Here is a 144179-nt window from a genome sequence, read left to right as displayed (position 1 = left end):
CGCCATAACAAAGAGTATCGCAAGGCAAGAGCTGGGCACCGTTAATCAAAAAGTTAACTTCGTTAATCGTTAATCCGTTAAATAAAAAGTTAACTTCGTTAAACGTTAAAACGTTACTTTTCAAAAGTTTTAACGGAAGTTAAAGTTAATCGTTAACTCGAAATCGTAAATATACGCAATAAGAAATAAAACTAGGAGAAATAATCATACATTTTGATTTTTATTAAAGGCTAATCTACTAATTAGCATGGTAATCGTTACTAATTAATAATAGCATAGCCAATAAAAATATCATTCGCTAGCATCTGCCATAAGGTGCATGTGCCCCTTCATGAACATGAGCATATTAAAATTGTCGTCTGATAGCGACGCCCGTTTTGGAGAAAAAATATCTTTTCCCGCCGAAAACAGGCGTTCCACAGCAGCACTCGATGGTATACTAGTGTTATATTTGAGGCAGCGCGCGGCCTTGGTGTGAGTAGGTACTTAGGTATTAACGATTAACGGACTTAAGAAAAGTTAACGGAAGTTAACAAGCCCGTTACAGGTTTTTAAAGTTAACTTAAAAGTTAATCCGTTACTCGAAAACTTAACTTCGTTAATTAACGATTAACGGATTAACGAGTTAATGCCCAGCTATGCGCAAGGCATCATTAGTATGAAGTTACTACTTCTATTCTAACTGTGCTATATTAAGAACAACACTATTAACATGTGTTTTGAGACTATGCAATGCATTTTGGCAAAACACACATACAAGTATGTAAATAAAAAAGTTTGTCCAACGTCATAAATAATGCACCGCCAACAAACAATTTATAGAAATAGAAATAATTTATTTGCAGAAAAAGGGTACAATAATTATCTTAGGTTAAATGTACATTACATACAATCGTTTCACCTTTTTCAGCTGTTGATAAACAGCATGCAAATGTTTTATACATTGTTAATAATGAAATTACAATACAAATAATAACTATAAGGTACTTACAGGAGTCAAAACTGCAAGCATACATTATTTTAATTTTAAATTAATTTCAAGGCTAATACATTAGGCTAAAAATATAAAGAGCAAACAATCGTAAATTAAACATTATGTACTTAAAATTAATAACATTTTTTTTTTTTACTCATTATGAGCAATATAATCATTAATGGTGTAAAAGCAGTGATCAAGAAGCCATTTCCTTAGAGTTTTATTAAATTTATGGCCTTCGAGTGATTTTATTTGAATAGGCAAGTTATTGTAAATTTTTATACTCATGTTATAAGCATTTTTTCTGTATATGTCTGTCATACATCGTGGCTGGTGTAAGTTATCTTTGTATTGTGTTCTTGGGTTGAGTGAACACATATCTGTACGCTTTTGGAAATATTTTGGGTATTTCTTGGAAAAAATACAGATTTTCAGTATATACATACAAGCTAGAGGTAATATGTTCATCTGTTTAAATAGTGGTTTACAACTAGTTCCTATATGAGCATTTGCTATAGCACGCATGCATTTCTTTTGGAGTTTGAATACTCTTTCTACAACAACAGAGTTGCCCCATAGAATAAGCCCGTAATTGAGTATGGATGAGACGTAGCCATGATAAGCAGTGAGGGCTGCTTCGCATGAAACAGAAAGTCGTAATTTTCGCAGTGCAAAAATGAAACTACACTATACTACACATTACATGAGGCCTTGTATGAAGTTTAACAGTTTTTACCCCCAAAAAAATATTGGTTTCAAAACAATTTTACTAACAATGAAGTCGCAAAAGTAATCAAAAACGTTTTACATTTAACGCTAGGTAAAATTAATATACAGTTATAATACATATAAGGTGCTTCCAAATAATTAATGTTTTATAAGAGTTTATTTAATTGACTAATTCTAAACTCTCCTCCTCATCTCAGCGTTTCCTAATACCTATGTGACTATGTATATATGAAAATATGTGACGTTCAACGGCAAAAAGTACCTTATGGCGGCTGAAGCTTACGCATAGCGCCGCAATAATATTGGAGCAGCGTTAATAATAGCGTAAGCGCCAACCGCCATAAGGTACCTTTACCGTGGGACGTCACATATAAGTACCTACAAGAAGCTTATACAGGTCCTGTTGATCTCACAGATTGTAACCATCATAGCATGGCTCACGCCAATACTGCTGCACAGCGCCCTGTGCATGGGGTTTTTAATTTATGGAAATAAATCTAAATCTAGAATCTGAATCTAAATCTATCTATCTAATACCTTTAAATGAGCAATTCTTGTTTATTTATTTATATATATATTAGGGGATCTTGAAAAAGGCTCCGACTTCGATGAAATTTGCTATATGGGGGTTTTCGGGGGCAGTAAATCGATCGAGCTAGGTCGAATATCTGGGAAAATGCGCATTTTTGAGTTTTTATGTTTTCCGAGCCAAGCTCGGTCTCCCAGATACGAGTATTTCAGGTAAAAACGAGAATGAGGGGGCAGTGGAGAGAAATTAAAAAGTCTTGTTCGAACAGGGCGGCTAATAAATACATAGGATCTCAAACATAACATAAATCACAAATATCACAATGATGATTATGATAAAATAGAGTTCCAGTAATGTATATGTATACAACGAACGAAACTGAATTGCACATAAAATAAGATGTTCAAATGGCGGATTTGATGCTTTAAGCTCCAACTTGATGGACTTATATCATTGGGGTCTCGGGACCTTATGATATACCTACATGAAATATGCGGCGTAGGCTCACAACACAAGTGGAATAAATCTAATTTATATTGGATTTATATCGGTAACGGCGACATTCCTATTGTGCAGAAGCACCGGGGGCGTGACGAAGAGGTAGCAGTTCTAGCGGGAACAGCAGCACGCCTTGGTTCTAGCACGATGGCTAAACGTATTGAAAGTCTAGTTTTAGTATTGGGCCTTTGGGATTGCATCCTCAGGCTAAACATGGCCATAAGGCCTGATGGGCCGCGACTTTGAGCATAGCTGCCACTTTGGCCCTGCCCTTAAGCCCTGCATGCGTCTGTTGATGGTTCCGACATTCGGGAATCGTCACGTATTGAATGACCATACATAAAGTATTCTGGCTCGGACGTGCAGTTTGTGCACTGTCACATTAATGCGATCCCGTCGAGAGTACGGAACTATTGCGGCCTCGGCGTGCGTAATGAGTCGGAAAGCTTTGTCGTGCTGGATGCATGATGAGGGATACCACCTATCTGCTGTGATACAGAACACACGGCGGCGGGATTGAACGCCACAACTACGTTGAAAGGTGTGCCGCGAAAGCGATGGATAGCGCGGATTGGACAGTAGAATGAGAGAGTAGGACGTACAAGAGACAGGTGCGTGGAGTTCCCAACGGAACAGCGGGCCGCAACACAGCACCTCAAAGCAGACTGAGGTGTTCAAGTACATCTGGCTGCTTCGGCGGGGATCTTACCGCAGTCAGAGTACGGTTCGGTGCTGGTGGGTTAGCGGCCCTCCAGACCTTTGGTTGTGCTTCAGAGCTCGGAGGCGCTTGTGATTGGCTTGACTTGTCGGGTCGGTTACTTCAGAGGCGTAGGGTGGGAGTCGGCTCGACTGCCCGATGACCAGGGTGGTAGGGTCCGGCTAAGGGCTGTAGGTTTTTGGCAAATTGGATCCGTAACTTCGGAATAAGGATTGGCTCTGAGGACCGGGGCGTGTCGGGTTTGGACGGGAAGCGGATGCGGCCGGTGTCGGGCCTGGTCGAAGCGTAGTGTGTTCGCGCATGCGGCGCGGAATCCGGACCCGCGTTCCGGCCTTCCGCGGATCTTCCTAGCCGTAAGCTCGTGCGTTGTGTGCGTTGCGGTTCTGTACGACCGCCGTTCAACGGTCAGCTCAGAACTGGCACGGACAAGGGGAATCCGACTGTCTAATTAAAACAAAGCATTGCGATGGCCCTCGCGGGTGTTGACGCAATGTGATTTCTGCCCAGTGCTCTGAATGTCAACGTGAAGAAATTCAAGCAAGCGAGGGGTTTGGGAGGTCAAGTCAGTTCTACGTCCGAGTGCTTGATCGACTGCTATGTCCGACGCTTGCGTTGGACACTGCAGTAGTGCCACTTACGTACCTCCCGGGTGATGCTAAAGGAACTGCACATGGGTTATGTCACGCCTTTCGGACACTACCCGTAAAACTGCTGTGTGTCAGCTTATCCCAGGTTTGGTCTGGCCTGATCTGGGCAACGGTTGAACCGCTGTCAGTAAACTAGAGAGGAAGAGGTTAGCAATGCTGGCTTCGCCCTGCACCCGTCAGGTGTCAGGAGGAATCTTGGCAAGTACGGTACCACGGGAGGATGGGATGCCCACTGGTCTGGCTATCCCATCCAATGCCCATGCCCATCCAATTGGCGTTGGACTCGTGGTGGTTGTGGTCTCGGCTTAAAAGTGGGAACAGTTGGAATCTTGTGTTCATTTGTGGGTGTGCATGACCACGAGAGGGCAAGGCGGGGAGCCCTGTTTTGGGTTCGCAGCTCCCCGACCTTGGCCATCGACCCCCTACTCCTTGCAGCAGCCTTCGGGCAGAGGCTTGGAGGGGTTGATGGTGCTTGACGCCTGAGCAAGATCCAGGCGAAATACGTCATAGTTACCGGCTGTAAAGGTGGCAGCTGTCGTCGAGTGACATGACAGTCCGGGGCCTGTAGATGTCTGCGACCTATGGAGCTTGTACGCCCGTGCTTCAGGTACTGATACGGCACACCCATGCTGTTATCAGTGGGCACACCCCCCGCACGGCGGTAGTAACTATGACTCTTAAGATAGGCAAATGCCTCGTCATCTAATTAGTGACGCGCATGAATAGATTAACGAGATTCCCACTGTCCCTATCTACTTTTCGTCAAGCCCAAATTTGGGGCAGAAGAGATGCTAAGATAGTGGCCTGCCCAATTGCGGGAGAAAGGCCAGGGACATTATTAGATTTGTAGGGAGTCCAGAAGCAACGTGTAGCGGGGCACGGAAAGCCGGACCGTTACACGGCTCCCACGATTCGGTCTGTACGGCGAGAGCCAGGAAAGACCATGAGGAGGTGGTGGGAAATGTCCCTATCTACTCTAGTCTACTACGAAGACTAGCACCATGGGATGTCCACAGGGGTCGGTATTGGGCCCTACGCTATGGAATATCCTCCTGAACGATCTCCTGCTGTTGCCGCGACCCGGAGGAGTGCATTTGATCGCGTATGCTGACGACGTGACGATATTGATAGAGGCGTCTTCTCGCGCGGACATCGAACGCAAGGCCAACGTCATGCTGAAGGAAGTATCCGGGTGGGGGTCACGGAATCGCTTGCGATTCTCGCCCGCGAAGTCCTTGACCATGACGTACAAAGGTAAGTTTAAGCGAGCGCCAGTCATTCGACTGGAAGGCGACTCAATCAAAGGAGCCTCGGAGGTTACGTTGCTCGGTGTCGCTCTGGACGAGGCTAGGTCCTACCTGCCGCATGCGAGACTCATAGGGGAAAAGGCCTCCAATTGCTTCGGCAAAATGTCGCGGATTTCCGCCACCAGATGGGGTGTCAAGTACCGATCTCTTCGCGTCCTGTACGCGGGGACATACGTGGCGACGGTCACGTACGCTGCTGCAGTATGGTGCCGATGCTCGTCCAACTTCGTGGTCAAACGAGCGCTGATTAAGACGCAAAGACCGGCACTAATTTTACTTACGAAGGCTTACAGGTCGTGTAGCTCCGCGGCGTTACCTGTGCTGGCGGGGGTTCTACCTGCCGACCTGGAAGTCTGTCGTGCAGGAAGGATCGCTCAGGAGGGAGACCAGCTGGACCCCAGGGAGCACCGGAAACTCAAGTCGACGGTTAGGACGGAGATCGTGGCTCAGTGGCAGGACAGGTGGCAGACCAGCGAAGACGGACGCGAGCTGTACAGCTTCTTCCCAGACGTGGGCGTGAGGCTAAGTTCCGACTGGATAGAACCGGACTACGTGGTTTCCCAGATCGTCACCGGGCACGGCTGCTTCAGGCTGCGCCTACACCAGCTAGGCCAGTGCGAGTCTGCAGAGTGCCCATGCGGTGAGCACAACGAGAGCCGGGATCACGCCCTCTGGGAATGTGTGCTGTACGCGGACGAACGGTCGGAGATGCTGACATCGCTGAAGAGGACAACGGTTGGCCCAGTGTTCCACGAGGAGTTGGTTTCGTGCGAAGAGAACTTCGAAGCGCTGCGCAAGTTTGCGCACTCCTGGCACACCAAGCGAAGACACTTTGAAGAGTGAGGACAGCTGCTCAACGGTGGAGACGACGTCGAGCGCCGTGATTGTCGTCAAGCCCAAATTTGGGGCAGAAGAGATGCTAAGATAGTGGCCTGCCCAATTGCGGGAGAAAGGCCAGGGACATTATTAGATTTGTAGGGAGTCCAGAAGCAACGTGTAGCGGGGCACGGAAAGCCGGACCGTTACACGGCTCCCACGATTCGGTCTGTACGGCGAGAGCCAGGAAAGACCATGAGGAGGTGGTGGGAAATGTCCCTATCTACTCGTACGCTGCTGCAGTATGGTGCCGATGCTCATCCAACTTCGTGGTCAAACGAGCGCTGATTAAGACGCAAAGACCGGCACTAATTTTACTTACGAAGGCTTACAGGTCGTGTAGCTCCGCGGCGTTACCTGTGCTGGCGGGGGTTCTACCTGCCGATCTGGAAGTCTGTCGTGCAGGAAGGATCGATCAGGAGGGAGACCAGCTGGACCCCAGGGAGCACCGGAAACTCAAGTCGACGGTTAGGACGGAGATCGTGGCTCAGTGTCAGGACAGGTGCCAGACCAGCGAAGACGGACGCGAGCTGTACAGCTTTTTCCCAGACGTGGGCGTGAGGCTAAGTTCCGACTGGATAGAACCGGACTACGTGGTTTCCCAGATCCTCACCGGGCACGGCTGCTTCAGGCTGCGCCTACACCAGCTAGGCCAGTGCGAGTCTGCAGAGTGCCCATGCGGTGAGCACAACGAGAGCCGGGATCACGCCCTCTGGGAATGTGTGCTGTACGCGGACGAACGGTCGGAGATGCTGGCATCGCTGAAGAGGACAACGGTTGGCCCAGTATTCCACGAGGAGTTGGTTTCGTGCGAAGAGAACTTCGAAGCGCTGCGCAAGTTTGCGCACTCCTGGCACACCAAGCGAAGACACTTTGAAGAGTGAGGACAGCAGTTCAACGGTGGAGACGACGTCGAGCGCCGTGATTGTCGTCAAGCCCAAATTTGGGGGCAAAAGAGATGCTCAGATAGTGGCCTGCCCAAATGCGGGAGAAAGGCCAGGGACATTATTAGATTTGTAGGGAGTCCAGAAGCAACGTGTAGCGGGGCACGGAAAGCCGGACCGTTACACGGCTCCCACGATTCGGTCTGTACGGCGAGAGCCAGGAAAGACCATGAGGTGGTGGGAAATGTCCCTACTACTCGTCTCGTCTCAACTCGTCGTCGCACTCTCGCGGCGTACGGACGTGTGCGGAGGTGCGCTCCATGTAGATAATTCATATAATTGGGTTATTTCGTAGTTTCTGTTATAATTTTTGTGATTTGCAATTTGTTTATCCTTGTGGTTATAATTAGTGATAATTTGGTGCCACTCAAGAAGGATTTAAAGGATTTTTGGAGGACTCAGTGCTCGGTAAGTGCGGGGACGTTTAATCGTCAAACCCGCACTGCTTTGGAGGTCAGTTCTTTAATACCTATTATAACCTCATCGTTCTAACGTTCCTAAGTAGCCCTCAGACTAAAGTCTTATTAACGAAAACTGATTTTAATAAACACGTGGTTTTGAGGTTAGGACCGCGTGCGCGTTGAGGTTAAGTCGCGGCGTGGTCGTGTGACGTGCGACTGACGTCTGTGACTGTCGGGCGACAGCTGTCAGCTGTCACTGTCAGGCGGCGTTCCGTTTCACGCTCGGGTTTGTAACCTGTCACTGTCATTAGACTGTAGCAGGTTTTTATTTTTATTTTTTCACGTCGCATATACGAGAACAGGTGCGTACGTAATACTTGCACTCCGAGGAGATGGCTGGTAAGGATGATGATGGAGGGCGGCAGCAGCAGCGACTGCTGGAGGAAGAGAAGGAGAAGAGGGAGCAGGAGCTGGACGCGCTGGACCAGCTGATGGAGGAGGCCGCGGCGCTGAATCCCATGCGTCCGCGACACTCTCTGGCCCGCAGTCCACCGCGGCCCAGGTCCCCAGTGACCCCGACGCAGCAGCAGGGCAACTCGAAGCGGCCGCTAACGAGCCCCGATCAGGTGAGCGAAGCGATCGGGAAGCGCCTAGGTAACGATGACGCGGGACGCAGGAGGACGGGCGCCGGTGGGCCGTCAACGGTTCCCCCCGTTGGTGGCATTCTGTCGTCCGCCCCCCAGCCCCGCCCGAGCAGGAATACCTCCCCAGTACCGCCCACCACTCCTGTGGCCGTGCCCGCTGCCGACCCCGTTGTCGCCACCACACTACACGTAGTCGCCACTGAGCAGGAGGACGCTGCGCCCGGTGGACGGGAATCGCTCCGCAGGTTAGACACGCAAGAGCTCATAGAGCTTACCCACTAGGCGGTTAGGGGCGTTGGTGCCATTGCCAATGCGTCTAATAAATTAAATATGGCCGACAAGACCGGCATCGCAGCGCATGGCCAGGACGTGTTGTCCTACGTCAGCCAACTGTGCGCCAGGATGGCCGACGTAGAGCATCAGTTGTCGGCAGTGCGTCTGCGATGTGCGCAACAAGAGGCGGAGATAGAAAGACTAAAGGGTTCGTCCTCGGCGGCCGCTCCTCAGTTTACGGCCACCGCAGTAGCTCCGGCTGTCACAGGATACGCGAACGCTCTGAAAATGCCGAAAGGACAGCCGCCCCGTCCAGTCCAGCCCCAGGGCCCTTCCGTCATCTTCTACCCGGAGGCCGGCTCAGAAGCGAAGACCAGCGACGATACGAAGAAGATCCTCCAGACCGCAGTGAATCCAGCAGAGGTAGGGATTAAGGTTACGCAGGTGCGACGAGTGGGCAACTCGGATGTGGTTAGTAAATAAATAAATAAATAAATATTATAGGGACATTTTTACACAAATTGACTAAGTCCCACGGTAAGCTCAAGAAAGCTTGTGTTGTGGGTACTCAGACAACGATATATATAATATATAAATACTTAAATACATAGAAAACAACCATGACTTAGGAACAAATATCTGTATCATCATACAAATAAATGCCCTTACCAGGATTCGAACCCGGGACCATCAACTTCATAGGCAGGGTCACTACCCACTAGGCCAGACAGGTCGTCAAACTTGCACCATGGGATGTCCACAGGGGTCGGTATTGGGGCCTACGCTATGGAACATTCTCCTGAACTATCTCCTGCTGTTGCCGCGACCCGGAGGAGTGCATTTGATCGCGTATGCTGACGACGTGACGATATTGACCGAGGCGTCTTCTCGTGCGGACATCGAACGCAAGGCCGACGTCATGCTGAAGGAAGTATCCGGGTGGGGATCACGGAATCGCTTGCGATTCTCGCCCGCGAAGTCCTTGACCATGACGTACAAGGGTAAGTTCAAGCGTTGCGGTTCTGTACGACCGCCGTTCAACGGTCAGCTCAGAACTGGCACGGACAAGGGGAATCCGACTGTCTAATTAAAACAAAGCATTGCGATGGCCCTCGCGGGTGTTGACGCAATGTGATTTCTGCCCAGTGCTCTGAATGTCAACGTGAAGAAATTCAAGCAAGCGCGGGTAAACGGCGGGTAAAAACCTGCAAGCGCGGGTAAAAACCTGTGTTTCCGCTCTGGCGTATGCCGATGATCTTGTCCTAGCGGGGTCCAGGCCAGGAATGCAGGAGTCACTTGACTGTGTTATGAAATCGGCGGGAATGGTGGGTCTTACACTAAACCATCGGAAATGCTCAGTCCTCTCGATGGTCCCCGATGGGCATCGCAAGAAGCACCATTACCTTACCGAGAGATCCTTTAGGATAGGCGGTAAGTGGATTAAACAAGTGTCTTGCGTTGAACGTTGGAGGTACCTCGGAGTTGACTTTCAGGCGTCTGGATCAGCGACGTTAGAGAATTCAATACAGCAGGCCTTGGAAAACATCACCAGGGCTCCGTTTAAGCCCCAGCAGCGTCTGGTGGTTGTAAGGGGCCACCTCATCCCGAGGTTCTCGCATGGCTTTGTGCTGGGCCGGATCACGGATGACAGGCTGAGAATGCTCGACGTACAAATCCGGAAGTCAGTCCGTTTGTGGCTTAGGCTGCCTCAGGACGTACCAACGGCGTATTTTCACGCTTCAGTTTCTGACGGTGGCTTGGGAATCCCTTCTTTGCGGGCCTGGATTCCGGACCTCATTGTTAAGAGGTACGGGTGTTTGGGTTCGTCGGAGTGGGTGTATTCTAAGGCAGCGGCCAAATCCGAGAGGATTCGAAGGAAGCTGAAGTGGGGGGAGCGTCAGTTCCAGAGGTTTTCCGCTGAACATCCCGTTACGCACACGAGGTCTGTGCAGCAATATTGGCGTGAAGCGTTGCATGCATCTGTGGATGGTTCTGACCTTCGGGAATCTCCACGCACCCCGGATTCGACCAAGTGATTGAGGGAGCGGTGCATGCAGTATTCGGGCCGGGACTTCGTACAGTTTGTGCATTGCCATATTAACGCGCTGCCGTCGAGAGTTCGTAACTCGCGGGGGCGCAGAGTGGGTGATGGGTCGGATATCCTTTGTCGTGCAGGTTGTATGATGAGGGAGACCACCTATCATTGCATTCAGCAATGTCACAGGACGCACGGCGGCCGGATAGAACGCCATAATTGCGTCGCAAGATGTGTCGCTAAAGCGATGGAGAGCGCGGGATGGACGGTGGAATTAGAGCCACAACTGCGGACAGACCTGGGTCTAAGAAAGCCGGACATCATTGCTGTGAAGGAGGGTGTGGGTATAGTGGTGGATGCACAGGTAGTCACGGGTCGTGTGCCACTCGATGAATCCCATCGTGAGAAACGGGCTAAATACGGGTCTCACGAAGGGCTTTTAGAGGCGGTTGCGAGTAGACTGGGGCTACCCGGAAAGCAGTGTATCCGCATCACCACCTGTACGCTCTCATGGCGTGGTGTATGCCTATGGTTCACATCGTGAGCTTAAGACTCTGGTTGGGCTGAAGTCTCAGACCCTACAAGCGATTCCAGCCTTAGCCTTAGCTTGGACACGGTTCAACCGAATGACAACCAGTCGTGCGGATCATTCGGTAGAGCGATTGCCCGGATAAGGATCCGGTGGGTGGGGCATCTGTCGGGCCCCAAGCTGCCTCGGGACCCCGCAGGGAGCAATGGATCCGGCCGAGGGGGCCGCCCTGTGACGTCTAGTCTTTTACCATCTGAGGCAGCGCCTAAATTATTTGTTATCCGACACAATTTCGCCACGCTGAGAGTGGGTAGGGACTTGGGGGTCGCTCGCTCAAGAGTCAGCAATGTTGGTCCATGATGATTAAAATCCGTGTTAACGATGACGGGGCTGTGTGGCGTTTGAAAACTAGCCAAATGCCTCGTCATCTAATTAGTGACGCGCATGAATGGATTCCCACTGTCTCTATCTACTCAGATCAGACATGCTCGAAGACCTGCACCATGGGATGTCCACAGGGGTCGGTGTTGGGCCCTACGCTATGGAACATTCTCCTGAACGATCTCCTGCTGTTGCCGCGACCCGGAGGAGTGCATTTGATCGCGTATGCTGACGACGTGACGATATTGACCGAGGCGTCTTCTCGTGCGGACATCGAACGCAAGGCCGACGTCATGCTGAAGGAAGTATCCGGGTGGGGATCACGGAATCGCTTGCGATTCTCGCCCGCGAAGTCCTTGACCATGACGTACAAGGGTAAGTTCAAGCGTTGCGGTTCTGTACGACCGCCGTTCAACGGTCAGCTCAGAACTGGCACGGACAAGGGGAATCCGACTGTCTAATTAAAACAAAGCATTGCGATGGCCCTCGCGGGTGTTGAGGCAATGTGATTTCTGCCCAGTGCTCTGAATGTCAACGTGAAGAAATTCAAGCAAGCGCGGGTAAACGGCGGGAGTAACTATGACTCTCCTATGTTGTCGCTCCTCTATTGTGAGAGAACTGAGGAGTGCGGGTGAGTTTTAGTTACTCCTGAGAAGGCACACAGCGTTAGTGGACTCGCCACCTTTTGCTCGGGACCGGCGGGGTCACTGATTGCTGGGCTAAGTGTAGTAATGGGTCCTCTAGAAATGCTGCCGCCGTTTTGGTTGGTGAGCATTGGGTTCACTAGGGGACCAGTGCGCAATAACAGCCATCTCAGAAAGGGTGCATCGGGAGAAGAGAGGGCCCCGATGCATCAATTCCTACCCTCAGCCTGCTCGAGGCTCCGCTGCAGAAACCGATGAGGGGGGGAGGTTGCTCCAACAAATCCACAAGGAAAGGGAGACGTCCTCGGGAGCAATTGGGTGTGGACACGGCACATCGAGGGCGCGCAAGTACTGCATTTGGAACGAAGCCGTGGAGTTCCTTACGGAACAGCGGGCTGCAGTACAGCATCCTAAAGGCGACTGGGATGTGCCCGAATGCGGGGTTCTGCCTGTGAGGAGGTGTCCGCTGGTGTCACTGAGTAGTAGACCATGTGGGGTGCCCAGGTTGTTCCCCTTGCACTATCCGTGAAAGCGGGTAGCAGCAAGGGTGAAGAGCGGTGGAGGTTAAATGGGAGGTTTGGCACGGTTTGCTGCACTTGTGCTTGGCAAGCCTGCGTTCACTTCTCAGTCCTGCATTAATGGGGCCTTCTGGTGGCGCAGAAGGTTCAACTCTTATCTCTGGCCTGCTATGGCACCGCTGCTCAAAGACAGAGAGAGGGGGCGTCCTCCGAATTACTTTGTAAATCGCCTTGGAGGTGCTTGTGGCCGGCTTGACTTGTTGAGTGGGTTACTTTTTGAAGGCGTAGGGTCGACTCTACTACTCGGTGACCGGGGTAGTAGGGTCCGGCTAAGGGCTGCAGGTGTTCGCCCTGCAGTAAACCCCGATGGGGTGCCCCAGGGGGGGTGCCCAAGTACATCTGGTCGCCTTCGGCGGGGGTTGTACCGTAACCAGAGTGCAAACGGTGCTTATGGGTTAGCGGCCCCTCAGTACCTCAAGGTTTAAGTTGCTTTCGATCGAAATATAGAGAATAACAATCGCCCTGTTCTTCCACTGGAGGCAGGGAGCGATTTACCTGATTTCGGGCGGTCGCTCTGGCGTAGATCCTCCGGAGGAGGAAGTGGCCGGAGTAACCTGTCCAGTTTGTGGGAGGTCCTTTCGCACTCCCAGGGGTTGGGCGTCCATAAACGGTCTGCGCACCCTTTGGAGGCGAACCTCGATGCCGCGCCCGCAACGGGGAGGCGCAGGTGGAGGGACGAAAAGGAGGCACTTCTTGCGAGAACCGAAGCCCGCCTAGTGATTCAAAAGGGCAGCTGTGGGAATATCGAGCTGTTCAACGCACTCTCAGGGTTCGGAAGAACGCTAGAGGACATAAAGGAAGGTGTCGCATAAGGCAGCGGTACAAGTTTACATGCTGATATGCGCACTGATCCAGTAGTAGACTCCCCAGTAGTAGCGGATGTTCTCTTGGAGGAGATGCAGCCGGTCGAACCACCTGCGGCCAGTGACATACCGAAGGTGAACGATGGGAAGGAAGCAGAATAAATGACATTTCTAAGGGATGAAGTCGGCAGAAATGGGTACTGTAGGCCACGCATTTTGGCGGCTGTAAGGACACCACATCTATTGATTTAGCCCCGCAGCGTCATTCCTATGGTGGCGAAGCGCCGAGGGCGTGACGAAGAGGTAGCAAATCTGGCGAGAACTGCTTGTTTCTCACGGCGGCTCAAAGTATTGAAATCGGTACAATTTCCGTCCCATCACAAAACGGACGGGCTGTCATGATCGGAATGTCAGGACCTCATGAAGTAGCTAAACAGCTAGACGCCGCAGCAAGCAGCTGCCATAATAAAGTAAAAATAGTCTGTCCATTGCACTACCACGCATAGGTCACGCCTCGTTCAAATTTGAGCCCTGACCTCCCGGTCAGGAAACCTGGCCCTCTCTGAATACCACTCCTGGCCAGCGCGCTATAAGAGCCTCTCAGTGTGCATTGGTGTAAAGAGGGGGTCCCGATGTACCAACTCCTACTCCCAGCCTACAAGTGGCACCGCTGCATAAACCGAACGGGGTTGCTACGACATACCGAGGACTCGGCGTCGCACTCGTGGCGTACCGGGCGTATGTATTATGCGCTCCGTATTATCTCCGATTTTTAGCAGTTTTCCTATTTGCAATGTGTCCTTAGTGGTAACGAAAGTGTGTTATTTATACAGTATGTTTGGTGCCACACAGAATAGGATTTAAGCATCTTCATGACGAACTTCGTGCCCTTTGGGGAAGATACAAGGCAGAGCTGGATTTCTTTCGCCGGATAGCCGAGTCAGGTAATGACGATCCATGGGGACTGGCCTATCGAGAGGCTTGTGGGCGCTTGCGCCCCCCCGCCGAACATCACCAACGGCATCAAGCTTGTAGAGGGGTACACCGAATTCCTGCCGGGGGCGAATGTCCTGATTAAGACGCAAAGACCGGCACTAATTTTGCTTACGAAGGCTTACAGGTCGTGCAGCTCCGCGGCGTTACCTGTGCTGGCGGGGGTTCTACCTGCCGATCTGGAAGTCTGTCGTGCAGGAAGGATCGCTCAGGAGGGAGACCAGCTGGACCCCAGGGAGCACCGGAAACTCAAGTCGACGGTCAGGACGGAGATCGTGGCTCAGTGGCAGGATAGGTGGCAGACCAGCGAAGACGGACGCGAGTTGTACAGCTTCTTCCCAGACGTGGGCGTGAGGCTAAGTTCAGACTGGGTAGAACCGGACTATGTGGTTTCCCAGATCCTCACCGGGCACGGATGCTTCAGGCTGCGCCTACACCACCTAGGCCAGTGCCAGTCTGCAGAGTGCCCATGCGGTGAGCACAACGAGAGCCGGGATCACGCCCTTTGGGAATGTGTGCTGTACGCGGACGAACGGTCGGAGATGCTGGCATCGCTGAAGAGGACAACGGTTGGCCCAGTATTCCACGAGGAGTTGGTTTCGTGCGAAGAAAATTTCGACGCGCTGCGTAGGTTTGCGCACTCCTGGCACACCAAGAGAAGACGTTTCGAAGAGTGACGACAGCGGATCAACGGTGGAGACGACGCTGAGCGTCGTGGAATGTCGTCAAGCCCAAATTTGGGGGCAAAGGAATGCTCAAGATAGTGGCCTGCCCAGTGCCCAGAGTACGGGAGAAAGGCCAGGGACATTATGATTTGTAGGGAGTCCTGAAGCAACGTGTAACGGGGCACGAAAGCCGGACCGTTACACGGCTCCCACGATTCGGTCTGTACGGCGTGAGCCAGGAAAGACCATGAGGAGGTGGTGTCCCTATCTACTCGGCGTCGCATTCTCGCGGCGCGCGGACGTGTGCGGAGCTGCGCTCCGTGTGGATAATTCATTTAATTGGATTAATGCGTTGTTTCTTTATTGTTTTTTGTGATTTGCAATTTGTATCCTTGTGGTTTATAATTAGTAATAATTGTGTGCCACTCGAGAAGGATTAAAAGGATTTTGGAGGACTCAGTGCTCGGTAAATGCGGGGACGTTTAATCGTCGATCCCGCACTACTACGCAGGTTAGTTCTAGAATACCTTTCAAAATCTCAGCGTTCTAGTGATCCTTACCCTCAAACTAAAGCCTTTAACGGAAATCTGATTTAATAAACACGTGGGTTTGAGGTTAAGACCGCGTGCGCGTTGAGGTTAGGCGCGTGGTCGTGTGACGTGCAACTGACGGCTGTCACTGTCGGGCGTCAGCTGTCACTGTCAGGTATCAGAAGGAGGCCTGACACCATGTCAGGCCTCCTTCAGACGCTGTATACAGACGACAAGCCGGACGGTGATACCATTTACCACCAGTCTGTACGTGTAGCGGCCGCCTTCGCGCCCTCTAGTCGCGATATGGAGGCCCCCGGAAAGGAGACGGTCGAGCGAATCGTGCGCTCCCTGCCTAACACGGCTCCAGGTACAGTACAGATGGTATCACGGCAGTCATTGTCAAGTGGGCGTGGACGGCGAGATGAGGATGAGATGTGGCTCATGTTCAGTAAGTGCATCACCGAAGGAGTCTTCCCGGAGATCTGGAAATCTGGTCGCCTCGTCGTCCTGCCAAAGCGTATGTGGACCGATCACGCTTTTTCCTATTCTAGGTAAGGTTTTGAAACGCGTTATAGTTTCCTGTGCTCCCAGCCTGTACCGTAACATCTCGGACGCTCAATTTGGATTCACTCGCAGCCTGTCGACAGTGTCACCGCTGTGCCGGATTAATGACATCGCTTCCGCCAGTTCAGCTCCGTACGTACAACTGGACAACCTTTTGGACATCTCAGGTGCTTTTGAAAACGCGTGGTGGCCAATGATTCTCTTGAAGGTAAAGCAAGGTGGAGCCCCACCGAACCTTTACCGCATCTTGGTCGGCTACTTCACGAACCGTAGAGTCGGCCTTTAAGTGTATCATTTAATATAAAACAACGACCCAATGCAAAAACCATTGCTGATATATTTGGCTGGGCCAGCTGGTAGTGGTAAAACGTTTGTAATAAAAGCACTCATGGAGATTTATAATAGATTTTCTGACACGGATGGAATTTTCAACGCATACATTGCTTGTGCTTCAACTGGAAAAGCTGCTTCAGCCATAGGTGGAACAATGGTACATAATGCTTTAAGCATATCACTCTCAAGGCCATTGCCACTCAACATCGAAAAGCTCGACGTGCTGTACGAAGTGCCAGCAATACGGGCACCCGGAAAAGTACTGCAAGTCGAAGGACGTGGTTTGCGGTAAGTATGGCGATAATGGTCACGGGTCAGCGGATTTTCTACGTACTGGCCGTCTAATACCCCCTGGACCGCCCTAATAGGACTACATCACCAGCAGTACCGCCCACAGCCCCTGCAGGGGCGTGACGAAGAAGTAGCAGTTCTGGCGAGAACTTTAGCACGCCTTGTTTCTAACTGGCGTGTCAGGATCTCATGAAGTAACTAAACAGCAACATACCGCCGAGTAAGAAAAAAAAACCGGACAAGTGCGAGTCGGACTCGCCCACCGAGGGATCCGTACTTTTTAATATTTGTTGTTATAGTGGCAACTGAAATACATCATCTGTGAAAATTTCAACTGTTTAAAATATTTTCGAAATTAATTTCTTGTGGTTAGATATGAGGATATTGGGTATTACTTGAGGTATATTTTACAAAAAATAATTCAACGGTTTCGTATCTGGAGGAGCCCAAGCTTGGTATGTTTTGAAAATTATTTTTATTTTAATTGAATGCAAGTGACGGAAATATAATAATATATATTTTCACTTCTCATGCTCAAAAAGTGCACCTTTATGTCGTGCGTAGACGACATAAAATTGCATTTTATGCTCTAGAGCATAAAGTAAAATCATCTATTACGACCCTTATTGACTTAGCAATTAAGTCCAAATTCTGCCATACAAACTGCCAGCCCTGCCGGCGCGCCCCCGACCGGCGTGCCCCGCGCCTCCGACCGGCCCAAGAACAATTTTCTTTAGTCTTGAATAAATACGTTAAAATAACCTAAAATATTGGATTTTTTGTATATTTTCCTCGCAATCGAAGTGAAAAGCAGAGTGTACAACAAGGGCATAAATGTCCATTTTTACCCTCGTCTACTATTTTGGTCTTCGTTTCGCTCAGACCTAAAAATTGCCTCGGGTAAAAATGGGTCATTTTATGCCCTTGTTGTACAATCTACTATTTTAGAACCGGCTCAAAATGCCCTTTCATTTGATACCACACACTATAGGTTTCTGAACAAAATTTTTTATTTTCCATACAAAAAAAGATGGCGTCATAACTCCTTTCCGTTTTTTTTTTTGGTGCTACGGGTCAAATTGATTCAAATGGCCTAAAGATTAATCGTGCCGATTTTCATACCTTTAACACCATTTGCAGCTTATTTTGGTCAACCGCTAGTACTATACCGCGCAGGCGAGGACTCATTTAAGCGATCGGGCTATAATTGTATCGCGCATTAACAATAGTACATTATTGTCGAGGCTCGGAAGTAGCTACTTGCAGCAAGTAGCCTTCCAGCCGAGTCATATATAGTGCTTTTCTCAAAAGCGGCCAAGTGCGAGTCGGACTCGCCCATGAAGGGTTCCGTAGCAGCAAGTAACATAATAAAATTGCGGTTTACGATTTATGAAGTATAAAAAAAAACTAGATCTCGATCAAACCAATTTTCGGTGGAAGTTTGCATGCTAATTTACATCATATATTTTTTTTAGTTTTATCATTCTCTTATTTTAGAAGTTACAGGGGGGGTGACGACGACACATTTTATTCCCGCGCAAAGTATTCAGTTTAGAAAAAAATTATATTAGAAACCTCAATATGTATTATTTTTGAAGACCTATCCATAGATACCCCACACGTATGGGTATGATGAAAAATAAATTTTTGAGTTTCAGTCCTAAGTATAGGGAACCCCCAAAAAATTTTTTTTTCTATTTTTGTGTGAAAATCTTAATGCGGTTCACAGAATACATCTACTTACCAAGTTTCAACAGTATAGTTCTTATAGTTTCGGAATAAAAGTGGCTGTGACATACGGACGGACAGACAGACAGACAGACATGACGAATCCATAAGGGTTCCGTTTTTTGCCATTTGGCTACGGAACCCTAAAAATGGTGCAAGAAATATAAATGTAATAGGAATATTTTACAGAAGCAACGTTCTTACGTATATATTTTCACAGAAAAAAAAAATAGAAACAATTGAAAAAGTATGCTTTGCCGCCTTTTTATTTTTTAACACATTCGACACCGCGTACCCGACTCTCGGGCACTCGTAAACTTTACTCAGATGCCGGACAACCCGCCCAGCGGGTTGTTTTGTACGCAGATATAGACGACCGGTTTCTGGGGTAGTGCGCCGTTTTTTGCCCGGTTGCGAAAGTGTTAATAATAAGAAATAATATAAGCATTAGAAAAAAACAATGAAGAATACTATGAAAAAAAAAAACTATCCCTAATCCTAAATAATTGAACCTAAACTGTAATCGAAAGTGTAACAACAAAGAAAAGAAAACTAGCCAGAAATGCAACCTCTACGCCACGCCACCGGCGCTTCTACCAACTTTCAGAAAAAAACGTGCGCTTCTATTCTCAGAAAAAAAGTTGTGAGCAAGTTAGACCGCGTGTGGCTTCGGAAATATAGCAAAATATACCTCGTCATCTAATTATTTCACTACACTGGAGTCATGGGGCTGATTAAACCTGAATTTGAATGGCTGTAGTATTAAACGGCTTTAGAGTGCCGAACAATGCTATGAATTATGAAAATTATATAATGAGCAGATTCAAATCTCATTTCTTCAGTGGAGAGGCCGGTGAAGAATTATTTTCATTATTCGACATCAAAGCGGCTGCTCACACCATCACTCCATTCGCACGCTGCTCTCGCAAGGGCCTCACCTAAATTGTTACGTAACTGACAGATACTCCCGCTAGCGTATTGCCTCACTCATTTCCTCCGGAGACTAATGCGGACAAATAAACTCTATATATGTCGTCAACTTTACCACTAAGGAACAAATTGCAAATAAGAAAACTCGCCAAAACGGAGCACTCCTCCGCACACGTCCACGCGCCGTGAGAGTGCGGCGCTGTATGCCAAAGCAAACCCGTTCGGTTTATGCAGCGGTGCCTCGGGCAGGCTGGGGGTAGGAGTTGGTGCATCAGGGCCCTCCCTTCTCGCAGGTGCAGCCACCTGAAGGGCCGTTAGCCGCACCGAACTAGTTAATCCAACACGATGCCTAACTTCATCGTTGCTGCTTGTTAGCCTGGGTCGCTGCTCGCACAGAACTCACAGGTCCCTGTCTTCATAGGCATGGAGGCGGCGACAGCGTACCCCTACCTATTAGGCTAAGTTAGTTTTTTTTTATAGTTTATTCTTAATTGATTAGCAGAAGAATGACCTCTAGAAAAATATGTTTTCAAAAACACTGTAACAATAACGCCCGAAATCAGATAAAATCTGCCCCCTGACTCCACTGGATTATAAAGAGAGAATCATATATATTATAAAATCCGAAATGTAAAACACAGGTTTTTATAAAGTCAGGTAACTTGCCAACGTCATGAATTAATGCAACATTCACTTTGCCTTCGAAACTCCACGGAGCTCTGTTGCCCCGTAGAGGAATTAATAGCAGTATTACACTTATAATAGTTACGAATTTTCCCTTGAACCTTTTTCCTTTTTTCCGTTTACCTACCCAATTCCTTCCCGTTTACCTACTCAGACTGAAAGTAGGTACTAGCCAGAAAGGCAACCTCTTCGTCACGTCATCGCTGCTCCTATTGGCCAAGTAGCGAGAAACGTGCCTCCTGCCTGCCGCAAACTGTCCGCAAAAGTCACTCTTTACGGGGCTCTGTTGCCCCGTATAGATATTTCTGGAAGCAGAAGTTTATCTAACCAAAAAATCTAGCTAGAAATGCAACCTCTTCGTCACGCCATCGCCGCTCCTATTGGCCAAGATGTAGCGAGAAACGTGTCTCCTGCCTGCCGCAAACTGTCCGCAAAAGTCACTCTTTACGGGGCTCTGTTGCCCCGTAAAGATATTTCTGGAAGCAGAAGTTTATCTAACCAAAAAATCTAGCTAGAAATGCAACCTCTTCGTCACGCCATCGGCGATTCTATTAAAACTGGTCAGGAAGCGGCGAGCTAAGTAACCTCTGCCTGCAAAATGCCTATAAAAAATCTCTTCACGGGGCGCTTTTGCCCCGTGGAGAAATATTTCGACCAAATCAGCCAGCTCAGAATCAGCTGCCCGAAAACCAAAGTTAAACAATAATCAAAGTACAGTCAGCAGCAGATATACCTGAGCGGGCAACGTGTCCAAGAAAACATATATACACTTAAATCGTCACAAAAATAAGGACATCTAAGTTGTCATTTTCACGTAGGCTTTCAGTTCGTCACATATATTGATTTTCCTAAATTGTGTAAATACATGTAAACACATTATGTATTCTGTAATCTGATGTGTACAGTGATTTGGTCTCGACTGTAATGCTGTATATTATGTTTTCAAATAAATAAATAAATAAATATATCTTAACTTTTGAGTTTTTCTTTAACACATACACCCTTATTTAATCACAATGACAATAACGGTTAGAAAGTCAGTCGTAACTAAGCACTCAAATTGAAGCTGCTGTCATTAATACCTACACGCACTGCCAATCACGTACGTCAGCAGCGAGGGTGCCACCAGTTGCTAAGCAGTTGTTATTTCAATGGTAACTAAGCATCAACATTTTATCTGTTTAACTTTTATAAAAATACTGTAGCAGCTACGAATTGACACCTCCTTTCTTAAAGAAGTATTTTATCGTCAAGTGTCAAACTTAGATAATAAATAAGTAGGTTCTACGAGAATGATCGCTTTTTATTTTAACTGTCATTTTAACTCAATCCATTTGGCTTATCGTGAAACACGACAATCGAAAGTTCGGTTTCTGCCTCTCTATCACTCTTGCTTATTCGATCGATAGAGAGGAAGATAACGAAATTTTCGCCACCTGTTCGGTAGGCCACCTGTAAACAAACCGCCTTGATGCATCAATGTCGTAGTAAAAACTTGTCAAAAAACTGTTTAAGGCGTAGTATGTATAAGTTACTCTATGATTTACTAAACAAATTAGTGCTGCACTCTAGCGGCAGAACATTGCATCAATACTCCCTATTGGGAATGAAACCGAGCGAAGCGAGGTGGATCAGAATCCAAAATTTAACTTACTCTTGTAACCATCGTAGTTAATGGCGTAAGCGCCATCGAAAATAAGGTCTCTTTTTATAGAAAATACCACATTTATTCGATTATTTTTAGAAGGCATTGGAAATGATGGACAGGTGAATGATGCTCATTTCAGGTGAATGATGACAAGAAACCAGGTTAACGGCAACGGACACAGGTTAATGACGCCTCTCGATAACCTGTCAATATTTTCATTGGAATTTGTACTTATTTCTCGATAACCTGCTTCTACTATCGTGTATCGATAACCTGGGTACAAAGTATCTTTCACCTGTAATTGATGTCATTCACCTGAATTTGAAACGCCTATATCTTCTAAGCTAATCGAAGGAATTGCTTGCCTTCCACATTTTCTAATAGTGTAAGTTGCATTTTAACGATCCCAATAAAAAAATATGCGAAAATGCAAATTTTTGATAAAAATAAAATTTTAACCTGGCGGTGCCAATTTTTTGAGAAACGACCACTGACACATTCGCTGGTTTTTGTGGACGTCACCACGTCTTTCCCAGCGAGGACGTTTGGTGCGTTCGTGGCGTGTAAGGTATTTTAGTTTTGATTCCCAGTGACATTTGGAAAACATAACAAAAATAAGAAGTTGTACAACTATGTTTTATATGACATCCACTTAGTATGACGTGTTTGTCACTTCCGTTCGATGTCATTATAAGCGGATTCTACTGTACTTCCTTAACCAACCAAACATACACGAAACTTTAAGCAATAGGGGGTATTGAAACGTAACACGTTCACTGTCCCAATCTGACATGTAAACCTTATGGCTTTGTAATAGAGGCTAGCCGTGGCCCCACTTGAGGAGCACGGGCAGTAAAGATGTTAAACATATCCAACTATGACTCCTCTCTTTATTTTGTTGGTTGGACTTACGATCCGCAAGAACGGTGCCTCCTCTTCTATAGATGATGCGATAAAAACATCACCAACATGCATATAAGTAATATGCAAACTGTTGCCCATAGGAATGACGAATTTTCTTTTTACAACTTAGACAGTATAACCTAGCAGTAAACATCAAATGGCATTCCGCACAGGAGTAATCTAAGGAACGCCCACTGCGGGTTCAAACCTACAACGTCTTGTTAGAAAGTGACAACGCTACATGTGACATATCTTCAAAAATTATACTATAAGTAAACTAATGCGAAATTAACATTAAACCAGAAGAAAAAAAATATTAATAGAAATGAAACCCAAAAAAAAAGCTGTAATCTCTAGGATTTGAACCCGCGGTCTCTGCTTTGAAAAGCAAACGCCTGTTCCTGAGACCACAACGTGCTTTGACAATTGGCTCTAAATTCGGCTTCAGTTAGCTTTCGCTATGTGTCATTGGTTTTGACGATTCTGCTAAAAGAAATAGTTTGCAGTAAGTTGACCGAGAGGCCCCTGTCAAATGATTGAAGAGCAAAACGTGAGATAGATGTATGTGATGACAATACTGTACTGCTTTCGCTGATTGTCAAAACGCTTTACTTGAAATTAGTATATATAGGCTATATTTCATTAAATATTCGACCCTGATTGTATGCTTTAACGTCTATTTTTCCATATTGTTCAGATATATTTGACACGTTGACCGCTTAGATACCAGTGGTTTTTTGACAGCTAAGGTATCAATGACTTGTTGTAAGTGTAGAAATTAATGAATAGCGAGTGTTCTGATATTTGTGACACGTTGAGCGCTTACAAGTAAATACTACCATGACAGTCAACAACTTTTTGACAGTTTAAACGTTTACCTCTCTTTGAGCACCTGGAGTGTATAGCGACTTCTGCTGCTGACTGTACAGTGTAACCGTGCAATAAAAGTTCATCCAATTTGGGGGGAGGTTAAGCCATCTATGCTTCTATTGCACGTGATCAACAAGGAGAGAGGGACGAGCGATGGTTCCAGCATGACTGAAAAGTCTGCTGAATGGTATACCGCACATGTATGAATTAATTTTAAACGATGCTTAATTCTCCGATGTTCCGTCTGGCGACTGACATTCGGTATTGGTGAGCTATTTTTAGGGTTCCGCCAAATGGCAAAAACGGAACCCTTATGGATTCGTCATGTCTATCTGTCTGTCCGTCCGTATGTCACAGCCACTTTTTTCTGAATCTATAAGAACTATACTGTTGAGACTTGGTAAGTAGATGTATTCTGTGAACCGCATTAAGATTTTCACACAAAAATAGAAAAAAAAAACAATAAATTTTGGGGGTTCCCCATACTTAGAACTGATACTCAAAAAATTTTTTTTCATCAAACGTATACGTGTGGGGTATCTATGGATAGGTCTTCAAAAATGATATTGAGGTTTCTAATATCATTTTTTTCTAAACTGAATAGTTTGCGCGAGAGACACTTCCAAAGTGGTAAAATGTGTCCCCCCTGCTACGGAACCCTTCATGGGCGAGTCCGACTCGCACTTGGCCGCTTTTTTTCAATACTTCATAAATCGTAAACCGCAATTTTATTATGTTACTTGCTGCTACGGAACCCTTCATGGGCGAGCCCGACTCGCACTTGGCCGCTTTTTTTTAAATGTGGTTATAGAGAAAAAGAAAAAAATATATAACACTGACAAAGAAGAAGAGGTAGGCTAGGTAAACGCTCCTTAAACATGTCAACTCTTGATAAAACATACTAAAGTCCGTCTAAGCTAACTATGCACTGATTTGACTGAAATTTGACCACTCCAGTAAAATAGGCTTTGGCGTATATTACCTTAACTTGGACTAGGCATATTGATCCTGAGACCTGTACATCATTTGGAAGCACCCAACACATAATATAGCATCTATGTGGTCTACACATATTTACATTTTGGGCATTTTAAATGCCACTGCTTTAAATAATGATTTCATCACACTCGCTCAGTAAATGTGGAATTGCACGCAGGCTTAGCGGGAGTAATAGAAAAAGCGTTTTCCCTACGGAGTAATGAAGTTTAATAATTAACAGTTTTTTGTCTTTATACTTCATTTTTGTATCGCAAGTGTGATGAAAAACATTGTGTGTAACTCGGGGCGTAATAATATTGCAAACTCGAGTCTATGGATCGCCCCGGCAAGTCGTCGCGATTTAACTTACTCGTACTCTCGTTTGCAATATTTAACTTACGCCCCATGGTGCACAATGTACTATTGTATTACTTTGACACGTTTGCCGAGGCAATTAGCTTAACTCATCAACAATATTTCCCATACATATAAGGGATCAAATGAATCCCAACCACAGTAAGCGTGTCAAAAATTCTAGTTCTTTCTAGACATACCTTATAAAATATGTCTTCCGCTTTGCTGACATTATCATATCGATGGCAGCGACACACAGCTTATGTTGACATGTTGATTACAATTCTTGCTTGTTCCCTCGATGAAGATCAGCCGTGTAGTATCCTTGTTGTGATTGGTTGAATATAGTGCTTGCCGGATGACGCCAACAGCTTTCTTTGTTTTCTCTGCTTCTCTGATGGCGTTCATCCTAATCTTAGGGCTAGGGTTCGCAGGTGCCATCTCCGGCATATCTCTTCTCGATTTAGCCTATCATTTCTTCTAGAAGTAACTTTCTGCTATACCAACTGAGCACTGATCAAGCTAGTACTCATAAATATCAAAAGATGGCATTGTTGTGCTAAACAATATTCAAGCCAAAAGATGGCGCTGAGATTATTTGATTCTTTGATCACATGTTGGTTAAGATTGCTTCTGAAACATAAAAGTCTGAATCGCCACCTATTCTAGGTTTTTCCATCTTTTCTAGCCTCTAAATATAGGTATAGGAATGTTCCTATGGTCCGCATGTTTTAAGTATTATTTATGTCGGGTGTGTATCTGCTACTAACTGCCGACCGGTTTGTTTTGGCTCACCGCTCGACTTTTAGCAACTTTCTCCACGGCAGCCGCCCGCGCCTGGAAACAGATAAACCAAAGATTAATAATAAAAGCATACATTTTACAGAATTGTCTGCAAATGATACCACAATGTTTAGAAATTAATGAAAAGTCGAATAATAGGGTTGGCCGTTCGAATTCGAAGTATTTAGCAGATGGCGTCAATCCCTAGAATTGTGTAAAATTCTTGTTTTTTAGGGTTCCGTATTTAGGGCTCCGTACGTAGCTCAAAAGGAAAAAAACGGAACCCTTATAGGATCACTCGTGCTCTGTCTGTCCGACCATTCTCCGGATTCTCCCCCTTTATCTCCGGAACTACTGAGTCCAAAATTTTGAAAAAATATACAATAAATAGTTCTTTACCTACCTATAGATGACAGGAAAACCTATTAACAATGAGCAGTCAAGCGTGAGTCGGACTTAATTACTTAGTTTATGATCCGACCCCTATAGATTTAGACATTTCATTCACGTTCCACATAAAAAAATACATTGATAAAATTGAGTAATGTAGGTACGGAACGGAACAGGTTTCCGCAAACTTCTCTTGTCACACCTGTGGTAGACCATGTCGGTCTCGCATCGGTCTATTCAGCCACCAAAAACGGTGTTTCTCCAGTGTTACACCATAAATCGTTTGCCATAGACGAAAAGGCCTATGACGATAATGATGAGGTACGGAACCCTTGGAACGCGAGACCGACTCGCACTTGACCGGTTTTTAAATAGAATTTTATGCCCTGGATGCCAGCCCTTTAAGCCAAATCACATAGAACTCAACTAGAGAAAGGGGCAAGCTATGATGGCGCCATCTATGCCAACCTTTGACAGTTGCCAACCCCACTCCCATTCACTGTCTCGAGCGAGACTCGAACTCGCGACTGGTGTGTATAATATGTGTGTTTGTAGTCAAGTCTAAGAAAAGTGCTTTAAATTTAAACTTTAGTTGACAAAACTTCAGGTTTCTGTTAGCACAAAACCACTAATCTAGAAGGAGTAGAAGGACGATTACGCGATAATCGAAGTGTGCAAAAGAGAAGTTATCATGTATATGAACATATCATGAGTGCGAAAGAGGCAGACTACAAATGAAATGAGACAAGTTACTTTAAAAGGAATTGTGTCACGCACCTTTATTGCTGACTGTACTTCTTCTCATTTGAATGTCTATCAAATTCAAATTATAGAACTAGACTTTCAAATTTTATCTCAGAGTTCCTATGGTATGGCCACCTGACCATCATCAGATCAGCTCGATGGTACCATAATATTGCATTGTCACCCAACTTACATTATGTACAGTCAGCAGAAGTTACTAAGCGGGCGAGGTGTTCAAAATGATCTTGACGCGAGTTTATTGTTAAGACCATAAGAGCGTGTCTAGGTAATTTTGAATACCTTGCCCGCTTAGCAACTTCTGCTGCTGACTGTATATGAAATTTCACCCCTATCGAATAATGTGCAGTGGGTCTAATTTAGCTTGCAAGATTTGACCCGAACTTACATACACACATTGCAAGTTAAATAAAAGCTTGTAAAAATACCTGTAGTGAGTGGACTCTCTTGTGCAGCCCCAGCATGGAGTTGGAGATGGTCACCAGCCGCTCCCTGTTCGTCGCTATGTCCGCCAGCTGAAACATTTTGGCAAGCACTTTCAAACAAAACTGTAATCGCAGATATATAGAGAATGAGTTATTTCCTTTTCTCTTTGTCATAGTCTTACTTTGTTGTTGCCCAACTCAAAGCAGTGATAGGTATATGTATATTGTATAACATATTAAAATACGTAGTCACGTTCCATTTAGGGTTCTATCTAAATTGGACATTCCATAGCGTAAGTATGGAACAACCAATTTGGCTAGGACCATAAATGGCATAACAATCGTGGAGCTACCTAGTAACCATCAAAGAGTTCCAATAATTGTCATCTGGCTCCATCATCAGATCAGTGCTTTCGTTTAGTACCTAAGTTTCAAATATATATGCTGTTAGAAGTAGGTTAAAGTCGACCTAACATTTTAGTTAGTTTGTTATTTATGTACATGTAAAGTTTCTATTCATGACTATGTTATGGAATACTGTTTAGGCTGTAAAATGTCTCAAAGAAATGTCAGTCAGTACATACATACTAACATTTTAAATTGTGTGTATCTGTATAGACACACAATTTAAAATGTTAGCCTCCCATTTAGATTTATTTTTTTCGATGGTGCGCGCGCACAGCTCTTGTGAGCAAGGACCCCGCTAAGGATACGGGCGAGCCTTGCTCATATGCATATCTGTCGCCAGTTTTCCCTTAGTCGCCTTATACGACACCCACGGGACGAAATGGGGTGGTGCTATACTTTTCTGATGCCGGTACCACACGGCACTCCCATTTAGTTTATTCCAAAACATATGATTGTAGTATAAATAACAAGAAATCTGGGGGTGTGGCAGTGCTAAAACTTAGATTCACAGGATAAGATGTTCTTAGTGAACATATGAAATCTAAAATGATTATTTTTTAAACCTAATAATTTGATGAGGCTTCCTTAGATATTTAACTAATAACTACAATTTTCTTTGATTCAATTTTTTATAAATATTAATTCTACTGTTTTAAATATTATTTAAAACAATAAAACCGGCCAAGTGCGAGTCGGACTCGCGTTCCAAGGGTTCCGTACATTACCCAATTTTTAACAATGTATTTCTATATGTCAAACGCGAGTGAATTGCCTTTAAAAAACCCGTAGGGATCGGATCAAAAACTAAGTAATTAGTCCGACTCACGCTTGACTGCATATTTCTAATAGGTTTTCCTGTCATCTATAGGTAAAGAACTATTTTGTATAAGGGGGGGGGTAATTTTTTTACTATTTTCTTAAATAACTTCTAAACCATTCATTTTAAAATTACAAAAAAAATATATTTGAAATTCTCAAAATATGAGCTCTTTTATTTGATATGTAACATGATATAGTTTAAAAAACTTTATTTTTGAATTTTCTCATTTACCCCCCAAAAGTGGCCTCCATGTTTAAAATTCATTTGTTTACGTAAGATGTCCGTCTTAGGGTCACGAATTTACATATGTGTACCAAATTTCAACTTAATTGGTCCAGTACTTTTGGAGAAAATGGGCTGTGACGGACGGACAGACAGACAGACAGACACATGAGTGATCCTATAAGGGTTCCATTTTTTCCTTTTGAGGTACGGAACCCTAAAAAATAACTGCATATGGAATACAATGTTTCATGAATTTAACTTTAATACCTACTTAAGATTTTATAAATATGTACCTGAAACACGATGATTTGGCCACTCACTGACACCAAATCTTCCCATTCCCAATGTCATAGAAAGCTGAAATTTGGCATGGAGCCTAATATTTATATACAGAGCTGTTGTAGCTTTCAAAAATTATTCAGGAAATTTTCACTAGGAAATTAAAGAAAACTTTCATTTTGGAAACAGAAATTTATGAAATCCATTCAAAAATATGAGAGGTATCCGAATTAAACAATGTTTCCTTTGTTCCAATGTTGTCATCTAGATTCCATACACTTGCAGAGTTTCAAATCTACTTATAATATCTTGTGTGTAAATAAATGATTCTTACAAATTACCTTATCAACATTACACTAACCTACTTCTAATATGTTATGTTGTATAAGAAGTAGCTTAAAATACACCTGCAAGAAGTTATCAAACTGTCAGTTAATTAGCTACAAGTTAATGTAAATGTGTTAATAAACCTTGTTATTAAGCAAGTGTGAAAGAAAAGTGAAAATTATATATAAAGCAATACTCACAAGTGCATCAACCATGGCATCATTCTGCAAGTCTTCCAGCCGCCTCCGCTCTGAAGACAGCATGCTGTGCACTGCTTCCTGTCTTTCCCTAAAGCATAACAATTACATTATATTCATTTAGGGATTTTCTGAGGCTCAACAACAAGAGGAAAACAGCGAAAGGGCTCCCAGGCTCTAGATACAGAGGACATCCACTAACCAGGTGGCAAGACGAAATTGTTGCTATTGCAGCCAAAAGAATGGCAAAGCATAGCACTAGACAAAGTCAGATAGAAACAGGTAGAGGGGGTTTTTATCCATAGCAGAAAAATCGAATGAAATTTAAACTTATTTTCCAAATTTTCTTGAAATTGTAAAACAATATTTTTCTCGTATAAGAAAACTTTGTCTGGGTTGAAATGACTAAAGTTTTGAGAATATAACCTAACTCCCAGTCAGTGTTATTTTATGATATTACCAAATCAAAATCATACAATTAGAGATGATAAGAAGTGAAGAAAAGCTAATTTATGTTTAATCCCTAAGCTATTCTATTGAATTCACATGCCTAGACCACATAGGGAACCATACTTTATGAGTCACATGGCTCTTAGAATGATGTGGCATATCAAAGTTCTCAAAATAATTAGATTTTCACAATTATGCTTTAATGTTTTAATCAATCAATCATTTTTACAACCTAATGCATGATATAATCCTAATATTCCCTATTTCTAATATATTGTACTCACCATTTTGGTCCAAGAGAATGTGCTAGTCATCACCTTGCAAGGGAACTTGGCGAGAAATGGAATGGCGGACTACATTTCCACATCTACCTTAAATTGTAATTTTTAACACTACCCCCATTGTATTTTACAACATTTATATTTTTAATGCTGGCAACTTACAACAGTATTTAGTAACAAGTAGTGCTACAATATTGTGGTCAATTGAACTATAATTTATTCTAGAAAAGCATGTAATATATCTCAAGTAGTTTTACAACTTATCTTAAACTTGGCATGGTCAGAATAAGAAGACAAATATTTTATGTGAAAAGCCGTAGTTTATCTTGAGTCTGTCTGTAAGTCTTGGTTTAGTTTAACTTACTTACAAAAATCTTGTTTTAACAATGTTGAAAATGCCTCATAAAATCAAATAAGTGAATTGTTTTCTGGTAATAAAATAATGATTACTATTCACAGTTAGACTCGTTGAGCCTATGCCGGTGAACTACGGTCGTTATTCAGGCGAGGCTAGGCAAATAAATGATGTATGGAATGCTCTACTTGTTAATTGAAATCACATAAACAAAGTTTAGGTTAGACTTACGTTAGTTCCTTTAAATGGGTATTTATGGTGGCCAACGGCGGTTCATACAGCTCCATTATACCTTTACTTAATAACTGAATGGTCTTCGCATCGTCAGTTTGATTTACGCTAGAAAAAGGAAAACGAAAATTTAGCCATGGAAAAGTATTTCGTCATAATCCTTTGCATGGCTGTGTATACTTACTTCTCCATTGTTTGGCGAGAAATCTGAACAGTCTTTGTTTGTGTTAGTTATATCATATCAGAGTAAAAAACTATTCTAACTATGCCGGTTAAAAGTTAGAAATTAGAATTATTTTCTTGGAATGCTTCGAACAAGCGGAACAAGTCTTGACAAGATAGATAAAACAAAACAAATTGATATGACATATCTATTGCATTAGAACATGGCAACATTGCCCGATAGTTGCGTTCCACTTATCAATAATATGTCTGTTCAATGTTCAATACTTATATTTCATTGGTAAATATTTTCTCTAAATTTCTTCAGGTTTTTTTTAGATTTATTGTAATTAGAAAATTCAAACATGTAGTTAGAAATTTGTGTTAGAAAAGTAATTTACTTTCCTTTTTAATTTTACGTTCTTTTACTTTATGTGTAAGAGGAACACACTTTTTTGTATGCGGAGTTGCCGGTTGGAAACACTAGTTTCCATTTTACGTACGTTGTTCCAATAAAAGGTAAAAGAAATTAAATTACACAGGGAAAAAAAAGAAAATAAATCTAGACGATGAACCGTAATGCTTGAATTTAATGAATAATTTTATTTATCGTTTATCGAAAATCTGCGTTGTATGATACGTGAACCTTGATGGCCGCTAGAAACATTGATAGAAAAAAAAAACAATTTCACTATCTTCACTTGTTTATTAGTGGTTATACTCTTTGATGTTAGCATTTTGTTTGAGAGGGGATTACACGGACAGTAGAAGTGTAATCGTTTAAATTTCGTGGAGAAATTGATATCAATAAAACTGGAGGTCTTGCAAAAACCGGAGGGCGGCGACATGTCGGTCGTAGCGCGACGGGACTCCGGTGACTATTCAGATTCCCAGGACATCGAGCGAAACTCGACAAATGTGAGTTAGAAATACTGACCGCCAGCGACAGTGGCAAAAATCAACTTTCGTTTGGCCATTATAAGTATTACGCGGGCACTTTCACCGGTGCATTCGCGTGACGGTGTGACCATTTCTTTTCGCAAATGAGGTCACGATTGGGACCACTCTCCGCGGCGCCGTTGATGTGTTTAGACTTTAATTTTAGCCGCGGGTGACGCCACGTAGAATTTGAGACTAGTTTGTTTTGAGAGCAAAAACAAAAGTCAGACTTGTTTGTTATCATGCAACTGCTAAAGGTGGCTGGTTTGCAGGATGGGCCGGAGTCCGACTACGACTCGGCGGCCAGCGACTCCGAGCACTCGGACCAGGACCCTGAGAGTCAGGTAATTTATTCATGCAATTTCTAATCCATTCCAATTGTCATATTTCTACTACATATGATCACCAATTCTAATGGCATGCTTATTGGATATTGTGTTACAATAATTTCATATGTTTAGCCTACAAAGATTCAGTATATCTTGCTTAATGGCTTACAATCATTATTACACAAATACAATTGTTTGAACCACATGTGTGAATTAAATGAAAGTAGGTACATAATAATATGAATATACATTAGTTGTTTAGTTTATTATTTGAAGGTATAGTAACAAATCACAAACATATGTGTCTACATCTCGAAACTTGGGGTTTTTGTATTCTCTGTCCTTAAAATGAAGCAGTTAACACAATGGAGGGTCGTGAGTTCAAACCTCAACGCTGAAAAGTACTTATGATTCTGGTTAGGAAAAAATACTAAGAGACAGTCTAAGATTATGTCCAATATTTTGGATGGTTTTGAATTAAGGGTTAAAATATCTGGGAGACCGAGCTTTGCTCGGAAAACATAAAAACTCATAAATGCGCGTTTTCCCAGATATAAGACCTATCAATCCGGCTAGGTCTTATGTTTTCCGAGCAAAGCTCGGTCTCCCAGATATTATACAGGGTGGAAAGGCACGACGATCCTTCCCGGAAGTATTAGGTCGTTTAAGTGATACAGAGACTATTGGTAATGGTAAGAATCGTTAATTGAGTAAAAAATAAAAATTGCAAAAATACTACTTTTTAACTGTGGTGATAACCCTATAGCATGTGCACATGACGGCTAGATTAAGGATCTCCGTCGGGAAAGCTCGGGACTTTACACTTTTTTCCGATCGTTGACAGTATCGCAATGATGTGTGAATGACGCATAAATGTCAAATAAATCAAATGCATGCAAAAATATTACAAACAATTTTATTACTTTCTTAGATAATTACTTTTCTCCAATATTTAATACTATCTTCTTTTCACATACGGTGTTCAAATGTACCTCCGTGTATTACAACGCCGTCGCAGCCCGTACCCGAGTATGTCGATGCACATGCGATATAGTGTATGCTCTTCGTCATTTATCCTCCGCAGAAAGCACCAATTAGCCTTTGTCTCATTTCGTCCGCAGTTTCACATTCCGTTTGGTTTGGTACACCATATCTTTTACACAGCCCCACAAATTTAAATAGCCACGAGCATCTAACATTTTTATTTGAAGAATATGACATTCAATAAGTATAGTTCAATGAAAATTTAATTTCAAACATCAGACGTCTTGTCTATTTCCTACCACGCAAGAAGGTTTGTTAGTTTGGTATTGAAGAAGTATTTATTCTTGATTTATTCTTAGTATTTCATTTTTGCAAGTTCATTTGGTGCAACTAACACAACCTACTTGTTATTTTTAATTATTTTAGATAGTTTCCAATTATTCGAAAATAATTTTGTGAAACGTGTTAAGAAACTAAAACCTTTTTATCAGTCAAGGAAACCAGAGATATTTATAAGACGATTGCGTACTTTTGAGTGGTTGTCAATGTCACCATTTGAACTGTCGTTGTAAACAATGTTGTGGTTAGTATTATTAATATTAAGGAATAACATAACTATTTCATTCAAGTATTGAACAAGTGGAACCACTAAGAAAGCGAAAATCCTGCAATGATTCTTACCGTGCTGTAAGCAGACCTAAAAATGGTTAGATGGCAACAAATTAGCATAATTTCCTGTCGAATACTGATTGTTTACAAGTAAGTTCATTGACCCTGTCACCTGTTAGGGTTAGAACAAAGTAGTTTTTTGCGTGGATGTTTAAAAGGTCATAATTTAGAAACGGTTGCCCATATTAACATAGTTTCTATGGAGAAAATATAGAGCTTAGGCTAAACTATCTCCCATTTCCGGAAAGGATCGTCGTGCCTTTCCACCCTGTATAAATAAATAAAGATACAAGAATTGCTTGTTTAAATGTATAAGATGAGTTATTAATTTCAAAAAGCAACTACCAATCTTGACAATACAGTAAACATGAACTTGTTTTCAGTTTGTGTTTCACATGTTTTCAGGAGACAGAGAGGCGAGTAGATGACGATGAGGACAGGAGTAACCCTCAGTACATTCCGAAGCGGGGCACATTCTATGAACATGACGACCGAACTGCAGCTAGGTGAGATTTATTTTAATTTTTACAATTTTATATTTATCTTGTGTTGTTTGTTATTGTTCATTTGTAGTGGTCCAATAGTGTAAGCAGTATTTGAACTAGTTCTCATTACATAATTCAGTTAAAATAGCCTACTAATAATTTGGTTATAGTGCAATAATTAGGTACCTTCAGTTGGTCTTATAATGCAAAACAATTGTGGCTATAGTCACAATGTTATAAAATTGAGTTTGAGCTCATAATAATTGTTTTACTAAATATTAGATGACTGTCTGCAACAATAAGAGACCATCTGCAACCAATTTTCGGTGGAAGTTTGCATGGTAATGTACATCATAGAGTCTGGCTAGCCAAATTTTGTTGACAGATATTTCCTTGTTGCATCACCAATTGTCTATGCTTTAAAAAAAAGTTAAAAGTCTGTTGTCAATTTATGTCATTCATTCAAATTGTTCGTGGTTTATAAGGCGTTTATTTTAAATAATACATATAACTAGTGGCTCTGTGAGCTGTAGACCTCGCGAGCAGAGCTTTAAATAACATGGTGCTAAGAGCTTTAAATATAGTAAATTAAAAAAAAAACAATACGAAATTTATGTGTAAAAAAATACAAAAAGATATAATATCCCAGCATACAATTACTGGGGATCGAACCCAGACCACCTCTGTGCAAACAGAAAAAGCGAACGTTTACAAACTGAGCCAAATAGTTCTTAGATGGGTTGACGAAATTTAGCTACTCCTTCTCAAATTAAAATTAGTTAAAATTAAATATCTCAATACCTCCGAAACCAGCGAAATAAATTTTCTGAATTTTTGGCCATTTAATCTATAAACATATCACAAATAGTGGTATCAGTACCATACGAGTGTTTTCTACTCGTATGGTACTGATACCACTATTTGGTTAGGCGCCAGGCATTACGACTCCGCCATTTTTAAAAATTTCCAAAAACCGGATTGACAAAAAAAATTTATTTAGTCATAAAATTCGGTCACAAAATTTCACGAGAATCGGTTAAGAATTGCGACCTGTAGAGGAGAACATCCGGACATACGAAAGCAAAATGCCCGAGTCAAAACGTAGACCTTCGCTTCGCTTCGGTCAATAATGACTATCGTCCGCAACCTATTATTTAAGCTCGTAAATAATTACGACAATGTGCGAAGTCGACGTGAAGCGTTTTATAACGAAAAACTGCAATGTTTACGAGTCGGAAACAATTTCGTAGGTTGGTGCTCTATTAATATTTTGATACTTTAAGTACTAGTTCTAAACTTCTAACATTTCCCTATAACTTTGATTAAGTATGTGAATTTATTAATACCTGAATCTCATAAACAGAACAAGTGTGTAAAAAAAACGGATAAAGTAGAAGTTCTGGAAAATATCAATAAAATCAAAACATTGGAACGCAATCATATGTGTTTGTTGTTGACTATACTTTACATAGTGGTAGAAAATAATGTGAGCTGACTTTGAGTGCAGTCAACGTATATTTAACTTATTTCCTTAGGTACCTTACGTGTGCACAGCAAATTAAAAATATTTTCTAGTATCAAAACTATAATTCCTACTACACACAGTGTGACCAGCCCAAGATTTTTTGAATTTCCCGCCAAAACTTTGGGTAATATTTCAATAGCCAGACTCTATATATTATTTTAGTTTTATCATTCTCTTATTTTAGAAGTTACGGGGGGGGGGGGGGGGGGGGGCACACATTTTACCACTTTGAAAAAAATGATATTAGAAACCAAACCGACAGAACCCCCAATTACTAAAGAAGATGTGGTAAACAAACATTACAAATATAATTGGCTGCAGCTTTCTAATGTTCGCGCTCCGCTGCCCAGTGCGTCCGTCGCGTGCACTGCCTGTATGCAGCCAGCACTTGGCTGACCATTGGTCTCGGTGGACCTTATTTATCTGCTAATAAGATTCAAGGATGGTCAATTAACTGTGAAAACGATGATGGTAATGGCAATGTAACTAACTGATTAGCAGACTTAATGTATTTGCAATTAGGTTATAAAGACAAGACACAGCCAAGTTTGTTAGTCTGGGCGTAATAAATTTGAGATTTTAATACATTTTTCACTTATCGACGCTTATCATGAACAGTGGTACAACTAAAAATGAAATGCTATTGCATTTAATATTCTATCTTTTACAGGTAAGATTTAAAGTCGAATGGCATTTCATTTTGTTTTGTGTCACTATTCATGATAAGCAACGTTATGTGACCTATTTACGAGAATAATAAAGAAATCGTTTTGATTTGTATATCCTAGGCTCCTTGCTTAGCTTCACAGTGAGATCGACAACCAATAGCATACGATACATGAACCGAATCGCCGTCTTACAGTACTTGGCATTGCCAATGAGGGCATGACATTTTACAATTAAGTTTTGAAATTCAAAGGTTCAAGAATGAATAGTGAATCAGTGCAAGAGAAAGAGCTCTTAAACAAATACAAGAGCAATTACACATTAGAACAGAATTTGATCAGCAAGTCATTCCAAAACCGACATAAAGTTATATTGGTGTAGTGTAGTATAAGCCTACATGAATATCTACACTACTGCGTCAATCATTGCCCTTTAGGCTTCGCAGCAGCTTTGTGAAAACTAGTAGTCCGATAACAATATCTGAAGCATTTTGTTGTATCAAAAGATATTCCTTCTGTAAAATTAATAAGTTATGAAACTGACATTGAAAGCCTTTGGGTGACATTATATTTAAATCATAATCACCGGGTCAAAAAAGTAACAATTTGCGTAGTTTATCTTCCTCCTCCTGTCAAAGTGGAATCACTATCACGTTTCTTGTCTAGTGTAGATGCTGCTCTGCCGCACACGGACGATTTAGTACTCGTAGGCGATTTTAACCTAGGCTTCATTCAATGGAAAACCCAAGCCAACCTGAGATATCTAGCTCCATTAAATTATAATACCTCTCTAGGTTACTTACTGATTGATTTTATGGCAGCCAACAAACTATATCAAGTTAACAATATAAGTAACAGTGACAACCGCCATTTAGACCTAATAATAACTAACCTACAAAACATCGAAGTTGTAAAACCTAATGATACACTTAGCAAAAGTTATGATTACCATCCCAGTCTGTTGGCTGTTGTGTCCTATTGCAACACAAGTAATTTAAAACCGAAAGCACATATCAGTTACAATTATCATAAGGCTGCATATGATGAGTTAGTTAAGGAAATAAAGGGCATAGATTGGCAGAGTAGGCTATCGGGCTTGAAGGATGTCAATGAAATGACTAGCGAATTTTATAATATAACTAATGATCTCATTGGAAAATTCGTACCGAAACTAAAATCTAAAAAGTCAAATTATCCCTCATGGTTCAGCCATGCTCTTATAAAACTTCTGGGGGAGAAAAATCAAATTCGACTTAGGTATCGTAAATATCAAAACCCTCGTGACGAAATTGAGTTCAAACTCCTCCGTAGTCGGTGCCATAAGTTGTACGATGAATGCTACAAACATTATAAACAAACTGTTGAAGCAAACATTCCAAGTGACCCTAAGGCATTCTGGAATTTTATTAAAAACAAAAGAGGTGGTCGATCTACTCTCCCCGCGAAGATGCATCTGAATGACGACATAGCTGAAAGTGGACTTAATATAGCCAATCTGTTTGCTAAACACTTTTCGTCCGTGTATATATCAAAGAACTCTAGTAACGGGGTTACAGGAGATGAATCAAGCACAAGTTGCTTTATCAACAAAATATATCTGACTGAATCAGAAATACTACGGGCTATCAAAAAACTCGATTGCTCAAAAGGTGCTGGACCCGACGGTATACCCCCTATATTCGTGAAACGGTGTGGATCGGCTTTGACTTTACCACTCTATCTGATATTTAATCGCTCACTCACAGAGGGCTGTTTTCCTGATGCGTGGAAAGAGGCTCGAATTGTGCCAGTTTACAAGAAAGGCGACGAAGCTGATGTGCAAAACTATCGTTCGATTTCAATCTTGTCGTGTTTCTCAAAGCTGTTCGAGTCCCTTATTGTGCCTATACTATCAGGATTGGCGGAATCCAGTCTGTCAGATTACCAACACGGGTTCAGACCTGGTCGATCTGTGGTGACTAATCTCGTGCCTTTTGTTACTGATCTATGCCAGCAGGTTGATAGAGGTTCACAAGTAGACACTATATACACAGACTTCAGTAGCGCGTTTGATAAAGTCGATCACGCAATCCTACTGAAAAAGCTGAGTCTCTTTGGTGTAGGTTATAACTGGTTGAGCTGGTTTGAGTCATATCTTGCTAACAGGCCGCAAAGTGTTGTTGTACATGGCTACCAATCACTAACTTATTATGCCGAATCGGGAGTTCCGCAAGGATCGCATTTGGGACCGGTGCTTTTCTTGATATTCATTAACGATATTACGGGCCACATAAAACATTCTAACTATTCACTATACGCAGATGACTTAAAAATCTTTAAAACAGTGTCTTGCGAGTCGGATGCCAGAATGCTCCAAAATGACCTAACTAACGTAATGTCCTGGTGCAATAAGAATAGAATGACTCTAAACGCGAAGAAGTGCTTTTTTATAAAATATTGCAGAAAGAAAAAACCGCTTGTGACTAAGTATGAGATAGGTGGCGTCGAGCTAACGGAAGTTGCTGAAATTAGAGACCTCGGAGTTACACTCGACAGTGAATTGAAATTCCATTCACACATTGACGCAGCAGTTAAAAAGGCTGCACAAATGCTTGGCTTTATAAGGAGAAACTCTAGTGGTTTTAGACAGGAACAAACTAAAATTATTTTATATAACACCCTTGTACGCAGCCATCTAGAATCCGCCTCAATAGTATGGAGCCCCTACTATCATGTTCACTCACAGCGTATTGAAAGTATACAGAGAGCATTCACAAGACATCTTGCGTTTCACACACCTGGATTTTCACATAGAAATACCTATGACTGCCGGCTTGCTAGATACAAAATGCACAGCTTACGTGATCGGCGCCGAATGCTAGACTTGTGCTTCCTACACAAGGTAGTTAACGGAAAGGTAAATTGCAGCAAACTACTAGAAAAAATCTCGTTCACCACTCCCCACAACTACCCGCGGCGGCCTATAGCTAAACCCTTTTCTATACCGGTTACCAGGACAAATATTGGTCTGCAGGCCCCCGTGGTGCGAATATGCTCGAGTTACAACAGTCTTACCACTCACAAATATTCCATTGACATCTTTCATGACCGTCTACCCACATTTAAATCTAAGATATTGCCAAAACGAAAATAATATTTAGTTTCAAGAAATAAGTATAGTCTGTATTAAATTATTAGTATTTGTATCTATTTGTTTAAGGATTGTCGTAAAATTGTAAATAATGTATATATTAGTTAATTATTTATAATTTAATGTTTTTTTATGTTTCATAGTTTAAAATCTCGTTCCCAATATTATACTTAGACAACGCTATGTACTCCATAATTGTCGTATTGTATCAGGTGAAGTACTTTGGCTCTATTGTAATGCAACATATGTAATACATACGATGTGGTTGTACTTAATAAATAAAATAAAAATAAAAATATTGTAGCGGTGAGGAGCCAGCCAACACGACGTCGGAGACGTCCTCCGAGAAGAAGGAGGGCTCCCCGCCCGCCGAGCGGCGCCGCGCGCCGCGCAAGTCCGAGGTCATCGACCGCTGGGCGCACGACAAGTTCAACGAGAACGAGCAGGTCCCGTATATACATTATTCTAATGAAATTACGATCAGGGGCCCTAAACGCTATCACAAACGTCAGTCATTTATGGTAGCGTTTCGTTTTTTGTAAACGATTGTCATTTTGACTAGGCACCCTAGGCGCACAATGCCACACACGGCTTTCTCCTTTGTAAAATGAAGGCCCTTTGATTTGATGCCCTTTTAATTTTAAAGCAGGAACGCCGAGCATGAAAAATTTCGTACACTGCCCCCAGACACGTCAATGTATGAAATGTTTCATGTTTAGCGTCGCTACTTTAGTAAAACATACGATCATTCGCAACGCAAATGAAAAAGTCAATCAAGACACTATCGGGATTATTATTTACTTAAAGGAGACTTATTTTATTGCACATCAAAAGAGTACAACCGGCAGACTTAATGCCATTATATGTAGTCTTTCGGGGTACGTGTGGTCGCTAGTCCCGAACAGCTCACCACAAGCTGCCCCGCCTAGCGTACTGTGTATTAAGCTTAGAATAAATGTAAAAGTGGAAAAATTACTGTCTCGGGTGAGACTTGAACTCACGGCCTCTGGATCGATACTCCAGCGCTCTGCCATCTGAGCCACCGAGACCTCATCCATAGCCAGCAAATCTTTTCACCATATTATCGGTCAAGGGGACCCTAGCGACATCTACCGTAAGAGTGTTACACTTCTTAAACGAAGTCATACTGGAAATTCACCCATACTAATTTTAATTTTTAACAAGCAGAAACGTCTGCGAACGATGCTATCACTGCGTATCGTTATGAAGGTGTGTGTTGACGGGTTGTGTGTGTGCAGGCGCCGAAGTCGCGCGACGAGCTGGTGGCGATCTACGGCTACGACATCCGCCACGAGGACGCGCCGCCGCACGCGCGCCGCAACCGCAGATACGGGTAACCACAACACACGAACACATACAACTCGAACGATCAAGGTTTTAAACTACCGATTGATTCACAGCACAGCTGGCGCGGAATTTCTATCAAAAGATTAACAGGACGTGCTAAACTTGCGCCGGATTTCTTGACTTAATTCGAATTTTAAAGTCTACAACAGAAGTTGCTTAGCGGACCAGATGAGCATAATGATTTGAACACAATTTTATTATTGAAATCTTATTGTGGATAGGAGCAACATAGAATATTTTGACTTCTTGACCGCCTAGCTATTTTTATTGCTGACCGTACACTGATGTTTACATTATGTCTTATTTGAGGATGAACTTGAATTAATAAAAAACCTATTCTGTTCTTACGCGTTTCAAAATGGAGGTACCGACATTTCCGGTCAGTGAACTAAGTTATTGCAGCATGATTATCGGCTTATTTATTACATTCAATCAGTGCATGGCATGCTTTATGCTTTCTACGATATTTTGTTATATTACATGACGCCATTGAGAAAATTTAAAAATCTAAGAGCTTAGTTACACATTGATTAGTGTTTAGGGTGAGTTCATATATTCCAGTACTAAATGCAAGTAGCAAATGTATGTTATGAACTCACACTAAATACAGTTCTGCATCCTGACCGTTTCGCAATCGTAAGGGTCACTCTGACTCGTTAGTCCTGAATCCGGTCACCGTTTCCCTCAGAGAGATATATACACAGATATTATGTGATTTCTTTCTGGTCGAAATGGATGCGTGGGATCGAGGTGCGTCCCCGTATTTGCGGGAATCATATTGTATGTATGTATGTCACTTTATTGCACATACACAGGTTTACATAAAACGGACAAAACAAAACAAAATTTGTTATGTACAAAGGCGAACTTATCCCTAAAAGGGATCTCTTCCAGCTAATTTTTGAGAAAATGCTAAAGGATCAAACACTAATTGTTGTACAGTCAACTGTAAAATATGGGTGCACAAATCATCTCAAAAATATGTCCCATAGTTCTTATGTCAGCAAATTAAGAACTATGGGACATATTTTTGAATAAGTTGGCTACACCCATATTTTTACAGTTGACTGTACTGATGTGAGGGGCTTCTGATCGCGAGGCCGAAAAGACGGGTCACTATTGCCCCTATTTGATGAATCCGCCATAGACCTAGTCGGTGTATCGGCACCACCGTGTCGCACCGATTTTGCTGCCCGGTCAGGAGAGGCCTAACATAAAATAGTCTCGTACGATATTATTGATGCGTAATGGATGTGTGTTGTGTGTAGGCGCGGGCCCAACAAGTACACGCGCACGTGGGAGGACGAGGAGGCGTACCGGCGCGCGCAGGCGGCGCCGCGCAAGCCGCCCGGCCCCGAGGACTTCCCCGACCTCGACACCGCGCACAAGCACAGGTATAGTACATTACTGCAGAGGCCGTGGAGTAAGGGATTGCAGGACGAGATTGCGGTAGACGGCCGAGTTGTAGACGGGGCCGGATAAAGCGAGTCTTGCAATCCCTGTTCCGGCCAAGGATTGTATAGTACTTTTCTCAAACAATGTAAGAAAATATTATAATTAAAATAACTACTAAGTAATCAAGTAATAATAATACTTTAAACTAGTAGAATCATATATGTAAACAAACCAAAAGTATACAGCTAAGATACGCGAGCAGCCGGGATACCTTCGTACGCGAACCGGCCGCCGCGCCCCGCGCCCCAGGGCGGGTTGGTCAACGACACCTTCTCGTAACTCATGAGGCCCTGGTACTTGTTCCTTGCTAAATTCAATTTTTAAGCAGTTTTAGTAACGCTAAGCGGTTTTCGTAGTCTATGGATGTTCCTATATTATGGTTGTCACATGCGCGTTTCTGACTTATGAAGCAATTGTTCCTACAATACAACCTAAAATATAGTAGATTGTTAACCAAGGGTTGAAAGGCACCCATTTCTGTCGAGGTAGGTCGGCGCTCGAACGCAGTGAGAGCGCCAATAGTCCGAGACGGAAATGGTGCCTTTCACCCGAGTTAAACACTCTACTTTTCATATCGAATGCGAGGAAACCAAACAAGACAAGACAATTTTGCAAAATCAGTAATTCAACTACATACCTAGAGTCTGGCTAGCCAAAAATTGTTGACAGATATTTCGTTGTTGTATCACCAATTGTCTATGATTAAAAAAAAAAACTAAAAGTCAGTTGTCAATTTATGTCATTCATTCAAATTGTTTTCGGTTTAAAAGGGATATATTTTAAATAATATTAATAATATCTATACTGAGTGAGGTTCGCAAACTATTATTTAAGCTCGTAAATAATTACGACAATGTGCGAAGTCGACGTGTAGCGTTATATAATGAAAAACTGCAATGTTTACAATCCCTAAACAAATGTAAACATATTAGGAGGTTGGTGCTCTATAAATATTTTGATACTTAGCATTTAGCATATTTGGCATAGTACTTATGTATTTTTTTTTTGTGATTGATTTATAGTACGGTGTTATCGAAATAGGTCTTAATATTTATACTACATTTCATTTTTCGCCTTGTTACAATGGTATATGGTGAGAAAGTGTTAATATATGTGTTTATCGTTGACTGTACTTTACATAGTGGTAGAAATGATGTGAGCTGTACGGTTACCATCAGTTTGTCACTGACATAAACGCCGTCGAGAACGTAATTTACTTTCTATACATCTCGCTCGCACTCGCATATTAGTGCAAACGGGACGTATAGAAAGTAAATTACGTTCTCGACGGCGTTAATGTCAGTGACAAACTGATGGTAACCGTACTGACTTTGAGTGCACGTCAACGTATATTTAACTTATATCCTTAGGTACCTTGCGTGTGCATAGAAAATCAAAAATATTTTCTAGTATCAAAACTATAATTCCTACTACACAAAGTGTGACCAGCCCAAGATTTTTTGAATTTCCCGCCAAACATTAGTGTAATATTTCAGTAGCCAGACTCTAACTATAGTACATTATTGTCGAGGCTCGGAAGTAGCTACTTGCAGGCTGAGGATTCGTTTTAAACGGACGACCTCGGGAGTCCGTTTAATTGAATCCGAAGCCAGCAAGTAGCCTTCCAGCCGAGTCATACATAGTGCTTTTCTCAAAAATGGTGCAAGAAATATAAATATCATAGAAATATTTTACAAAAGCAACGTTCTTACGTATATATTTTCACAGAAAAAAGTAGAAACAATTGAAAAAATTAGCTTTGCCGCCTTTTTATTTTTTTAATAAAAAAATAGAAGTGTATTTTTCTGCCGAAAATACGCCAACCTATTTGAGACAGCTAAATAGTCGCGGTACTAATCATCTGTTTGGCTGTTTAATGGGCCTGTGCCTTCATTTGATATGGCCATTTCAACTTTTAAAAAGTTTGGAACTCGACAAATAATGGAATTTGTATGCAACATTGCAGTCCCAAAATCGAGACTGCAATGTTTTTAACTTTTTAATTTTTGACTGACCATAAACTACGCGCTTCGCGACCTATTTTTTAAACGGCAAAGTCGACTTTGCCGTCCATTTTTGAGAAAAATAGATTTACGGCCATGATTTTTCCTTAGGACTTACTTGCAATCGGAGACTTTACATGTGTGAAGATAAATAACCCCTAGCGAAAACCATTTAGATTGCAATATTTACGAAAAAAACACATATTTTAACAAACTGCAGTATTTTAATAGTACATTATTGTCGAGGCTCGGAAGTAGCTACTTGCAGGCTGAGGATTCGTTTTAAACGGACGACCTTGGGAGTCCGTTTAATTGAATCCGAAGCCAGCAAGTAGCCTTCCAGCCGAGTCATATATAGTGCTTTTCTCAAAAATGGTGCAAGAAATATAAATATCATAGAAATATTTTACAAAAGCAACTTTCTTACGTATATATTTTCACAGAAAAAAGTAGAAACAATTGAAAAAATTAGCTTTGCCGCCTTTTTATTTTTTGAATAAAAAAATAAAAGTGTATTTTTCTGCCGAAAATACGCCAACCTATTTGAGACAGCTAAATAGTCGCGGTACTAATCATCTGTTTGGCTGTTTAATGGGCCTGTGCCTTCATTTGATATGGCCATTTCAACTTTTAAAAAGTTTGGAACTCGACAAATAATGGAATTTGTATGCAACATTGCAGTCCCAAAATCGAGACTGCAATGTTTTTAACTTTTTAATTTTTGACTGACCATAAACTACGCGCTTCGCAACCTATTTTTTAAACGGCAAAGTCGACTTTGCCGTCCATTTTTGAGAAATAGTACATTATTGTCGAGGCTCGGAAGTAGCTACTTGCAGGCTGAGGATTCGTTTTAAACGGACGACCTTGGGAGTCCGTTTAATTGAATCCGAAGCCAGCAAGTAGCCTTCCAGCCGAGTCATATATAGTGCTTTTCTCAAAAATGGTGCAAGAAATATAAATATCATAGAAATATTTTACAAAAGCAACTTTCTTACGTATATATTTTCACAGAAAAAAAGTAGAAACAATTGAAAAAATTTGCTTTGCCGCCTTTTTATTTTTTTAATAAGTGTATTTTTCTGCCGAAAATACGCCAACCTATTTGAGACAGCTATAGTCGCGGTACTAATCTTCTGTTTGGCTGTTTAATGGGCCTGTGCCTTCATTTGATATGGCCATTTCAACTTTTAAAAAGTTTGGAACTCGACAAATAATGGAATTTGTTTGCAACATTGCAGTCCCAAAATCGAGACTGCAATGTTTTTAACTTTTTAATTTTTGACTGACCATAAACTACGCGCTTCGCGACCTATTTTTTAAACGGCAAAGTCGACTTTGCCGTCCATTTTTGAGAAAAATAGATTTACGGCCATGATTTTCCCTTAGGACTTACTTGCAATCGGAGACTTTACATGTGTGAAGATAAATAACCCCTAGCGAAAACCATTTAGATTGCAATATTTACGAAAAAAACACATATTTTAACAAACTGCAGTATTTTAATAGTACATTATTGTCGAGGCTCGGAAGTAGCTACTTGCAGGCTGAGGATTCGTTTTAAACGGACGACCTTGGGAGTCCGTTTAATTGAATCCGAAGCCAGCAAGTAGCCTTCCAGCCGAGTCTGCAATGTTTTTAACTTTTTAATATTTGACTGACCATAAACTACGCGCTTCGCAACCTATTTTTTAAACGGCAAAGTCGACTTTGTCGTCCATTTTTGAGAAAAATGATTTGTTCATTATTATAGCTGGTCAAGCAGATCTTGTCAGTAGAAAAAGGCGGCAAATTTGAAAAATGTAGGCGCGAAGGGATATCGTCCCATAGAAAATCTGAATTTCGCGCCTTTTTTTACTGACAAGATTTGCTTGACCAACTATAGTATAAAAATCAGCGGGATTGCCTCTTACTTTTTAGTTTTTACTTTTTCGTTCTAAAAGCCGTAATAGACGCTTGGCCTTGGTCAAGAAGTAATGCAAGGAGCCATAAATGAGCAACTTCATGTCTTCATTTCGTGACATTGACGCATACATTTTGGAGTATGTTTGAGAAAACATCTTATACGTCACCAGTGGCGGCGCGTCCATAAAAGCCGATTCCCACCGGCTTGCCTGTTTTTGGACGTTTGAGCAGAGTTGTAAAGGAAATATGTAAGCCAAATTAGCCCCGGCTTGCCTATGGATATGTTTGACGCGCCGCCACTATACGTCACCGAGAATAATCTCCCCCACTTTATGTGTATACGTAGGGGAGGTACAGAAAAAAATATCTAGTTTTTATCACTTTGTCAGCATGATATCCGTGCCAAATCTAGCACTAGCGATCACGTTCCTAGTTGACTACAGAACCCTAAAAACGATTACGACGAACTTAGAGCATTTAGTAACTGGAGACGTCATGGCTGTCATTTTCTTTACGAAACAGTCTGACGATTTTTGCGGGGGAGGGGACGTCAAATGTATTGCTATTTCTACATGATTTGTACATAACGTACAAATAGCCCTGTCAGTCCATACAAAAGTTTACACAGTTGTGCAAGCTTTTCGGCAGAGGGGTAACCTCTTTAAAGGCGACTCCAGTTATTAAATACTCTAAGATAACGAATAGAGAACCTCCTCCTTTTTCTGAACTCGGTTGATAATATATAAACACTGAACTACGTGGTTCGATTTCTTGAAATATGCTTCTCTAAAAATTTGAATATGTCTCCAGCAGTAGAAGGCTCCGCGGGCCTCGTCCGCGCTCCAAGTCGCAGCCCACGTCCAACGAGTCGCTCTCCAACGGCACCGCCGCCGGCGCCGCGCTGCGCCGCCACGCCTCCACCAAGGCCAAGCTCAAGCCCAACGCCAACGCCCGCCCAGACGCCAACGCCAAGCCCAAGGAAACCTTGCCCAAGCTGGAGAACCTCACTATCACCACCACTGTACTCAATAACAAGTGAGTATTGGTGCCCACCACGCATGCAGGTTTCCGTCACCACATGCTACATACCAGAAACGTTGGGTTCAAAGTAAAATATTAAAATTTAATTGTGGTGGATTAATGTCATTATATATTTCCAACTAGGCCTTAGCCGCGTAAGCTGAAGACGCTGGTTCGATTTAGTGTATGATATCTATTTCAATTTATCATTATTTAAATATTTGTTTGCTCTACTGTTTCTTGGAGATTTTCAACACAAGGCGATGTTCACGGCTTCATTTCTAGCCACGATTTCATATATCGAGTCGCTCTGATCTGTTTTGGAAATTGCTCACTCCTGATACCGACTAAATTGAATAAATAAAGAGCTCCTATATGAATAATAAAGCGGAAACACCAAATAAGTGTTGATCAGGACAAAAAACGATTTAGTAGTTGTGAAATGGATAACGAAATTACAGTTTATTGTAAACTAGCGACCCGCCCCGGCTTAGCACGGGTTAACATATTATACACTTAAACGTTCCTCGAGAGTCACTCAATCGATAGGTGAAACCTGCATGAAAATCCGTTCAATAGTTTTTTTGTTCTACGCCAACATACATACACACAAACATACAGACGCGGCGGGGGACTCTGTTTTAAATATGGTGTAGTGAAGCTTGTATACAAATGTTGGTTGTTCGCAGCAGCCAGCCGACGCGGAAGGTGAACGCCGTGGCGCAGCAGCGGCCCGTGCCCACCGACCAGGGCAAGAAGAAGGCGCCGCCACAGGTACCACACATCTACCTATCTAATGGGCTTGGCCACTCCAACTATTTTAACCCATTATTATCCTATTCATTCTTATAGTAGAGATGCGTTTTTGTTTCATGTATAAAGGCAAGTATGTTGCCGCTACGGACTAAAGAGTTAAATATCGCTATGCTATGCTGGCGTTTCATCTGTTAGTCAACGCCATGTGAAGTGGTAGCATAAGATCGATTTCATTTGTAGCAATGACATAATAAATATTCAAGAGGAATAGAATTTGTTACGCAACGTAACGAAACACGCAATCTAAATGAGCATTGAGGCGTCGCTGCTCGCGATGCGAACGTTTGTATTTTGGTTGTAATGAAAACCACTAACAACAAGTTTTGTTGGCAGCCGGCGGCGCCGCAGTCCCCGCCGGCGCCGGCGCCGCAGCAGAAGGCGTCCGCTCCCGCGCAGCCCTCGGCAGGTACCTACCATCTTTATACATCTTTGGCGTTATTCATAAACGCGCTACAAGCCTTTAGCTAACTATCGTTTGTCTTGATCTGTCATTTTAACTTATGTATCCATATGGAAGGGATAAAACATAAATTGACTAATTGAAGCTTGTAATTTTTTTTGAATAAGGAGGAAATGGAAATTGCGATCCACCTCCTAGTATACCGCTGCGGTTGCAACTGCATATGCATGTAAGCCCTAAGGCGGAGGTAGGTGATCATTGGGAATAATGCACACAAATATGAAAAAATTCACGGATGTTCTGGTACAAGTTATCTAAACTCCTGTAATCGAAAATGAATTAAAGTTGCGTGTAACGTTCCAGGCGCGGAGCCACGCGGCAGTAAGCGGTATAGTAGCCTACGGCAGCGCCCGCTCGCAGAGACGTACTCGCCGCAACAGTCACAAGGACAACAACAACAACAACCCCAACAGCAGCCGCAGATGCGATATCATCCAGGTACACATATATCAGCGATGACGAGTTTAACCTATGTAGCGGGTCTCGCTTATAAAACCGGACGTTTTGTGTTCGAACCTTCGAGCAACACGGAAGGGAGGCGGCATTCGCACTATTTCCCCTCTGCCTAGGTACAAGATCAACTGATCTAGCGCGGGTAATGAAACTAGTTGCGCTCGGATTTTTCACTAGACCGAGTCCAGACGCGCGGGACGCGGGTGAACACAGCAGCAGAAAAAATGCCTAATTGCTCGGTTTTTTTGTTGTAAAAAGAGGTCGGGGACATCAAATTTACAAAAAGAAGGTGTTACATTTCACATGTAATATTTTTTTTACATATTATATTTTAGTCTTGGTCTAAGATCCCACGATCCCGTTTCTATGGTCGACCTTCACCAATCTGTCTGACGGATGAAACTATGAAAATATGAAAGAAAATATGTTCCTGAACATAAAAAAATAGGGTTGCCTAAAGAAATCCGGTCAAGGCTATTTTTAATAAATTTTTGAAAAGGAATGTCAGAGAAGTATGTACGGCTTGTTCAGGCGATGTATGACAGAGCCAGTACTCACGTCAGGTCGGAAGCAGGAGTAACCGACAAGTTCAATGTGGCGGTAGGTTTACACCAGGGGTCGGCCTTAAGCCCGTATTTGTTCCTCCTGGTTATGGATGCTCTGACATCGAACATACAGGAGGAGGCACCTTGGTGTATGCTGTTTGCCGACGACATTGTTCTTGTCGGAGAAAATGCACTTGAGGTCCAGAGCAGGCTGGGAAAATGGCAAGAATAGCTGGAAAGTGTGGGACTCAAAATAAGCAGAACCAAAACGGAGCACATGTTCTGCGATTTCGGTGGTCTATCCAGTTTTTCCCATATTGCCTTAGATGGTGTATCCCTACCAGTCTGCTCTGACTTCCGGTACCTTGGGTCATTGATCCAAAGTGACGGAAACATCGACCGAGACGTTAAAAATAGAATAAATGTGGGATGGATGAAATGGCGACAGGTCTCTGGAACAACTTGCGATCCACGAATGCCCCTTAAACTTAAGGGGAAAATATACAGAACGATCGTGAGACCTGTTGTAATGTATGGATCAGAATGCTGGGCGTCGAAAGTAGCGGATGAAAGAAGAGTGCACGCAGCGGAAATGAGAATGCTGAGATGGATGTGTGGAGTGACGAGAAAGGATCGTATTAAGGCGACGGTAGCGGTGGGTAAAATTTCAGATTCTGTCAATTTACTCCATTTCACACACAAGCGCACTTCACGTACACTACCTCACTTTACTGGGACAGGTCAGTGACCCATCATGTTTTTTTTAAGATTGGACTTTTAGTTTAGTATTGACCACTAGCCTCCTTTGAGGGTAAAAGCGTTCCATTGAAAGATGAAAGAGAAACAATGCATTTAATCTTGCTTTCCTTGTCTGTTCATGTCACACGTGACGTACTTACCTATTTAATTAATTTGATTGTTGACTGTTTTACTACCTAATATTGCTTTGTCGAGATACGCGTTTTGTACAATTAAAGCGAATAAAACAAGATGTCATTAAGTCAGATGTAAAATGTTATTTACTACACTATACGGTTTTTCATAAGGTGCAAAATCCATTCAATAGGAATTTAAATAAATAAAGTTTCAGCAGGGTGGCAATTCCATTTTGGCGGATAAAGCGAAACAGAATAGTTCTATCGAACCTGCTTACAAATTTTCACGAGAATCAGTTGAGAAATGTGATCTGCAAAGGAGAACATACAAAAGCATTTTTGCCCAAGCTGAAACGGAGACCTTTGCTAATGCTCGGCCAATGATGGTTTAGGTACACCTATAAAAAATGGTTGTCCCTGCTGTAATTTTAATATCTTTATATTTCAACGGTATAGTTTTGCCTTCAAAAATAATCGGTATCGCTAAACAATAGCGGTACCTTACTACTTATACGTTCACGAAATCGGTATCTGCATAACTTGATTGTTAGTAAACTAACCTGAAAAATAATCTCAAAATCACCGAAACATTTATGTACAGTCACCTGCAATAATATGTTACGTCATTAGCGCCAACTTTGCCTCCAGGGAAACTTTGCCCAAAACGTCAAATTTAAACAAATTCTTTAATGTAGAAAAAATTATAATAGTTATGGCCACCCTGCTATTTTTAGTAGAAAATAGGTTATATTTCTGACAAAACTATATACCAAACTTGTGCATAACTTGACTTGGGAATTTAGAGTTTGAGCGAGTTGTCTAATATAGGGTATATTTCGGCGGGAAAAAAATTGATAAATAATGAATGCAAGTAGAAAAAATTGAGAACCCTTTGACAAATATTTCCGGGTTTGAGTTATAACACATGAAGCATAGATTATGTCTATTGAGATTTAAACTAAAAAGGCCTAAATACACAAAAGTTTTAGCGGTGGGCAAAGTAATCCGGTAATTTGGCATCTATACCAACATTGCCCACCACCAAAAACGGATTAGGGTTGTCACTTTCATCTAATTTACCCAACTTCGCAAGTAAAAGAAGGTTATGTTTGTACACTAAAATAAGTTTATAAATATATACTGTATTTAATTTGTCTTATTATCCTTTATTTAGATGTTTTATCCCGTTAACGAATGAAAAACACAACAAAAATCATATTTTTGGCCATTAAACTATTGTAACAGATTTTCTCAAAAGTGACAACCCTAGCCTTTGTAAAATGCTTAGGCGAGCCTTATTTGGAAATGGGCAAAAACGGGTAGGCAACATTGCCCAGCAAATTTATTTTAAAGTTTTTACACTTATCGCTAAGTTATTAACAGGGAATGGTAGGATTGCCCAAAACCTTTAAGTGATGATCCTTAGACATCATCATCATACGAGCTGTATTTGAATACCAAATTGACGTGGGCAATGTTGGCGAAAACCCCGGATATCTTTGCCCGCCCTCTAAAACGCAAAAAAATGAGTAAAAACACGATAAAAAATATTTGATGCGTTTGATCACAATGGACGTGCTGAGCAAAAAAAGTCATATGATGTGATGTTTTTTGAGAAATTCGTTTTAAAAAATAAGCGGGCAAAGTTGGTGATAATGACGGTACCTACTCTTCGAAGGCCGCAAAAATATGTGACATGGTCTTATGGTTCTACAAATAAGATCGTGTCAGATATTTTTGCGGCCTTCGTTGTGTAACATAAATTGCAGGCGACTGTACATTTGGAATAATTATTTTATTTAGTTTCAACGAAAGCTTCTAGTTTAGTACGAAAATACTTCAGATATGCAATATGCACAAAATGTAGACCTAATCGAAATAAAACATTGCTTTTTATAGGTAATTTATAAAACATTCGATACATAGGTATACATAACAATAACTAGAGCGCTATTGGCCTGTAAGCTTCATCTCGGTCTCCGAAGCCGCAAAAACTCGCTAGTACTTAGTGCTGGTCTAGCCGTTATTTTTTCTTGAAGATTTTCAGAGAACAGCACGTACACGCATTATACATATATATAGACGGAACGAACCGCATAATCATTATCATATATTCGTCGCAATCCATGGTATTACAGATCTAGGTACAAGACTTTCAGGTATTACTTATACGAATTACATAACTCTTTCTGTTAATAGGCATTATTTTAAGATAAAAGTTCTATAATATAATACAAGATTACAATTGTCATCAAAATTCATTGACGTACAGAAGTCAAATACGTTTTTAAACTGACGCAAAATGATACCAGCATAATAAAAATTGATCCCAATCAGTAAAGATGAGTCTTTAAACTTTTTTCATTTTAAGCGAGTTTTGAAGGAACATAATACTGAAATTCGGCTGTAATCGCATTGTTTTAAGATAGTTTACTGCGGTTTTCAACCATTATAACAGCAAATCAAATTTAAATGAGACGCGAGCTGATATTTATGTACCCTATTTTTTGAAATACAATTTATCTACTGGTATACTTTCTCATGTGCGTATATGATTTAATGTCAATATAATTGTCAAAAGCAAGAAAATCAAGCTGTCATTTTCATTTGAAGAAGTACACGTGTGCTCCGGTGTAGCCCCAACGCATCTGAGTCATCTGACTTGAAGAAGAATTTTGAGTGATGTCGTCAATGTATGGAAATTGTTCGAAAGTTTACATTTGAGATTGAATTTCTGTGTTGTCTTTGTGAGTAAAAATATAAATCGATAATAAATTGGTAGCTGAATTATCTAGCTTTCAGAATCATACAATAATTCAATTACTGTCAAAGACAAAATTGTTTTGCTTCTGTCTCAAACGGAACTCCATATTTTGATTTTTTGATACTTTTAGTGTCGATTTGTAGAGAATAACAGCAAATTAAAAATACAATGGCATGAAGAGTCGGTACACGGTTTCTTCGTGAACAAATTTACGTGTAATTTAATGCAATTATTAAACATTTATTGAACAAATTATGGTTACAAAGTGAGGTCTAAATCGAAAACGTCATATACCGGCCCCTTAAGAATGAGTATATAAGAGGAAGTTTGAAAGTAGCTCCAGTAACGGAGAAAATGAGGAGTACTAGGTTAGCGTGGTATGGGCATGTAATAAGGAGGGATGAATGCCATATAGGCAGGATGAATGTTGATGGACGGAGAGCGTATGGTAGACCCAAAAAACGATGGATGGATTGTGTGAAAGAGGATATGAGAAAGAAAGGAGTGAGTGCTGAGGAGACGAAAGACAGAGGAGAATGGAAGAGAAAAACATGTTGTGCCGACCCCACGTAACGTGGGATAAGGGCAGGGGAAAGAAGAAGACAATGGCATAGGGTTGCCTGCGAAAATCCGGTCACAAATGAGGGTTGCCAGGCTTTTCATTAAAATAAGAAGGGAAGACTTTTAGCGATAACTCATAAACGGCTGAACTGATCAAGTTTGTTTTAATTTTATTTGATTGAGTTTTTTAAGCACTATTTTCATGATTTTTTTTTCATATTTTTTGGACAGATGTTTCAAAAGTTGGAAGGAAAAACCTTTTTTTTTCTTTCTAAACGATTATTTCCGAAATAACTCACTTTATCAAGAAATGTTGTTTAAAGACCCCTATTCATTTTGAAAGGCCTATCCAACGACACCCCACACTATGAGGTTGAAAAGATAAAAAAAATTGTCACAGACATTTTGTTTCTTTCAAAGCGATTATTTCCGAAAATATTCACTTAATCAAAAAATTATCTTCTACAACCCCTATTTATTTTGAAAGACCTTTCCATCAACATCCCACACCATAGGGTTGACACGAAAAATAAAATTCTCACATACATTTTGTTTCTTTCGAGGCGACTATTTCCTAAAATATTCACTTTATCAAAAATGTTTTTTTGGAGAACCCTATTTATTTTAAAATTCATATCAAATGACATCTTACAACATAGGTATCAAACGAAAAAAAAAAGAAAAAAATGTATGTGACAATTTTTTTCGCTTCAACCCTATAATGTGATGTCGTTGGATAGATCTTTTGAAATAAATACGGTTTTTTAGAAAACATTTTTTGATGAAGTGAATATTTTAGGAAATAATCGCCTCGAAAGAAACAAAATGAACGTGAGGAGTTTTTTTTCGTGGCAACCCTATGGTGTGGGATATAGTTCGAAAGGTCTTTCAAAATGAACAGGGGCTTTAGAAGAATATTTTTTGAACAAGTGAATATTTTCGGAAATAATCACCTCGAAAAAAACAAAATGTGTGTGACAATTTTTTTATCGTTCCAACCTTATAGTGTGGGATGTTGTTGGATAGGTCTTTCAAAATAACTAGGGGTCTTAAAACAACATTCTTTGATAAAGTGAATATTTTAGGAAATAATCGCCTCGAAAGAAACAATATGTACGTGAGGATTTTTTTTCGTGTCAACTCTATGGTGTGGGATGTTGTTGGAAAGGTTTTTCAAAATGAATAGGGGTCTTTAAACAACATTTCTTGATAAAGTGAATCATTTCGGAAATAATCGTTTAAAAAGAAAAAAAAAACAAGTTTTCCCTTCTTAACTTTCGAAAAATCTGTCCAAAAAATATGAAAAAAATCATGAAAATAGTGCTTAAAAAACTCAATAAAATTAAATTAAATCAAACTTGATCAGTTCAGCCGTTTATGAGTTATTGCTAAAAGTCTTTCCTTCTTATTTTAATTAAAAGCCTGGCACAGAGTTGGGCAAAAATTAACTTGAATAAGAATAAGAATAAAAACAGAAATTTTATTCTTATTCAAATCAATTTGAATTAGAATAATTCTTGCACTAGTTATTTTAGAATAAAATTAAGGTGAATAAATCATGTGACTTTTATTTTAAATGCGGAATAAAAAACAGAATAATTATTCTAGAAGTGAGGCTATTCTAACTAAGGTTTTATTCAATTAAAATGTTATTTAGAATTAAGTTAATTTTTGTAGTACAATTGGTTAAATTTTGTAAGTTGATTTTCACCCTTCTATTTAAAAGTCGGATTGATTTGATATTTGTTACTTTAGTTTAGGTATAGTACACATTGAAGAGTTCCGCTATACGCTATCTAGTTCTATCATCCGATCAGGGTGCTTAGCCAACATGCCAAAAGTTGACGCTCCGTAGAGTTGCGCATAGTCTCTCTCTATCACTCTTACATATTAGTGCGATACAGAGACAGATAGCGTTTCGTTGTCGTAGCACTCGTACCGCAAACGATTGGGTGCCTAGCTAAGATGCCAATTTTGTTTTTAATTTAATAACCAAATCATCAGGTACAATTTAGCGGTTTTTAACGCTTTCTGTCTCTATCACTCTTACATATTAGTGCAATAGAGAGACAGAGATAGCGTTTCGTTGTCGTAGCGCAAACGATTGGCATGTTGGCTACGCACCCAAGGTGCTAAGCAAAGATGACAATTTTTGTTTTTAATTTCATAACCAAATCATTAAGTAAATTTTCTGGGGGCCTAGCCATTATTCCAATAGTTTGCACTCCGACAACGAAGCGCTCTCTCTGTCTCTCTATCGCACTTATATATAAGAGTGATAGAGACAGAAAGCGCTTCGTTGTTGGAGCGCAAGCGATTGGCATATTGGCTAGGCCCCCAGAACAGCTAAATTTACCTAATTTGGTTATTAAATTAAAAACAAAAATTGGCATCTTGGCAAGGCACATGGAAGCGTAGCCAACATGCCAAACGTTTGCGCCACGACAACAAAACGCTATATGTCTCTCTATCGCACTAATATGTAAGAGTGATAGAGACAGAAAGCGCTTCGTTGGCGGAGCGCAAGCGATTGGCATATTGGCTAGGCCCCCTGAACAGCTAAATTGTACCCAAAGATTTGGTTATTAAATTAAAAACAAAAACTGACATCTTGGCTAGGCACCTTGGGTGCGTAGCCAATATGCCAATCGTTTGCGCTACGAGAACGAAACGGTATATCTGTCCCTCTATCGCACTAATACGTAAGAGTGATAGAGACAGAAAGTGCTTCGTTGTCGGAGCACAAACCATTGGCATCTTGGCTAGGCCCCCAGAAAAGCTAAATTTACTTAATGATTTGGTTATGAAATTAAAAACAAAAATTGTCATCTTTGCTTAGCACCTTGGGTGCATAGCCAACATGCCAATCGTTTGCGCTACGACAACGAAACGCTATCTCTGTCTCTCTATCGCACTAATATGTAAGAGTGATAGAGACAGAAAGCGCTTCGTTGTTGGAGCGCAAGCGATTGGAATGTTGGCTAGACCCCCAGAACAGCTATACCTAATGTATGGTTATTAAAATAAAAACAAAAAATTGGCATCTTGGCTAGGCACATTGAAAGCGTAGCCAACATGCCAAACGTTTGCTCTACGACAACAAATGCTATCTTTGTCTCTCTATCGCACTAATATGTAAGAGTGATAGAAACAGAAAGCGCTTTGTTGTTGGAGCGCAAGCGATTGGCATGTTGACTAGGCCCCCAGAACGGTTAAATTTACTTGATGATTTGATTATTAAATTAAAAACAAAAATTGGCATCTTGGCTAGGCACCTTGAGTGCGTAGCCAACATGCCAATGGGTTGCGCTACTTCAACGAAACGCTACCTCCGTCTCTCTATCGCACTAATATGTAAGAGTGATAGAGACAAAGCGCTTCGTTTTCGGAGCGCAAACGATTGGCATCTTGGCTAGGCCCCTAGACCAGTTAAATTGAACCTAATGAATTGATTAGTAAATTAAAAATAATACGGTTACTGAAACTATGCGTTATGCGACAGTCAATTTGTAAGATTTTATTCCATAAAATAGGTATAAATTAGACAAGAGACTAACTACATACTATTACATCTACCTAACTATACGTAATTAGTACCTATACGGTACCCGAACTACATTTTTATTCGTGGAATATTATTTCAATTAAAAATCATGATTATATTTATTTGATTAAGAATAAGTTATTCTCATTAAATTTTTTCTCATACGAATTATTCCCGACCAAAATTATTTGAATATTTTTGACGGGAATAAAATCGAGATGATTTTATTCCTACGAATCAAATAATCATTTTATTCTTGAATGCCCAACACTGGCCTGGCAACCCTCATTTGTGACCGGATTTTCGCAGGCAACCCTATACCACTGTATTTGCAATAAAATTACCATCATTTTGATGTATAATTCAAGCGTCAGACAGATGAGTGCAATTATCGATATAAAATCACCTCTTTAAACACGGCAACCACATAATAGTGACCGGAAGAAGATAGGCAACCTAGATGATTTATGTTGTACAAGTTGTATACTTTCCATTGAGTCTCATTTCGATCGTCAGACAAGTCGGTGAAATTTGCCGAAAAAAAATTTTTTTCAAAAATTTATTAAAAATAGCCTTGACCATATTTCTTTAGGCAACCCTATTTATTTATGTTCAGGAACATATTTTCTTTCATATTTTCATAGTTTCATCCGTCAGACAGATTGGTGAAGGTCGGCTATATGGGGGATCTCCTACTATCTCATGTAATTGTTGGATTTATCGATTTTACTCGCCCAGTACAAATTGCGGATCGGTCGAGCGACAAATCCTCGGAGTAAATATCTATGGAGTAGAGACGCGCACTAATTTCTATCTGAAAAATTCTGTCGTTTTTGGCGCGGGGGACGAGGTAACGCACACAAATAATGTTAACACTAATGCATTTTTAGCATGCGTCGCTACACACGCACACGACAAAATTATCAAACACTAGCAAAAACTATATTCACACAAGTACAAGAACAAACACAGACAACCCTGTCCGTGAACGAAATGACGTCAGTTCTAAGTAAACCTAGATAGTGCGAGGGACGCGCCGATAATATTGTCGATAAAATTGACAATGAATTTTAATTTCTGATTTTATCAATTATAATAATAATACAATATCAAGTCTTTGTACCAGCATTTTACTAACTTTGAATTTTTGTATTGTTTAGATGTTATTTCTAATAGTTTGTCAATTTGTTTAGGGCGAATCTTGCAAGCTGATATAGAATGATTATTTATTATCAGTTCATTAGTTAATATTTTACATGTTGGTTTACTTCTGAAAGCAATGCAATATACTATCGAGCATGCAGATCTGATGACAGAGATGGAACGCGGCCATAGGATGTCATTTAAGGGATATTGAGTAGGGGATAATTAGTATATATATCGGCGGTAGATCGTAAAATCGGGCATATCGAGATATTCCTAGGCATATCATGAAACGCCGCCATTTAATAATCTGCCTTTTGCATTTTTTGCCACGGCTAGTGCTGCATTCTATGTGGCATTTTGGAGCAGAATGCGTAGGTACTAGGTAGGTACTAAAATCATACGCTACCCAAACACGTACTATAAGTAGGCTGTCAAGCCATTTCAATGGTTATCATTTGCTAAAATTAGGACATCCTACTTATTCGATATGCCTAAATGTTGAGGTTTGAACGGTATGGCTGGTGGTCACTAGTCAGATCATGACATGCCGGCATTTCATGATCTGCTTAGGAATATCACACCTTGAAGTTAGCACGATATGGCTGGTGGTCACTAGGCAGATCATCATCTGCCTAGGAATATCACTCCTTGAGGTTTGTACGATATGGCTGGTGTTCGCTAGGCATCATGACCATCTGTATATTATTCATTATGTTTATATCGATTTTACCGATATTGGTTTTTATGGTGTCCCATCACTAATATTGGTACGGTGATACCAGAGTAATAAATTAAAAGTGCCTATTTATGGAAAGTGACAGCCGTAAATACCTTAAATTAATAAAATATTTGACATGTTAAATAAAAGTATATAGCTGGTCAAGCAAATCTTGTCAGTAAAAAAGGCGCGAAATTCAAATTTTCTATGGGACGATATCCCTACCCGCCTACATTTTTCAAATTTGCCGCCTTTTTCTACTGACAAGATCTGCTTGACCAGCTATATGTAGAAACTAAAGGAAAAATTAATTTTCAAAAAAGAGTCTATCGGTAATTTTACGTTATTTAGGGGTTGTGCACAAATCACGCGAGATGTTTTCGAATACTTTTTGATCCCCCGTCCCCCTTTTCTTTATTCTTATAGATCAATTTATTTGATTAAATAGATTAGGTTGATATGAAACTAAGGTGTTATATAAAATAATGTGTTAAGTACATAAATTATATGTGACGTCCCACGGGTAAAGGTACCTTATGGGGGTTGGCGCTTACGCTAGTATTAACGCCGCTCCAATATTACTGCGGCGCCATGCGACGTAAGCGCCGGCCGCCATAAGGTACCTTTTTCCATGGAACGTCACATATAACAAAAACCGGGCAAGTGCGAGTCGGACTCGCGCACGAAGGGTTCCGTACCATAATGCAAAAAAAAAAACGAAAAAAAGCAAAAAAAAAACGGTCACCCATCCAAGTACTGACCACTCCCGACGTTGCTTAACTTTGGTCAAAAATCACGTTTGTTGTATGGGAGCCCCATTTAAATCTTTATTTTATTCTGTTTTTAGTATTTGTTGTTATAGCGGCAACAGAAATACATCATCTGTGAAAATTTCAACTGTCTAGCTATCACGGTTCGTGAGATACAGCCTGGTGACAGACGGACGGACGGACGGACGGACGGACGGACGGACGGACGGACGGACGGACAGCGAAGTCTTAGTAATAGGGTCCCGTTTTACCCTTTGGGTACGGAACCCTAAAAAGCAACGCAAATAGGGCATATTACTGCAATGTTCTGCCGCCAGAGTGTAGCACTAAGCTAGCTAGTAAATTTTCTCTTTTCTCTTTATCGCTCAAATATGCAATAGTGATAGAGAGGTTAGATAACGAAATTTAAATTTTCTTGTTCCGCGGCGGACCCCCAGATTGTGATGGATTGTGGTAGTCGCGCCCCCTACGCAGAGTTTCGCATAATATTTCCTATTAGAAATTCTACTCGTACCTAATTGATATTTAGAAAGTCTTCTTTAGAATTACCCTAAATTAGATCTAATATCATATCACTGGTATCACTGTCAGATTGACAATGTTTTTTAGTTATTTGCAAAGTTAATGCACTATTTGATAATATTTAGATGTAATAGTACCTACATATGATAAGAAACGTGTTCTTTTTGTAGACTAGACGTTTCCGATCTCATTTTGCACGAGAAAACGCTGCAATTCGGCATTTTCGGCTCCTATCATTCCGCTTAGACTGACGTTTGCTGAATGGCGTATGACGTGTGGCAACTAGTTTTATATAACCTCCTTGACCGGCGGCCGCGATCTTTTTGCAGAGGGGAACGCCTGTTAATGGCCGCTCCATAGATATTTACTCCGAGGACAAATCCGACTTTTCATCTGTCAGAAAACAATAAAATTCTGCGACGAAAATGTGTTAGTGTGCGTGTTGTGACACTTGTCACTCGTCCGTACACAAAAAGAGATCGAGGTTTGCAAGATTTGTCTTTGACGTGTGTCATTTTCTATGTATTTGTGTCGTCATTACAGATTTGATTTTGAATGTAAGTGTGTGAGAAGTGCGACTGTGTGCACCTTTCCCCCAGCAAATAATGGCAGAAAGATTTGTACGGTGAGATATCGCTTGGGCCCCTCCCTTCCGACGTGTCGGAAGCCGGTGTTGCTCGAAGGTTCGAACGTATTTGTTACTTTCACATGCCGGAACACGGATCCACTTCCACGCTACGTACGTATTGAGCTGTAATCAATAATTCATTAGAACTTACTGCGCGGATCCACGTTCATAGGTTAACCATCCATTGCTATTGCTGAAAGTGAACAGCGGTTCACGCTTTCGACAATATTTATTTTTAATTAGGGTTCCGTACCCAAAAGGTAAAACGGGACCCTATTACTAAGACTTCGCTGTCCGTCCGTCCGTCCGTCCGTCCGTCCGTCCGTCCGTCCGTCTGTCCGTCCGTCTGTCTGTCACCAGGCTGCATCTCACGAACCGTGATAGTTGAAATTTTCTCAGATGATGTATTTCTGTTGGCGCTATAACAACAAATACTAAAAACAGAATAAAATAAAGATTTAAATGGGGCTCCCATACAACAAACGTGATTTTGACCAAAGTTAAGCAACGTCGGGCGTGGTCAGTACTTGGATGGGTGACCGTTTTTTGTTTTGCATTTTTTCCCGTTTTTTTTTTCATTATGGTACGGAACCCTTCGTGCGCGAGTCCGACTCGCACTTGCCCGGTTTATTAAACATCCTGTCATCGTACTGGCTATTTACTAGTCGTTTAAATCCAAAAATGTAGTTTTTCCATGTGACTTGCTGTGCTGGCCTCCTAGCCGGTCATTCCTTATTTTCTGAGTGTTCCTTTCTTGCCAATGTACACTTCCTTTACATTGAATATGGAGTATTACTCGCGCGCCGCATTTTCATTTTGATGCGGGACAAAACCTACTAAAATTGAGAATAAAGCGCGTAGATGCGAACATTAATTAGTATATTGCTTGAAGACAGCGTCCACAGATTAAATATGGAGGACCATTTAGTGAAATAATGTGTTGTTATTGTAGCAGAGTACGCGGGCAGCGCGCCGCCGGCCAGCGGCCAGCACCAGGCCAGCCCGCACCCGCAGCAGCTCATACACCCGGTACATACCATTCATTATATATATATCTTATTCTTAAATCGTACATTTGTATATTTGCTTAAAAATCTTAAACCACTTCCTGATATTACCTACTGGAATCCCGATTGAAATTTGGAGTACTTCTTAATTTTGATGACAATCATATGCTAACATGGAGCTGATCTGATGATACAGTTGAAAGGTAGCAAACGGAAATGATCGATGGAAAACACAACTTGGAGTTTAATTATGAATTATTTACTGCCATAGATAAAAAAACTGAAACGTGTGAAGTTATTAGTAACACATGTATTATGAGGGCTATATATATATGTGCAGGTGCATCGGAATGCCGGGCAGGCGCAGCACGGCCCCGCGCCGCAGCAGCACCCCCAGCAACACTCACAACAGGTACTATTCGACGTCTTTCTATTAGAATTTTTCACTTTGCCGGGACTTAAAGTGATTTGCACCAAAAACGAATATTAGTCTCTAAATTATTAGAGACCAGGGGCCGATTGCATAACAAACTACAACTAATATTACAAGCGGAACTCCTTTTCTAATATTAGTTGTAGTTTGTTATGCAACATGGACCAGAGTGTTAGTTATGTATGTTTTATGTGTTGAGGTCCGGCACGTGGGCATGGTGGAGCCGCAGCAGCTCATGCCGCACGCGCACCACAACATGCACAACCTGCCGCCGCAGCCGCACTCTATGGGTACGCATGCTCTATACTTATTCTGCCATACCCCAACAACTGGCCAGAAATTGCCCTAAATAGGGAGGATTTGGCAGGACGTAACACTATAGCGGCGGTCTCAAAACAATGGCCTAGTCAGTTCGGCAAGCTTTCGAAAAATTAAAGTACTCCCTGCTGTATAGGTTAACTATGGTTTACTAATGTGTTGCACAAAGTTTTTTGACATTTTTGTATAGCATAATGTTACTTGGCAGAAATGTCGTTTGGCAGAATTACCTTTCGCATATATCATTTAGCATACAATAATTTCGCAGTTTTAAAATCCAGAACCATGTTTTGGCATACTGTTGATGTTCATAATAGTTTTTTAAACGAATATTGTTTTCGCAGATAAATGTATTGCATAATATTTAGGTGGCATAAAGTTATCAAGTTGAGTCTTCGTCTACGAGAAATGGTGTTAAAGATTTAATAAAACTACCCTTTGTCCTTCCACGAGTCTCAAACTATCTGCAGACCAAATTCCACTACTCGTAAATCACTTTAGCGATTTAAGCGTGAAGAGGTAATATACAGACGGATAGAGTTATGATGGAATTGCTGTTTTCTAGTTTTTAAAGTGTGTTTATACGGTAAAGTAATCAGTAACTATAAAGTCCGTCGGGTAAAAAGATTATGAAATAAATTTCATAATCTAATGATAGTTACCTATCTTAATGTTATGCTCTAACCTAATCAATTTTTCGGGCATGTGTTCGTTTTTGTTGAGGTCGCAGTTTTAACCTAACCTAACCTACTTTTCTGGCAGCTGTTCGTTTTTGTAGGGGGTCGCAGTTCTAACCTAACCTAACCTACTTTTGCGGCAGCCGTTCGTTTTTATAGGAGGCCGCAGTTCCAACCTAATATAACCTTCTTTTCTGGCACAGGTTCAATTTTGTTGGGTCGCGGTTCTTACTTAACCCACTTTTCTGCTAATAGCAGAAAATATCTCTATGCCATAATAAGAGTATGCTGCAGGATGATTATGGTATATAAAATTATGCTAACTAAAGTCGGCTAAAGTAATCTTCTGCTAAATAATATGCTGCAAAATGTATTGTATGCGTAGTAATAGTAATGCCAAGTTAATAGTTATGCAAAATTATCATTCGACTAAAAGTGTTTCTGCGATACATGTTATGCGAAGTGTATTTCTGACAAACAATATTATGCCAGACGAGGGGAACCCGTTAACTATTTCTTTTATTTGCCCCCAGATTATAGTAAGGATTTAAAAAAATCAGTAGCATTTATAAATTAGTAATTATTTCTGTAATGTTATATTTCAAAGCAATATTTTGTTGACCGTACATGTGTATGTACAATATTGAGAGTGTGTATAGTTGTGAACTCGGGTAGTGGTGTGACTGCAGCGCCGTGTTGTTGTTGCAGCCGCGGCGCCGCTGCCGCCGGCGCCGGCGCCGGGCTACGCGCCGCCCGCCATGATGCCCGCGCAGTACATGCAGGTAGCTCACGCGTCTGAATTGTCTGCTCACCCCCCACGAGGGCTTGAAAAAGATGCAGGACGCAGATGATTGATTTAATTTTGTATTAACACATTCAGTGCCAACGCGAGCTACGCGCTGGGAGCGTAGCCGATAACACAGGAGAACCCGTATGTAGCGAAAAGCGCCTACGTACATAGAACCTGACCAGCGGCTCACTGGCAGTGACCGTTAAGCAGAAACGTCTGCAAACGAGACCATAATGCTTAAAGCAAAAGTGAAAAAGTCCCCGTCTCGCGTGAGACTCCAGCTCGCGACCCTGGGACCATCGTTTTACCAACTAAGCTACCGGGACTTACCACATGACAGCGAATATTTCCACCATATCCCCCCTAAGGCGCATATGAAGGATATGGTGGAAATATTCGCTGCTATTAATAATAGGCCCCGTGCATGAACTATAGGGGGCAGCATAGGAGCCGTCAGATTTTTGTCGCGAGGCGTAAATGTGTCGTTTATGCTTCCGATGTAGCCTACAAGATGGCAGAACCTACTATGTACAAGGAAACGTACCGACGAGAACGGTAGATGGTAGCACTTGCTTTGGCAATGTACATGTGCACATGTTTCCGATTCAAGCCAAAAGATGGCAGACCCTCCAACGCGCACGGTCCCTATAGTTGTCATTGTCATCATCATCATTCTAGCCTTCAGTCGCCCACTGCTGAGCCTAGGCCTCTCTTCGTGTACGCCAGTTATCCCGTAATTGTCATTGTAATAATGTGTAACTGCCCTCGCAGCAAGGCGGCAACGGCGCGGTGTTCGGCGGCGCGGCGCTGTACGCGGCGCCGCCGCCGCAGCCCTACCCGCACCAGCTCTACCAGCATCACAATTATGTGAGTACCATTCCGGAATTTGTCGCAAAGTGCAGTAGGTATACGATTACAACTTAATTCACAGGAGCCCGTTCCACCACAGAATAAATAATACACTACTATATATAATACTAGGTACAGAAGACTCACTCTCTAACGTGGCGACAGCGCCACGCGCGGCTTATGGCTAGCCACCAAAATTGGTGTGGAACGGATGTATTTTTAACTACCTGTAGCAAAGCGACGAAATCGAGGAGTGAGCCACGTCTGGTGTCACGTAATAAATGTTCTTAACAATATGAAATGTATACGGATTCTTGAAAAAGTGGTCGAGTCGATATCGCGTCGCTAGCGAGCCAGGCGGCCTAGCCAATGTGACGATCGCTTGCGCTTCGCCGTCGAATCGCTTCGTGTCTCTCTATCAAAGAATATAATACTCACTAGGAGAAGAACGGTAACTCCATACAAAAAAATGTCCCCAAACGTTTATACGTTTATACTAGTGGCGCCGTCGTTGTGTACCAATGGAACTAAAGTTGACAACCGGTTTAGCCTGGCGGGTATTGGTAGGTAGTAATTCTGTTGATAAACATATTTATCTACACACATATCATAAACTCTCTATGATACCTTCAAAATCCGTAAATAATGGCCCACATTACGATAAACTGTTTTGTTACAGCAAATTTCTTATCTGTGAAAATGTGGTAATAGCTTCATTACTATATCAAAATCGATTTGGTAATGACATTCAAATTTCGAACATCTCTGAAAAAAAAAAGCAATTTGATTTGACCCCTATTCTAATATCAGTCGAGATGACGTTTTATTCGAAATCAAATGACAATTGCATACAATATTGACAAATCTCGCTTGTAAGTTGGTATCGGACGATATGGTAATCGACCCCGACTCTAGTTTGTCTTTGAATTTAAAAAAAACTACGGATGCGTGACATGCGTGAAAAAAGTTTTCATTTGCCGCCATTTGACGTACAGTTTATCTTTTAATTAGTTTGTAAGTAAAAAATAATTTGTTTTGTTGTTTTTAAAGTAACTATACAAAAGTTTCGTGTAAAATGTACGATAAACATATTTCGGAGACACCATCTCATATCCGCGAGTTCCGCCAGAGAGGAAAGTGCCCCAATGTCGGCTGTAATATGAGGTTAGTGAATATATCATAGAAAGTTTATAATATGTGTGTAGATAAAGCAGTGTATGTAACTGTACATAATTAGGCATTAAAACACTCGTGTGATACTATTATGAAACTCATTTCATTCGTTTCATAAACCCACACTCGTATTTTAATGCCTTTCATTATGTAGCAGTCACATAAACTACTATTGTTATCTTCATATCACGAAATATATGCAAGATGCAAATATTACCCCTTGTTTGTGGTATTAACAATTGATTTAAATAAAAGGCATATTTATGTTTATAACATTGTATTATTTTATTAACCGACTTCCAAATCTAAAAGGAGGAGGTTATCAATTCGGTTGTATGTTTTTTTTTTTACTTTTATTTTTTATGTTTGTTACTCTATATCTCCGCCATTACTGGACCGATTTTGAAAATTATTTTTTTGATTGTATGTATATGCATACAGATTGGTCCCGTTTTTGTCAAAACCCAGTTCTGATATTGGGATCCATGAGGAATCGAGGGAACTCCTCAAATCTTAAAGGCATACATATAGTGATTTTGGTGTTTTTATCAACAAATCAAGCATATACATTCAGAAAGGTGACATTTGATGAAGTGGAACTGCTGATGATGATCAGAAGGGAACTCCTCAACGACGCATAGTTCACGTTTGACGATTTGTCCTCTTCGTTATGTTTGTTAAGCAAGTTAAGTTTTTAAGCCATATTTTTGTCAAGCTCGAGTTTTGAACATGGGATCCATGAGGTCGAGGGAACTCCTCAATTCTTAAAGGCATACGTATAGAGATTTTTGTATTTTCAACAGAAAATCAAGCATTTACATTAAAAACTGTCGCATTTCATGAAGTGGAACTGCTGATGATGATTAGAACAGAAGTCTTCAACGATGCATAGTTTGGCGATTTCGATTTTGTGGGTTAGGTTAGGATAGAACTGCGACCCTTAGAGAAACGAAGTGCTACTAGAAAAGTGGGTAAGGTTAGGTTAGATTAGAGAGAGACCCTTACAGAAACGAAATATGCTACGAGAAAAAGGTGATCAGTTAAATACCAGCCAATAATATATATGGCATTTCAAACTATTTTGAGAAGTCGGTTTTTTTCTATTAAAGATTATTATTAAAAAAATGTTTTACATATAGAAATATACACTGAAAATTAAACCCTGACAACTTCATAAAAAAATAAACATTAATAAAGCGCATTCACAAAGTTTTCAGTATAATACAAATAAATTTAGGCATGCCTACCTATTACTCTTTACACACACAGATACACTACACTTTACACACGGCATTTTACACAGATTTCCAACTTGTATTCATTCTCGGTTAATTAATACGCTTTCCAGATGCGTTATGACGCGGTTCCTTCTGAACCCTAAAGCTATGAATTTCACTGAAATATGTATCTTCAACAGCCGTTGCTCCGCATTTAGCACATTTTCTATGGGCATTGCTGTAATCCATGTAGGTACAGACTTACAGAGTCTTAAGTGGTAGTACCGCTACGTTGTATTTATTATTTAAAGATTTAATAAATAAAATGTTCGTTATGAATTTTACCACAGCAGTTGGACAGAGTCATTGACAAATATATTTTTTTATTATGGTGGGTAGACGTACCTACCCTCCATATATTTTATGAACATTGATAAAGACAGTTGGAAGCAAATATTCATTATAAAACTTAATCGCGTGTAGTTAAGTTTTAAGTGTTTTAAGTCCCGTTTTATGATTAATAATGTAAAAAATTCGTGAATCTTAATCTTAGTTGGGAGCAATGTTGCTGTAGAAAAATGTTTTTATTTTGATTTTGATGTTTAAGCGTCTGCGACGTCTGAGGTTATAATTCTTTAAGTTTAGGTTCTAAGTCAAGTTTAGTATCATTTTCGACTAAATCAAAGATGTAGACATAGATTTCATCCAAATCCGTTCAGCGTTTATTGATTTCCCATACAATGCTACACCTTACCTTTCATTTTTAAGGGATTATTTTTGGAATAAAAACTATCCTATGTTCTTCCCCGGGACTTAAACTATCTCTATACCAAATTTTATCTAAATCGGTTCAGCGGTTATTGAATCCCCATACAAATTTCCACCTCCCTTTTTACACCCTTTAGGGATTATTTTTGAGATTAAAAGTATCCTATTTTCTTCCCTAGGACTCAAACCATCTCTATACCAAATTTCAACTAAATTGGTTCAGCAGTTTGAGCGTGAAGAGGAATAAAAAGAAATGTATTTTTTTCATATTTTATGTGTTTTTACTTCGGAATGGTGCCGGAATGATATCATAAATGAATTTGGCATCCCCGATTTATACAAAAACGATACCAAACTTGGCCTAGTAACTAAAATGATATAGATATCAAGATAAAGTTGAGAGAGCCCCCCCCCCCCCCCCCCCCCCCCTCCAAATTAACATCAAGAATCTCGGTGGCTCCACTTCTTTAAAGGAAATCTTTTGTTCATGCAACGCCGTCGTTTAGGGCTTCCACCCTCGACTATTGCTCTCTATCACTCTTCCATATTAGTGTGACAGTGACAGTTGCGTTTCGTTCACTATGAAGTGTTAGCGATTGGCATGTTGGCTACGGGGCCTGGATTTACGCGGCAACGTGATGTGCAGTTATGTTAGTGATATTTGTCACCGGTATATGTGTGTGTGAGCGCAGGCGACGTCCGCGGGCGGCGTGACGTACTACACCGCGGTGGAGCAGGAGCCGCCCGCCGCCGCGCCGCGCGCGCCGCGCCGCCCCACCGCCGCCATCCCCATCGTGCCGCCCCAGCCGCCGCCGCAACCACTCCCACACTCACACCCCCAGCGACCCGACAGGTACGCCCCACCGCCGCCATCCCCATCGTGCCGCCCCAGCCGCCGCCGCAACCACTCCCACACTCACACCCCCAGCGACCCGACAGGTACGCCCCACCGCCGCCATCCCCATCGTGCCGCCCCAGCCGCCGCCGCAACCACTCCCACACTCACACCCCCAGCGACCAGACAGGTACCAGTACTATGTTATTGACAGGCGAACGTCTCCGTTTCGGCTTGATCAAATAAGCTTTCGTATGTCCGGATGTTCTCATCTACGGGTCGCAATAGAGAATATTACGCAAAACTCTGCGTAGAGGGCGTCACTGAAACGCGACAATCGGAAGTCCGGTTTCTGCCTCTCTATCACTCTTGCGAATTCGATCAATAGAGAGGCAGATAACGAAAATTCAATTTTCGCGTTTCGCGGTAGGCCACCTGCTAACAAACCGCCTTGATGCATCAATGTCATATAAAAATCTTATCAAAAAACTGTTTAAGGCCTAGTATGTATAAGTTACTCTATGGTTTACTAAACAAGTTAGTGCTGCACTCTGGCGGCAGAACATTGCAGTAATACTCCCTATTCGCAACCGATTCTTGTGAAATTTTGTGAGCAGATTTGGATTTTTTTTTTCAAAATGGCGGAGTCGTACATTTATTCAGTTTTAAGGTATACGGAGCCACAAGTATGATTAATATAAACTATATAATTTGTCAACTTTTGCCACATCTTCGATAACGGATCAGTTTATTTACCCCATCGGCGCGATGCTTTTGGCCGTACAACAATCGAGACCCCCTCGCATCACCTGCCACACCTCACGGCGTGACATATCCGTTCCTAGCGACAGTACAGTATTTCTTTTGCTATGTTACAGGCCCGCGAATTCGTCTGAAAAGGACAACATAGACAGGATCGTAGAGAACATGTTCGTGCGGAAACCATGGCCCGGCGCGCAGCCCAGCTTAGGTCAGTACTCACACTCGGCGAATAAAGTTACGCGGACCATTAAGAGGAAAGGTGACGAGAGCACGAACCTGCTTCTTCGTACAAATGCCCCCATCATCTTAACACAGTGCCACGCGCCAATAAAGAGGGAAAACTAACCAGAGTTTATCCCGTACACGTAGTGAAGATGATTTTATTTTCACTTTTACCCTGCAAAGTGGGTTATCGGTGGTGAGGGCATTAAAAAGAATAGGGGTATTTAAAAGCCGTTTATCGATAAGATAAAGAAAAGGACGTAAACCGCACAGATACTCTCTTTTGTTTGTTTTGTCCCTAGTATGCTAAAACCACCTTTTAAGTCCGTAAATTATTAACGTTTGGCAACTATTGAATTCTACACACTAAGCCCAACCAGCCGGGTCTTACTATTAACGATCACGGGGCTCTTAATTGACTACGGGACCCAAACATCTAAAAAGGTTTAGAGGAAAATAATGTTGTTACAAGTTTTTACTTGTCACGTTCAGGTTCATTTGCTATAGAGCTGAAAAGATACGAGCAAATAATGTCGGTGTTGCGCGCGGAGCCCACCATGGAAGCGACGGATGGCAACCATCCCATATTCTCGCGGGAACCGAGGCTCTTGACCAGTGGCCGAGGGTGCCCGACTTATCCTTATTTCTAGTAGTTCGGTTTTTATGTTATTTATAATGCTGTTTACGTATACATATAAGTATTTTAGTTTGTAAAGGGATCCAATCATTAGATACAAATTACAATATAAGGGTTTCTGTAGATTACTTTAGGTTAGGGAACATATTTATGTACTTTTACCAAGTCAAGAAAGTATTTTTAGATAATTACAATATTAATATATAGTCGGTGAAGGATATTATGTAGTAATGTAGGTAGTTTACTCCTAAGACTGCTGGGGCCCATTTCACGAATAATATTAGAAACCCATACTATTTAACAGTTTGTGGACTAATAATATAACCCTAATACCGTCCGAGAAATGGGCCCCTGTAGATCCGTACTGAGACGCGGAAAGTAGGTAGTGCAAAATATTGTAGCCGCAAAATTTGAAGTAGGTTTATCATTATCAGTGAACACGCCAAGGTCGCAAGGTTAAGGAATTAGATTTCTGTTCTTCATATCTTGTCATCTTGTCCCATCGCAGTACAAAAGTGCTGCACTGCAATAGTCTTTGCACCGCCAGGAGACCATCTCCGGATGTATCACATTGTGCGTTCGGGGATAGTATCCACCACATGTATCCCTTGCTTTTAGATTAAAGTGCCTTAAAGGGCCTCTGCGCTGTTGGCTTCGGCCCCACGTACGCCTCCCAAAGGTCCGGGACCCCATGGTCCCGAGATATGGAAAAGACATACAAATAATAATGTTAATTTTATCACATTTATAATACTTAACTCTGTTGGCGAAAGTTTTCCCAACATCTTTATTTATATATTTAATTTATATTTGCTACACAAAACAAGCTACGAAGTGGTATTGAAATCCAATTCTTTAATTGTATATTCTCAATATTAAACTTGGCTTCCATTTTCACATATATGTTGAGTTTATTTATTGTTTGCTAAAGTTATGCCTACAAATGCTTGCAGATGGCACAGAAGACCCAGAAAGCCGTAGTCAGAAAGCGAGCGAGGGCCGCAAGGAGTCGTCGCAGCCCGGCAGCCTCACCTCCAGCTCCCTCTCCACCGACTCCAGCAAGCCCGAAGAGCACGCCGCAGACAACAAGCCAGAGGTACGCACAGCTCGGCTAAACCTTACGTTTGGGTCATGACATTTTAAAAACCAGTTATGCATAAACAATACTATTTTATGCCAAAATACATCATTTTGGAAAATATGGTCTTGAAACTGCTGGATCGATATTTATTAGTGATGTACCGACTATTGATTTGGCCGACTAGCCGACTAATCGGCGCTCGAATGGCCGATTAGTCGGCCGACTAGTCGGCTAGTCGGCCAGATCATTAGTTTCGTATACCTAAGTCCTGGTGAAAAACAATAGTTTTGCTCATTTGATTGCGCTATTCATCATATTAGCTTGGCTAAAAGGTGTTCTCTACAGGTTCAAAGACCTATCACATGAATCCTCGTTCAATTTCTGTCTTTCTTTTATTTTGCGATTCTGAGCAGACCGTCAGTACCGCTTGAAGGAGGTATTTCCAAGGCTCTATTTCCCGTACGTAGTCGCCAGTTAAGAACCTATGCCCTGTGGTTAGCGTCTTTACGAGCAACGTGCCCTGTCTAAATTTTGCAATAGCATTAATAGTTCCCCATGGCTCCACCATTAAAAAAAACTGAATAATAATAAAATTATTTTACTATAGAACTTGCCCATGAAATTACTCGAGAATCAGCTGAAATCGACCTGTATGTAGAGGAAAACGCTAGCCCAACAAATATGATAACGGTCAATTATATGAACAAAAGTTTTTGAATGCACCCTGAATAGGTATTTTAGTAAATAAAATAGACATGAAACATATGGTAAATATTGACTGTTGATTTCTTTTTAGGGTTCCGTACCCAAAGGGTAAAACGGGACCCTATTACTAAGACTTCGCTGTCCGTCCGTCCGTCCGTCCGTCCGTCCGTCCGTCCGTCCGTCCGTCCGTCTGTCACCAGGCTGTATCTCACGAACCGTGATAGCTAGACAGTTGAAATTTTCACAGATGATGTATTTCTGTTGCCGCTATAACAACAAATACTAAAAACAGAATAAAATAAAGATTTAAATGGGGCTCCCATACAACAAACGTGATTTTTGACCAAAGTTAAGCAACGTCGGGAGTGGTCAGTATTTGGATGGGTGACCGTTTTTTTTTTTGCTTTTTTTTTGTTTTTTTTTTTGCATTATGGTACGGAACCCTTCGTGCGCGAGTCCGACTCGCACTTGCCCGGTTTTTTTTTTCTGTTTTTCTTTCACCAATAACGTGCCGACTAATCGGCCATTTTTGCCGACTAGTCGCCGACTAATCGCCGACTACAAATGGGGCCGGATAGTCGGCTTTCCCGACTAGTCGGCGACTAGTCGGTACATCCCTAATATTTATCAAATATAGCTAAGAACCACTGCAAGGAAACTCGCTTTCACGCAAAAAAATCATGGGTACATGCGTTTGACACCTACGATGCCACATACAAACGGACAGATATTGGATTGGCGTTAAACATACAACATATAATACTACACCCCTCTTTTTGCGTGGGGGGTTAAAAATAAAAAGAACGACAGTGCCTAAAGTCGTATTCATCCACCTTTTAAAAGGAAGTTGAATTATTTTGACCAGAGGTTTAATCACCGAATAAAATAGATAGAACGGACAGAGACGTGCTGCGTTCGTTACGCCATCTGGCAGTTTAACAATGAAACTTGATTACGTTTGTGCGTTCGTCAGAATCGTCTCGATGACTGTTGATGAAACATACAATTAGCGAATAGAGCATGCACAACACTATTGCACACACCATTTAATTTTGTTGTTTACTTTTATAGGTGAAGGAGACATCGGAGAGTATAGACGCCTGACTGGTGCGGGTGAAGCTCTGCGAGTGCTACCAAACAAAATATTACAACGGGAGGTAAATCGGCCGCCGACGGTCATACTCAGCTTATCTACTAAGCCTACAAGGTGAATTCATTTATCAGGCAACCATTCTGGCTTAACCCTACCATAGACATAGAGAAATATAGTAAGACAAGAGTGCTCACTCCATACATCAGTTTTGGTACCAAAAAGACTAATATTTTCATAGTCGAAATCTAGCATCGAGTAGCCTCGTGACAATAGATGTAGCACCGACCGGAAAGTCTAATGCTCAACAACATAAGACTTTCCGGTCGGTGCTACATCTATTGTCACTTGACAGTACTACTACTGCTACTTAGCAGTACTGATAATTCCGCTACTCGATGCTAGATGTCGATGCATATTAGTGCCTAAGCATACGAGGGGTTTAGCCACACTGGCACTGTGATGAATTAATGATCGCTCTTTTACACAATTATTATCCGAGCGTCACTAATGCAGGTGGTTGCATCTTGGTTTCACCTGTTTACAGATAGGCTTCAATTAACTAGTTTTTGGAGCTTTAATTTTTCACTATATTCAAACCTGTACTAATTTGACGTTTCTTTGAAAGGATTTAAGAATCAGAATTGTATAGATGTGCACACGATCGCCCAGAAATGTATATTATGTCTATTATATATTTGTCAATGTAATTGCGCTATATTCAACTAATGTTTCCTTGGTTTATGACATAAATATCGAATTGGTTATGTATGACGAAATATGAATAACGAAGAATGTTTTAATACGCTTTCGATTCTCTGAATTTGTTTTGAATTTGACCTTTCGTTGGGGCATACACTGTATCTTTTCACTAGACCCAGAAAAATGATTAATTTAGTTTTGAATTTAGCTTAGTATGACCGTCTAGTATTAGTTGTTAGGTCTAGAATTTTCAAATTACTATTTGGCTGTGTTCTCGTCTAAATGGGATGACGTATTTATGTTTAATTTTCCTTTTTAGTCATATATTTAAACTTTCTTAATCCTTTATTATCATTTGTTTTTTTATTGCTTTGTTTCTAAATATCAATTGTAAATACGTTTTTACTTTTTAGCGCTGTAACGCAAAGTTTTACGTTCAAACTAAACTTTTCTAAGGGTGGTATTCCACCCTAATATAGAAGGCGCTATAATGAAAATCTTGTAGGAAATCCATTTTCTAAGCAACCACCATTATTTATGATTGATTAGTGATATTATTCTACTATCCCCTTAAATGTTGTGTGATACACGTACGAAAAGGCGAATTCCACTCGTATCAGTGTCAAATACCTGTTGTTTTGTAATTAGGTGTTTGATAAAAATATCTCTTTTATCAAACGGTCCCATGCAGACAGAATTTCCTAAAAACTATGTCCAAATGTATGAATCGTAAATCTAGATGTAATATTGATATTTTTTATTGTAATAGTGGAATATGATTTAAAAGGTTTTTAAAAAGTATAATAATATTTCACAAAAACAACATTATGAAACTGGTTAATGAATATAGTCATCAATTTTTCCTTTAAGTATAATAAAGTCAGTTTCGTCTGTCGTTTTTGTAATTATTTTTACACAAAAATCGTAATGCAGCTTCGAACACTTCCTCCTAAGGTCCGCGATACGGCTACTGTAGCCGTACCATGAGTTGACACTTTACGTTAGCGACCGCGTAAACTCGATTGCAGCCCGTCTCTGAGAGGGAATGCGATCGAACCCACGTAGTCGCTAACGTCATACCGTCAACTCGTCATAGCCATGCTGTAGATGTAGATTTTAATTCAATAGTGTTGAATTTCGAAATTTTAGAAAAGACTGATGTTTAATTGAAATCAAGTACTTTTTAGAGTATAGAGCACAAGTTTTAATAATGTTAAACTTAAAATCTTGCTTATTTTAATAGCACTTCATACATTTAGTTCCCGTTTAGCTTTTCTGACTATTGATTTGAATGATATTGGAGTTGGCATTAAGGAACATTCTATTGGAAATGCTATTATTTGGGCGCGATTTTTCTGTTAGCACTATTATAACTCCTTGTTCTCTTATGTGAGAAAGTCAAGTGACGATTTTAGAAATAAAGTAAAGCGTTTTGTACGTTTGCATATTTTTTTTTTGTCACCAATAATTATAGCCTATATAAGAACAATTATGTCATAACACTGAACGCGGCGTTCGTAATTGGCATACTAAAATCGATGATATGTGCCCGGCGCGGCAGCGTGAGGCTTACAACTGTAATACTTATGTTGTTTTATACCGGGTGTCATCTGTAACACGAGCAATTCATTAAAACATGATTGTACTCCTCAAACGATAAATCCTCAACAACTTTGTTTAACCTTTCGTATGTGTGTGTAGAATTTATCGTTTAGTCGATTATACCTCATTGTTGTCACGTAATTCTGTATGTTAACCATTATTCTATACGAAACCTTCTCTGAAGGGAAGCCACATATTTTAAAACTGCATGGGTGCGGTTTTGTAAGAATTTGCGTTTTAAGGTCATAAGTTGTATGGAGACGACATCACCGTACTCATGTCGTTTGAAGAACACTTTAGATGGCGAAGCACAGCGTCGTATGTTATGCGGGAGTTGGACTGTCACTAATTGTTGGGTGTGCAGCGCCATCTAGCTCAGTACGTGGGTATATTATAATTTTTTTCATTTGTCTATGGTACAGTCAACTGTAAAAATATGGGTGTACAAATAATCTCAAAAATATGTCCCATAACTCTGATGTCAGTGAATTAAGAACTATGGGACATATTTTTGAGTAAGTTGTCTACACCCAGATATTTTTACAGTTGACTAGGTCTGACACACACTAAGCAAACGGCACAAGCCAGCACCGCAGTAAAGTTTCGATGTATTTTTATTTTTTCAAAAATTATAAAAAGACATTCGAAGAACAATATAACTTCGTCCACAAATAACGCCAGTGAGTAATAGTAATATTAGTTGTAAAGCAAATGTAAATATCTGAACGAAATGTCGCTCTGTTCATATATTAATCATAATCGATAATAGATCGGTTGATTTAGAATGTTTTATCAATAGATCGCTTGACGATAGATAGATAAGACATTTTTGACCTTTAACATGCGATTTATACTTAACTCGCAAATTGACATGCAATTCGGTTTTTATATACGGCCAATCCAAAATAAGGATTATGATTTTAGCCCTCTATTGTACGTTTGTAAACTTATTTCGTGTGTTTCAAAGTTAAAATTTTATTGTAACTTGAGCCGAATTTCACAAAAAATCGGATTACATTGCCAAGTATAGGGCTTTACGAAATGTAAGTAAAAATACGTTTGTCGAATAGATTGTTATACGATCGCGGAAGTGTTATCTTTGTTCGTGTATAAACTTCCACGCATGTAAGTGTACAGAAAAGTATAACCGATGTTGTTTATGACTAGTCTTTTTTTAAACGAAACAGCCCCAAGGGAACATATATTTTAATAAGGCAGTTATTTTAGCGACTGGCAATAATTAGTTATATTGTCCTTGGGTTAGTTTCAAATGATATTTTCCATAAAATGAGAAAAATGAAAAAAAAAAAAGCTTTTGTAAACTAAGCTGGTTATTTATTATAATAAATCTTCTAAAACTCGAGACTCTTTTATTTAAACAAGGTTGAAAAATGGCTCCTGGTACTTAAGTCTCTCGCTACGCTTTGTATGTAACATTAACACTCGCGATAGTTTCGTCTCATTTCATTCAGATGAAATATTGTGGAATACAGGGAAAAGAACATAAACACAAATTAATTAGGTACTTATATTAGATTATTTATCACAATTTTTCTCAGATAAACATAGCTGAGATCTTTGAAAATATCTAGGTTATGTACAATATGAGATTTATAATTTGCCTACAATTCTACATACTATGTACTATAATACATACAGTTCTTTAACACTATAATATACAATTTTAACCCCTTTCACGGTTTTAAAGAATGTAAATACAAATATCACATACCATTTGTACAAGATTCCAAAAAACAAAACCAACATATATACTTGCACTACGTTTAGGCTGCGTTTCCACCAGAGATGCGCGTGGTTGCAACGAGGGAAGTTTTTGTTAACCAATAGAATCACTTCATTTGTTTTCCTCTCAGCATGTAGCGCATCTCTGGTGGAAACGCAGCCTAAGCCTTCTATATACTTGACCTTACAGCCTAGTTTTTATCAACGTCAGATCATATCCAAAGTCACTGCAAGTTTCACATTCACTTGCATTCACACATGATTAGTTTCCACGACTTTCTTGTCTTTGGTCCTCTTTCTCCCCTCCAAATCGGCGTATATGTCCTCTAGACTCCTCATCTTGGTCTCGGGCACGCACCAGATGAGGTAGAACACGTTGGCGAGGCAGATGAAGCTGAATATCCAGAAGATGGAGTGGTAGCCGATGGACGCGATGAGCGGCGCGAACAGTTTGAGCAGCGCGAAGTCTGTGCCGAGGGATATAGCCATGATGAGGGTCGCCACCGTGCCGCGGAGCTGTGGAATAAGGTGAGGTTTATAAAGTGGAAAACTGTGTTATCACAAAATGTTTTTAGTCGCGGGCGAGTGGTTTCCGTCAGAAAGAGTACTTGTATGCAGTGTTGACATGGGATCAGACCAGACAGAGATCAGATGGGACAGGCCAGATAAATGAAATTCATTCATAAAGTGGCCATGCTTTTTGTAGCTCGGCATACATTTTTTGCGGAAGAAAATATTTGGTCCCTTAGTCCTTGCTAGTGTGCCTCTTTAGTGCTGCGTGTTCGTCGGCTGTCGCCTATTTCCGTCTATCTCAGAGAACTTCGAGCTATAGCAGTTTGGCTCTGATTTACGCCTGAAATATTTTAATAGCAATATTTCCTTATTAAAATAATTTTTGCTTGCCTCTTGCATCAGGCGTCAGTACTGACTCTGGAGAAAAGCAAAAAAAACCCATTAATTTTTTCGGGAGTTACTTACGAAATTATTTAGCAATTGAATGACATCACTTCTTCGAATTGTGGGAAATTAAAAGCTCACCTGAAAGTTGAACATTTCAGTCATAATGACGAAGGGCAGCGGCTGCAGGCCGGACGCGTCGGCAAAGATGCACACGCAGAGCGCCGCGATGGGCACCCAGCCCGCCATGTACACACCGATGCTCTGCAGGTAGAACCACACGCCGAGCAGACACATGCTGAAGCCGGCGAACAAGCTCGTCACGGCGAGGAGCGGCTGCAATCAGGGGAATAATTATAAATTTTTCTAATAGATTTTCATATCGTGTGTTTAGAAATAGGATAGGGAGTGAGCTCTGAAGCAGTGTTGGCTATTTCTCGACTTATAGTTTCCACATCTGGCACTTCGCTCATAGCCAATGGTCAACAGCACAAATCGGTACAGCGGACGAGGTGGTCAAAGTAAACTGGGCAGCCCAATATACTATAGACTAGAGTGTGCGCAGATTTTGATCCCCTGTGTCTTCGACAGTTAAAGAGCACTCTTGGCTTTACTTTCTGATGACGGTTGCTAGTGTACGTCGGATGACAAAAAGGGACCTTATTGTGGAAATCATTATAACGTAAATTGCCTGATATGATGATTATCATGATAAAAATAATATAAGACATGTGTGCCTAGCTACTGCATAGACGTAGGTATGTATAAGTAATAAGTAGATAGGTACTAGATTTCGCAAGAATAAATCAGTCGCATATAAGTCACGATGTTATGTAAGCATGTGCGGTATATTGACCTTTGGTTGGCACGAGTCTTCGATTGATTCTTGCACGTGGTGCGCGGGTCAACTGATAGGGAACCTAGGGCTATGTGCGTCAGCATGTCTGGCTGGTTTTTAGTAATTTTACCAAACAGGATTTGCGTGTATTTTCTGTGCTAACACTTTCATCGTTAACCTAGGGTTAAATTGAACTGGTAACTCCAGGCTTTACCGGTTAACCCTGCATGGCGCAAGTGGGCCTTAGTGAAATAATATAGGTAAACGTTCTTGTAATATAGGTAAACTTGGATAGAACTTTCGCTTCGAGTAAACCTAGCCTAAATACTCCCGGTATTTTACTTAACTAGTAGTTCGCCCCGAACTGAGAACTCGCAGTTAACCAAAAATTATTATAGAGCGATCGACTTTGTTGCACCTAATACTTAGGTATCGTACAGTGCGACATAAAATAGTAGAAAATAAATGAGAGCACCACTTTCTACGTAACTGTCACATTTTTGACGTAAAATGCTTACACATGGCAACAATTTAGTATGGACATTTTTGAGTTCCATTTTATTCAATTTCTACTATTTCATGTCGCACTATAGGCGGCAATAAGGCGGCAATCTGCGGCAATGGATCAAACATCGCCTGGATTTATTGCAAGGTCTGTGGAGCCCTTGACTGATAGATTTAGGCTGCTATTTAACTGATCACCAGATTTAGTAAAATTTAATACCAAAAATAGTTATTTGTACAACAAGAGATCAAAGTTTGATATTTCTTCGAGTGCTTATTTTGAGTCCCGTGCAAGCGAAAGATTCTATAATAGATTCACGAGCGTAGCGAGTGAATCTAATTTAGAATCTTGAGCGTAGTAAGGGATTCAAAAGTGCACGAGATGTAAATAACTTTGATCTCGTGTAGTACACAAAATTTTTCACCCTAAGCAGTGAGAACATACCTAGAGGGACAGAGATAATAGAACCCAAGTATATCGAACTTGTATTAGACCCCGCATGTTGAAATGACATTTGACTATAAAGGTCACTTGAATGTCATTTTGTCTCACTCAGTGAGCAAAATTGCATTTTGCTCACTGAGTGAGACACACTCAGTGAGCAAAATCGCATTTTGCTCACTGTTTTTAAAAAGCAAAGTACCCTTGTTCGAGCTGCTGAGGTGAAAAATCTATTTTTCTCAAAAATGGACGGCAAAGTCGACTTTGCCGTTTAAAAAATAGGTTGCGAAGCGCGTAGTTTATGGTCAGTCAAAAATTAAAAAGTTAAAAACATTGCAGTCTCGATTTTGGGACTGCAATGTTGCATACAAATTCCATTATTTGTCGAGTTCCAAACTTTTTAAAAGTTGAAATGGCCATATCAAATGAAGGCACAGGCCCATTAAACAGCCAAACAGATGATTAGTACCGCGACTATTTAGCTGTCTCAAATAGGTTGGCGTATTTTCGGCAGAAAAATACACTTCTATTTTTTTATTAAAAAAATAAAAAGGCGTCAAAGCTAATTTTTTCAATTGTTTCTACTTTTTTCTGTGAAAATATATACGTAAGAAAGTTGCTTTTGTAAAATATTTCTATGATATTTATATTTCTTGCACCATTTTTGAGAAAAGCACTATATATGACTCGGCTGGAAGGCTACTTGCTGGCTTCGGATTCAATTAAACGGACTCCCAAGGTCGTCCGTTTAAAACGAATCCTCAGCCTGCAAGTAGCTACTTCCGAGCCTCGACAATAATGTACTATTACCACCCTAAAATAATAAATGATCACCAAAATTATAACACCGTTTTAATGTGAAATGATTACCAATTTTATCAATTAAAACATTTATTTACATACAAAATATATACAGTGGTACTACTAAACGAAATTAATAACTAGCTTAAATCTAAAATAGGCCCTTGAGGCATTGTACCAAGGATGCTGGCGGCATTTCCTCGCTGTATCGCAATGCTGATACGTTGTGCGAGGTAGCCGCCAGCTCTTCGGTCACCAGTTACGTCAACCAGACGCTTCGCGATTTCTGCGAACAACTTATGCGCGCTGGGACCCCATGGACCTAGAGTTTCAACACCAAATGGTACAAAATGGTACTCTCTACCGAGGCTCATATTTGTTACGTTTTAGAATTTCGGCGCTTTCCGCCGCTCCGCCCGCTTTTACAGTAGTCCGTTGAAGGTGGGACGGTGCCAGTGTGTCTACGCAGGTAGCATCCCACACCAACATCCGTTCCAAGCTCCAAGGAACTAAGGACACTCCATCGGGCCTCTTGCCATCATCTCTGATAATGCCAGTCGGCTCAAGAAGAGCAGGCACATTGATGGTGGCAAGAGACCGACGGACTATGTCATTAAGCGACGCATGTCTCGAAAAACGGCCTGCACTTTTTTGACAAGATAATCCGTGGTGTCCCAGTCGGTCCACGTCCGTGCCACAAGAGCATATGTGTGGCGTACACACCGAAACCCCGAGTCGCAAACCAGTCGCCAGTCTAAGGGAGGCCGGATCCAAGAAAGTACCAGTATTGGGCGAAGGATGGGCATGTAGCCAGTAACCGGCTTCCCGGGCTCCGACCGCCAAAAGCCTCGCGCGGTCTGGACCTGTACAGTTGTTTAGGAGAGTATTGTAATTTTATTATATTTTACTATCCTTTTAGAGGAAATGACACTAAACTAATCATTATTAACCCAAAAATAGTAAATGATTACCAAATTTCAAACCCCATTTTAATGTGAAATAATAACCATCTTTTTACATCTTGCTATCCTATTAAAGAAAATGACACCAAAATAATCATTGTAAACCCAAAAATAGTAAATTACCACCAAAATTAGAACTCCATTTTAATGTAAAATTATAACCAAATTTTTAAATCTTGCTATCCTATTAAAGCAAATGACTCCAAAATAATCATTGTTAACCCAAAAATAGTAAATGACCACCAAAATTGTAACCACAATTTAATATATCTTTATCCTATTAAATTAATTAATCCACTTCGTCACCTTTTTCTAATAGCATTCTATTTATGTAACAGTCACAGTTCTAACCTAACCTAACCCACTTTTCTAGTAGCATTTCGGTTCTGTAAGGATCGCAACCTAACCCACTTTTATAGTAGCATTTCGTTTCTGTAAAGGTCGCAGTTCAAACCTAACCTACTTTTCTAGTACCATTTCGTTTCTGTAAGGGTCGCAGTGCTAACCTAACCTAACTCACTTAACTGATAGCAGTTTAACTTACTTTTCTAGTAGCATAACGAAATGCTACTACTGCGGGGTACGGGGGGTTGAGCGGGAGGAGCTAGTAATTTTGGAATCAGTTTACTTTAGTTGGTAATACGTATACATTTTTTGGTAATCATAGTGGTTTATTTAGGTTAAAATATCGCATTAATTTGGCCTTCAAGATTTGGTGATCATTAATGATTTTTGGTGATCACTCAATATATTTGGTATTTGAATACAATTTGAAGTGCAGCCGTAATTAAAATGGTGGTACTTTTGTATTTTTAGGTCTTATTTTTTTGGTGTTCAGTAATTTTTTTTGGTAAGCATGATTTTTTTATTTAGGGTACCAAAGTATTTTTTGGTGGTCATTATGTTTGTAGCCATAAATTTAAGCAAAGAGTAGTATGTATAATAGGTATATAGGACAAAGAGAGCCCTTTCGTGGAACGTTTTTGCATCCATTTTGAAGTGCCATCTGTAATTCTTAACCAGAAATATCAACGTCAATATCAGGGGGGGAAGCATAAATAGCGTCTAAGTATGTTGCGAACGTAAAAAACTTTATCTACACACATATCATAAACTCTCTATGACGCCTTCAAAATCCGTAAATAATGGCCCACATTACGATAAACTGTTTTGTTCCAGCAAATTTCTTATCTGTGAAAATGTGGTAATAGCTTCATTACTATATCAAAATCGATTTGGTAATGCATTCAAATTTCGAACATCTCTGAAAAAAAAAGCAATTCGATTTGACCCCTATTCTAATATCAGTCGAGATGACGTTTTATCCGAAATCAAATGACAATTGCATACAATATTGACAAATCCCGCATTGGTAATCGACCCCGACTCTAGTTTGTCTCTGAATTAAAAAAAAACTACGGATGCGTGACATGCGTGAAAAAAGTTTTCTTTTGCCGCCATTTGACGTACAGTTTATATTTTAATTAGTTTGTAAGTAAAAAATAATTTGTTTTGTTGTTTTTAAAGTAACTATAACAAAAGTTTCGTGTAAAATGTGCGATAAAGATATTTCGGAGACGCCAGCTCATATCCGCGAGTTCCGCCAGAGAGGAAAGTGCCCCAATGTCGGCTGTAATATGAGGTTAGTGAATATATCATAGAAAGTTTATAATATGTGTGTAGATAAAGCAGTGTATGTAACTGTACATAATTAGGCATTAAAACACTCATTTCATTCGTTTCATAAACCCACACTCGTATTTTAATGCCTTTCATTATGTAGCTCAAATAACAGGAGAGATCTTGTTATGTTGTTTCGAGCGGGTGATGGGAGTAGAGTCAAACACCTTATGTGTGATAGTATAAGAACGTATATTCTCTAAATGCCTGCCTATATATACACGTTAGGTTGCGCTGACACAAGCAATACGCGTTTATGTCGCAGTAAACCAAAGTGTTACTCAGTGGCGGATTTGCAGTCTTTGCCGCCCTAGGCCCCAGGCCCTGTAGCCGCCCCCCTTTCTCAGCATCAGCACCCATCATATGGACTACATTTAGGTCAGGCAACAAAAAGGTATAGAGGGAAATGCTTGGGACACATTTTTAACTTAGTAACTTTGTTTGGACTCGTAGGCCCTTGAGCGGGCGGGGGGTAAGGGGTTTGAAGGTCCCATTTTTCGGTTTTTCGCTTATAATATCTCAGAAACTATGCGTCCTTGTGACATGATCATTATACAAAATGAAAGCTGATTAAATTTGCTACAAGTTTGATACAGTAGAGTTTTTCGACCGGTAAGTAGCATGTTTAGTTTTTAGGGTTCCGTACCCAAAAGGTAAAACGGGACCCTATTACTAAGACTTCGCCGTCCGTCCGTCCGTCTGTCTGTCACCACGCTGTATCTCACGAACCGTGATAGCTAGACAGTTGAAATTTTCACAGATGATGTATTTCTGTTGCCGCTATAACAAAAAATACTAAAAACAGAATAAAATAAAGATTTAAATGGGGCTCCCATACAACAAACGCGATTTTTGACCAAAGTTAAGCAACGTCGGGCGTGGTCAGTACTTGGATGGGTAACCGTTTTTTTTTTGCTTATTTTCCTGTTTTTTTTTTTCATTATGGTACGGAACCCTTCGTGCGCGAGTCCGACTCGCACTTTCCCGGTTTTTTGAGATATCCGTTCTTGAACGTCTGTAATTTTGCAGTACATTTCCTACAATAATATTCACGGCGCTCACGAGGAAAGGAACCCGAAAGATTTTAACAGTTTATTGGGTAGTTTTATTTATTACTAATCATATTTAAAGACTAAAATGTCCTTTCAACTTTGACGTATGACTCCACACTCGCAAACTTCACGGTGATTTCGCAGTTTAGTTCGCGCCAAGATGGCTGAAAATCATCAGCTGATCGAGTTTAACTGTCATTTATCTACAGGGCCCTCTACACTCGTGCGCGAATCGCGGCGCGAAGCCGCGAACGCGAGTGTTGCGTCGATTACGAGATTGTTCACGCCTTCTTCTACGAACTAGCAAGACTCCACATTACACACTATTCTGGCTTGCTCCGCTGACGCGGGCCGAAAAACCGACTAAAAACGGGGAACAAGGCGCGAAGGCGTGAACAACCTTCGCGCCGCGATTCGCGCAAAAGTGTGGAGAGCCCTGTAGATAAATGACAGTTAAACTCGATCAGCTGATGCTTTTAGCCATCTTGGCGCGAACTAAACTGCGAAATCACCAAGATATCGAAAAACCTGACTGAGTAAAACTTGGAGAAAATTTAATCAGCTTTGATTTTGTATAATGATCATACCGTTAGAACGCATAGTTTCCGAGATATAAGTGAAAAATCGAAAAATGGGACCTTCAAACTCCCCTCTTCCCCCGGCCTTAGGGCTACTGCCGGGGACTTTTGATATGTTCACCTCCTAACTAGTTCAAACAAAGTTACGAAGTCAAAAATTGTGTTCCATGCATTTCCCTCTATGCCTTTTTTTGAGAATTCGTTGCCTGGCCTAATTTTGAGTTAGTTATCATCAGCGAATTTTTGGTCAGAATTTGCCGCCCCCAATATCTCGCCGCCCTAGGCCCGGGCCTACTGTGCCTTATGGGAAATCCGCCACTGGTGTTACTGCTAAACACTAAAAGTGGACAATCGCCATATTACACCTCCCCCGAACGTTCCTCTCACCGCCGGGGTGGCAGAAGAAAAAATTTAAACGCATGTTACTTGTTTACAATTTTTTCTGAAATCAATAAAAAAAAATGTTAATAAATTATATAGGTATAATGCAAACAATCTTTATTTAGCTTGACTTTATGTGTCGTATTAATGTCGTAGTCCTTGTAAAAAAATATCGTTATCTTTTAATAAGAAAATATTATCTTCACTTAAAATGTTATCATCTCCCAAACGTTAACTTATTAATTTACTTCCTTTTCTCATAAAATATAAATCTCGTTCTTTAAAAACATTTACCTACTCTTCATCTTTAAAACATTTACTATTCAACTCTAAAACATTTAAAAACATTTGGTATTCAACTTTACTTACTTTACTTTTGTAGATTCTTTCTTGTTTCTTGAGTATTAGTTCGTTGGTTCGCTGGTCTGGGTCGCCATCAAATAACAGGAGAGATCTTGTTATGTTGTTTCGAGCGGGTGATGGGAGTAGAAGTCAAACACCTTATGTGTGATAGTATAAGAACGTATATTCTCTAAATGCCTGCCTATATATACACGTTAGGTTGCGCTGACACAAGCAATACGCGTTTATGTCGCAGTAAACCAAAGTGTTACTGCTAAACACTAAAAGTGGACAATCGCCATATTACAAGCAGTCACATAAACTACTATTGAAGAAAGGCTTCAGGATATTTATTAATACTGTTGATGTAAATAAATTACCTACCATACACGGCTGGAATAACACACAATTGACCACGAAACACAATTACATGCAGCAGGTTGTGAATCTACCCGCCATAATCTTTCTAATTTTTTTGGTAATAAAGTTCTCAGCAACTGTGATGGCGTATGAAAACTTTGTTTTTTTTAACATTGTAAAACTGAAAGTATTTTTATTTATCTGAATTATGTCGTAGTACAGACAATAAATGGGGTGCTATAATATTTTGAGTTTTATTTGATAAATTAGTTTTTTTGTGACAATCGCCTCCATGACAACGATGGCCATAAATAATCTGTTCTAACAGATGTTTTTTTGTTTGATTCATGCCTTAGATACAAGACTTTTCAGACGTTCTGACGAAATAAAGTGAAGCCATATTTAAAAAAAAGTTTAGCGTTAAGTAATATAGATGTCGCTATTTTTTCGAATAAAGTGCTTTATACACGACTGTCCCTCCCCTAGATTTAAGTCATCTTAGAAATCATAGAGATTAAAATAAACTGTATCTGTGCTAAGCCGAAATATTTCCTGTCAAATGTCAAATAGCTATAAGTATTATATTTATATTATTTTATTTTATTTTTAGCTTGCTAATTATTTCAAAAAGGTAAATTTAAAAACGATATTATAAAAGTGCAAACCGAGCACTTTCATTTGATACTAAATTCGACCATGTTTTTTGCAAATAAAATGACCAGACGAATAGCTAGGCCCCTCACAAACTGCTTTTTGGCCTTCTAAGCTCTTCTACCTCAATAATCCCTTAATCGAGCGTGCTCATAATTTAATGACTAAAGATAAACAGCGTATCACTTAGGTACGCTGTCATTGTCACGGTGCGATGTCGGACCAGTGCCATATTTACTTAATTGTTGGATATTAGCGCGCGGAGGATTTTCCGTTGATTTACGTTGAGCAGTTGATAAATGGGTTTCTAATTGTGCATGATTAAAGGAAGAGTAACGTTAAGGACGCTTGCATAGATTTGGTACCTGCGTCTACACAATTTTATGTATTTATACCCACCTATCTAACCTTTTAATCAATTTATGTTCGACCTCCACCTAAAATGGCATTAAAACTTCGAAGATATAGTTCAGTTCTCAATGTTACCCAGTACTCACCTAGAGTTTATTAATTTTCGACAAATTTATTGACATACAGAAAGCTCGTCTATGCAAACGGATACTATGGCCAATGAAGCCCTTCCGATTCGACCGCAGAAAGGAAGCGGAGCAAACGTTAGCACATGCCTACCCTTAGCTACCCTTATTTAGGTTTGTGGGCTAATATTAGTCTCTCAACCCAACTCAGAACCGGGCAAAGTGGATAAGAAAAGTTGGAAATCGGAACCTACTCTCCGCAGCAGTGAGGATCCCAACCCAACGGGATAAATGCTAAGATAAGAGAAGCAGCCTACCTATCTTTAACCGTATCTTACCTTTCTCCCAGCTCGATCAACCAGCTGGCACGCCAGAAACGAGCCCAGGATCTGCACGACCGCCAGCAGGATGGACTGCTTGTTCGGCGACAGCGCGATGCTGGTGCTCTCGTCCTTGCGGGCCTCCTCGAAGATGTGACTGGCGTATACTAGCACGGCGATGCAGCCGCAGAACTCGCGCGTCAGGTTCACGATCAGCGCCACCCAGAACGCTTTCACGGCGGTCTTGTCGGTGACTGCAAGAGAAACAAGCTTGTCAGAAACTGTCATTCTTTATTCCTGATACGGGTTTTTTTAACCGATGGGACTGTTTTTCAGACACTCAGTAAGGTTTTGTTCTCCTGCTGACGCCATAAGCGCCACGTGTCATGGAAATGCGGTTGTTTTCCCATAGGTACTTAGACCTCCAGGGTGGTTTCAGACAGCGTCAAAAGTGTCATTGTGTATGGGATTTTAAGTTACCAAAATGTCCCGCTTGGCGCGCTGTTCAAAATCCCATACTAAATAAGACTGAACGCAAGTAAACGCGTAGGTACTCACGTCATGATATATGAAATTTACCTACACTAAACTGAAAATCGTAATTAGATTCCAAAAAAAGTAAGACAATGTTGCCACTTCAATAATTTGTTTGTAAAATAGTAAATTCCTTTTTATAAAAACACGCTAAGATAATTTGTTTATTGGTAATTTTACTCCTACGATTTAAAAAAGTACTTTTTCACCTCAGCAGCTCGAACAAGAGTACTTTGCTTCTTAAAAACAGTGAGCAAAATGCGATTTTGCTCACTGTGTCATTTTGTCTCACTCAGTGAGCAAAATCGCATTTTGATCACTGAGTGAGACAAATTGAGTGAGCAAAATCGCATTTTGCTCACTGAGTGAGACAAAATGTCATTCAAGTGACCTTTATTGTCAAATGTCATTTCAACATGCGGGGTCTAATACAAGTTCGATATACTTGGGTTCTATTATCTCTGTCCCTCTAGGTATGTTCTCACTGCTTAGGGTGAAAAATTTTGTGTACTACACGAGATCAAAGTTATTTACATCTCGTGCGTATTTGAATCCCTTACTACGCTCAAGATTCTAAATTAGATTCACTCGCTACGCTCGTGAAATCTATTATAGAATCTTTCGCTTGCATGGGACTCAAAATAAGCACTCGAAGAAATATCAAACTTTGATCTCTTGTTGTACAAATAACTATTATTTACTTATTTTTACATAAATACAAGTTGCGCTAGTAAAAAGTGGCAACATTGTCTTACTTTTTTTGGAATCTAATTACGATTTTCAGTTTAGGGGTTCGGACCGTAGTAGCTATGTTGTTGGCACAGACCAACCCCTATAGACCGAGGCGGTGTTCTGTGGTTGTTGGTAAGTGACTTATAACTTCTACCGTCATTTAAGTCGGTATTGTTTGGGTTTTCCAATATTCACGATAAAATTACTAAGAAGTCTGGATGAATACATCTATCTAATACCTTTAAACGAGCAATTCTTGTACATATATTTATTTATATACTTCGGGGATCTCGGAAACGGCTATAACGATTTCGATGAAATTTGCTATATGGGGGTTTTTAGGGCCGAAAAATCGATCTAGCTAGAGTAGCTCGGTCTCACAGATACCAGCCATTAATTAAGGAAAACAGGCAATTAACATCTAGAATTAGACACATACGTGCGATATTGTATTTGACGAAACGGGACGAGTGCTTTAACTTATGTCATAATTATATACTAGTCAGAATTCCAATATTGTAAGTGTAACAACTTTATTTTGCGACAATAACCCCATTTAATATGTATTAAACAGAAAGGCAAACAATACGTGCAGATTCATCATGTCAATTGGCGAGACCTCCCCGGCCACCGCGACCAATCACAGACCGTGCTTCAGCATCGCACATTACTTCCAATTTGCCCCATTAATTCGTTTGCATGAATTTGTATGGCGTCAAAAGTCAATTGGCCAATGGACCTGTGATCTGATCTCTTGGTTGTTTTGTTTTCCTATTTTTTAACCTTGATTAGTTTATTGGTGCTATCAAATTGTAGGTATAGAATTTGCGAGAACTATGAAGAATCAATGTCCATCCAGGCGAAAAGGTGTTACTCAACGAAATACATAATAGGTACACACCGCTACGTCAATCTGCATGAACCAAAATGATTTACCTATTTTAGCTACTCACATCTCCATTCTGTCATCATGGCGCCACTAACTCTTAGGCTTTACAGTAGGTAGGTACAGTTTCCTCATGAAGACAGCGCAGCAGGCACTTAACCTTTGCAAATGGAGAGTGAACTAGTAAGCATATCTTAGGTACCTACTTAGGCATGTCGTACCTTCTGACTTCACTGCCTGACCACCACTTGGTCAATGCTAATGTAAGATTGTGGTCTGTATTCTGAAAGTTACTTACACAACAGCTTCGGTGAGAACTTCGGTTCGCTGGTAGTCTGCTCAATGATGAGGCGGTCCACCTCCTCGCTGATACGTTTGTCGTCTTGTGGCAGAGACCGCAGCCAGCTCAGGACCTTCGCCGTTTCCTGTTTAACACCAGACATGGACGTTTTGAAATACATACATACTTAAACAAAACCAAAATGTAATGTTTTTAATATCCCTATTCGTTTTGGTGTCTAATTTCTTGGCCATGAAGGGGCGGAGACGGGATAAGTGATTCTGGTGAAAGGATTTGAGATACCCACACGAGCCCTATCTGCCCAGCTGTCTGTCCGAAGTCCGAATGTTGTCCTCTACAGTACGCATTTCTCAGCCGATCTCGCGATATTTTAGTACATTCGGTTTTTGCGACTTCAGTGCGAGTTTTACAGTGCGAGCTCACAGAGCTACTAGTGATTGTTTCTCTTGCAGCATAAATAGTTGTCACGTTAACTATTCTGTGTACGTATAAATAATCACGTAACTATTAACTATTTCCCCTTGCCTAACCCAAAATACGCACAGATATATACATACCTAGATGAAATGCACGTGAATCTTCTCAATACGAACTCAATGCGCTGATGTTCAATTGTTTGTAGCAGTATACTTTCATTTATCTTACACATAATAAGTAGGTACTGTGCAGTATTTTCCACTAAGAATAATAGGAATCGTGACTTCCGTCGAGTCTCTTTTCTGTATTTTCATTGTGTTGCCCTACACTCCCTACAGATAATAGATGAGCATTCAGTGAATAGCTTATTTTGTCTATAAAAGGGTTGAGTTTCATTCTTGGAAGTAGGATTGTTTGAGTCTTGGTTGAATCCAATAAACGAGAGATTACTTTGTATTTCTAAAATTTGCAGCTAATTAATTATAAACTACATATATTGCTGTATTGACCATTACTTAGGGGGGCCATTACTTAATTTGAGATAGGTATTCAATTAGGAAGGCGGCATTTTAATTGTGGTTATCTGTGAGTTCATCATAATCTCATCCACATGTCGAAGCATAAATTACTAACGATGTTACTCATGTAGGTAGGTACAGTCAGCATCGAAAGGGCGGATCAAAATACGCGTCAAGAGCATCTAACATTCTCCAAATACTTATCTAAGTAATTGCTTAACAAAAACCGGCTAAGAGCATGTCGACCCATGCTCAGTTTTCCAAGGGTTCCGTAGTTACCCCTCAGTCACAATAGACTGCCTTGATAAGTGATTAGTATAAGTAAGTATTATTTAAGTAGGTATATGCCAAAAGGGAGTACTTACCTTCACAGCGCTTTGGAAAGGCATTCAAAAAGCACGAGGAAAAGAAATGGGAAAGTGTTAAATTGTTCATCCGCTACTATTGGTGCTGACTGTACTAACGGCCACCCACTTTACTGGCCATTGATAGACTTTATCTCGTCCTACGTACTTACCTAATTATATCGACGGTGGTACATACAAGCATACTTACTAAAAAAGCTCTGCGTAGATTCATACATTAAAATCACTACACCTCGCATCAACAGAATGTTTTTTGTCCCACTGTGCACCTTATAAAACAAAGTGCCCCGCCGCGTCTGTCTGTTTGTATGTTCACGATAAATTCAAAAACTACGAACGGTTTTTCATGCGGTTTTGAGTGATTCTTGAGGAAGGTTTAGGTGTATTATAATTTGTTAACCCGTGCGAAGCCGGGGCGGGTCGCTAGTATCTAATAAATCAATGATTACGTAGCTAAAGTTTCAACATATTTATTTTACAATTACGAAATTTCCTACCTTTTCTATGAGCGTTACGTATTTTCGAACAATCATAATTTCACGCGAGTGCTCATATTTTCAGGATTTAGGAATATTTAATTTAAAATTTAATAAGCGGATTCTTGTCGAAAGCTCTCAACCTTATTAAAACCGGTCCCTTAACCAAAATCTGTTTTGATCAAAGGGATTCCTTCATATCTTTATCTTCTAAATTGACTTTACTTTTTCACTATATATATAGGAACTTGAATTAAATAGAAATATATTTCCCGTAATAAAGAAAATAAATAAATACATATTGGACATTCTTACACAAATTGACTAAGCCCCACAGGAAACTCAAGAAAGGTTGTGTTATGGGTAGATTATATATACTTATAGGACAATGGTATATATAATAAATAAATACTTAAATACATAGAAAACACCCGTGACTCAGGAACAAATATCTGTGCTCATCACACAAATAAATGACCTTACCGGGATTCGAACCCACGATCATCGGCTTCGTCATAGGCAGGGTCACTGCCAGACCGGTCGTTGGTAATAATAGTTACCGATACAATAGTTACTTAGCTCACGGTCGTGATGGTTACTTGTGAATGTGCAAGATCGGAGTATGGCGATATTTTTGCCAAAATCTTTCCATTCGCAAAGTTTACCAGTCGTTTTGTTTCCTTTCGCTTGTTTTTCCGAAGTTTATTTTGTTGGTATCTATTTTTACCGAATGCGATAATTCCATTAGCATAGCTTCTCTTCTATATTTTTTTGAATATTATTTTTTCTATGCTATTTTTTTCCTTGACGCACTTATCGAACGAGCGAGCGAAGCGAACGAAGTTCTTACATTCAACTTTGAACACGCGACTGGCTAGCGGCACGTCCCGGCATTTCGATGTTTTTAAGCTGAACTGTTAGAAGATAGTTTGATACTCAATAACTAAAGTAAATTTATTCTAATTTAAATGAAATTGGGTAAACATGTAGTCGAGGGCATTATATTTTAGTCATTAAATTATGTGCAGGCTCGATCAAGAAGTTATTGAGCTAGAAAAGCAAGAAGGCCAAAAAGCTGTTTGTGAGGGGGCTTGCTATTCTGGTCATTTTATTTGCAAGAAAGTATGGTCTAGTTTGGTATCAAATGAAAGTGCTCGGCTTACACTTTTATAATATCGTTTTTAAATTTACCATTTTGAAATAATTAGTAAGATAAAAATAAACATAATATAGGTATTTGACATTTGACAGGAAATATTTCGGCTTACCACAGATACAGTTTATTTTAATCTATATGGTGACATAAATCTATCAGTTAAGGGCTCCACAGTCATTTTACGTCGCACTATACGAGTAAGTAGGTGCAACAAAATCGATCTATATAATTTTTGCCAAACCGCGAGTTCTCAGTTCGGAGCGAACTACTAGTTATTAATTTGTTGAAATCTATAATAAGTATGTATTTACATACTTTTTGTCAGAATTGCAATTCCAATAGTTATGTGGGGGTAGTCTTATTTCTGATATCGTTACTTTTTAATTTCAATACATAGAGTGTGGTTTGAGAAAATATTCTCGTTATTGATTAACTAAACATATTTTGGGTTCATCAGGCACTAAATAACGGCAGCTAAATTTATTTTATGTATTTGCCTTCTTTTAAATAATTTAATACAAAATAGCATTATTTTTTGTTACTGATCTGACATCTGTGATTAAAATTCTGTAGATCCTGCATAATCCAATCTAAAGTGGTTGTTGACGAGGTATTTTCGATAAGATAAATCTTAAGGGGCCCACTGATTAACAGTCCGCCGGACGGTATCGGCCTGTCAGTTGTTCGGAACTGTCAAAATTTTGTTCTAACTGACAGGCCGATACCGTCCGGCGGACTGTTAATCAGTGGGCCCCTTTAGAAACTGTAAACGCAAGTTTACAGTTTCTAAAACTTATACACCTAGTGCTAAAGTAATCATAAACAGTGGTAGCAAGAAGGCACCCAAAATAAATATAAGAATAGGAAACAATGCGAACAGAAACGGGGCTTTTAAGAACAAAAGAGAATGGGTAATTATCAATTCGGATACATAAAGATTGGGAAATTATGAGAATGGATTTGTTACTACTGGGAAAAAAAGAAACCGGGGAATAAGCTACAGAAAAAAAACGCGATTGGTAAATTTTGCGAATGGAATGATTGCCATCAGTAAAAAAAAGTTTTTGGCGAGTGTATAGATCTTTTCCCCAAAATCGTTAATTCCGCGTAGCAAATTTTCCATTCGCATTTTTTCCCACCCGAATTTCTACCCATATCGTTTTTTTTTTGTCATTCGCTTGTTTCTCTATTCTCAAATTATCACAACATTTTTATTTCTTACGCTATCATTTTCTTATAATTAATACTTTCCAAGTCGTTTATTTTGCTTTATTTTTATTTTTTAGGCGATAATATTACCATGTGGTCCCACCGCACTGTTTCTTTTCAATAAATATTTAGTTCACAACTTTATTAGCTAGACGGAGCCCCGCTTCGCGGAACTCCTATTTCTGGGCGGTTTGCCCTTCGGGAATCTGAAGCTACCTAACGAACCTAACCTACCTAACCTATTAATTTAGTGTGACGTCCATGAAAACATTACACTTTGGGGAAAAAGTGTAAGTAGGTTAGGTTCGTTAGGTAGCTTCAGATGCCCGAAGGGCAAACCGCCCAGAAATAGGAGCCCCGCGAAGCGGGGCTCCGTCTAGCTAAGTTATAAACTAAAGGTTTTTTTTAAAGAAACAGTGCGGTGCTGCGGTGGGACCATGGTAATATTATCGCCTAAGAAATAAAAAGAATGCGAATAAGACGACTTGGAAAGTATTAATTATGAGAAAATTTTAACCTAAGAAATAAAAATGTTGTGATAAATGTCAGTAGGTCATATTTGATAATAGAGATATAAGCGAATGACAAAAAAGGGTATGGGTAGAAATTCGAGTGGGAAAAAATCTATACACTCAGCTTCACTGCGTATATACCTATACCTATCTATTTGTATATAATATGGTGCTTCAAATCTTGTAACTTAAATTTGAACCACTTGCGGGTGTCTGATTGAGCTGAAATTTTGCATACTTCCATATTTCCGATGACAATGCAATAATATGCTAACATAATAATATACTGATCTACAATACAATAATATTATGCTGATCTGATGATGCAGTCGGAAGGTAGCCAAATGAATTCTTCGATGGAAAAACGTAAACACATTGAGTTTAGGCTCACTTAAAACGTCTCGCGAAGTACTTGATAGACATGCAAAGGAGAGAAAATACAGTCGGGAATGAAAGTGTGTATCAAAAAATATTTTTGAGGTTTACTTGTTACACACTTTTATTTAGCTTCACTGCGTATATACCTACGAGTATATCTCTTTGTATATTCATATGGTACTTCAAATCTTGTAACTTAAATTTGAACCACTTGCGGGTGTCTGATTGAGCTGAAATTTTGCATACTTCCATATTTCCGATGACAATGCAATAATATGCTAACATAATAATATACTGATCTACAATACAATAATATTATGCTGATCTGATGATGCAGTCGGAAGGTAGCCAAATGAATTCTTCGATGGAAAAACGTAAACACATTGAGTTTAGGCTCACTTAAAACGTCTCGCGAAGTACTTGATAGACATGCAAAGGAGAGAAAATACAGTCGGGAATGAAAGTGTGTATCAAAAAATATTTTTGAGGTTTACTTGTTACACACTTTTATTTAGCTTCACTGCGTATATACCTACGAGTATATCTCTTTGTATATTCATATGGTACTTCAAATCTTGTAACTTAAATTTGAACCACTTCCGGGTGTCTGATTGAGCGCAAACTTCTGTATTTCCGATGACAATGCAATAATATATGCTAACATGGAGCTGATTTGATGATGCAGTCGGAAGGTACCTAGCCAAAGAAACTCTTCGAAGGAAAAACATAAACACATTGAATTTAGGCTCATTTGAAAGGTCTCGAGAAGTACTTGATAGACATGTGTACTTATCAAAAAATATTTTTGACAGTTACTTGTATAAGATGTAGTGATGATAATAGTCAGATCAGAAAATAATTAAGTACATACTTACTTATACTTACAATGTGCATGTGGCGCTCGCCTACTGGCGGATATGACACATTTTTTGAATAAATAGGGACTTATAACATGGCTACAAGTTTTACGTACCTATATTAAAACACCACATACCTACCTACTAGATTGAAAAAATAAAAAAAAATCTTTCTAATAATACTTTAGTGAGTAGACTAGTGACTCTGTGAGCTACTTAACCTTTTGGACGCCAATGACCGATATATCCGCACCTCAGTCCAACGCCAAAGACGGATTAATCGGTCACAGACCACAGAGCAACATAGACCTCTACGTGCATACGCATAAAGTTCAATTTCAGTTTTGACACTTCGGTGACATGGCGTCCGAGTGACAGTTTTTGTGTTTGACACGGCGTCGAAAATAACCCGCGATAAGCTTGAAAAAATAAAAAATACTTACTCCACCGAGTCATTATCGCCATAGACCCTACTGGCTTCATGGCAAATTCCGCCATTTTGATCATTTTCCAACCAACAAAACGACAAAAAAAACTACATATTTAACTATCAAACCGGCTCTCAAAATTTCATGAGAATCAGCTGATAAATGCGACCTGGCGAGGAGGACATCCGGACATACGAAAGCATTTTTGCCCAAGCTGTTTCATCGCAACTTTGCCAAGTTCTGTACCTACCTCGTTCCTCCCGCACTTGATGAGGTAGGAGGGCGTCTCGGGCAGCCGCAGGCAGATGCAGAAGTGGAGCAGCGGGATGGCCAGCAGGATCCACAGCACCGTCTGGAAGGGCAGCAGGTCGCCCAGGATGAACACCAGCAGGTTGCCCATTGTCTGTCCCACAAATTGGAAAAGAAACCGTTTATTTGAACTATTTGAAGTCACACCATTATCTGAGAATAGGCTGATAAAAGGATGGAATTTGTGTTTTAAAGCCATGTCTGTGGCAAGCATGCGTACGGGTCACCTACGTAATGGTAACCGGATACAAAAGCTAAAGCTCTATTTCTACGATGTATTTCATATGTTTTGAAACCATGGTTCAAAAGTTAGAGAGGCCCGACACAATTTTCTTTCCTTTCGGAGCGATTATTTCCGAAAATATTTACTTAATCAAAAAATATTTGTTGAAGACCCCTATTCATTTTAAAAGACCTATCCAACGATACCCCATACTGTAGGCTTGAAGCGAAAAAAAATTACACCCCCACTTTAGCATTATAAATTACCCTAAAAAAAAATTTAAAAAAAAAACCGGTTCATGAGATACAGCCTGGTGACAGACGGACGGACGGACAGCGGAGTCTTAGTCATAGGGTCCCGTTTTTACCCTTTGGGTACGGAACCCTAAAAACCGGCCAAGTGCGAGTCGGACTCGCATTCCAAGAGTTCCGTACAGTACCCAATTTTTAACAATGTATTTTTTATATGTGAAACGCGAGTGAATTGCCTTTAAAAAAACCCGTAGGGGTCGGATCAAAAACTAAGTAATTAGTCTGACTCACGCTTGATTGCATATTTCTAATAGGTTTCCGGTAATAATTTTTAGACTATTTTCTTAAATAACTTCTAAACTGTTTATTTTAAAATTACAAAAAAATAATATTTGAGATTCTCAAAATGAGCTCTTTCATTTGATATGTAACATGATATAGTTTAAAAAACATTATTTTTTAACCGACTTCAATTTCATAGAAGGAGGAGGTTCTGTATTCGGTTGTGGCTATTTTTTTTTTCTATGTACGTTCACCGATTACTCCGACATCCGTAGTCCGAATTGAGTAATTCTTTTTTTGTTTGAAAGGAGCTACCTCCGAGTTGGTCCCATTTTAATTTGGTTCTGTTCTGATGATGGGATCCATGAGGAATTGAGGGAACTCCTCAATTTTTAAAGGCACATGCATGGTGTTTTGGGCGTTTTCTTAAGCAACTCGAGCATTTTCTGTCGAAAACCACCAATTTGATGAAGTAGACCTGATGATGATGATTATTTTGATGATAATGATGATGATTTCTTTAAATGTAAGTATGTTCAGCGATTACTCCGGCACCTGTGATCCGATTTGAGTAATTCTTTTTTTGTTTTGAAGAAGTTACCTTTCCTTATTATTTTTGGTTCTGGTCTGATGATGGAATCCATGAGGAATTGAGGGAACTCCTCAATTTTTAAAGGCACGTGTTAAGTGATTTCGGGGTTTTCTAAAGTAACTCGAGCATTTGTTTCCGAAAACCACCAATTTGATGTACTGCAACTGTAGCCTTACCACGAGTTTGACATTGACACATTCGCTAACGTCTTATGCATCTAAATGTAACTTTTTATGCATCTCGCTCACACTAAGGTTAGTACGAGCGAGATGCATAGGAAGTAAGTTACAAACATGCTAGCGAATATATCAATGTCAAACTCGTGGTAAGCTGGTAAGGCTACTTATCGGGGATTAGGGTTAGGAGTTAAGGGGTCAGGGATTAAGGGGTCGGGGAATGGCGGTTGAAGGGTTCCTGGATCAGGGGTTGATGTGCTGTGAGGTTGAGTGATCGGGGGGCTGAGGGATTGGGTCAGTGGCGGGGCGGGCGGATGGATTTAGTTGACAGGAATTATAATTTCCTAGACGGACTCGAGAAAATTTCTGGTTCAGGGTCGAGGGGTTCCTGGATCAGGAGTTGATGCGCTGTGAGGTTGAGTGATCGGGGCGTTGAGGGATTGGGTCAGTGGCGGGGCGGAGGATGGATTTAGTGTAGTAGTGACAGGAATTATAATTTCCCAGACGGACTCGAGAAAATTCCTGATTACATATTTATTAAAGAAATAGGTACACGAATTCAGTGTTAAACATGATCTTGTTTTTCATTCATGCGTCGCGCTCTTAACAATGCGTTAAAACTAAAAATGGAAAAATAAAAACTTTTTACAAAAAAAAGCAAACCGACTTCAAAAAGGATGAAATAAAATATTATCCTTTTTGAAGTCTATGCGTTACCAACTGATATGTTTGAAGTCGGTGCCAAGCCAAGTAGTAACAATACCAGTCAAAAATAATCAGCTTTATGGCTATAAATCCCATTAGAACTGTACTAATAACTATTACAAATGTGTAAGTAATTCTGTCTGCCTCTTTGTCGCCTTTTCATGGCTAAACAACTGAACCGCTTTAGGTGAAATTTGGCAAGAAGGTAAATTTCTTGAATTGTTTTCAGGGGCGTATTTTGAAATTTCGCGCCCCGGGCCAATACGTTTCGCTGCCCCAGGAGGTCAAGGAAGAAAGACAAAATGCAATTCGCCAGGGGCGCCATACGGCCCATTCGCCGCCCCTAGCGGATTGGCGCCCCGGGCCATGGCCCGGATGGCCCTAGGGTAAATACGTCCCTGATTGTTTTATATTTTGACATGTAGTCCTCTGGATAAGGGACGGGAAATTACTCAGTCCCAATCTCACACTTGCGTGCTATAGACTGTTCGAGCATTAGTAAGAAATGCTTTTTAAAAAATACGACGGAAAAAAATGCATTGGATTTCCACTAATGTGCCGACAAACATGGTACAGACTGCGCCAAGAAGGTTTGATCGTGTGTTCTGAGGTGTGTTCTTAGATACAATCGACGTCAAAGACATGTTTGCACCTTACTCCTTTGTAATAAGGCGAAAAGTGTAAACATATTTTTAACGTCGACTGTACCTACAGAAAGTACGTTCATTGTCGTCGTGTAAGGCAATCCAACGTAGGTACATCCTTATCGAATCGCACCAAAATTATGGTATGCTTCAAAATTTGGCTTGGCACCGACTTCAAACATATCAGTTGGTAACGCATAGACTTCAAAAAGGATAATATTTTATTTCATCCTTTTTGAAGTCGGTTTGCTTTTTTTTGTAAAAAGTTTTTATTAATTTTCTCATTTACCCCCCAAAAGTGGACTCCATGTTTAAAATTCATTTGTTTACGTTACATGTCCATCTTTGCGTCACTAATTTACATATGTGTACCAAATTTCAACTTAATTGGTCCAGTACTTTTGGAGAAAATGGGCTGTGACAGACGGACAGACAGACAGACGCACGCGTGATCCTTTAAGGGTTCCGTTTTTTCTTTTGAGGTGCGGAACCCTAAAAATATATGTAACCCTAAAAGGAAGGTCAAAAGTTCAGTATTTCGGATGTTGCCGAAATAAGGGTAAAATGGGTGCGGCGTAATAATATATGTAGGTCTTTCTTCAAAGTATGGTAATTGGAACCGGCTAAGGGACGGATTACTTTGAACTAAATAAATAGCGTAAGGTTTCCAGGGACGTCTTCGCCTTTCCTTTAGTAGGTATAACATTAGGACACAGACCAACCTGATGTGCATTAGGAACAGAGCGAGGTCTCACAGGAAGAAACGTACTTAATAGGGTAATAAGAAATAAAATTTATTTGATACTTATTCGAACAGCCAATACCTATTCATACAAATGTTAAAATGCTATGCTATTAGCTTCACTAGTATCTCAGAAAATTGTAAGTAGGTACGTATAACTACCTAATAATTAGAGATTATAACCATAAGGTACTAAATAAACTAACACAACAAATTACTTAGTAGAAATACTAAATTGTAGGGTGCATCACCGTCATCACCGATCCCTATGCTCGGTACACAGTAGGTTCCGTGGTAGGTTTAAGTACAAACCAGGAATACCCAAATGAGATACCCGTACCAAATGAGGTCCCAATGACCCGTGCGGGAAGCGGGACGGTCACCGCTCTCAATGACATAATTGTAGGGCATGCATCTAGTTACTTTGTTAGTTAACTTTATCTGGGGGCACGGTACGACGAGCAAAGCGAAGCGCAAGGGCACCTTTTCTCGAAGCGCTTCATCGTTTTTTTTAATCCTCATAACTTGGGTTTGGATTATACCAGATAAACAAAACACTCGGTCTATGTCGTTGTTTCATTTGCAAGTCCTTACACGTAGCATGTAGCATCGAATCGACCATGCTGATCAGAGACCGACTACGTCCGTTTATCATTACCATTATACTTATAGTTTTAACCCCCGACGCAAAAAGAGGGGTGTTATACTTATAAGTTTGACGCCAATGCCTGTGTGTTTTTTGTTAGCATCCTAAGCTCTCAAACGGACGGACCGATTCAATGCGTTTTTTTTTTGCCAAAAGCGAGTTTCCTTTCGGTGATTCTTAGCTATGATTGATAAACATCGATCGAGAAGTTTAAAAAGTATCAGCTCTTTTCCAAAATGATGGAAGGCATTTTCCGCCATAATTGCGTAGAGAGTTTTATTTACTAGTTATTACGTTATTAGGTAGGTGGGGTAGAAGGGGCAGTTCCCAGATCTTGCGAAACTTGACAGTTCGCCAGCCTTCGCAGTTCGTTCACCCCCTAACTAGTCTAGGCAACATCCACCCAGCCTATTACAAGCTTTTATTTAACTTGCAATGTAAGGTGCAAGTTAAATTTGACCCACTTCCCGGTTTCCGATGAAACTGAAAATTTGCGTGCATATGTAAGTCGGGTGACAATGCAATATGATGGTATAATCGAGCTGATCTGATGATAGAGACAGGAGTTGGTCATAGGTACCTACTCTGTGATAAAACAGCGCAACCTAATTGTGTTTGGGGTTTTTAGCATAGTCTCGATGAGTATTAGTTGCCTATGTAAAGAAAAGTACAGTCAGCGATAGAAGCTCGTACCAAAAATGAAATTTTTGCCAAAAACTTATTTAATAAATACTTCACTTGAGATTCAGCCGTATTCGAACAATGAGATACGTCAAATACTAGATATTGAAACGATATGGATTGGATATGTCAGTGTCAAACAAGTGTCAAAAGCGACGTTTTTGTTTGAAGAAACGTCACTTTTGACACTGACATATCTAATCCATATCGTATCTAGTCGTAATATTTGACGTATCTTAAAGTTCGAATCGGGCTGTAAATACACTTGTACATCAGTTTTTGAAATTAAAGCACGGGGTTGTTTTATGCGATAAACGCAGCGTTATTAAACGCGATGCATTTGCCACACACTAACGCAGCAGCGGTAAACGTATTGTAATTTTTTCTACAATTCGCTGATCGCATGCGTTCAACGCTGCGTTTATCGCATACAACATCAACAACCGCACGCTTAAGACTACTGACTGAGCACCAGCTCACCTGTGAGAATATAACGAAGGTGCCGGTCATGCCGCGGATGCTGTCCTCGCTGATCTCCTTGACGTAGAGCGGGCACACGACGAAGCCGCCGCCCGAGCCGAAGCCGATGAGCGCGCGCGCCGCCACCAGCGCGCCCGGCTGCGCGCATGCAAGCTTCACGGCCCAGCCCAGCTGCCTCACAAAAACAGAGGCTTAGAATTCATATTAGACGGTGGAGTCTATATAGGTACACTAATTCAGCACGCCATGTGTTACCACCAAGTGCTAGCGTGACCATACATTGACTCTGATAGCAAGTCGGCACAAAATTAGCGTAGACAGATTCTACTAGATCTTACTAAAATTTGATGTTTGGCACAGCCCTAATGCAAATTGACGAAGTTTATAAATAATACTAATCTGGCAGACACAAATTTGGACACAAATTCAGTACCTATCCGGCTCGACAAAGATCGTCAAAGATACTCACAGCAATTGGTACGGAAGAACAAAGCAGCGCGTTCTTCCGTCCAAATTTATCGACTGCCACTCCAAACACAAACACGGCAATGGGCGCGAAGATGAACATGATGCTCGCCATCCACGACACATGATCGTCAGTGAGCGGCTCGCCTGCAGGCGAGTCGGGCCCGGTCAGCAGCGCGCGGTGCGGCGAGATCCAGCCCATTGCTGTGCCGTACGCGAGGATCGGCATGCACACTGGAACAACAACAATACGATTAAGGGGCTACCTGCTAATTCGATTTTCTAGTTCACTGAATAGCTACTGGAAATAAATTTCGGAATGTACAAGGAAAGGAAATGTCTCCAAAAAAGTCCAGTCACGAGAAATTCTAAAAATAATTCCGTCGTGAATTGGCAGAACCGTGAAACAATTTTTTACTAAATAGGTAATAGGTACTTATACCTATTTTATATCAATCGTAGAAAATGTGCTACATTTGGCTGACTGAGGAAGCGAGGCTTAGGGTCAAATATGGCTGGAATTTCATGTTTGCATAATTAATCCCAATGTTTTTAGACGATATCTTTTTTTAGCTTCAGATAGTTCAGATAAATTTGGGTTGCGTCTAATTGCCACGTTACATCTCTTTTCATACATGTTGTATCTATGGCAGTTGGAGCTATACGATAATACGAGTATTATCAGCACTAAAAACATAAAATATTACACCTCATTCAGAATCACGGACGACTTTTTGGCTTACCCCTAATTTCAACTTACCCTAATACACTTAATCAAAATTAAGTGGACTCAGGAAGCGTTACATTATTTATTATGAATTAATTACTCAGGTAAATAGTTGGGTGAGGTAGCTCGCAAGTAGCACCATCGATTGTTGACAATTACGTACAGATATCATTACAGATGTTAGTCTTTGTCACTTTGCAATAGAATCTAATTTCGTCTGGCTCTTGCTAATTGTTTCTTCAGCACACGACACCCGCTGCTCCTCATTATCCAACACAATGGTGTCGCTGAGAAACATGAGATAATGGAAAATCTATACACAATTATACATTCACATATTCATGTGTCTCTGGCCTACTGATTAACGTTGGCAGGTGATGTGACGCTAGAACGTACCTTCATTACATTAGGCCCGTAAGAGATGCTTGATGAGTGGGTAGTGATCTACATCTAGCTACGACATACATAAGCCAGGAGTAGCCATTTCCTGTAGAAAACTGTAAATAAAAGACAATCTGTCTGAATCTTGAAGTACCTAGGCTTTTATGTGTAGGTTAAGGTTGTTGGCAGATTTAAACGCGCGTTGGAATTGTTTCAGCCGTGGAAGTGACATACGATTTATTTGTTTCGGTATTATGTATTTGACCTTCGACGCAAAAAGAGGAGATAATTATACTTATATTTGTGGTTGTTGGGGCATCATCGAAACTCCCAAACGGATGAACCGATTTCGGTAAAGGATTTTTGGTAAGTATACCCAGATACGATTGTTCTTAAATAGGTAATAGATTTAAACTGGATGGTGGACTCATAAATGTATCGGATGTTCTCTTCCTGAAAATTTAGTTACTTACACTGTTATCTCATAGAATAGACGTGGAATGAAAACAGACATATATACAGATTCGTACCTTCTAGAAATGATGATAGATTGTGTCACGTTCATGAACTTCATCTAATAATACCTACGTGCATCGTCAAACTAGGAATACATGGAGTGGGTTTACAATACAACTAACCACATTCATTAAACTTAACTTGGGCAGAATTTTCAACAAATACTGAAATTGATAATAAGATTAGATGAAGGTAATAGACCATTTTTAGTCGAGGCCAAAGGGCAAAGGCCCAGCAAATAATTTTCGGGTGATATGATAATGATGATGTACTTAAGGGAAACGTTACAGTTACCCTTGATAATGGTATCTCTGAGAACTATTTTAATAACCGCACTGATTAGGTACAAAGTTACTGTCAATTTTTTTTTCAAATTAATGGATTACCTACTCCAAATTTCAGCCGAATCAGATACAAGAAAGTGGTTCATATCATTTCACCTTATTTTAAAACAACTAGCGACGAGCTCCGGCTTCGCACGGGTAAAGCTTAACAAATGATATGTATACCTAAACCTTCCCCAAGAATCACTTTATTGATAGGTGAACACCGCATGAAAATCCGTTGTTTTTGGGTTTATTGCGCACATACAGACAGATAGACGCGGGTTTATAAGGTGTGTAGTGATTTAAACAAATACTGTATACGCGGTGAAGCTAAATAAAAGTGTGTCATAAAGGGAGGCAAACAGCGATTGCATGTTACAAGCAGTTTATAAAATGCAACTAGACCAGGTTATTGACATCAGCAGATAAACAATTAGACATTATTATTGAAACTAGATTTATTCGTAGCTCACCGGTTCGTTAGTGCGAGCAACACACCGTGCCAAAATATTCACACGTGTCTTATATCCGTATGATGTGACATTGTCTTATGATGTACAGTTTCAAGAATTATGACATTAAATTATGAAACATTGTATGGATTAAAGATAGGTATAAATAATCATTCCAATCATGTCAGAATGTTGTGGTTTTCAGAGACGAAACGAAGATTCTCAATTGGCACTGAATATTTATGATAAGTAAGTAATTGCATTTGCGAAACGAAAGGATGAAGAGGGACTTATTAAAACTTTCAGGATTTTCACACATTATTAATTATTTCCGTTTAAGTAATTACAATAAAGCGAGAATGATATGATTTGTAGGCGATTTGTATTTATTATATTTAGAGGTATCAAAGAGGGTCATGGTTGTTTCAAAAAGGTGTGCAGAAAATGATACGTTTCTGCACTAGAGCATTTTTTTTACGACAAGTAATTGAAATTTGGGTATAAATGGATTTGTTATACAATTTACATTCTGATATTTGACTCCCCATAAAATAACGATACTTTTGCCTAGATTGTTAATTGAAAGTATACCCTCAAAAAATAATATAAACATTTATAGGTACATACTTAGTCATGTTTAAAAAAAAACACATGCATTTTACTTTCCTCGTATTCGAAATTAAAAGTAGAGTGTTTAACTCGGATGAAAGGCATTATTTCAGCTTCGGACTATTGGCGCTTTCACTGCGTTCGAGCGCCAAACTACCTCGGCAGAAATTAGTGCCTTTCATCCCTTGGTTAACAATCTAGGTACTTAAGTACTATTCAAGTAAGGTTAAGGTACCTACCTATACCTATTTGCTAACTTGTGGTACGGTAGTACTATTACTTATTCTGTGGCTATGCGTGGAATTTTTGCGTATGATGATGATAAATGTTGGTCAGAGAAGGTTTTAAGAGACGCCTAAGGAATTTAAAGCTGATATTATAAGTAAGTAGTTAGGTAAATCTAATCTCAAGACGATAGTCACAGACCATAATATAATCTAGAAATTCCAATATATACCTACTTAGAAAGGTGACCTCTGTCTCGGCCCGATTGTTGGGAATTCTGTATTGAGTAAGTACAGTATGCGTGTTTTATCTGACCGTTTTGGGTAACAAGAATTTTATATTCGAAAATAGTTATAGCATAACTCATAAGCAAATAATCGTTGGGAAACGAAATTATCGGCAAATATTTGTAAGCAGCTACCGAATTTTATTGCTTTTTTATGAGCACTGTGTATAGGTAGGTCGCATGCCCTATAGGTAGGTAGGTAGGTATACATATACCTAGGTAGGTACTTATGTTTGATGGTATAATTGGTATACGTTAGTTATGTAAGAAAAGATAATTATGTATAATAAACAGTTTGCGATCTTTAAAAAACAGGGTACTTTTACTTTATACTTATATGTAAACATAATCCCACCAAAAACATTTTCATGTAAAATGTTGCCAAGACGAAACCATAAGGCTCGCACTGACAAAAAGTTATCAGATCTCTTGTAGAGCCAAGCTTCTAACTGTACAAGCCCTAACTTCACAAACTCTACACCTTAGTCAAAATATGTGGCTTGGCCGTTTCGCTACTGTCACATGGACGTAAGGTGAAAAATGTATTCACTATTCATTATTTGTTATAATACAATAGTTCTTGGAGTAACGGAACGGCCAAACCACATATTTTGACTAAGGTGTAGAGTTTGTGAAGTTAGGGCTTGTAGAGTTAGAAGCTTGGCTCTACAAGAGATCTGATAACTTTTTGTCAGTACGAGCCTTATGGTTTCGTCTTGGCAACATTTTACATGAAAATGTTTTTGGTGGGATTTCACTTCTTTTTGTAATTGTAAGTTGCTTATGACAATCTTCCATCCCTTAATTTAAAGGGTTGCGCGTGTGATTTAAGTACCTACCTACTATTAAAAATCCTGAAATACGTACCTGGGCATCTTTTATACAATCAGCTTTTTACTGATTCCCCATAAAAACTTCAACCCCTTTTTCCCCTAACGCCCTTTTCCACCCCTTTTTCATCCTTACGGGGTGATTTTGGGGTTGAGAACTATTCTATACCATTCCCCATTACAAAAACTACTTATCTACATACCAAATTTCAACTCAATCGGTTCAGCGGTTATTGATTTCCCATACAAAATTCCACCCACCTTTTCACCCCCTTAGGGGCAAAAAATTTCAAGTTTTTGAATTATTTTGTTGTTTGTGTACTAATACTATCTTACATACCAAATTTCAGCTTCCTAGGACTTCAGGAAGTACCCTAGAGGTTTTGATGATCAACAGTGAGTCTGTGACGAAATCGGGGTTTTTTAGATATGAATAAAATCTAAAGTATAAGAGCTACGCAATTGAAAATTTTTATGTTTAATAAGTCTATTATTGACATCATATCGCGGGAATTTTGTTTATCTGGTATAATCCAAACCCAAGTTATGAGGGTTCAAAAAAACGACGAAGCGCTTCGAGAACAAGTAGGTAGTGCCCTTGCGCTTCGCTTTGCTCGTCTTGGCGGGGGCACTACCGTGCCCCCAGATAAACGAAACAGGGAACAAACACACGGACCAAATTTTGAGTTATTTCCTTTCGTTGGCAGGTAGAATTGACTTTTAAATGATGATGTTGAATGATAAATAGGTATTTAATAACAATAATTTTGAATTGATTTGCTTTGTATTTATTTGATATTTTACAGTTAATATTTATGTCTGTTGGTGTGGTGAAATTAGTTTAACCCTCGTGTAGAAACCCTCGCAACGCTCTTGATTCCATTTTTCGAACCACTCGCTACGCTCATGGGTTCAATTTCTCGAATCTTTCGCTTGCTCGGGTATCAATAGTAGCACGAGAGGTTAAACAACTTTTCCCCCTAGTAAAACAAATAACTATTATTTACATATAATAAGTAGGTAGGTACATATTTCGTGTCCACAGATGATACTTTTCGTCCACAGATGATACTTTCGTGTACATAGCTGATAATTACTATCGAACATATGATGAGTGAACTGTGTCGTAGGGTTTTAAAAAAGCTTTGGACTTTAATGTATAATCCTCTGCAAATATATAATTATAGGTAAATCGCGCAATAACTCTGAGGCTATTTTTATTACCTACCAAACAATCTTTTCTTGGAACCATCCAGCCAGACATCGCCATAAAAAAATTGCAACCCATTGAAAAATCAAAATGCAACCATCTTCAGGCTCTAACTTCTGACTCAGTTAGAATGCATTCTGTAGCTTAGAAGATGATTGAGGGCAGTATCAAAACGTAACCCGGCCTACGCCGCGCGCAGTTGGATAAAAAAACTGGCCAAGTGCGAGTCGGACTCGCGCACGAAGGGTTCCGTACCATTACGCAAAAAACAGCAAAAAAAATTTCAAAGTGGAAAAATTACTGTCTTGGGTGAGACTTGAACTCACGGCCTCTGGATCGATACTCCAGCGCTCTGCCATGTGAGCCACCAAGACCTAATCCATAGCCAGCAAATCTTTCCACCATACTACGGGTCAAGGGGACCCTAGCGACATCTACCTTAAGAGTGTTACACTTCTTAAACGGCTACCGGAGTTCCAAGTTACATTGGAAATTCACCAGTTACGATGTGCTACCCATACTAATTTTAATTTTTAACAAGCATAAACGTCTGCTAACGATGCTACTAAGCTTATAATAAATTTAAAAGTGGAAAGATTACTGTCTTGGGTGAGACTTGAACTCACGGCCTCTGGATCGATACTCCAGCGCTCCCGTAATATGGTGGAAAGATTTGCTGGCTATGGATGAGGTCTTGGTGGTTCAGATGGCAGAGCGCTGGAGTATCGATCCAGAGGCCGTGAGTTCAAGTTTCACCCAAGACAGTAATTTTTCCACTTTTAAATTTATTCTAAGCTTAAATTAAGTAGCATCGTTAGCAGACATTTCTGCTTGTTAAAAATTAAAATTAGCAAAAAAAATCACGTATGTTGTATGGGAGTCCTAATTAAATAATTATTGAATTTTGTTTTTAGTTACCTATTTGTTGTTATAGCGGCAACAGAAATACATCATCTGTGAAAATTTCAACTGTCTAGAATCTAGATATCACGGTTTATGAGTGAAAGCCTGGTGACAGACAGATAGACAGACAGACGGACAGCGGAGTCTTATTAATAGGGTTCCGTTTTTTAGCCTTTGGGTACGGAACACTAAAAACCGGACAAGTGCGAGTCGGACTCGCCCACCGAGGGTTCCGTACTTTTTAGTATTTGTTGTTATAGTGGCAACAGAAATACATCATCTGTGAAAATTTCAAATGTCACGGTTCGTGAGATACAGCCTGGTGACAGACGGACGGACGGACGGACGGACGGACAGCGGAGTCTTAGTAATAGGGTCCCGTTCTACCCTTTGGGTACGGAACCCTAAAAATGGCAAACATTATTAAACTTTTGACATTGTTTTTGTTTTTATAGAGTTTATAAACTTACCAACTATGGACATTAAAACTTGATTATGTTTGCTCCCATTCTTCTCCATCACTTGTGAACCTAATTTGTACACTTTGTTCACCATGTTTAGGTATTATTCCAAAATATCAAGTATAATTAATATCTGGCAAAGTAATGTTAAACTCTAATGAAAATAAAATTAAGCGCCCATTTTAACTATTTTTCAAGAATATTATAAATCGAACAAAAAATTATAGGTATCTAATAATTTAGAATATATGCGAAAAATCAATGAAATAGGTCGCGTGTATACCGGCCGCGCGCGCATTGAACTGAGTCTACTGCCAGTTCGCGCATGCGTAATATTTATGATCGCCGCACGAGGGGTTAATTGTTATATCTCTGGTCGGATAAATAAACAATGATTAGTTATTAGAAGAACGGTGGTTGAGTGTACAACATCATAAATATCTATATCTACTTATATTTAGTAATTTACAGTAACTAAAACCAAATTTGCATAATAGGCCTGTTGCAAGTAACAAAGAATCATGGAAATAATGGTTTCAACGAAACATATATGTTAATATGATTCTAAAAAATGGTCCAATCTCAGTATAAACTGAAGGATTATTAATATATTCAATAAAATAAAAGTGCAAAATTCTCCAATCGGCCATTTTTACTGAAACGCCAATCAGAAGCGTTCTAAACAGTGACGTCATCAATCCATAACATATTTCTTAGAGCAACATAGACAACCTCATTGACCGAAATCTATACGTGGGCACCAAAGAGTTCGAAAGGTGCAAAAAAAATGTTATTTCGCCACTAAACATTTATTACGTCCAAAAAATATTATTACACGATATAAAGTAGATATCTATTTGTTATTATACTTATTATTTAAATAAAATGCAAAATAATACTATATTTCAACAACAAACTTTTTTAATTATTTGGCTGAATGGAACTATCATTGCCATGTTGGCTGTCGTAACTAGAAAAAATTAAAAATTAAAAAGAAAAAAACCGGCGTTCGGTGATTTTCACTCAAAATGTACATGTATCTAAATAATTAATCTTAAACTGCAACCGTGTGAGAGTTTTTGTGTAAAATGAGTTATTGTGATAACTTTTTGTAATGTATTTATCATCCCTAATCGTAATATATGGTGCTGAATTAACAATATCATTCGGATTCAAGGGAAATTCGTAACTGTAAGTATGTAAACAATATCTACCACCCTACCACCAACTAAATGATGACGTCACAAATGGCATGCGAGGCGTTTTCGCGCGAAGTTTAAACTAGCTATAATAAAATGCAATTATCTATGTTAAATCTTATGAGTATAACTGAAATATAGTGTTTTTCGGAACTAATACAAGTGTACCAACGATATTAAAAGGGTTTTCAAAATTTGTCATCAGGCCTATTCTGGGAGCCTATTCGAGTCGAGCCGAAGAAGCCACAAGATTTGTTTGTATATTTTTGCCCGACTGACAAAGACTGTTTTTTTCCGAATGTACATATGTATGTTTTTTCCCGGTGGAGTGCAAACGTTAGGTTATAGTACGCGTCTAGGTATGCGTTTAGAGTGAAAGGCTGTTTGTTTGTATGTGTAGTTCTGTGTTTATGCACATGTATGAATAGGTAGGTATAGGCGAAGTTGCATTGTATACTCTGTGTTATGTAATCGGTCTTCACATTGGATGCGGATCTGGAGACCGCTCCGGTGTGTGGTCCGAATGTATTAGTGGGATAACCGCATATTGATGGATGTTTTAATATCTTTGCAAAGGTTAACTTTAGAAAAAAGTTTATTGACCCATCTTGTGGCCCATCAAGTCACTGTCTGCCGGATATAAAATTAGTCCGACCGAAGGTTCGGTTTCGGTTTCGGTTTCGGCTAGTTTCGGCAAAAAATCATGTTTCGGCTGTAGTTTCGGTTTCGGCCAAAAAACGGCCGAACCTTTCGGCCGGGCCGAAACTTACGTAATGGTACTTCGGACATAGACCAAAAGTTGGGGAATAAGTAGGACAACAATATTAATACCTACATATACTGATTCATGTATAGGTACAGAAATTAATTGGTTTATAAAACACAATTCCACTAACGAGGGCGCCACTCGTCGACCGGCCAGAGCCACAGCCAGGTCAGTCTTAAGAGCGCTCTTACAAGAAAAGAAATAACGCAAAATTGATGATACTAGTCGACGAAATTCAGGACTTTGTGCTCATTATTAGAAACAATGAGTACTTGTTCCAGGAAAAGCGTCTTCTTATCTTTTTAAATATCGTTGTAAATATTAGAAAAAGGACTTATTAAATTAGTAATGATTTTTTTTCTGATGGTCGTTTCCGAAAAACCCCGTGAAGCACTGAATGGCAAGCTCTTATTTGGAAATGTTGAGAAGTTTACTCTGCTAAACCTGGCTATTTTGTATTACTAATACCCTGTACTTTAGGCATATCAAACGATATTTTTCCTACACACCTTTGAGAAAGAGAAAATCAAAGTAAAACGAACTCAATTTTCTCTCCGAAACAAGTGTCAATTCCTACGAAAATCTACTTAATATCGAAGTCATTTTCATACTCAAGCAATCTGCAACGTTTGCTTATACTGTTGGTATACATTAGTGTTTATGAAATTCTACTATAATTTTTTGGCAATTTTTTGAAAACTACTCTATATTACCGATGACGCGCGCTGCGCCAGCTCAGTGCCGCGGCAGAGCTTGTAGAGGCAGGACGTGTGTCGGTCGGCTCCGCACATTTTCAACGGCGACAACGAGATTTTTTATCATTGTGTGCGGCGGGCGCCGTGTAAAACGCTATACTGTGTGCGTGTAAACCGCAACGAGAGACTTTGATCCTAGCACTGTTTTTATAGTATTATAATTTATAATGGTACAGTTTAATAAACTACCGGACAGGATTAAAAATATTTGAAACGACCTGACATTCTATATGTATTAATTTTGACTCAAGATAGTACTCAGGGTCTGATGATGGAGCCGGAAGGTGGTCACCGGTACCAATCAACCATGCAACTAAACCACTTCGTGTTTAGGCTCGTTTTATTCATCTCAACAAGATCTTTGACACAAGATAGTACTCATGGTCTGATGATGGAGCCGGAAGGTGGTCACCGGTACCAATCAACCATGCAACTAAACCACTTCGTGTTTGGGCTCGTTTGATTCGTCTCAACAAGATCTTTGACACAAGATAGAAATAGAAATAGATAGAAATAGAAATAGAAATAGTTTATTCGTGGCATAAAAAATTGGTAACAGACAAGAGAAAAAAAAAAGAAGAACGAAAATTAAAATTTACACTTAACATTACAACACATATCATTACATAACAGAACAAGTAAATAGCCACGAAATGGTCCCGACTCAGCATGGTGTTAGCCTAAATGGGCCAACGCTGGTCTTCCGTCGGGGCCATGGACGAGTGAATCACGGAAACGGATAGTACACAACATTTAAATAATGAACAGTGGCAAAAAAACAAACGAGTTGGAAATAAATAAATAACAGTAATTCATTAATATTATAAAATAATTACATTTTATGGAAATAAAATAAAAACCAAAAGAAATAATGGCGAAAGACTAAAATGTGAACGCGACCAATTGTGACATAAGTGTCGAGCAGTTGGCGCCATCTGTTACAACACAGCAAGGATTAAAACGCGTTAAGCAAAAACAACAAATATACGTGAGCCATAGTTCACGTGTTGGAAAGTTTTATAAGCGAAAATAATACATACTAACTACAATTACTAGAACTACGACAAAACATATTGAGAATTAAATTAAGAACTACGTAAAACAATAAAAATGAGTTTGAATGGCAGTTGCGGAAGGGACAGAAAAAGATGGTAAGTACTTATACATACATGAATATTTAAATGCAGCTTGTCTCAAGTTTGAGGCATTCCTCGCTAAGCTGGTGTTCAGATAGTACTCAGGGTCTGATGATGGAGCCTGAAAGTGGTCACCGGTACCAATCAACCATGCAACTAAACCACTTCGTGCTTGGGCTCGTTCGATTCGTCGCAACAAGATCTTTGACAAAAGTTAGTACTCAGAGTCTGATGATGGAGCTGGACTGTGGCCACGGGTACCAGTCTACCATGTAACTGAACCACTTCGTGTTTGGGCTCGTTTGATTCGTCGCAACAAGATCTTTGACACAAGATACTACTCAGGGTCTGATGATGGAGCTCGAAGGTGGCGACGAGTACTAGTCTATCACGTAACTGAACCACTTCGTGTTTGGGCTCCGTGTTTGGGCTTCGTGTTTGGGCATCGTGTTTGGGCTTCGTGTTTAGTGTATCACCTAGTGTCAAAGATCTTGTTGAGACGAATCAAACGAGCCTAAACACGAAGTTGTTTAGTTACACGATAGACTGGTACCCGTGGCCACCTTCCAGCTCCATCATCAGACCCTGTGTATCTTCAGTGTCAAAGATCTTGTTGCTACGAATCAAACGAGCCCAAACACGAAGTGGTTTAGTTACATGATAGACTGGTACCCGTGGCCGCCTTCCAGCTCCATCATCAGACCCTGTGTATCTTCAGTGTCAAAGATCTTGTTGAGACGAATCAAACGAGCCTAATCATGTTACTACATGGTTGATTGGTATCCGTGACCACCTTAATCATCATCATTATCATCAGATCCTCAATACTAGTTCGTTTTTAAACCCTCGTTGATACAAACTTTACAACCTATAGGTACCAAATGCTATGACGAAACATGTAAATAAGCGAGTACCTATAATTTATTTCGAGTAATACTTATACCTTCATAAGTACGAGTATGGGGCTATTCATAAATTACGTCGTTTCAAATGGAAGGAGGGGGGGGGGGGGGGGGTCTGGACATCGGATGATGGTAGTATGACGTAGGAGGAAACAGAGTCATCCGAAGCATGATTTTTGGATGATTTGAGGGGTGGGGGGGTCAAAAATCGTCAAAAATAGATGAAAAATTAATTTATGAACACTGCACACACTTACATTTGCACTGCATTTAGTATTTTCGTACTTACCAAATAACAGTTTTAGGACTTTAAAAGTTAAGCACAGTTAGTGTTGTTATGGTTGATTTCAATATGCTTCGCGAAGGATCAAGAATGTTTAATCCATCATTGTAGTGCGAGTGTGGTAGAAGGGATCGGCATACTAAGCTCGCACGGCCTGCCGCAGCGCGTAAAATACCTAAACTCGCTCAACGCCGAAATGTAATAGCGCTCTTAAGAGGCTGTCAATACCTATAACGCGCACACTGTCTAATCGTATCGGAGTGAATGAGATAGCACTGTCGCACGTAGCCGTTGGCCGAGTATCAGTTAGGCCCGAGTAGAACGAGGTCTTTTTCGCTCTTATTCACTCACTTATTCAGTCATTTTCCTATCTACCTCTAATGGCAAATTTTAAGCGAGGCTAAAGGCTACGCTCAACTAGTGCCGCAAATTAAAACCAAAATATTACTTTGCTAATCCGCGAAAAGATAACGTGCTAGTCAATCAGTGCTAACCCGTTATACTTACTTGCGTATTTTTACATGCAATTAATATTCCCACCCTCCCACCGCAAAAATAAATACGCAAATAAATATAACAAACCACCACCAAAAGAATAAACCTCGACACGTGTTTCGCCTCTCTACGAGGCATCCTCAGGAGTTGTTGACGGTCTGACGCCCGGCAACGGAATGACCTGTCTAGAATGGTCGGCCATATTTATACCTTGACCACTTCCCCTACCGTGCAAGTGTGAGTGAGATGGAAAAATTCGTAATAACGGCGATGACGCAACATTCAATTGTTCGTTAAGAATCATGCCCCTATTGTTGTACCTAATTATTTCCAGTTGTTCCAGAACACCCAAACGCAATCCCTTTTCGCAAACATGTAAAATATCAAAAGAATGATTCTCAGATAAAGTGTGACCTGTATCTAATAAGTGCTTTGCAAAATTGGACTTCTCTGGATGGTTATGTCTATATGACGCAACATGCTCTTTATACCTAGTAGTGAAACTACGGCCCGTTTGCCCCACATACACTTTATTGCAATCGTCACAGGTAAGCTTATAAACTCCAGACTTTTTCCCATTCTCGATCTTATCTTTGCCATTGCAAAGCTTCGAGTGCAAAGTATTATTTGTCTTAAAGGCCACAGGAATGTCGTTAGACTTCAAAATTTTGTAAATTGCATCAGACAACTTGCCAACATAAGTTATGCTCGCTTTATATTTCTTAATCGGTTCAGAGGATCGTGCCGCATACAACATAGTGTTGACCATACTATTCCGCTTTTTCCTGATGATACCATCCACAACAGACTTATCGTAACCATTCGAAACTGCTAAGTGATAAATATTATTTAATTCAATCTGATAGTGTTCATCAGAAACACGAATGGTTACGATAAGTCTGTTGTGGATGGTATCATCAGGAAAAAGCGGAATAGTATGGTCAACACTATGTTGTATGCGGCACGATCCTCTGAACCGATTAAGAAATATAAAGCGAGCATAACTTATGTTGGCAAGTTGTCTGATGCAATTTACAAAATTTTGAAGTCTAACGACATTCCTGTGGCCTTTAAGACAAATAATACTTTGCACTCGAAGCTTTGCAATGGCAAAGATAAGATCGAGAATGGGAAAAAGTCTGGAGTTTATAAGCTTACCTGTGACGATTGCAATAAAGTGTATGTGGGGCAAACGGGCCGTAGTTTCACTACTAGGTATAAAGAGCATGTTGCGTCATATAGACATAACCATCCAGAGAAGTCCAATTTTGCAAAGCACTTATTAGATACAGGTCACACTTTATCTGAGAATCATTCTTTTGATATTTTACATGTTTGCGAAAAGGGATTGCGTTTGGGTGTTCTGGAACAACTGGAAATAATTAGGTACAACAATAGGGGCATGATTCTTAACGAACAATTGAATGTTGCGTCATCGCCGTTATTACGAATTTTTCCATCTCACTCACACTTGCACGGTAGGGGAAGTGGTCAAGGTATAAATATGGCCGACCATTCTAGACAGGTCATTCCGTTGCCGGGCGTCAGACCGTCAACAACTCCTGAGGATGCCTCGTAGAGAGGCGAAACACGTGTCGAGGTTTATTCTTTTGGTGGTGGTTTGTTATATTTATTTGCGTATTTATTTTTGCGGTGGGAGGGTGGGAATATTAATTGCATGTAAAAATACGCAAGTAAGTATAACGGGTTAGCACTGATTGACTAGCACGTTATCTTTTCGCGGATTAGCAAAGTAATATTTTGGTTTTAATTAGTATGGATTTCCGCAAAGTAACGCCTGATTCTATTCACTAGTGCCGCAAAGTTGATTTTCTCAATAGTTAATATTTTGCGAGGCTGGACAGCTGACTATTGATTAAAACGAAGAAAAATCCCTTAAAAGTGTCCCCAGTACAGTTTTTCATTCGAATGCTCGACCTTAGCCTCACTTTTTACCTCAATTTACCTTTGGTTTGTGTTCCACATGTCCTCTACTTCAGCTTAGCTTTTGGCCTCGCTGCGCCATGCTCGCTTTTTAATACAATGGACATTGGTTGGAGTCTGTGCTCAACTACTTATCCTGAAGCCTGAAGCACGGCTTTGACTTCGCATGAAAGTTCGCCTCACTGGGGCATTTCGGACTTTTAGGCCCAGGTGAAGATCGGTACCCGGCCTTGCGATATTGTTAACAAAAAATTTCGCGCTCGCTGCGCTCGCGTTTTTGGTTGTTTTTTTTTGGTTGACCCTGTATCAACATGTTAGCTTGACTGATGAATAAATAGAGTTAGACTGAGAAAATTCTGCAATGATTTTGATAGCATACGCTGTGCAACTAGTGCAAATGTTATTTATACGTCACAATTTCATAGAAGTTTTGACGTTTAAAATAACACTTGCACTGCGTGTGTTATCAAAATCGTTGCAGAATTATCTTGGTCTAACTCTAGTAATTTTAAGTAACATCAATTTCAAGGACATTGTGTGTTGACAGCCCCATAATATGCGTGTAAAAGCGGTTTTATGACATTTTTTCAACGATTTTAACAAGTCTACAAAAGTTTCGGTTTCGGTTTCGGCCGAAACTAGAGCCAAAGCCGAACATTCGCTTTCGGTTTCGGTTTCGGCAAAAAAACATGTTTCGGTCGGACACTAAAAATTAGATACCTACCGTTATATTAGGCGGGCATCCAGTTTTATTATCCAATAGCCCCGTATGGCCCGGTATTGATTCCATCACTATCCTCCAAAAGCCAAGTACATTTTAGATTTAATAGTCATTAGTCATGCTGCCTCAGCGTCACATGCGCAGGCAAGAGCAGCAATCATTCGGTGTACTCTTTACATTCAATATCTGGGAGACCGAGCTTTGCTCAGAAAACATATAAAAACTCAAAAATGCGCGTTTTCCCAGAGATAAGACCTAGCTAGATCGATTTTTCGCCCCTGAAAACCCCCACATAACAAAAATTGAAATCGTTAGAGCCGTTTCCGAGATCCCCGACATATATAAATATCTAAACAACAATTGCTCGTTTAAAGGTATAACATTTAATTATCTCGTGTGCGTAACATTGGCGTAACACCTCTATTCCGCGTAAGGGAAAGACATGTTACCGAGTTTACCAAATCAATAAGAATTTCAGCTCGAGCACATGTGACTGCGTTACAGAACGAGCGAGTGTATGTTTGGCGCGAGCTAACTATGTTGCTTATTTACCTCTTACCTCTGATATTATGCGGTTAGGGTGAAAGGATGTTTGTATTTGTTATTCCGCGCGATTCGGGAAATGAATTAGAGATTCACTAGATATGAAATAGTAAAGATATGTGACGTTCCACGGCAAAAGGTACCTTATGGAGCCGCAATAATATTATTGCGGCGCTATGCGACGTAAGCGCCAGCCGCCATTAGGTACTTACCTTTTGCCGTGGAACATCACATATCTTTACTATTTCATATCTAGTGAATCTCTAATTCATTTCCCGAATCGCGCCGATTGACACGAATGAATATTTACATGTAGTAGGTATCTTCAGAACGGTTTTGTAAATCGAATGTTTGGTACAAACAGCAACACTCCTAACTGTACATCGGTGGACCTTGTTACAAAATGCATAAGGTCCACCGATGTACAGTTACCAGTGTGGGCGACGTGGGCGATGGTAGGTACATCGGCGATGGTTAGAATCTTAGATAAGTCTTGTCTCAACTGAGGGTGCTGCTATAATTTAACATTTGAAGGGATTTAGAACTAGTGGCTCTGTGAGCTGTAGACCTCGCGAGCAGAGCTTGAAATAACATGGTGCTAAGAGCTTTAAATACACCGTGTTTTTTTTGATTTCCGTTAATTTCAAGGGTGCATTCCTGAGCTTAAATCAAGTAACTTTCTCAAAGACACCGATGTTCTAATTAAGTCCATTTCGGAGATAATCCATAATTTATTTTTTTACTATAAGGCCTCTACAAGCGTGTACACTTGCCTTAGGGCCGGCTTACATATTGATTAGTGTTTAGAATGAGTTCATACATTTGCTACTAAACTTAAGTACAATCTCGGTCGATTGATGTACGAAATGACATTGATATGTCACAGATTTCAATTGTTTGGTTGAGTTAAATGTAATGCCCGTGTTACAACAACGCTATATGCTACATTTAATTACTTTTTAAACAAAAAAAAAAACAAAAAAGAAAACAAAAAAAAAAATTATTTTGAAAATTAACTATGCCATTTAGTTCTTATAAACGTACTTAACTATACCCCGAAGTTAACGGAATTCAATAAAAACACGGTGTATAGTAAATTAAAGAAAAACAATACGAAATTTATGTGTAAAAAAATACAAAAAGTTATAATATCCCAGCATACAATTACTGGGGATCGAACCCAGACCCTCTGTGCAAACAGAAAAAGCGAACGTTTACAAACTGAGCCAAATAGTTCTTAGATGGGTTGACGAAATTTAGCTACTCCTTCTCAAATTAAAATTAGTTAAAATTAAATATCTAAATACCGCCTAAACCAGCGATAATTTTTTTCTGCATTTTTTGCTATTAACTCTGTAAACATGTTTCAAAAAGAAAAAAGTCTTATGATATCGATACGACTATTTGTTTAGGCGCCAGGTATCACGACTCCGCCATTTTTAAAAATTTCCAAAAACCGGATTGACAAAAAAATTTTATTTAGTCATAAAATTCGGTCACAAAATTTCACGAGAATCGGTTAAGAATTGCGACCTGTAGAGGAGAACATCCGGACATACGAAAGCAAAATGCCCGAGTCAAAACGTAGACCTTCGCTTCGCTTCGGTCAATTATAAATCCATCGTTGACATAGGTAGTTAATTGAACACATGTGTGTACCTTATATAAATGAGTTAAGGTTTACAATTGCGCAGTTTTATAATATAGACCAACCAAGTGCGAGTCGGACTCGCGCACCAATAGGAAGGTTCCATAGTTTCCGTACCTATAACACATATTTTTTTGCAAAATTACTTAACCTCCAAAACTTTGTTACGGCCTATCGAGTAAAAAGTGTACTTTGAATAATGATAAAAGCGTGTGAAAAGTTCACGATTTATCGTCGAGGTCAAAAATACTTGGACGGTCGGCGGGCGGGGAGTCCCACTTCCCAACTTGAGGAAACTTATTAATAAACACCACATTACGTCGTCTTATCGATAGCTAGTGGCGGGACTTACCTGTAAATAGATACAGTCGCCATCAGATGTATCGGAGCGACCAACGTGGTCAAAAATATCTGAACACGCACTTTAACGTATTATAAAAACTTTTACAAAAAAGAAGAAAACCGACTTCAAAAAGGATGAAATAAAATATTATCCGTTTTTAAGTATATGCGTTACCAACTGATATGTTTGAAGTCGGTGCCAAGCCAAATTTGAAGCATACCATGATTTTAGGGTGACTCGATAAGAATGTAGGTACGTGTAAGAATGTATGTGTGTATGTACGTTGGATTACCTACCTTACAACACACGACAGCAATGATCATACTTTGTAGATACCTAAGAACACACCGTCAAGCCACCTTGGCGCAGTCCGTACCATGTTTGTCGGTACTAGTATAAAACCAATGCGATTGCCGATATGTTTTTTAAAGAGCAATTTTTACAAATTTTCGAACTGTCCATAGTACTCTGGTGTGGGATTGGGACTGAGTTATTTCCCGCCTCTTATCCAGAAAACTTGATTTCAAAATATAAAACAATCCAAGGACCATCTACAGGGCTTTAACTTTTTACCTGCATGGCAAATTTCACCAGTTTACATGGCAGTTGTTTAGCCGAAAAGGTGACAAAGAGACAGACAGAATTACTTTCACCATTATAATATTAGTAAAGTTGTAATGTGAATCTATACATATAATAAAGCTGAAGACGGTCGAAAGTCTGTACATGGAAGATATTTAAAAAAAAGTTGGCTGGGGATACTTAGAATCGATAACAGAACACGTTCCAAAAGTTTTTAGAATTTTTGTCTGTTTGTCTGTTTATCTGTTTATCTGTTTATCTGTTTATCTGTTTATCTGTTTGTCTGTTTATTTGAACGCGCATCACGTGAAAACGGCTGAACGGATTTTGATGAAAACTTTACTAATCTGTCGAGAAAATTCCCGGCCAGGTTATAGGCTATAAAAATTCAACCCCTATAAGGGGGGGTAGCCACAACACTCGATTGACTTAAGTTTGCCCCTGAATCTTATGGCGCTACTTAGGAAGGAGGGGCAAACTTTTTTCAAATATGTGCTACCACTATTGAGTAAATGAGTACCCTGGTAAACTAACAGATGGCGCTGAATTTAATACTTTGTGACATGAATAAGCCACCGAGGAAAGATTTTGCCAAATTAAGTTTCAGAGGGGGTACGGATATCAACAAATATAATTGAATAATTATGTAGATTTAATAAACTAATAATACAACAAAATTAAACGTCAGTAAATTAATTGCCCCTCATTGCACAGTGCCATCTTTTGGGGAACTGAGTAAACATGAAGTAATCAAGAAAATTAAAAATGAGTTTACATAGTTACGTAGTGGTAAAATAAACACACATATCAACACGCGTATAATTGCATAATTATTTAAAATTATAAATTTTCTCTATTATGAATTATACCTAATCGTAATTATATCGCACCCATATCAAATCCATATTCATACGTAGGTATCGCCTCATTTAAGCACTTAATAATGGCCACGAAGGTGGGTACTTTGAGAAAAAAACATTGACCTCTGTCATTCGCAGTGCCGGATTAACCCTTTTAAGCAAAGTACCGGGGCACCAAAACCGTAGGCAAAAAAAAACGCGCAGGCTGCATCAGCATTGCAGTCGTCGTGGAGTAGGTACAGTCAACGGTATAAATATGGGTGTACAAATCATCTCAAAAATATGTCCCATAACTCTTATGTCAGTGAATTAAGAACTATGGGACATATTTTTGAGTAGGTAGTCTACACCCATATTTTTACCGTTGACTGTACCTACATGAAACTTTTATACGTGTACATGTACCCATCTAATAACGAAGGGTCGTAGGGATCAAGTAAGAGAGTGAGGGTACGTAAGAACATCTACAACGTAGGCTTTCGATTTGACCTTACGCGGAGGCCCTTAAAGTCATGGAAAAAAATCTTGCTTTCGGGCTTGCGGCCAGCCAATTTTTTCGACATAGGTTACCGATTTTATAGCGAATTTTGCTTTCTTGCACGCCAGATTTGTCGGCCAAGCCGAGTTGCTCCTTAGCCGCGATCCTGAGACCTAACTGTCAAAGTGTTATAAAGGGCCCCGTGAAAGCCGAAAACTAAAAGCATCGTATCAAGTAGCGCTTTCGAGTGAAGCCAAAGAGCGAGCAGTAGAAGAGTCGTGATTACATGCATAGATTCTATTTCAAGCCACTCTTTTGCAGTTCGGCGTAAGGTCTTATGCGAGGTCTTCTGCCTTATGGAAAAGTTGATCTTCTGCCTTAATTACACTTGGGCTTGGATCCAAATCCAAGCTTTCCTCTTTCGCAGCTGGGCCTTCTGCCTTGCTCACACTTCACTCACTCAACTTCACGTTCACTTGGTCAATTCCAAGCTCTGCTTTCTTGCATCTTTTCTGTATGAAAACAACCTCGCTGAGACCCTTAAATATCGAGCCCTATGCGAAGCTAGGCTGATAGAAAACCATCCCTTCTCTGTATGAAATCCTGGATTCGCGCCTGGTTGGGACTAAAAGCAAAATGTACAACTGTCTATCAAATTGCGTTTTTTATATCGAAAAATTTTCGCGCTGGCTTCGCTCGCGTTTACAATTACATTATAAGATATGATAAAGGTGACATTCGGGTGGCGACTGCAGCAGCATTACTCTGTTGCAACGTTACTACTGCAGCACTATCAATTTTCGTGATACAATTATGTGACTGATTTCCATACTAAGAGACAAAATGTACAACTGTCTATCAAATTGCGTTTTTATATCGAAAAATTTTCGCGCTCGCTTCGCTCGCGTTTTTTTACAACTTTCTAAGATATGGCGACTGCAGCAGCATTACTCTGTTGCAACATTACTGCTGCAGCACTGCTAATTTTCGTTATTAAATGATGTGACTGATTTCCATACTAAAAGTAGAAATGTACAACTGTCTATCAAATTGCGTTTTTATATCGAAACATTTTCGCGTTTGCTTCGCTCGCGTTTTCAATAACTTTCTAAGATAAGGCGACTGCAGCAGCATTACTCTGTTGCAACGTTACTGCTGCAGCACTCAATTTTCGTGATAAAATTATGTGGTTGATTTCCATACTAAAAGAAAAAATGTAGAACTGTCTATCAAATTGCGTTTTTATATCGAAAATTTTTCGCGATCGCCTCGCTCGCGTTTTTAAATAACTTTCTAAGATATGGCGACTGCAGCAGCATTACTCTGTTGCAACATTACTGCTGCAGCACTGTCAATTTTCGTGATAAAATTCTTCTTCTTCCTCGCGTTATCCCGGCATTTTGCCACGGCTCATGGGAGCCTGGGGTCCGCTTGACAACTAATCCCATGATTTGACATAGGCACAAGTTTTTACGAAAGCGACTGCCATCTGACCTTCCAACCCAGAGGGAAAACTAGGCCTTATTGGGATTAGTCCGGTTTCCTCACGATGTTTTTCTTCACCGAAAAGCAACTGGTAAATAACAAATGATAATTCGTACATAAATTCCGAAAAACTCATTGGTACGAGCCGGGGTTTGAACCCGCAACCTCCAGATTGAAAGTCGCACGCTCTTACCGCTAGGCCATCAGTGCAGTGCAGTCTCTGATGGGCTCGGTACACGTACCGAGTAGAGTGGTGAGACAGTAAAACGAAGTATGGAATTTGTACTCGGCCGAGTAACAATTTCATACTTCGTTTTACTGTCTCGCCACTCAACTCGGTACGTGCGATCCTGGCAATAATTTTCGTGATAAAATTATGAGACTGATTTCCATACTAAACGTAAAAATGTACAACTGTCTATCAAATTGCGTTTTTATATCGAAAAATTTTCGCGCTCGCTTCGCTCGCGTTTTCAAAAACTTTCTAAGATATGGCGACTACAACAGCATTACTCTGTTGCAACAGTACTGCTGCAGCACTGTTAATTTTCGTGATAAAATTATGTGACTGATTTCCATACTAAAAGTAAAAATGTACAACTGTCTATCACATTGCGTTTTTATATCGAAAAAATTTCGCGCTCGCTTCGCTCGCGTTTTCAAAAACTTTCTAAGATATGGCGACTACAGCAGCATTACTCTGTTGCAACAGTACTGCTGCAGCACTGTTAATTTTCGTGATAAAATTATGTGACTGATTTCCATACTAAAATTAAAAATGTACAACTGTCTATCACATTGCGTTTTTATATCGAAAAAATTTCGCGCTCGCTCCGCTCGCGTTTTCGATTACTTTCTACGATATGGCGACTGCAGCAGCATTACTCTGTTGCAACGTTACTGCTGCAGCACTGTCAATTTTTGTAATAAAATTATGTGACTGATTTCCATACTAAAAGACAAAATTTAGAACTCTCTATCAAATTGCGTTTTTATATCCAAAAATTTTCGCGCTCGCTTCGCTGGCGTTTTCAATTACTTTCTAAGATATGGCGACTGCAACAGCATTACTCTGTTGCAACATTACTGCTGCAGCACTGCCAATCTTCGTGATAAAATTATGTGACTGATTTAGATACTAAAAGTAAAAATGTACAACTGTCTATTAAATTGCGTTTTTATCTCGAAAAATTTTCGCGCTCACTTCGCTCGCGTTTTCATTCACTTTCTAAGATATGGCGACTACAGCAGCATTACTCTGTTGCAATGTTACTGCTGCAGCACTGTCAATTTTCGTGATAAAATGATGTGACTGATTTCCATTCTCAGCTGTAATGCGGCAATGAACGTCACTCAACTTACCAAAAAAAATCAATGTAATCTCGATGACCCCAGGGAGAGGGGGCACCATGGTCTAGAAATGCTTAGGGCATCAAAATATCTTAATCCGGCACTGGTCGTTTGCGGAGTCAAACGATTTGGGACTCGCATTTTATACGCGTTACCATGCCTTCCCGAAAAAAATCGAATCATTCGCGAAAGTCTCGCAACGCATTGGCTTATAAGGGGCACGTGGTCTTCCTCAGAGTCTGAAGAAGACCACGGTGAGTGGGTGGCGCTCTAGCCAGGCAGGCCGCTTCGCTTTCGCTCGCGCGCGTATGCCTTACTGTATCGTCCGATATACAACTACTTACTATTCTGTCGTTTAAATCACGTGTAAAATTTGAATAAGGGCGAAAAAAAATATTGATTTTGGAGTGTAGTTTTATTTAGTGGTACCTAATTGTAAAATGATCCTATTTTTATTTTTTTTTATTAATTGTAAAATATTTTATCTGGACTACAGTCCTCTAGCATATCCATCTGTCAACTTTACTTCAAGTTCCGCCTCCAGGGGAGAGGGAGAGAAATTAGGATTAGAAATTAGCCGCTTACTGACACAGACCGAATTCCACGCGGGCGGAGCCGCGGGCACAGCTAGTTATAGACATAAACCTGATTATTTTTGACCGGTATTGTTACTATTTGTCGTGGCACCGACTTCAAACATATCAGTTGGTAACGCATATACTTAAAAACGGATAATATTTTATTTCATCCTTTTTGAAGTCGGTTTGCTTTTTTTTTGTAAAAGTTTTTATTTTTCAATTTTTAGTTTTAAGGCATTGTTAAAAGCTTATGAGTGACGTGTGACGCATGAATGAAAAGCATAATAATGTGTATCACTAAATTCGAAATTATTCCTGTCACTACACAAACACAAAATCCATCCTCCGCCCCGCCACTGACCCAATCCCTCAACCCCCCGATCACTCAACCCCTGATCACGGAACCCCTCAACCCTGAACCACCAACCTTTCAACCGCCATTTCCCGACTCCTCAGTAGCCTTACCATAAGTCTTACACTGACATATTCGCTAGCGTGTGCGTAACTTACTTTCTATGCGTCGTGCTGGCATCCTATTAGTGCGAACGACATAGTTACGAAGACGTTAGCGAATATGTAGTAGTGTCAAACTCTTGGTAGGGCTACAGTTGTACTTCATCAAATTGGTGATTTTCGGGGGGAAATGCTTAAGTTACTATAGAAAACAACGATGTCGCCATACTCGTGCCTTTAAAAATTGAGGAGTTCCCTCATTTCCTTATGAATTCCGTCATCAGATTAGAACCAACAATGTTATGGGAACACCTTAGAGGTAACTTCGTTCAAACGAAAAAAGAATTACTCAAATCCGACCACGGGTTTCGGAGTAATCTACATTTATAAAATCATCATTATTATCATCAACAATCATCATCATCAGGTCCACTCTATCAAATTAGTGATTTTCAAGAGGGAATGCTTGATTTGCTTAAGACAATACCCAAATTACCATACATGTGCCTTTAACAATTGAGGAGTTCCCCCAATTCTTCATGGATCCCATCATCAGAACAGCACCAGATTAATGTGGAACCACCTTGGAAGTACCTTCTTTCGAACAAAAAAAGAATTGCTCAAATTGGACCACGGGTCTCGGAGTAATCGCTGAACGTCCTACATTTTAAGAAATCGTCATGATTATCATCAAAACAATCATCATCATCAGGTCCACTTCATCAAATTGGTGCTTTTCGAGAGAAAATGCTCCAGTTACTTAAGAAAACACCCAAATCACCACACATGTGCTTTGAAAAATTGAGGAGCTCCCTCAATTCCTCATGGATCCCATCATCAGAACAGCACCAGATTAATGTGGGACCACCTTGGAAGTACCTTCTTTCGAACAAAAAATAATTACTCAAATCGACCCACGGGTCTCGGAGTAATCGGTGAACATACATAAAAAAAAAAAACATAGCCACAACCGAATACAGTTCCTCCTCCTTCTATGAAATTGAAGTCGGTTAAAAATAGAGGCTTTATTCAGATATGTATTAGTGGACAGTTGGACACCTTGGCCGCTCTGATATATCTGAGGGCGACTGTACAAAGTGGCACCAATAAAGACAGATTTTTAGATGTAGGTAAGATAAAATCTCTGAAATGTCTAGGAGTTAATCGTCTATAATTATCATATAGTACGTACGTAGTAGTGTAGATACGGCCGTTTATGCCGCATAAAACGTATAAGTATTTCGGCACTCTCAAGGGAACAAAATTTATAGGGTACTATAAATTTTGATTCCTTTGACCCGTTTGTTCCGATTATCCCGTTGACCTAAGCGACATAATGAAATTTAACAAATAATATCGTCAATACACTACAAGCACAGGAAAAATCTCAAAACTCAAAATTTGTAAAAAATTAATAATAAGTTTGTACGGAACCCTCGGTGGGCGAGTCCGACTCGCACTGGTCTCGGTTGAAATTAAACCATATACTCAGGTCCCCAGTCTCTAAAAGCCTCTTAAAGCTGTGAATAAATCAAACTTCTAATAACGTAAGTAAGTAAATAAGTTTTTGGCAAAAAATTCATTTTTGGTACAAGCTTTTATCGCTGACTGTACTTTTCTTACGACAGACAACTAATACTCATCGAGACAATTCTAAAAACCCCTAACACAATTAGGGTGCGTTGTTTCATCACAGCTAGAGTTCATATGGCCACCTCCTGTCTCCATCATCAGATCAGTTCGACAGTACCATATTATTGTATTGACATCAGAACTACATACAGCTGCCAATTTTCATGACGCTACGATCCTTGGAAGATGGTTAAATTAATTACCTTAGATTCCATTACATCGACCTAATAAAAGCTTGTTAAGGCCACCTCCTGTCTCCATCATCAGATCAGCGCGATGGTACCATAATATTGTATTGTCATCCGATTTATACATGCATGCAAAATTTCAGCTCAATCGGAAACCAGGAAGTGGATCAAATTTAACTTGCAAGATTTGATTACATAGTTACATACAGGTCGACCTAATAAAAGCTTGTTAATAATATACTTACGGCCGTTTATGCCGCAAAAAACGTAAATTTTGACACTGTCAAGGGAATCAAAATGTATAGGGTACTTCTTGTTGTCCTAGAACTATGAAATTTGCGAGTAATATCGTCTTTCACTACAAATCCAGGGGAAAATCTGAAAACTTTAAATTTGTAACAAATAACAAAAAAAATTGTACGGAAGTCGGTTTAAAAGGAATAAAGTAAAAGAACCTACCATTCGATTCCTTACATTTTATCCATAAAAATATAACTATGTCGCAATTTTCTTGATTTCCACAATTACTCGTAATATTTCATCACACAGATCTCTCTTTTTAATCTTCGCAATTAAGATACGTTAACCATTATTCTGTGTTTAAGCTACAGACCTAAAATTACGCTTACGCTGAAAGTCGTACAGCACAGCACCGCGACTTTGGTGCGCCGCACCCATAAGTGAGAGCGAGAAAGAGATATCTATGTATAGGTCGCGGTGCGGTACGGTAGTCTGTTACAGCTTTAATTGTATCCAGACGGGGACAATTTTTCGCCAATCTATAGCACACTATGCTGTCAAAATCGTTGCAGAGTATCTTGCTCTCTTACTTTTGGTATTCCACCTGTCCAATTTTTGTTCGAATTTGTATTTGCGTCTCACATTTTGCTTAATGAGAGAGTGATACGCAATGCACATTTGATAAAAAATATAGGTGGAATACCACCCTAAAATTGTATGTATACTCTGGCACAGCGAGCTTGTCAGTAGGAAAAGGCGGCAAATTTAAAAATGTGGGCGCGAAGAGTTGTCTTCCCATAGAAAATTAAAAATTTCGCGCCTTTTTCTCCTGACAAGTTGGGTGTGTTCCAGTATAATATTTCGCATAGGCTGCTGGCCAATTACTTCGTATTTATTTTACCAAAAAAAATATTTGACACAACGAAAGTTTTGAACTTTTGCTGGTCAGTTATCGTGTTTATGTTTTGTTAGAGTACAAGTAGTTGAATCGAATAAATCAGCTTACTGCAGCGAAATATTTTATAACATAAAATGTCACAAATTGTGGTCGAGGACGCTTCGACTGACGAGCTGGCGTCAGTGCCTGATGTCGAGCAAGCTGAAGATGTACCCGAAAACAGGATTAAGAATAAAACGAGCGCACACTGCGCACAAGATTTGACCATGGATGAGAGGTCTTGCGACGATGCGGGGACTGTAGACACTGCTGACAATAATGACGGTGAAGGTAATGTTATCTCAATTATTATCAGTATTATTACACTTTTAGTTACCTATACATACTACAAATTAATACGCACAGCACGAAGATCTTAAGTTTATCGACCTAGGGTAATTCGCCAGTAACTGGCCACCCTAAACTAAAAATGAATTCTATTCACTTATAAACAGAATTTATTTTAGTATAAGGTGGCTAATGAAGGCTGGCCAGTTATTGAAACCTTATACTAAAATGAATTCTGTTTATAGGTGAATAGAATTCATTTTTAGTTTAGGGTGGCCAGTTACTGGGGAATTACCCTATTCATGTTTCATACGTAACTAAGAGTTTCGTAGTGGCTGCCCGTCAGAAAATCTACACTGAGACTGAGTACACTTTGCAAATGATTAAAGAGTATTGTTAAATCCATTTATCAAGACATGCTTAGTAATCATACATCAAGGTTTTTGGTGCAGGATTTGCAGGAATGATTACTTGTATTTATAACTTTGTTTACTGTAAAATAATTATGAAACAATTAATTAAAAATAGGTAGTCAGCTCCTAATGTGCCCTATCAAGTGAAAGGGCTCAGCGGTAATCCATGAATGGACACTAATTTAATTTAGGTACACTTTAATTTTTTTTTATTAGAGACCTACTACCCTTAGTTAGAAGAAAACGTAACATATGTAACTAAAAATATGTGGATCCTGGTTATCTGAGTCAGGTGGGGTAAATATAAAACACGGGTAAAAATAAGACAAAATAAATAAAATTATAGGACTATTTTACACAGATCTACCTAGTCCCACAGTAAGCTCAATAAGGCTTGTGTTGTGGGTACTAGGCGATGATATATATAATATACACACATATATAAATATTTATATACATAGAAAACATCCATAACTCAGGAACAAATATTTGTGATGAACACACAAATAAATGCCCTTACCAGGATTCGAACCCGGGACCTCCTGCTTCGTAGGCAGGGTCACTACCGACTAGGCTAGGAGGCCGTTAAGTAAGTAGTACTACGTTTTTAACACTCAAAAACTTATTCTATATCATAAAATTTCTATTCCATTTAAAAAAAGTACTTAATCTTTATAATTCAATTCAATTTTAATATGTTTAAATTAATTAATGTTCAGTATGAATTATTCATTACATTGTTTTAATCTAATTATTAGGTATTGTCTAACATTTAATGTAAATAATGTATCATTAATTTAATTTCATTTCTCATGCTCTGAAAGAGGGTCATTGTTGTTCTAAAATGTGTGCAGAAAATTATATGTTTCTGCACCACAGCATTTTTTGTTTTTTTTTTTTTTAATTTTAAGATATTTTTATTGCAATGAAACACAATTAATTAACATAAAACATTAAATAAGCTTAATAATAATAATATAAACTATCTATAAATAATGGGCCGATAAATAAAAAACGTCCCCCAAGTCACTGCCGATGGGCGTTGCACGTTGAATAGCAATGTAATGCGTTGTGTATAATACTGGCCAACCCTCTGGTCCTTTGTGGCGTCTATTTAGGTTCTAGAGCATTTAGGTTCCACGATTTTTAGGGTTCCGTACCCAAAGGGTAAAACGGGACCCTATTACTAAGACTCCGCTGTCCGTCCGTCCGTCCGTCTGTCCGTCCGTCCGTCCGTCCGTCTGTCACCAGGCTGTATCTCACGAACCGTGATAGCTAGACAGTTGAAATTTTCACAGATGATGTATTTCTGTTGCCGCTATAACGACAAATACTAAAATAAAATAAAAATTTAAGTGGGGCTCCCATACAACAAACGTGACTTTTGACCGAAGTTAAGCAACGTCGGGCGAGGTCAGTACTTGGATGGGTGACCGTTTTTTTTTTGCCGTTTTTTGCATTATGGTACGGAACCCTTCGTGCGCGAGTCCGACTCGCACTTGCCCGGTTTTTTTATGATAAGCAATTTAAATTTGGGTATAAAAGGGATTTGTTATACATACAATTTCCATTCTGTTATTTGACTCCCCATTCCATACGATACTTTTCCAATAACGATACTTTTGCCTAAATTGTTAATTGAAAGTACATTCAAAAATTTTTTTTTTTACTTAGTCATGTTTTTAAAATAAAAAAACACATGCATTTTACTTTCCTCGTATTCGAAATGAAAAATAGAGTGTTTAACTGGGGTGAAAGGCATCATTTCAGCCTCGGACTGTTGGCGCTCTCACTGCGTTCTGCGTTCGTATAAAAATATATATAAAAACCCCCTACGCATTATGCCAAAAACATCCATTCTATAAAAATACGAAACACATAAAGTATGCTAATAGTATTTTATGCAACCGTTGTTTAAGAGAGGTCAAAAAAGGCGAGTGGCGTGAGTAACAATTTGAGGCGAAGCCGAAAATTGTTAATAAAGACGCCACATGTATTTTTTGACTCAGTTAAACAACGTTGCATACAATACTTTTTCTACGACCAAGCACTTACTTTGAAATAAAATTGTAAATTTAACAAATATTTTTAATTCAAGAAGTAGCAAAAACCGGGCAAGTGCGAGTCGGACTCGCGCACGAAGGGTTCCGTACCATAATGCAAAAAAAAAAAACCAAAAAAAAAGAAAAAAAAAACGGTCACCCATCCAAATACTGACCACTCCCGACGTTGCTTAACTTTGGTCAAAAATCACGTTTGTTGTATGGGAGCCCCATTTAAATCTTTATTTTATTCTGTTTTTAGTATTTGTTGTTATAGCGGCAACATAAATACATCATCTGTGAAAATTTCAACTGTCTAGCTATCACGGTTCGTGAGATACAGCCTGGTGACAGACGGACGGACGGACGGACGGACGGACAGCGGAGTCTTAGTAATAGGGTCCCGTTTTACCCTTTGGGTACGGAACCCTAAAAATGGAGGGTACGGGCGGGTAAAGAATGAATGAACGAATGACATTAAAAAAATATATATATTCATTCATTCATTCTTTTAAAATTATGGCTTCAGCCCATTGGGGCTATTTCGCCAGTGTCAAGGTCGTAGTAGCAGGGCAAAACGATTGAAATTGTACGGTTAGTACAAGACAGTGTACGGTGATTTAGCTCTTGTAAAGCGATAGCGGGCTTTACAAGAAACACGTGGACAACCGGCCGTAGACTCCAAAATGATGGTTAAACGTGCTTCAAGATAAATTGTCCATTCACTGCACACTACCACATTAGTTTACTGTATAATAGGCTATCGATATTTCACTTTAAACAATATTAATGAGCAAAAAACAAATCAATTAATCTCGCCGCGTGCCATCAAGATGGCGCTCGAACCGGAAGTCATATATATATATATATATATGGTTCACTTATTTGTCAGAGATGACATTTGAAATACGGTTGGCAACACTGTATTTCATTCAATATTTTTTAAGTGGTCATTACACGAAGTATCGTAAAATCGCCAAAAAGATACTGCGTGTATGCACAAATTCTTTTTTGGGGAATAGACTAAAGACTTGTCTTGACAACTATAAGGTAGGGTTTTAAAGGTGTGTGCACGACCCTTTAAATGACAAATAAAAGTACGGGAGTAGAAAAAATACTTTATTTTAAACTGAAACTAGAATAAGCAAAAAATGTGTAAGAAATACTTTATTTTTTCTGCGTATACTTTATTTTTTGATCCTTTAAACCACCAAATACTATATATCTCAAAAAAAAAATCTTGCAACCCTAATTCTATACCAAAAATTCCTTACATCATTTTGGAAAAGATCTGGTACTCTTCAAACTGCTGGATTGATTTTTGTCAAACATACCTAAGAACCACCGCAAGGAAACTCGCTTTCACGTACAATAACCGCATCGAAATTAGTACATCCGATTGAGAGCTACGATGCCACAGACAGACATTGGCGTCAAACATATAACACCCCTTTTGCGTTGGGGGTTAAAAGATTAATATCTGGGAGACCGAGCTTTGCTCGGAAAACATATAAAAACTCAAAAATGCGCGTTTTCCGAGAGATACTAGACCTTATCTCGATCGATTTTTCGCCGCCGAAAACCCACATATAGCAAATTTCATCGAAATCGTTAGAGCCGTTTCAGAGGTCCCCGAAATATATAAATATACAAGAATTGCTCGTTTCAAGGTATATCTAAGATGAGTATAAGATAAAGGACTTGACTCGGGAAGTCGGGACTTAGGACCAGGAAGACTAAGTTTTTTTAGCACAGAGTCTCGTAAAAATGAGTTGAGTTCGTCTGTAGACTCAAATGACTCGACCCGCCTGTTCTTATCTCTATCGCACGTGCATTATTATATTGCTGTCCCGCTCGCAGTGTCATTGACTGCTGGCATCATGAGCGAGACAGAAATTTACGCGCGTGCGATAAAGTTAGGAACAGACGGGTCAATGCACGAAATACCTCATGCAAAGCGTCCTTTCTTCAAGGCCAGAACACACCGGCTGCGTGTGCGTGACGTGTACGTGCGCGTGCGCTAAAATATTGGGGTCGCACGCGCACACGTCACGCAGGCGGTGTGCCGTCTCTCATAAGGATCTGTATACTACAACGCGCACGTGCACGTGCACGTCTACGCACACGCATCCGGTGTGCACAGGCCCTTAGTTGTTGCCACTCTCTGCCTGTTGTAAAAATAAATATCTGGGAGACCGAGCTTTGCTCGGAAATGATATAAAAACTCGAAAATGTGTTTTCCCAGAGATAAGACCTAGCTAGATCGATTTATCGCCCCCATAAACCCCCATATAGCAAATTTCATCGAAATCGTTAGAGCCGTTTCCGAGATCTCCGGAATATATATAGGTACATATAAATAAATAAATAAACAAGAATTGCTCATTTAAAGGTATAATAATTAGATTAGATATAAATAAATAAATAAACAAGAATTGCTCGTTTAAAGGTAGGTATTAGATAGATAACCAACAAGTTATTTTCCAGAAAAACCGCTCCTAAAACTAATGAAGCACCTAATAAGCAACAACGGCAAGCAGAACACCAAAGTGACCAACAATCAGCTCATCGGCATCCTCAAGAAGGAGTTCGACCTTGACCACGCCAACCTGCACTTTATTAGTGTGGATATATATATGAACGTGCTGAAGAAGTTCTTGAAAACTTGGCCGCAGTGGGGTGATCAGGTAATTATTACAGATGTAGTTTTTTTTCATCACATTATTTTCCTTTAACCTTTCCACCGCCAAGAACACCTAAAGTCGTCGTTACTTAGTCGTGCCCACAGATATAGATTGTATGACCAAAGATTTTATTCCGGCATAAAAATGTTTCTGCGGAAGGTTCGGTTTCGGTCAAAAAACCGCCGAAACTGGATTTTCAATGTCAAATAACTGTACTTTTAACTTTTAGGTCATGCATGAAACCCGCTGTATGTATGACCATGAAGAGGTTGAAAAAATGCTGGACATAGAATATAAATCCCTAAAGGAATACCTCGCCTCCATTTTGAAAGCGACTGAACCTTTCGCTAGAAAAGCGGCGCAAAAACTAAGCCAAGAAATACCAGAACCCAGCCGAGCTTTCGCCGGCAATGTTCTTATAGAAATAAATTGTACAAGAAATCAATTAAATAAACTTTTCCTTAGAAATCCAGATCTAGAAAACAATAACACGAAATTGAATATCAATTCTTATGTACCATCAAAAATATATCTTAACCAAAAAACTTTTCAATCTGTGCTGAATTCCTGCTACGTTAAGTTTACAATAAATATGGCGTGCTTTGAATATAGAAGAGAAATGTTACCAAAGTTCAAACACAAACTTATAAATAAAAAACTAAGACAGCTTCAACGGGAGCCAAAATTAAACACTCGTTTGCAATCATTGAAAAATACAAAACCAGAAGGGGACGTAGCTAGGAAAGACTTAAAATTACTTATAGAGAGAATACGGCATTCGAATAGATACAGTATGGAGCAGCAACTAGATTTTGAAATGTTATTTAAAACTATTAATGAAGATTTCAATGTGCTGCCACCGACATACAATGATGGTAGAGTGGAAATACCATGTGCATTTAGATGTCATATGAGCAAATATCCATATGTGAGACATTTATATGAAGAAGTTGATGCTGAATCGGACAAGTACGATTTGCAGTTAGAACAGAAGATTTCACCGATGCTGTGCTTCCATATATCCAGGTACCTACATAGAGTCTGTGCGAAAAGAGAAGAGTCGTAGAATGTAAAGGATCCCATACCTTTCACGACTCTTCTCTTTCCGCACAGACTATATTATTATTTACTAGCTGTTGCCCGCGACTTCGTCCGCGTGGACTCTTATCTTGAACATTTTACATATTGAGTACCTATAATTTTCATCGATGCAAACTTTATAATACAAACTTTTAATATAATGTTAATGCCCTTTTACCAAGTTTGAAGCTCCTAGCTTGAAAGCTTGAAAAAAAATGTTTGATATTCATACAAACTTTCAACTCCTTTTTCACCACGTTAGGGGATGAATTTTCAAAAACGCTGAAATTAGTTTTCTTGTAATTCAATTTAATACCTTTTTGCAAAGTTTCAGAATCCTAGCTAAAAATAAAATTTGCACCCCAAGACGAACTTTCATCCCCTATTTAACCCCCTTAGAGGTTGAATGTCCAAAACGTTGCAATTTTTTTTTGTAATCAGCTATTACGCCTTTCAAAGACGTTTATAAGCATTTGTTCATCCAGTTTTCAAGCATCCATATTTAGATTCTAAACTCCAGTGGGGTCCCCATATTGCTACTCTTTCGAATAGACTGAGCTCTGCAGCTTTTGCAGTGAGCAAAATCCGTCAGTTAACTGACGTGAAAACAGCTCGATTAGTATATTTTAGTTACTTCCATAGCATTATGGCATATGGTATTTTACTGTGGGGCGGTGCTTCAGAGATAAATACCATTTTTGTTCTGCAGAAGAGGGCTATTCGAGCAATATACAAAATGAACCATAGAGACTCACTTAGAGATAAATTTAAGGAAATTGACATAATGACAGTGCACTGTCAATACATTTATGAGAATATTCTGTATGTACATAAAAATATTGTAAATTTTAGGAAAAATTGTGAAATTCATAATATTAATACTAGAAATAAACATAAGCTCGCAGTGCCCTTCACTCGGCTCCATACAATTAAAAAATCATTCATGGGTAATTGTGTAAGATTTTATAATAAACTTCCAAACCATATTACTGAATTATCTATTAATAAATTTAAGAATTATGTAAAGCGTAAACTTATTTCTAAAGCTTATTATACCACACAAGACTACATGAATGATATTACAACGTGGGATTAATTGTTATTCGAAATGATTATTTATTTATTAGGTACATTTGATTATTGATGAGGAAATGGATATTCCGATGTAATACTATCTACTTCTTTTGTTACTTATGCTTTTTTTTGACATTTAGATTTTATTCTAGAAATTCTAGAGTAGTATTTTTTTATACAATCTTTTTAATGTTTGACGATTCTTTTGTGAAATTCTTAGTGTTAAATTTGATATGTATAATAATCCAATTTTATTATGGAATAATATTAACATCAATAAATTGCTCTGATAATTAGATTAAGATTAATTACGATTCATAAGAGCTTGTTGCTAGGCCTACATGAATAAAGTATATTTTTGATTTTTTTTTTTTTTTTTGGTAATGGATTCAAACTTTCAACTCCTTTAACCCTGTTAGGGGATAAATTTTACAAAACGCTGAAATAACTTTTCCTGTATTTTAATAATATCCCCAAATACAAAGATTCAAGTCCCGCGTTCGAAAAAAATTATGATATCCTTACAGATTTTCAACCCCTTTTTCACCACCTTAGGGGATGAATTTTCAACAACGCTGAAAGTAGTTTTCTTGTATTTTAATTTAATACCTTTTTACAAAGTTTCAAGTTCCTAGCTTAAAATAAAATTTGCACCCCAAGACGAACTTTCATCCCATTTTTAATCCCCTTAGGGGTTGAATTTCCAAAAACGTTGCAATTACTGTTTTTGTAATCGGCTATTATGCCTTTCTAAGAAGTTTCAAAGCATTTGTAATGGATTCAAACTTTCAACCCCTTTTTATCCCTGTTAGAGGATGAATTTTACAAAACGCTGAAATTACTTTTCTTGTCTTCTAATAATATCCCCAAATACAAAGATTCAAGTCCCGCACTCGAAAAAATGACGAAACGAAAAAACCCCTTTTTCACCACCTTAGGGGATGAATTTTCAAAAACGCTGAAATTAGTTTTCTTGTATTTTAATAATATATCTTTTTACGAAGTTTCAAATTCCTAGCTTAAAATAAAATTTTAACCCCATACAAACTTTCATCCCCTTTTTAACCCCCTTAGGGGTTGAATTTCTCAAAATCGCTTCTTATCTCTTGTACACTTTATAAATGTAATCTGGTGTGCAAATTTCAATTTTCTATCTTTTGTAGTTTCGGCTCTGCGTTGATGAATCAGTCAGTCAGTCAGTCAGGACACTTGCATTTATATATATAGATTATACCTATATGTACTATCACACTTGCTCGAAAAAAATCTTATTTCATGCAGGTGTACTAAAGGACAAAGGCCTATATTGCTCACGCGGGAGTTATGGATTGTAAAAAAATAATAGCCGTTTGAAATATTTTTACTCAATGTTCAATCGTGACTGTATGCCGGATGCTGTATGCCTTCGTTGCCTAACCTGTCAAAAATGACTATATGGCGGTCGAATGTCACCGCATTTAAGAATTATTTCGCTTAATATTTAGTTTTTTTCTACGCAAGTGCGATGAAAACTCCGGGGGTAAGAATATTGCAAACTCGGGTCTTTAATTCAAACACCATAAATGCAAAGTGTGTCTGTCTGTCTGTTACCTCTTCACGCTTAAACCGCTGAACCTGCGCTGAACTAATTTAAGTTTAGAGATAGTTTGAGTCCCAGGGAAGGACATATGATATTTTTTATCCCAGAAATCATCCCTTAAGGGGGTGGAAATTTGTATAGGGAATCAATAAAACGCAGATTGGATAAAAGATAAGATAAGATATACATTTGTTCGTGACAATCACAAGCACGTACGAAGCTAGACACGTACGCTACCCAAATTACTAATTCCACGTCAAATTAAGCCGACTATGGGCAATCAGAGGAAATAATTGGTGTAGTTTTGTAAATTGGTACAATTATACCTCTGTGATAAAACAACGCAACCTTATTGTGTTTGGTGTTTCTAGAATTATCTCGAATATCTTTCTTTATCTTTTTATCGAGCTTTGCTCGGAAAACATATAAAAACTCAAAAAATGCGCGTTTTCTCAGAGATAAGACCTAGCTAGATCGATTTTTCGATCCTGAAAACCCTTATACACGGTGTAACACGAGGAAACCGAATAATTTTAACCACGCATTTCCGAGGTCAAAAGAAGGAAAAAATGTAATATGAGTTTAGGTCAATTTCGCAAAAAAAAAAATTTTTGTTTTGTTTTATTTTTTCAAATTTTTGAATGTATTTGTACATAAAAAGAAATGTTATTGGTAAACTTGTCACTTAAAATTGATTTTTACATTTTTTTTTCGTAAAACCTACTTTTTGCAGTGTTACTTTGTCACTTTTTGACATCTATCAATAAGGATATTTAGACTACGTCCCATAGCAGCAACATCACCATCAAAAAGGCCTTTTACACTATGTAACAATAAAAACTTGTTTTTTTTTAATTAATATTATCTCTGAAACTAGGCGAATTCCAAAAAAGTTTATAGCATTTTTGTCTCTAAATATGACCAGGCTCCAATTTCACCACGGCTACAATTGTCAGTGACATATGTCGAGCGACAATTGTCAAGCGACAGGTGACATATTACAATTTTATAAAATATTTTCTATAGAAATACTTACAAACATGACAGGCATTTTGCTACAATTGTATGTATTACAATTATGTTGTGAAACAAGAATTATTTTTTCTAGTTGACATATTTGTAGAATTGTCGGTGAATCTTGACAGGAAATGAGTTATATGTCGGAATTCGTGACAGTTGTAGTGTTTCTTGTGACAATTGTCATAAACTTAGCAAGAGAAATATCTGTTTTTTTCCGATATAATAAAGTTTTTTTTAATAATACGATGATGGTGGCAAACAGGAATACGGCCCGCCCGATGGTAAGCGGTAACCGTAGCCCATGGATGCCTGTGACGTCAGCAACAGTGATGTTTTACAATTGTCGCACCTGTCACCGTGGTGAAATTGGGGCCAGGAATACGCTGTTAAAATTATTCGGTTTCCTCATGTTACACCGTGTATAGGAAATTTCATCGAAATCGTTAGAGCCGTTTCCGAGATCCCGGAAGCATATATATGTAAGTCTGGTAAAAATACAATATTATAGTACCATCGAGCTGATCTGATGAAGGAGACAGGACGTGACTCTGTGATAAAACACCGCAACCTAATTTAACGGTGTCTGGGTTTGTTAGAATTGTCTCGATGAATATTAGTTGTATGTGTCAAGAAAAGTACAGTCAGCAATAAAAGCTTGCAATTTTTTTGCCAAAAACCTGGTGCATTTTTGGCCCCATCAAACCGGGGCATGGTTGTGACTCTTAACGTAAGAATATGACAATTTATTCTTCTGCAGGGTAAGCGTGGTGACCAGGCCGAAGAACTTTTACAGCAACTGGTTGCGGCTCGAGTGTTCCATCTGTCAGACGCAATACGAGGGCATCCAGGGAATTGAGGAATTGAAGGCACATTTTAGGTGGGTACACATTAATTTAGGGCACATAAATACTGGCTAAGGCTGCAGTGCTCAATCTGTTAGACAACTAATACTCATCGAGATAATTCTAAAAACCCGAAACAATTAGGTTGCGTTGTTTTATCACAGAGTTCCTATGGCCACCTCCTGTCCCCATCATCAGATCAGCTCTATAGTAGGTACCATAATACATATAGCATTGTCATCCAGCTTACATAAATAAATACAGCTTGTAATAAAAAGGACAGCACCGGCTTATCTACGAATAGTTAGGACACAACAAATTTGTCAACATTATAATTAATCTCCAAAAGGCCCCCGACCCTAAGGCGTTTTCAACTTATCACACTGGATTGGATTCGCATGTCGCTCGGATGTTTGAGCGAGACAACGGTATGTGCGTATTATAGCGACGTCCCGTTCGCATATCAGAGCGACGTGCGAATCTCATCCAGTGTGATAACCGCCTAATCGAGTGCATTTAAAATTTATTCATTTTGATGGACCAGAGTTACATTTCTTTTTAAACGTTATCAGCCTCCTATTTTATCTATTTCGATTCAATTTTTTTTATACCAGATCACTACAAACTATCACACAGCTCGCTTGATGGTAAGCGGACACCGTAGCCTATAGACACCTGCAACTCGTGCGTTGTTGGCCCTTAATCTTTTGATCGCGTTGACGTTTTTGGCAGGCAAGCAATGGCACTGGATCACTGGGAATTTCACTGGCAAATAAAATTGATAAATTAAATATATTTTCAGGGAAGCGCATCAAAACGAACCTAACTGGAGCTGCAGCCACTGCCACAGGGAGTTCGCGGCCACACAGCTGGCAACCACCGGTTGGCATCATCACTGCTAGAACATTGGGGAGGGGGAACACAAGCTGTTCCAAAATTAACTGTGCTCATTAAGTGTAGTAGTTAGGTATGTAATTTTCCGTTCTGTTACGAAAAGTTGCGTTTTCGTAACTCAGGATGTATAGGTGAAATTCCGTTTATATTGTACAGAACAAGAAACTAAGTACCTGTCACCAAATTGTATCGAAATCTAACGAAAAAAAAAAAAAAAAGAAAATTAAAAATCGACCCATCTGTGACATTTATTGATAACCATAATTTATTGAATTAATATAATATATTGCAATAAACATATATCTCTGTTTAAAATTATTTTACAGATATAATCTTATTTCACACAATTACGAGTATAAACGGTAGTTACCTTGAATGTATAGGTAAATAATGTGACAAAAATATACGGCTGCTACTAGGTATTATCTCTAATTTTTTTTTGTGATAGGACTGATTAGGTATTAATTATTAATTATCTCGGAAGTTATGTGATTCAATTATGATTAGGTATACACATATATGTTTGATTTGAATCAGAATAAATGTTTCTTATTAAAAAAAGATTTTTATATTTTCTTAACTTACCTCATATGTACTTCATACTGCCCTTAGATAATCTTTAATTAAAAAAAAAAAAACAACGGGTGCACTCTGGGAGTGCCGACAGAAGTGAAAACTCAATGACTAGTCGAAAATGTCTGCAGCACTATTTTTGGCACTATGTATAATTGATCCATCCTCCTTTCTATTGAAAAACTTTAGTTCCGAAATTGCTGGCCAGTGAGCTTAAATTTGTAGCGTTAATTGTTTAAAAGTCGAATAGAAATTGTAAAGTTACCTTGCAGACCTCGCATCTAAATATATTTGGTAATGATATTTTGAGTTTTATTCACCAGTACTAGAGTTCACTTTTTTAGCGATTTCATCAAGATGTAGCTTTATTGAATTATATTTGAGTGATATAAAGTTGGAATGTAACTGTGAGATCCTCGTATTTCAGCCCGTACAAGATTAGAACATTGAGCTTTATTGCATAAAAGCATAAAAGCATAAAAGTCCAGTTTTAAATAATTGACCTGATTATGATACGTTATGACTAAAGTTCTTTGGTGAATAACATTGTCCGTCACACATAACATAACGTCACGCAAGCGCCCTGCGCCGCCTACATGAAACAGCAGGCTCAGGCATACATTTTCGCCGTGCGGCAGAAAGAGAGGAGAGACGCCTTACGCGTTACGCCTTCCGCTGTCTCGAGTTTATCATTTTTTCCCCACCTCAAAAAGTGCTCAGCGCCGCTAAAGAAGTTTTCACTTCAAAAACCGGTCAAGTGCGAGTTCGTTTAACATTATTATTAATTTATTAGGTACTTAATACATGTCTAATGATTTTCTATTCGCACATTGACATTGACATTCCGTCCTTTGCAAGTGCCCGCATCAGCTATTTATGTACCTACCTAAAGACTGCTTTGTACCTAAGCTCAATAGGGATAAGTGTGGCTGCCGGATAAGTTTGTCTAGCCTACACATGGGGGGCTGTTTACACATTGTATTGAGAGTTAATACATATGAACTCTCAATAAACACTAGGTAATCAATGTGTAAACGAGCCCCAATATGAGCCATACTTACTCGTACCTACCTGTATGCCCCGCTTACTCAATATTGAACTTATTACAAATGTACAGTCAAAGAATTTAATTTCCGTAGGTACCATTTCGTAACTTGTTAACCACCGAGTTTGGTTTTAGAGATTTTAGCACTTCACTTTGATTTTTTATTTCTTCGTTTTGTTCGCTTATCTTCTTCTCGAGTGCGCTTAATTTATTTGTCATTGCGGTCACAGTATTTTGTAGCTCCCGAATTGCACTTTCTAGCGCTATTTGCGCCATTATTTGATTTTAGATTAATTTAAAACTGCAGTAGCGATCTGACGTACGTGACGTGATGTAGCGATGTTGTAGCGATGTTAACAATCAATACCTATGAAAATCGCTAGGGATCTCATACTATTGTCACTGTGGCAAGGTACGAAATAGTACTGAAACTGGCACTAAATTCCTTGGCAGTATATTTCATTCTATGTGTAAGACTGTATTAAGTACCTATATCATATACTCATATATTTTGTGAACTGAACCTATAGTAGGTAAACTCTTGAAATTAGAATTCCAAATACGTGATACACAATTTTAATGCTTGTTATTTTTCACCACACCAGCTCGGAAAGGTTTACTTTGCACTTCAAAAACGGATAGCAAAGTTGCACTTTGCTATCAGTAATTCACATGTGAGCCAAAGTAATCAAATGCAAATTTTGAGTTGTTTTCTTATGTTTGCTGGTAGAATTGACTTTTAAATGATGATTTTGGATGATAAATATTTAATAACATTCATTTGAATTTGATTTTGTTTGATATTTTGCAATTCATATTTGCGTTGGGTTGGTGTGGTGCAAAATTTTGTGTTTCACTCGGGGGCAAATTTTGTTTAACCCTCGTGCTTTGAAACCCTCGCAACGCTCAAGATTCCATGGTTTCCGTTGTTCAATTTTGGAATCTTTCGCTTGCTCGGGTATCAATATTAGCACGAGCGGT

The 144179-nt window shown here is 39.8% G+C and overlaps 4 protein-coding genes across 4 annotated transcripts; 2 read left to right on the top strand and 2 right to left on the bottom strand.

Moving 5' to 3' along the window:
- Window positions 1-24657: 24657 nt before the first annotated feature.
- On the bottom strand, window positions 24658-31185 carry LOC134800583 (uncharacterized). The gene is made up of 5 exons (XM_063773072.1): window positions 31104-31185; window positions 30920-31027; window positions 29606-29693; window positions 27350-27436; window positions 24658-25823 (listed from the first exon to the last, which is right to left on the bottom strand). Exons 1-5 carry the CDS (start codon window positions 31109-31111, stop codon window positions 25752-25754), a joined length of 363 nt encoding a protein of 120 aa, XP_063629142.1. The 5' UTR covers window positions 31112-31185; the 3' UTR covers window positions 24658-25751.
- Window positions 31186-31706: 521 nt separating this feature from the next.
- LOC134800589 (protein CASC3-like) lies at window positions 31707-74035 on the top strand. The gene is given in 20 exon segments (XM_063773079.1): window positions 31707-31999; window positions 32293-32364; window positions 34408-34508; window positions 40112-40253; window positions 41067-41161; window positions 42444-42569; window positions 47349-47573; window positions 48248-48332; window positions 48708-48780; window positions 49138-49272; window positions 62313-62389; window positions 62708-62779; window positions 63000-63090; window positions 64504-64577; window positions 65357-65452; window positions 69285-69314; window positions 69317-69531; window positions 70306-70397; window positions 72002-72144; window positions 73906-74035. Coding segments are annotated over 20 exon segments (2049 nt in total). The 5' UTR covers window positions 31707-31927; the 3' UTR covers window positions 73939-74035.
- A 3819-nt stretch (window positions 74036-77854) lies between these two features.
- Window positions 77855-110332, bottom strand: LOC134800561 (facilitated trehalose transporter Tret1-like). Its single transcript, XM_063773048.1, has 8 exons — window positions 110156-110332; window positions 103225-103454; window positions 102756-102926; window positions 97275-97427; window positions 90706-90832; window positions 88274-88509; window positions 79010-79204; window positions 77855-78487 (listed from the first exon to the last, which is right to left on the bottom strand). Exons 1-8 carry the CDS (start codon window positions 110238-110240, stop codon window positions 78224-78226), a joined length of 1461 nt encoding a protein of 486 aa, XP_063629118.1. The 5' UTR covers window positions 110241-110332; the 3' UTR covers window positions 77855-78223.
- A 19427-nt stretch (window positions 110333-129759) lies between these two features.
- Window positions 129760-136157, top strand: LOC134800653 (uncharacterized). Its single transcript, XM_063773135.1, has 3 exons — window positions 129760-129955; window positions 134895-135094; window positions 135321-136157. The coding sequence occupies exons 1-3, from the start codon at window positions 129760-129762 to the stop codon at window positions 136155-136157; spliced, it is 1233 nt and encodes a 410-aa protein (XP_063629205.1).
- Window positions 136158-144179: the final 8022 nt, after the last annotated feature.

This window comes from Cydia splendana, chromosome 20 (assembly GCF_910591565.1).
Source record: "Cydia splendana chromosome 20, ilCydSple1.2, whole genome shotgun sequence".
Taxonomy (NCBI): domain Eukaryota; kingdom Metazoa; phylum Arthropoda; class Insecta; order Lepidoptera; family Tortricidae; genus Cydia; species Cydia splendana.
Note: the sequence above shows the minus strand (reverse complement) of the source record. Positions and strands in the feature narration are given on the sequence as shown.

Excerpts from the sequence above, each read along its gene's own strand:
- LOC134800583 (XM_063773072.1), bottom strand. Across the intron at positions 29,694-30,919 it reads ACCCATTTAAAGGAACTAAC|GGAAAGACAGGAAGCAGTGC; the intron begins GTAAGTCTAACC and ends GTTATGCTTTAG. Across the intron at positions 27,437-29,605 it reads ATGCCATGGTTGATGCACTT|CTGGCGGACATAGCGACGAA; the intron begins GTGAGTATTGCT and ends AAAATGTTTCAG.
- LOC134800561 (XM_063773048.1), bottom strand. The coding sequence starts at position 110,240 with ATGGTGAACAAAGTGTACAAATTAGGTTCACAAGTGATGGAGAAGAAT. Across the intron at positions 102,927-103,224 it reads GTTCTTCCGTACCAATTGCT|CTGGGCTGGGCCGTGAAGCT; the intron begins GTGAGTATCTTT and ends TTTGTGAGGCAG. Across the intron at positions 97,428-102,755 it reads CCTTCGTTATATTCTCACAG|ACAATGGGCAACCTGCTGGT; the intron begins GTGAGCTGGTGC and ends TTTGTGGGACAG.
- LOC134800653 (XM_063773135.1), top strand. The coding sequence starts at position 129,760 with ATGTCACAAATTGTGGTCGAGGACGCTTCGACTGACGAGCTGGCGTCA. Across the intron at positions 129,956-134,894 it reads TGACAATAATGACGGTGAAG|AAAAACCGCTCCTAAAACTA; the intron begins GTAATGTTATCT and ends GTTATTTTCCAG. Across the intron at positions 135,095-135,320 it reads GGCCGCAGTGGGGTGATCAG|GTCATGCATGAAACCCGCTG; the intron begins GTAATTATTACA and ends TTTAACTTTTAG.